The following is a 127452-nucleotide window of genomic DNA, read 5'->3' on the forward strand; positions in this document are numbered from 1 at the left end:
CCTTGTTTGCATAATCACAGTCTTTCACAAGCAGACGCAGCTCTGTCACAAACTGTTCAAAAGACTCGCTAGCTCCCTGTACTTTCTCATGGAATTTGTACCTAGCGAAAATCGTATTGGTCTTCGGCACAACATATGCTTCAAAACGATCGTAGTATGTTTTCAGTACCTTTGATTCAGCKTCGGTAAGTGTCCATGTGTTGTAAATATCTCTCCCTTTTTCACCGATCCAGAGGAGCAAGTAGCTTGTGAGGATCTGTGTTTATTACACTATAACCCAATACTATATCACATGTGATATAATATTAGCAACTGTTAGCCTGGGCGCCTGGGTGTCTGTGTGTSTGTGCTGAAAGTAACATTGTGCCCCAGATAGTGTGCTGAGAAGCTGTGGTTAACCTTGAGCGAGAACAGTATGCTTTCTATGCAGGTGCAAATAGCTCAAACAATGTTACAGAACTGTCTGACCTCAGTCTCCAGGGTGTGTGAGCGTAATCTACACAGCAACAGCGCCGGACACCAAGTAGCGCCAAGAGGCTGGGACCAGCCTGAGCGCCGGCGATAGGCTGATCAAGTTTAAACCACGCTCAGCCTCTACTGTGATAGACYTAGTTCCAACCCGTCTGTTGGCCTATCACAGTATAAGAACAGCTGTTTACTTACATCCTGTCAGTTCCCTGTTCTACCCTGCGAGGTGTTACAGTGAACCCATATATACGAAAATTGCATTTACCATTTATCGCTTGAGTTTAATAAAAATACTTAAAAGTATATTCGGTGACTCAATCACATTTTGTCCTGATACCAGATTTGAATTAACGCAAATCCCTAATAAGCTACACTTTTCCTCTTCTCCTCTTTCCTTCAGAGGACCCGTGAACATTAGCTCCACATGCTGTTTGAACTTACGCCATGCATCTGGTAAATTTGTAGACTCCCAGTCCATTCGAGGTGAAGGAACTCCAGAAAAATCCATATTGTAAGACCTTTTACTCTGACACCATGTCTTGTTTTGCACGCTTTGTACAAAATAATAAAATACACTACTACAGGATATTTCTTAACGTAGCTCTTTATTAGCTAGCTATAACTGGCATGTTCACGTATCGCCAACCAGGATCAAACTGACCATGACCTAACCATTTGGGTGGTCATAACCAATCATAGCACAGTATGATATGGCGGTAAAAGGCATCCAATTATAATTCAGTATGTTTACACATATGAATATTACAAGTAGCTACTCACATTTTATTMTTGATATTAACCTTTATTTAACCAGAGTCACATTGAGATAAAACTCTTCGACAAATCAAATGTTATTAGTCACATGCGCCAAATACAACAGACCTTACAGTGAAAAGCTTACTTACGAGCCCCTAACCAACAATGCGGTTTTAAAAAATACGGATGAGAATAAGAAATAAAAGTAACAAGTAATTAAAAAGCAGCAGTAAAATAACAATAGGCAGACTATATACAGGGGGTACGGGTACAGAGTAAGTGTGCGAGGTCACCGGTTATTTGAGGTGTTATGTACAAGAGAGCCTTGTATAAGTTTACAAATAAAACCCAATACATAAATAAAACACAACAGCCCTACAAAACCCACTATAATTAAATACATAATACACAACATTACATATATTTAAGAAAAGCTATCGAATTCTGTAACATAAAAGTCTCCAATCAATAATTTAAAATGCCTGAAAGGTACCAGAACATCTAATTGCAAAGAATTTTGTGTATTGTTCCACACATAAGGGCAAACAAACTAAAACCATATTTTCCCAACTCTGTGGAGACCAAAGGGATCTCCAGAGTTAACCATCCCTGAGAACGGGTTTGGTAATTTGTAGTCTAAAATGAATCAATGAGGTAATGTAATGTACAGAGAAAGTTTCTGCAAGACTAAATAAATAAAATAGAGTGCAGTTCTCTTCTTACAGACAGAGGTCCATCCCACATGTGTGTACAGAAAATAATAATGAGTCCTAAAACCATCCCCAGTGATAAAAGGTATTGCTGAATGTAATACTGAGTCCAATTGTTTCAAAACAGAGGCTGCCGCTTGCATATAAATAATGTCACCATAGTCTATTACAGGGAGAAGCGTTGTTTGAACATTCTTCCTTCCATTTTCAAAACTGAGGCTGGATTTATTTCTATATAAAAAACTATCGTAGTTCTCAGCTTCTTTGTCAAGTTTTCAATGTGTTTCAAAAGACAACTTGACATCAAGCCAGATACCCAAATACTTATAGTGAGAAACTTTCTCATTTTGGGCTCCATTTGGAGTGCAAATACGCAAGTCCTCAGGGTCAACATTATGGGCTGACTGTGTAATACATGATGTACATGTATGCGCGAATTGATTGTGAGGTTGGGCTGCGCTTAGAGAAGTGCTTCCATAAGCCAATTATTGTATTAGTTCTACCGTCAACTTGAATCACTTTATCCCAGTGTTAACCAGCCCACACACACTAGAGACAACAACCCTGTTGACAATACCCAATCCATCCATTTGCCGGTGTGTATCGGAAGAATAATCATCCTTTATATTTTTATATTGAGATTTATTTTTTAAATATAAAAGGGTAATACCAATTATTTTATGATCGTATATGCCTATTCCAATAGAGAACCTAGGCAGGTTTTTAATTATATAATCCTTTATCCTAGCCCTATAATACATATTCACATTTATTAAATTATATCTTAAAAGCTAATCATTCCGATTCACATCGGCGAACAAGTGCCGCACTATATACCGGCTTTTAATTCATAATATACCCGACCTCTACAAWTAGGACATATCATATTAAACTTTTTTTTAAACTACCTTGGTTTTTCTAATGTACAATCTTCGAATTAAATACATTTAAAAAATCATACCGTAGCCTCTCTGTAGTGTCTTTTAGGGAGTCCACTGTAGTTTTCAATATCTTATTTTCCGCTCGTATTTCTTCCATCCTTTTTACTGTAATCCAGTCCTGTTTTTAAGGCCTCAACCTCCCCCAGTAGCCCAGGCAATATATCCAGTTTTTTTAACTGCTCGTTCATGCTTGTAAGCAATGCTCTATCTTCAGGAGACATAGTTATAAAAACGACCCCCTCCAATGTTACATTTGGAATTTTAGACGGCGGATTTCCTCCCGTTTCTCTCGCAGAACTCGAGGAAAGGTCTTGTCTGGTTCGCTTCGATGTATCCGTTTCTTTCTCGAGCATTTCAAAACGCTGATCAATAAATCGTTCCAGATTCTCTATATTATCCAGAATGTTTGTTTCGTAGTTTTCAGCTAATTCTCAATTTTTGTGATTCATTCATGGGACAAGCCTTGCCATACCACGTCATCACCTCTACTAGTCAATTTTTGGCAAAAGGCTGCGAACGTTTAGGTGCATGAATTTCTAACCTTTGTAGGGGTTTGAAATCACCTGGGGTGTCAATAAAAMCCGGATCATTACCTGCCAACCTATTATTCATAACCAAAGGCTGCATAGCAATGGGAATTACATTGTCAAAATTGACCCCAATCCGCCCTACATATTTTTTTATCTATTACTGTTTGCTGGGGGCGTTGAGACGTAATAGTGATTACCTATGACAGCAGCGACTTCACTTTAGAATACACATTTGTAAAAGTGCTAATGGAATGTACCCTCCTTTCTAGCCATAGCAGAGTCCATTTCTTAGKGCTGCCTTGTAGTGATTAGATAGTGTCCACGCGCCAAGGTGATTTGGGTGAATTCCATCATCCCTGAAAAATATTTTCTGTTGCCAAAAGGTATCAAAATTCTCGATTAAAGAAATGCCTGCGGATCGACGGTAGACTTTCAGACAGTCATGGAGTGCTAGCAGTCTGCTGAATCTGCCACTTCTATGACCCAGTGGAGAAAGGCCAGGATGAACGGACACTTTAAGTCTTTCAGCTTAAAGTGTGGTGTATAAAAGGTGTATAAAATATTTTTTGATGCTGCTCTGATCTGGCCAACTAAATGTAATTTGATCTTAACATACATAAGGTAGGCCGTCATTGTAAATAAAAATGTTTTCTTAACTGACTTGCCTAGTTAAATAAAGGTTAAATTTAAAAAATATACAAAAAATAAGACAATACTTGTGCATAAGTGAGAGTACTTTTAGATGATTTATCCAATCGTTTTACACTACCAAGTTACCAAGAAACATACAATGTTACAAGTCATCCTCAATGTTTTACCAAATAAAATGCATTATTATTCCCATACAATTATTACAGAGAATCAGACAAATTATGCTACCCTCTACCTYTTAGCTACTTAGTTTATTCAATACTTACTTTTCAAAGATATCTGGAAATGTACACATTTTGTGCTGTTGTAGGAAGCAATCACTCCCCTATTGCTGACTACAAATGATCTATAACTGGGCTAATAACTCACTAATTAGCAAAGGATATGAGCAAAATGTGCACACTTGGCTACATGCAGCTCTTGCTTTGATCTCAAAACAAGTGCATCTACTCAAGACCGCTCATGCTGTAAACACAGTCCAGCTCAAAGTAAATGGCACAGATCCATGTATGGCACTGCTCTATTTGCAAAATAGGTCTACTGCAGGTCTGATTGGTTATGCCGCACCGGTCTGTGTAGAGAATGGGTTGAGTCCTGCTTGTCAATGCAATGGAATCCTACTCCGATGCGTTCTGCCTACAACAAAATCTCGTGCATAGTTAGTTTTGCATACTAAGTCTTGCATCGTTAGTTTTGTTTCTGTATGTTGCATTGAAATTGGCTAATATTGTGTTGATTCAATCACATTTGCCACAGAAAAGGGAAACATTGATAGTGTTAACTAACAAGGAAAACTCTAGAAAGTTCAGTGAAGTTCAATCTCGTGCTTCTCTCCATGGGCTGATATTTGTTCTGTGCGGCAGTCCTGGGGGATCTGCGTGGCAGTCTCGGTGCTATTGCGCACTCACYTGCAGCTTAGCGGGAACATTGGTCATCATGATAAAAGATGGGAGGCCTAGAAGGCTCGGTCTTTTCTTCTTTCTTCGTGGAGCAGAGGAAGTTCAGCCTGTCCTCACAGTCCCAGGTTCCCCAGTGCTCTCCCATCTTGGCCAGAGTCCCACAGCGGATGTGTTGGGCGGGGCAGTGGGGCAGCTTCCCCCCGGTACATGCCTGGTACTCCAGGGGGTTTCCGCTCACCCACAGCCACTCGCCAGCCAGGAAGAGCAGACCCATCCACACGTGGTCCGTCTGGGCTTCTGAGATCTGCTGTTGGGTTTGGAGATGCTCTGTCTTAGAGAGCAGGCTGGAGAGGTTACTGTGATGCTGCCTGCAGTACTCAAATCAAAGTTTATTTGTAACGTGCGCCGAATACAACAGGTATTCCTTACAGTGAAATGCTTACTTACAGGCTCTAACCAATAGTGCAAAKAAGGTATTAGGTGAACAATAGGTAGGTAAATAAATAAAACAACAGTAAAAAGACAGGCTATATACAGTAGCGAGGCTATAAAAGTAGCGAGGCTACATACAGACGCAGGTTAGTGAGGCTGATTGAGGTAGTATGTACATGTAGATATGGTTAAAGTGACTATGCATATATGATGAACAGAGAGTAGCAGTAGCGTAAAAGAGGGGTTGGCGGGTGGTGGGTGGGACACAATGCAGATAGCCAGGTTAGCCAATGTGCGGGAGCACTGGTTGGTCGGCCCAATTGAGGTAGTATGTACATGAATGTATAGTTAAAGTGAATATACATWWWTGATAAATAGAGAGTAGCAGCAGTGTAAAKAGAGGGGTTGGGGGGCACATAATGCATATAGTCCGGGTAGCCATTTGATTACCTGTTCAGGAGTCTTATGACTTGGGGGTAAAAACTGTTGAGAAGCCTTTTTGTCCTAGACTTGGCACTCCGGTACCGCTTGCCATGCGGTAATAGAGAGAACAGTCTATGACTGGGGTGGCCTAAAAATTGTCAAAGACAATTTTTAGGGCCTTCCTCTGACACCGCCTGGTGTAGAGGTCCTGGATGGCAGGCAGCTTAGCCCCAGTGATGTACTGGGCCGTACGCACTACCCTCTGTAGTGCCTTGCGGTCAGAGGCCGAGCAATTGCCGTACCAGGCAGTGATGCAACCAGTCAGGATGCTCTCGATGTTGCAGCTGTAGAACCTTTTGAGGATCTCAGGACCCATGCCAAATCTTTTTAGAGCCTTCTTCTCCTTTACCAGGACCAGATCACTGTCACGCTTCTCCTTATATCAGAAGAAAGGGTGTACTTCAGCACAGTTCTCACATAATCGAGCAAATTTTGCATTACAGCACAGTTATTTTTGCCCCCATCTGGTGGCTGAGGAGCCTACAATTCAAAAATTCGTGGTATCCAATTGTTAGTAGTTACTGTCTTGTCTCATCGCTACAACTCCCATACGGGCTCGGGAGAGACGAAGGTCGAGAGCCATGCGTCCTCCGAAACACAACCCAACCAAGCCGCACTGCTTCTTAACACAGCSCGCATCCAACTCGGAAGCCAGCCGCACRAATGTGACCTGGTCAGCGTGCACTGCGCCCAGCCCYCCACAGGAGTCGCTAGTGCGCGATGAGACAAGGATATCCCTACCGGCCAAACCCTCCCTAACCCAGACAACGCTAGGCCAATTGTGCGTCGCCCCATGGACCTCCCGGTCGCGGCAGGCTGCAACAGAGCCTGGGCTCGAACCCAGAGTCTCTGGTGGCGATGCAGTGCCTTAGACCACTGCACCACCCGGGAGGCCACGGAGCCTACATTTTAAAGAGTAAGCTTTCCCCTCCAGACAACTTCCACTCTGTAGTCAAGTCATCTCTGTACATGCCAATCCAGGTATAGGTGCCATATTTGCCCCCTACGGATTCGAGCTCATCATCATACAGCTTTTTGAAGGAGGCCAGGTCAGTATAGTGCTCTTTGCAGTACTTCTAAGCCTGCTGCCTGGTCATTTCTTGTTTCACATAGATGTATTCCTTCTCCAGACTGGAAACCACTGCAAACAGAGCAGTAATGAGGAGCCCAGGGAAGCTGGTCTTCCTCTGTATGATGCCCCAGTGCTCAGTCCCGGTGGATGGAATCTCAGGCCTTTGCTGCTTCTGTCTATCATGTACCTGACATCAAGTACGTGTACACACCCACAAATCAGTTGGCTCAGTGCCTGTGCCCGTACAGCCCACCAATCAGAGAGGTCTCTCAGTACCTGTGCCTGTTCAGTCCACCAATGAGGAAGCTTTCTTTTGTGATCTGTGAAAGATAGCTGAAGCCAAATGAKCTCTTTTCCTGGTAAACAAATGAAGCTCCTGAAAAGGTAAACATCACATAACCTGTCAAGTTCACAAGGAGAAGCTCAGACTGTACCCACGTTGTCTTTGTAGGTCCTATTAGTAAAATTACAGAGCTCAGTACATTTTAATTTAGTCTCTACCAACTTCTTCATGTGGTCCAAGAACATTGTTGACACAATAAAAGGTAATATAATGATTCATAAAATCACCAGGAATTAGTATACAGATGATTTGGAAAATAGAGCTGTTATAACATGGGTCCAGCCTGGTCTCATAGAATAGACYWWACATAGTAAATGTAAATCCAGGACATTCAAATTAGTATGATATGTTAAGTTTGGTATTGTTACATAAGACAGAAGMTTACTTTAGGCAAAAATTAGGGTGGTTGGTTGGGGTGAATCAGTGGGCATATAACCCCAAAGGTTGCGGGCTCAAATCTCATGACGGACAACATAAGCATTTTAGCTAATTAGCAACTTGTCATCTACGTATTACTGTTAAGCTATTTTGCCACTACTTAGCATGTTAGCTAACCCTTCCCCTAATCCTAACCTCAACCCTTTAACCTAACTCCTAACTTTAACCCTAACCCCTAACTCCTAGCTAACGTTTGCCAGCTAGCTAACGTTAGTCACAACAAATTGCAATTCATAACACACAGTATCATACAAAATGGATGATGAACATCCACAAATGAATACATACCATACGAAACATAACATATCATACTAAATGAAGTGTCTTACATTTACATAAAGWATAATATGAAATGCTCTGAGACCAGGTTGCAGCCAGGGATGGTCGGACCAATACCACATTTCTTCAGTCACAGATCTAGGCAAAACACATTTAGGCTGTGTGGTCTCCAATGGTCTTGAGACTGAGACCACAATTGACTCCATCATTGATAACAAGTGTGATTCACAATATTTGCCAGGACCAATGTACCATTTTCATTATCTTGAGTGTACTGTCCCCTAGTGGCGATTTAAATTTCATAGCAGCTCTTTGTTCTCATTTGGAGCACATGGCCTATACCTAAAGAAAAAAAGGGTCAGCCTTACCCATCCTCGCCTTCCCCTAAATCAAAACCTGATATTACGTCCATATAGTCCAAAGTTCCATATTGCCAAAATAGAAAAAGGATAAGTTCATCATACCCATTCTGCATTACCATAAATCCAACCTTGTTTTAAGTCCACGGTTCCATAATGCATGAATAAAAAAAGTTGTTCATGCAAAAAAAATGTTTTTGTAAAAAAATCAATGAATTCATATTTGTAATGCGGTGCAAATATGTATCGGGGACTACTTCAACAGGAGGTAGCTATCACTCACAGCCACGTTGTAATATTCGAGTCCTTGAACATTTTTGATTATTTACATATAATTTATCGACCACTAGACGAACATTCTGCTTCTCTGCTTGGAGCCTTTTGAAAGTGGGGTACAGGGCACGTCGTCTCTCCACTATTTCATGAGGAAATTGTTCTTTAATAGAGAATGGGAGTGTTCTTCAATTCCCTACCCTGTTGTAACAAGGCAATTTTCCTTTTGTAGTGGGTATGTATAGCTACGATCGGACGGGGCCTTCGCTCTACTCTGCCACCAAAACGGTGAGCTCTTTAAATCAATTGTTTCCACCTGTTCGTCCGTCATTTTGTGATTACATTTCATGAACACTTGTTCACTTTGAAAATGCATCCTTAAATCATCCCTACCTTGAAATAATCCATGAATTTCCGGCGCCGACAGAGATGGCCGCCTCGCTTCGGGTTCCTAGGAAACTATGCAGTATTTTGTTTTTTTTATGTGTTATTTCTTACATTGGTACCCCAGGTAATCTTAGGTTTCATTACATACAGTCGGGAGGAACTACTGAATATAAGAGCAACGTCAACTCACCATCATTACAACCAGGAATATGACTCTCCCGAAGCGGATCCTGTGTTTTGCCTTCCACCCAGTACAATGGATCTGATCCCAGCCGGCGACCCTAAACAACGACGCCYTAAAAGGGGCAAACGAAGCGGTCTTCTGGTCAGGCTTCGGAGATGGGCACATCGCGCTCCACTCCCTAGCATACTACTCGCCAATGTCCAGGGTCTCTGGACAAAAGGTTGATGAAATCCGAGCAAGGGTAACATTCCAGAGAGACATCAGAGACTTAACGTTCTTTTGCTTCACGGAAAACATGGCTCACTCGAGAGACGCTAACGGAGTCGGTGCAGCCAGCTGGTTTCTCACGCATCGCGCCGACAGAACAAACATCTTTCTGGTTAAGAAGAGGGGCGGGGGTGTATGCCTTATGATTAACGAGACGTGTTGTGATCATAACAACATACAGGAACTCAAGTCATTCTGTTCACCTGATTTAGAATTTCTCACAATCAAATGTCGACCGCATTATCTACCAAGGGAATTCTCTTCGATTATAATCACAGCCGTATATATTCCCCCCAAGCAGACACATGATGGCCCTGAACGAACTTTACCTGACTGTATGTAAACTGGAAACCACACACCCTGAGGCTGCATTCATCGTAGCTGGGATTTTAACAAGGCTAATCTTGAAAACAAAACTACCTAAATTCTATCAGCATATCGATTGGCTACCAGGGCTGGTAAAACCTTGATCATTGTTATACTAACTTCCGCCGCCATATAAGGCCCTCCCCCGCCCTCCTTTCGGAAAAGCTGACCACGACTCCATTTTGTTGCTTCCAGCCTACAAACAGAAACTAAAAACAGCAAGCTCCCGCACTTAGGTCTGTTCAACGCTGGTCCGACCAATCTGATTCCACGCTTCAAGACTGCTTCGATCACGTGGATTGGATATTGTTCCGCATTGCATCCAACAACAACATTGACGAATACGCTGATTCGGGAGCGAGTTTCATTAGAAAGTGCATTGACGATGTCTGTCTTACCCACAGCAACGATTAAAACATTCCCAAACCAAGAAACCGTGGATTGATGGCAGCATTCACGTGAAACTGAAAGCGCGAACCACTGCTTTTAACAGGGCAAGGTGACCGGAAACATGACCGAATACAAACAGTGTAGCTATTCCCTCCGCAAGGCAATCAAACAAGCTAAGTGCCAGTATAGAGACAAAGTAGAGTCGCAATTCAACAGCTCAGACACAAGAGGTATGTGCAGGGTCTACAGTCAATCACGGATTACAAAAAGTGTGACTGTTTGAGGTTGTGGACAGGTGTCTTTTATACTGATAACAAGTTCAAACAGGTGCCATTAATACAGGTAACGAGTGGAGGACAGAGGAGCCTCTTAAAGAAGAAGTTACAGGTCTTGTAGAGCCAGAAATCTTGCTTGTTTGTAGGTGACCAAATACCTATTTTCCACCATAATTGTGAAATAAATTCATAAAAAATCCTACAATGTGATTTTCTGGATTTTCTTTTCTTATTTTGTCTGTCATAGTTGAAGTGTACCTATGATGAAAATTACAGGCCTCTCTCATCTTTTTAAGTGGGAGAACATGCACAATTGTGGCTGACTAAATACTTTTTTTGCCCCACTGTACTGTACTCTATATCATCTACTGCATCTGCCATCTTTATGTAATACATGTATCACTAGCCACTTTAAACTATGCCACTTTTTGTTTATATACCCTACATTACTCATCTCAATGTATATACTGTACTCTATACCATCTACTGCATCTTGCCTATGCCGTTCTGTACCATCACTCATTCATATATCTTTATGTACATATTCTTTATCCCTTTACACTTGTGTGTATACGGTAGTAGTTGTGGAATTGTTAGGTTAGATTACTTGTTGGTTATTACTGCATTGTCGGAACTAGAAGCACAAGCATTTTACTACACTCGCATTAACATCTGCTAACCATGTGTATGTGACAAATAAAATTTGATTTGATTTGATTTGATCTGACATGACTGGATTGGTGAAATATATTTGGTGGAATCCTTGCCTTCACCCATCCAACCWGTGATTATTTCAAGAGGGGAGGATGGATGGATCATAGAGATAGATAGATACTCTATCTCTATGGGAAGGATGCCCTCTTCAAGTATTCAAACAGGTCTCTTGTCTCTCCAGCACCCTCTGTTTTGAAGGTCTCCCCAGTGTGCTGTGTGTTCGGCAGTTGGAGGCGGCTTATGGTAGAGAAATTAACATTCAATTATCTGGCAACAGCTCTGTTGATATTCCTGCAGTCAGCATGCCAATTGCACACTCCCTCAAAAGAGACATCTGTGGCATTGTGCTGTGTGACAAAACTGCACATTTTATTGTTCCCAGCACAAGGTGCGCCTGTGTAATTAATGATCATGCTGTTTAATAAGCTTCTTGATATGACACATCTGTCCAGGTGGATGGATTATTTTGGCAAAGGAGAAATGCTCACTAACAGGGATATAAAGAAATTTGTTCACAACATTTGAGAGAAATAAGCTTTTTGTGCATATGGAACATTTCTGGGATCTTTTATTTCAGCTCATGAAAAACGGGACCAACACTTAACATGTTGCGTTTATATCTTTGTTCAGTATACATGCTCTTACTTTTACTGTTCTTATAAAACACATACATGTCATACATGTTGATCAAAGTCTCTTGAATTTCATTTCCATTCGTACTAAGGTGATAATATGTCTCAAACAGCTCTTACTCATTAGTCATGAATGATTTAGAGTGAAATACATGACACATGAGAGTGTTTGGACTGACACTGCTTTAAATCATAATGGCCATGTTAGTCATTGAGAGGATTGGTGCTACCCTGCATCCCATGCCATAGCTAATCTCTTTGCCCTCTCATTGATGCCAGTAACACTATCTCCTGGGCATTGTGAGCCCAGCTATGCTGTTACATCAGGCCTGATTGTATGGTGCAAGTCGCTTTTTCCACCATTGATCTACCATAATATTCACTAGCTCTCTTATACTGTATGTGATTTTCCATTAAAGTCCCTTTTATCCATCTTTGCAAAGGTTACCTGAGACAGCTAATCTTATGGTAAGTAATCGAGGAAAAAAACTATGCTTATAATATAAACTACAGTATGGACAAACATATCATACATRATGATGGTTTCATTTGATCATTTTCCCTCACAAAGAATATGAGGTTAATAGAAAATATATGTTGTTTGTTGTACCATAGTTTACCATTCTCTCTCCCTTTGTCTGTGACTTGTAGGGGGATCAGACATAATATCACGTGGAATGCTCAGGCTCTGGGCTTCAACTCYCAGGGCCCTCCCAGCACCCCTCCCTTCCTCTCCTGCCCCTCCATAGAGAGTGAGAGAGGGGACCCCAGACCCCCACCACGCCCCTCTCGCCCTAGACCAGCCCTGTCACCCCGCAGGGTGCCAAAACAGAAACAACCACCCAGCTCAACCCCAGTACCCCGCCGTTCCCGTCTCCTCAAGCCCCAGTCTGAGGCAGTAGAAGTTGGCCACAGCCACCTGAGAGAGATGGGGTACTTTGCCTCGGCAGAGATCCTGGAAGCAGCATGCAACGCCTCTATCCCAGGCCTTACTGGGGTGTCCAACTTCACTGTGTTCCTCTACTGTAACCTGTTTGACATGACGATGGGTCTGTGAACCCGGAGGTTGGTCAGGTGGGATCCGACCTACACGTCACATGTTCTGACGCCGCCTGGTACCTGTATGCAGCCGAGGATGACTTCTTGTGGGTCCACGTCTGCAGCGAGTTCTTCACTCACCAGTTCAACAATACTGTGTGTGCCAACTCCTCCTTTTGGCTGCAGAGAGCACACCAGGTACAGTCCATGATCAAATCCCACTACTGAATGCAAAAGAGTTGGGTTCCCAACTCACTTTTTTAACTTCTCCACAATGTCTAACTACATTCTGCCTGTGATGTTTGCAGGCTGCAGAGATGAAGGACTACCACTACTTCAACCAGTCCAGTATAGGTGACCTGTGTGTGCAGCTGTCAGGGGAGGTGGTGGAGTGCGGGGGCAGCCCAGGGCCTGACGAAGCCTGCCTGGCCCAGCTGGGCACCAGGTCCCTCAGCACCCAGGACATCAGACACTGCTTCCTGCCCAACACTTCTGCTCTGGTCTCAGCCCTGTGTGGCAGCGAGTCCCCTGAGGCCCATCCCTTCCACCCATCCCTTCCGGAGGGCAGCTGGGCTGCAGAGTACTGCTCCAGGCTCCACAACTCCTCCCACCCTGAATCCATAGAAGAAACATGTAACTACAGGAAGTGGAGCCTGCAGCATTTCACCAACGCCACCCTACTGGAGCTCTGTGGCAGTACATCTGTCCTTCTCACTATCACGCATTAGTTTCGCTTCCCCACCCGCCATTTTTAAAAAGACCCGACGGGGCTCATTGCCTGCTTGAATTATGCAGAAACGGGCAGTGTTTAGGTCATGTAATTAATTTTGTTGGAAAGGGGAGAAATTGTGCTTTACAATGGTATTGACATTAGAGTTGATCTGGAAGTATTACGTTTTTGGGGCGCTAAAATAAGGGCAATTGTACGGACCAAGGCGATGTACGAGTTTACGTGAGCTATCTAACAACAACAACCAAATACTTCCTGTTATGTCTTTTTCTGCGATCGCAAAAAGCCAGTGTAGTCTGGCTGTAGTGTTGTGATACTTATTCACTACCAACATCAAGTTGTAAAAGCTCTACCTGATTACTAATGAAAAGCTGTGTAGTAAAGCTGTAGTGTTTTGACTACTTATTTGAATACAACATCAAGTAGTAAAACTCTACATGATTACTACTTGAAACACTGGTTTTCCAACTGAACTCTACTTGTGTATCTTGAGCAGTGCATGAACTACACATTCACTACACAATCCCTACAAGTCCCTACATAGTCACTTCTACAACAAGCATAGGTTTGTATAGTAATTCCATAGTACTTTTTCATGAGGGATTCAACTSTATCAAACACCATAACATATCAGAAAGTCTACAGTAATGTTAGCTAGCTTCCTTTTCACATTATGATGAGTGTTTAGGTCATATATTATGCCTATTGTCCCTCCATCAGTAGATTCATATGGTAGGTAGGCCAACATACCTTAAATTACCTAACTAGCCTCTTGAATGGAGGACTATGGCTATACGTATTAATCCAATAACACAGGCTGGTTTGCTAACCTAGATAGCTAGCAAGACTGGTTCGCACCGGATAGCGAATGTTGGGTTGTTGGATCAAATCAAATGTATTTATATAGCCCTTCTTACATCAGCTGATATATCAAAGTGCTGTACAGAAACCCAGCCTAAAACCCCAAACAGAAAGCATTGCAGGTGTAGAAGCACGGTGGCTAGGAAAAACTCCCTAGAAAGGCCAAAACCTAGGAAGAAACCTAGAGAGGAACCAGGGGTGGCCAGTCCTCTTCTGGCTGTGCCGGGTGGAGATTATAACAGAACATGGCCAAGATGTTCAAATGTTCATAAATGACCAGCATGGTCAAATAATAGTAATCCCAGTGAACGGGTCAGGGTTCCATAGCCGCAGGCAGAACAGTTGAAACTGGAGCAGCAGCACGGCCAGGTGGACTGGGGACAACAAGGAGTCATCATGCCTGGTAGTCCTGAGGCATGGTCCTAGGGCTCAGGTCCTCCGAGAGAGAGAATTAGAGAGAGCATACTTAAATTCACACAGGACAAGACAGGAGAAATACTCCAGATATAACAAACTGACCCTAGCCCCCCGACACAAACTACTGCAGCATAAATACTGGAGGCTGAGACAGGAGGGGTCAGGAGACACTGTGGCCCCATCCGATGATACCCCCGGACAGGGCCAAACAGGCAGGATATAACCCCACCCACTTTGCCAAAGCACAGCCCCCACAACACTAGAGGGATATCTTCAACCACCAACTTACCATCCTGAGACAAGGCCGAGTATAGCCCACAAAGATCTCTGCCACAGCACAACCCAAGGGGGGCGCCAACCCAGACAAGAAGACCACGTCAGTGACTCAACCCACTCAAGTGACGCACCCCTCCTAGGGACGGAATGGAAGAGCACCAGTAAGCCAGTGACTCAGCCCCTGTAATAGGGTTAGAGGCAGAGAATCCCAGTGGAGAGAGGTGAACCGGCCAGGCAGAGACAGCAAGGGCGGTTCGTTGCTCCAGTGCCTTTCCGTTCACCTTCCGTTCAACTCCTGGGCCAGACTACACTCAATCATAGGACCTACTGAAGAGTTGAGTCTTCAATAAAGACTTAAAGGTTGAGACAGAGTCTGCTTCTCTCACATGGGTAGGCAGACCATTCCATAAAAATGGAGCTCTATAGGAGAAAGCCCTGCCTCCAGCTGTTTGCTTAGAAATTCTAGGGACAATTAGGAGGCCTGCGTCTTGTGACCGTAGCGTCCGTGTAGGTATGTACGGCAGGACCAAATCGGAAAGATAGGTAAAAGCAAGCCCATGTAATGCTTTGTAGGTTAGCAGTAAAACCTTGAAATCAGCCCTTGCCTTAACAGGAAGCCAGTGTAGGGAGGCTAGCACTGGAGTAATATGATCAAATTTTTTGGTTCTAGTCAGGATTCTAGCAGCCGTATTTAGCACTAACTGACGTTTATTTAGTGCTTTATCCGGGTAGCCGGAAAGTAGAGCATCGCAGTAGTCTAACCTAAAAGTAACAAAAGCATGGATACATTTTTCTGCATCATTTTTGGACAGAAAATTGATGATTTTTGCAATGTTACGTAAATGGAAAAAAGCTGTCCTTGAAACAGTCTTGATATGTTCATCAAAAGAGAGATCAGGGTCCAGAGTAACGCCGAGGTCCTTCACAGTTTTATTTGAGACGACTGTACAACCATCAAGATTAATTGTCAGATTCAACAGAAGAACTCTTTGTTTCTTGGGACCTAGAACAAGCATCTCTGTTTTGTCCGAGTTTAAAAGTAGAAAGTCTGCAGCCATCCACTTCCTTATGTCTGAAACACAGGCTTCCAGCGAGGGCAATTTTGGGGCTTCACCATGTTTCATTGAAATGTACAGCTGTGTGTCATCCGCATAGCAGTGAAAGTTAACATTATGTTTTCGAATGACATCCCCAAGAGGTAAAATATATAGTGAAAACAATAGTGGTTCTAAAACGGAACCTTGAGGAATACCGAAATTTACAGTTGACTTGTCAGAGGACAAACCATTCACAGAGACAAACTGATATCTTTCCGACAGATAAGATCTGAACCAGGCCAGAACTTGTCCGTGTAGACCAATTTGGGTTTCCAATCTCTCCAAAAGAATGTGGTGATTGATGGTATCAAAAGCAGCACTATGGTCTAGGAGCACGAGGACAGATGCAGAGCCTCGGTCTGACGCCATTAAAAGGTCATTTACCACCTTCACAAGTGCAGTCTCAGTGCTATGATGGGGTCTAAAACCAGACTGAAGCATTTCGTATACATTGTTTGTCTTCAGGAAGGCAGTGAGTTGCTGCGCAATAGCTTTTTCAAAAAGTTTTGAGAGGAATGGGAGATTCGATATAGGCCAATAGTTCTTTATATTTTCTAGGTCAAGGTTTGGCTTTTTCAAGAGAGGCTTTATTACTGCCACTTTTAGTGAGTTTGGTACACATCCGGTGGATAGAGAGCCGTTCATTATGTTCAACATAGAAGGGCCAAGCACAGGAAGCAGCTCTTTCAGTAGTTTAGTTGGAATCGGGTCCAGTATGCAGCTTGAAGGTTTAGAGGCCATGATTATGTTCATCATTGTGCCAAGAGATATAGTACTAAAACACTTAATTGTCTCCCTTGATCATAGGTCCTGGCAGAGTTGTGCAGAGTCAAGGACAACTGAGCTTTGGAGGAATACGCAGATTTAAAGAGGATTCCGTAATTTGCTTTCTAATGATCATGATCTTTTCTTCAAAGAAGTTCATACATTTATCACTGCTGAAGTGAAAGCCATCCTCTCTTGGGGAATGCTGCTTTTTAGTTAGCATTGCGACAGTATCAAAAATAAATCTTGTGTTTGTTCTTATTTTCTTCAATTAAGTTGGAAAAATAGGATGATCGAGCAGCAGTGAGGGCTCTTTGATACTGCACGGTACTGTCTTTCCAAGCTAGTCGGAAGACTTCCAGTTTGGTGTGGCGCCATTTCCGTTCCAATTTTCTGGAAGCTTGCTTCAGAGCTCGGGTTTTTCTGTATACCAGGGAGCTAGTTTCTTATGAGAAWTMTTTTTTGTTTTTAGTTTTTAGGGGTGCAACTGCATCTAGGGTATTGCGCAAGGTTAAATTGAGTTCCTCAGTTAGGTGGTTAACTGATTTTTGTCCTCTGACATCCTTGGGTAGGCAGAGGGAGTTTGGAAGGGCATCAAGGAATCTTTGGGTTGTCTGAGAATTTATAGCACTACCTTTGATGCTCCTTGGTTGGGGTCRGTGGTAGTGGCAGACTCCACTAAGCTGGCAGGCTGGCTAACAGCCTGCTGCCTGGCCTGCATCCTTATTTCATTGTGGAGCTAGGGGAGTTAGAGCCCTGTCTATGTTCTAGATAAGATGAGAGCACCCCTCCAGCTAGGATGGAGTCCGTCACTCCTCAACAGGCCAGGCTTGGTCCTGTTTGTGGGTGAGTCCCAGAAAGAGGGCCAATGTATCTACAAATTCTATCTTTTGGGAGGGYCAGAAAACAGTTTAACCAGCGATTGAGTTGTGAGACTCTGCTGTAGAGTTCATCATTCCCACTAACTGGGAGAGGGCCAGAGACAATTACTCGATGCCGACACATCTTTCTAGCTGATTTACATGCTGAAGCTGTTGCGCTTGGTGACCTCTGACTGTTTCATCCTAACATCGTTGGTGCCGACGTGGATAACAATATCCCTATACTCGCCAGTTTTTGCTTTAGCCAGCACCATCTTCAGATTAGCTTTAATGTCGGTAGCCCTGCCCCCTGGTAAACAGTGTATGGTCGCTACTGATTCGTTTTAAGTCTAATACTGCAAGTAATGGAGTCGCCAATGACTAGGGTTTTCAATTTGTCAGAGCTAATGGTGGGAGGCTTCGGTGTCTCAGACCCCGTAACGGGAGGAGTAGAGACCAGAGAAGGCTCGGCCTCTGACTCGCTGCTTAATGGGGAGAACCGGTTGAAAGTTTGTCGGCTGAATGAGCGACACCGGTTGAGCATTCCTACAGCATTTCCCTCCAGAAGCCATTTCCCTCCAGAAGCGATGGGATTTATACTACTATCTGTACTTACTGGTGACACAGACGCTGTTTCATCCTTTCCTACACTGAAATTACTCTTGCCTAACGATTGCGCCTGAAGCTGGGCTTGCAGCACAGCTATCCTCCCCGTAAGGCGATCGTTCTCCTGTATATTATGAGTACAGCGACTGCAATTATAAGGCATCATGTTAATGTTACWACTTAGCTTCGGCTGTTGGAGGTCCTGGCGAACCATGTCCAGATAAAGCGTCCGGAGTGAAAAAGTTGAATGAAAAAAAGTTGAGTGGGGGGGAAAACTAAAAATATAAACTGTAATTAAAAAGTAAAAACCGTAAAGTTGTCAGGTAGCAAAGTAAGGTTAGCAACAAAACGCACAGCAGCACGTAAACAAGTCTACAAGTTGTGACCGGAAATGACACGTTCACGTTGGTTTGATAGGTTTAACACTAAACAAATGGGATATTTCATTTAACATTCTAGAACACAACTGATCGGGGGGCGCGCTGAACGTAACCACTGCCAGTAGTCCAACCAGTCGCAAGATGGAGGTATTATTCCTAAAGGTTTTAGCTAAACTTTTATTTGAGTCGACCACTGACCAATGTTCGGTGGAAGATTAAAACACTTTTCAAATTTTATTTTCAATCTATCTACTAACAGGGTTGCAATTGTATTTAGCCTTGGATCAGACAAGCCAAGGAAAGTGACCAGATTGAAAAGTATAATAATGTCGTTGATTGGCTGAGTAGGCTGGCGTAAATAAGCTATAGTTTGCACCAATGGTGCGACCTGCATGTCACGCGGTAGGCTATTCAACAGCGTGTGCATGATTACACGCGCCATCCTTTTGCAGCCATTAAATGGCAGTGAGCACCAATATACTTCAACAGAGCCAGGTGGGTTTTCCATCCTCACTTGTCTGGGCAAAGACAATTTAAAAGGCTGGGGTGGAAGGGTTTGCTTCGTTTGAGTTCTTCTTGAAAGGCTCCTCAGCTCAGAGCTTTTGAAAACGAATTTGAAGTGGTGCACATCACTGCTTGTTTTAGGGTTGTGAGTGAGGGCCCTATTATTTTAAACCTAAACCATAATGTTATGCATATAGGCTATATCATGATGCATATCTGATGCTCATCAAAATGAAAACATCTGGTCTTTGCACCCCCCCTAAAAAACAATTATTAACACTGTGCAGACAATATTTGTTATAGATTATTCCAGCAGATGGCGCTATACTACTGTGTATATTACTCTTGAGCAGTAGGTGTGTCCAAATCCTGTGCATTTCTCCTTGTCCTCGTTCGCCATGACGTATTTCCTGAGGGGCTATGTGATGTGGACCCCTCAGCTGTTTTGAGAGGTTTCATACAATCATGTTTTTTTTAAACAATTAACAATGTAGTATGGTAGTTGTAAGACTATATTCGATGAATTAGTATATCGAAGAAGACAGGGGATCATGCGTAATGTAAACGGGAACTGGTAAGCCTACAGAATAAACCCTCCTAAGGCATTGGAAAGTTTCCTGATAATTGAGGCGCTCATGGGGAGTTTTGTACTGGTGTACCTTCGTTCCTGGAAGAGGCCAGACTAGTTGCTTAGTGTGAGGAGTGTGCTTTGCCTGTCATCGGTACTGCCTTGTCCCTATCAACGGAGACACTCGGGCTGTAACTGTCTGTGTCTGCCAAAAGGGCATTACGAGCCTGGCTGTAACGTTAGCTGAAACATGACGCCGTCGACGTAGATCCCGGTTGTTGTTGTTCTGTGGAGTGGATTTGTTTTAAATTATATTCCGATTACCGTCCAAATCGGAAAAACCAGAGAAACAGGCTGGGATTAGACACGGGAAAAATTGTGTGAAAGAGCGCGTGSTCTGAGCGCCGCAGAAACGCAGTAGGCTACATTGTATCAAGTAGTTGTAGCTGAGAACGCGACACAGTGTTACTTTACTGAAATACCAGCGGGAGACGATTCAGGAACGTCTTGTATTCGAAGTTTATCGCCCAGCTGTATGCAGTTGTCAAGGATATTTGTGGTAAGTTGTCGTTTTTTTAAATAGCAATAATACGCCATTTCTGCTATGAACCACAATTGTTGTCATAAAATATAATGAAACTTGAATGGTTTAGTGAAACGTGGGATAACTTTTTGAGACACGAGCAGAAGTTTTATTTTATAGCCTAACTGGGCATGTTGACTCACTGGTATAACTGCCAAAAGAGGAGATATTCACTGTTTTGCGACCAACATTAAGAAAGACGTCTTGAAATACTTTTTGATTTGAATTGTAGCTTGGCTCCTWATGATTTGAAGAAGGATCTATTCGGTGGAGAAAACGCCATTACTGTAGCTTTGCTACTGTATATGAGTAATAATTTTACATGGTAATGTAATACTTATGGCAGGGAATATTCATTATCTGCAAGCAACATACAGTGGAGTGTTAGAGGAGCTCAAGACAAGAAGACAGGATATTGTAGTATGCTGTAAATGTTCAAACCTTAGGACCTGGATATTCTTTGTGGATTGTGATACAAATGTATTGTCTTCATCACGTATTCAAGGGATTATCACCTTTAAGTGCCCCTATCATGTCTCCGTGTTAGAGTGTGTGTCAGAGCACAGCAGTCCTCTCCCGGAGTTCAAATTTGCCTATGGGGAAAATGCAAATTGTGCAAATTACCACTGGGCTCTGTGAAAGTTTGTTCCTGTTTGAGATTTCTTGATTTCTTGACTTTCTAGCCATTGTTCAACTCCTGAACCAGTGGCCATGTTTTGATTGCTAGTAGGGAGACCTGACACCTCTGMCAGGGGAAAATGCTGAAGGATTCTAACCTTGGGCACTGCTCTGTGGTTTGCCAATGTTATCTCCTGTCAAGGGCAATAGCAGCATCACCACCCCCATCTGCAGTTTGACTTACACTTTGTGAAATTATCACCCAAGAATGTAATGTGTTTTCCATTTGGCCTTTGGGTTACCCTTTTAGATAATTTCAAGCAGAGTTATGAAATGTATGACTACTTGGTGATTTTGATTCACATCTATCTGTTAACACTTGTGCAGCTTTATAAGATTTGCTGCCAAACTTTGACGTATGGTATCATTTACTCTGCTAACACTTATGAGCACTGGCAGCAAAATGGCTGGTTTCCCAGTTTCTCCTGCGAGCAGTAAAGTAGTTGAGCTTTTGTTATTCCACGGTGTATGGTTTTTATACTGACATTAAACTCCGGCTGAACGGTTGAGTGCCCAGATGAGGTCACTAGGGGTGTGTGTACTTTGAGCCATGCATGTCTGTGAACGTTAAAGGGAGGCTTGGGGAAGGTGCACACCTCTGTCTGTGTGTGCTGCCTCCGCATCAGATCGGACTGCATCAGAATCACAACAACAACATTAGTCTGAAGCGCAAAGGTGAGCTGCATATCTTACAGCTTTTTCCCCTTGAAAGTGTTATGCTCTAAAGACTGTAGTTTTCTTTGGGGCATTCAGAGAAAACCCAGTGAGTTTAATCAAATTTTCATCCAGATAAGTATTTTGTCTTGTTTGCAGCCTCTTAAATTGGAATGTTTTGGTCTCTGAGCTCGACAAACAAGTTGTTTTGCCAGAAGCTAATTACCACTCTGACCATGTGGTTTAGCAGGTTTTAAACCAATGCTTGATCTGGACCTCTGCATTGTGTCTTTAGCATTGCAAATAATTCTGTAAGTGGATCATAAATCTTTGGTGTGCKCGAATAAATAAATTAACCGTAGAGAATCAGACTGATTCGTGCTCATCTCAGAGGAACGGTCTGACTTTACAGACTGTCTAACTTTGTGTTTGCTGCTCTGATAGCACTGGCTGCAGTTGGCAGAGCAAACTCCTCTCCTCTCATAGTTGTGGCAGCACCGCAGTTCTTCTTCCCTGCAGGGTTCCACATGCACTGAGGTTAAGGGAACAATGGGCCAAATAGTGTATCTGGGRGTGATATAATGGCTTTCGTGTGGCTTAAATGTTTCTCATTTCTGAGCTAAGGCTTTTTCATTTTTTTGCCAGGCATTTTTTTTCTCTCAACCTTTTCTGTGAAACTAGTAATGTCAATCGTCATTGTGGGATAATTGGAATGTCAGTTTCTTGTTTCTTGAGCTGTCAATCCGGGCATATTCCTGCTATTGTAACAGTGAGGTTCTTTCTGCCATTTATAGTTAAAGTTAAGATTGCATTGTATTTGGTGGCTTTGGCCAAGTGTTCTGTCAGAATAATACATCCGTTCTGAAAGCTGAAGTTGTTCCACCTGAGTCTTCATACTGGTACTTTTTGTGGAGTTGTTTTTTAATTGTTTAGTGATGAAAAGATTCATCACCCCCTCTAAAATATAATCATGTTGCCGGCCAGTACGACAGCAGAACAAGGCATTATATAAAGTGGAAATGTTGCTGCTTGTTAGGTGGGTATGTTTTGTCGGGTCTATTGTAACAGCTGTAACAGAACACACTGCCTGGAGCACTGCACAGGGATTTGACGGCCACTCTGCCAATGGATTTCACAATTCCTAGTGACTAGTAGTATTTCAACTAGGTCTTTGAAAAGTTCTCATTGAAGGAAATAACCTGGAATGCATCACATTCCGCCGGATAACATCCGGCGCCGAAACGAGATGGCCGCCTCGCTTCGCGTTCCTTGGAAAATATGCAGTATTTTGTTTTTTTATGTGTTATTTCTTACATCGGTACCCCAGGTAATCTTAGGTTTCATTACATACAGTCGGGAGGAACTACTGAATATACGATTAACGTCAACTCATCATCGTTCCTACCAGGAATATGACTTTCCCGAAACGGATCCAGTGTTTTGCCTTCCACCCAATACAATGGATCTGATCCGCAGCCGGCGACACCTGTGCGACGCCGTAAAAGGGGCAAACGAGGCGGTCTCCTGGCCAGGCTTCGGAGACGGGCACATCGCGCTCCACTCCTAGCATACTACTCGCCAATGTCCAGTCTCTTGACAATAAGGTTGATGAATCCGAGCACGGGTAGCATTCCAGAGAGACATCAGGGATTGCAACGTGCTCTGCTTCACGGAAACATGGCTAATCAAGAGACGCAACGGAGTCGGTGCAGCCAGCTGGTTTCTTCATGCATCGCGCCGACAGAAACAAACATCTTTCTGGTAAGAAGAGGGGCGGGGGGTATGCCTTATGATAACGAGACGTGGTGTGATCATCATAACAACACACAGGAACTCAAGTCATTCTGTTCACCTGATCTAGAACTCCTCACAATCAAATGTCGACCGCATTATCTACCAAGGGAATTCTCTTCGGTCATAATCACAGCCGTATATATTCCCCCCAAGCAGACACATCGATGGCCCTGAACGAACTTTATCTGACTCTTTGTAAACTGGAAACCACACACCCTGAGGCTGCATTCATCGTAGCTGGGGATTTTAACAAGGCTAATCTAAAAACAAAACCCCTAAATTCTATCAGCATATCGATTGTGCTACCAGGGTGGAAAAACCCTAGATCATTGTTATACTAATTTCCGCGACGCATATAAGGCCCTCCCCCGCCCCCTTTCGGAAAAGCTGACCACGACTCCATTTTGTTGATTCCAGCCTACAAACAGAAACTAAAACAACAAGCTCCGCGCTCAGGTCTGTTCAACGCTGGTCCGACCAACTGATTCCACGCTTCAAGACTGCTTCGATCACGCGGATTGGAATATGTTCCGCATTGCGTCCAACAACAATATTGACGAATATGCTGATTCGTGAGCGAGTTCATTAGGAAGTGCATTGACGATTGTCGTACCCACAGCAACGATTAAAACATTCCCAAACCAGAAACCGTGGATTGACGGCAGCATTCGCGTGAAACTGGAAGCGCGAACCACTGCTTTTAACCAGGGCAAGGTGACCGGAAGCATGACCGAATACAAACAGTGTAGCTATTCTCTCCGCAAGGCAATCAAACAGGCTAAGTCCCAGTACAGAGACAAAATCGAGTCGCAATTCAACAGCTCAGACACAAGAGGTATGTGGCAGGGTCTACAGTCAATCACGGATTACAAAAAGAAAACCAGCCCCGTCGCGGACCAGGATGTCTTGCTCCCAGACAGGCTAAACAACTTTTTTGCCCGCTTTGAGGACAATACAGTGCCACTGACACGGCCCCCTACCAAAACCTGCGGGCTCTCCTTCACTGCAGCCGAGGTGAGTAAAACATTTAAACGTGTTAACCCTCGCAAGGCTGCAGGCCCAGACGGCCTTCCCAGCCGCGTCCTCAGAGCATGCGCAGACCAGCTGGCTGGTGTGTTTACGGACATATTCAATCAATCCTTATCCCAGTCTGCTGTTCCCACATGCTTCAAGAGGGCCACCATTGTTCCTGTTCCCAAGAAAGCTAAGGTAACTGAGCTAAACGACTACCGCCCCGTAGCACTCACTTCCGTCATCATGAAGTGCTTTGAGAGACTAGTCAAGGACCATATCACCTCCACCCTACCGACACCCTAGACCCACTCCAATTTGCTTACCGACCCAAGAGTCCACAGACGACGCAATCGCAACCACACTGCACACTGCCCTAAACCATCTGGACAAGAGGAATACCCATGTGAGAATGCTGTTCATCGATTACAGCTCAGCATTTAACACCATAGTACCTCCAAACTCGTCATCAAGCTCGAGACCCTGGGTCTCGACCCCGCCCTGTGCAACTGGGTCCTGGACTTCCTGACGGGCCGCCCCCAGGTGGTGAGGGTAGGTAACAACATCTCCACCCCGCTGATCCTCAAACTGGGGCCCCACAAGGGTGCGTTCGAGCCCTCTCCTGTACTCCCTGTTCACCACGAATGCGTGGCCATGCACGCCTCCAACTCAATCATCAAGTTTGCGGATGACACTACAGTGGTAGGCTTGATTCAACAACGACGAGACGGCCTACAGGGAGGAGAGTGAGGGCCCTCGGAGTGTGGTGTCAGGAAAATAACCTCACAACTCAACGTCAACAAAACAAAGGAGATGATTGTGGACTTCAGGAAACAGCAGAGGAGCACCCCCCTATCCACATCGACGGGTCAGTAGTGGAGAAGGTGGAAAGTTTTAAGTTCCTCGGTGTACACATCACGGACAAACTGAATTGGTCCACCCACACAGACAGCGTTCGTGAAGAAGGCGCAGCAGCGCCTCTTCAACCTCAGGAGGCTGAAGAAATTCGGCTTGTCACCAAAAGCACTCACAAACTTCTACAGATGCACAATCGAGAGCATCCTGTCGGGCTGTATCACCACCTGGTACGGCAACTGCTCCGCCCACAACCGTAAGGCTCTCCAGAGGGTAGTGAGGTCTGCAGAACGCACCACCGGGGGCAAACTACCTGCCCTCCAGGACACCTACACCACCCGATGTCACAGGAAGGCCACAAAATCATCAAGGACAACAACCACCCAAGCCACTGCCTGTTCACCCCGCTATCATCCAGAAGGCGAGTGGTCAGTACAGGTGCACAAAGCAGGGACCGAGAGACTGAAAAACAGCTTCTATCTCAAGGCCATCAGACTGTTAAACAGCCACCACTAACATTTAGCGGCCGCTGCCAACATACTGACTCAACTCCAGCCACTTAAAAATGGGAATTGATGGAAATTATGTAAAAATGTACCACTAGCCACTTAAACAATGCCACTTAATATAATGTTTACATACCCTACATTACCCATCTCATATGTATATACTGTACTCTATATCATCTACTGCATCTTGCCATCTTTAGTAATACATGTACCACTAGCCACTTTAAACTATGCCACTTAATATAATGTTTACATACCCTACAGTACTCATCTCATATGTATATACAACTCTCTATACCATTACTGATCTTGCCTATGCCGTTCTGTACCACCACTCATTCAATATCTTTATGTACATATTCTTTATCCCTTTACACTTGTGTGTGTATAAGGTAGTAGTTGTGGAATTGTTAGGTTAGATTACTTGTTGGTTAATTACTGCATTGTCGGAACTAGAAGCACAAGCATTTCGCTACACTCGCATTAACATCTGCTAACATGTGTATGTGACTAATAAAATTTGATTTGATTTGATGTTTATTCAGAATTTTTTTGTCTTGTTTGTTGCCTCTTAAACTGTAAAGTTTTGGTCGCTGTTGAGCTCAATAACAAGTTGTTTTGCCAGAAGCTAAAATCACTCTGACCATGGGGTTGAGCAGGTTAAGACAATGCTTAATCTGGACCTCCGCATTGGAGGTCGACCGATTTTATGATTTTTCAACGCCGATACCAATTATTGGAGGACCAAAAAAAGCCAATACCGATTAAAAAGTATTTAGTCAGCCACCAATTGTGCATGTTCTCCCACTTAAAGAGATGAGAGGCCTCATTTTCATCGTAGGTACACTTCAACTATGACAGACAAAATGAGAAAAAAAAATGCAGACAATCACATTGGGATTTTAATGAATTTATTTGCAAATTATGGTGGAAATATAGTATTGGTCACCTACAAACAAGCAAAATTTCTGGCTCTCACAGACCTGTAACTTCTCTTTAAGAGGCTCCTCTGTCCTCCACTCGTTACCTGTGTTAATGGCACCTGTTTGAACTTGTTATCAGTATAAAAGACACCCGTCCACAACCTCAAACAGTCACACTCCAAACTCCACTATGGCCCGACCAAAGACCTGTCAAAGGACACCAGAAACAAAATTGTTAGACCTGCACCAGGCTGGGAAGACTGAATCTGCAATAGGTAAGCAGCTTGGTTTGAAGAAATCAACTGTGGGAGCAATTATTAGGAAACGAAGACATACAAGACCACTGATAATCTCCCTCGATCTGGGGCTCCACGCAAGAACTCACCCCGTGGGTCAAAATGATCACAAGAACGTGAGCAAAAATCCCAGAACCACACGGGGGACCTAGTGAATGACCTGCAGAGAAGCTGGACAAAGTAACAAGCCTACACGGTAACACACTACGCCGCCAGGGACTCCAAATCCTGCAGTGCCAGACGTGTCCCCTGCTTAAGCCAGTACATGTCCAGGCCCGTCTGAAGTTTGCTAGAGAGCATTTGGATGATCCAGAAGAAGATTGGGAGAATGTCAGATGAAACCAAAATAGAACTTTTTGGTAAAACGCAACTCGTCGGGTTTGGAGGACAAAGAATGCTGAGTTGCATCCAAAGAACACCATACCTACTGTGAAGCATGGGGTGGAAACATCATGCTTTGGGGCTGTTTTTCTGCAAAGGGACCAGGACGACTGATCCGTGTAAAGGAAAGAATGAATGGGGCCATGTATCGTGAGATTTTGAGTGAAAACTTCCTCCATCAGCAAGGGCATTGAAGATGAAACGTGGCTGGGTCTTTCAGCATGACAATGATCCCAAACAACACCGCCCGGGCAACGAAGTGTGGCTTCGTAAGAAGCATTTCAAGGGCCTGGAGTGGCCTAGCCAGTCTCCAGATCTCAACCCATAGAAAATCTTTGGATGGGAGTTGAAAGTCCGTGTTGCCCAGCAACAGCCCCAAAACATCACTGCTCTAGAGGAGATCTGCATGGAGGAATGGGCCAAAATACCAGCAACAGTGTGTGAACCTTGTGAAGACTTACAGAAAACGTTTGACCTCTGTCATTGCCAACAAAGGGTATATAACAAAGTATTGAGATAAACTTTTGTTATTGACCAAATACTTATTTTCCACCATAATTTGCAAATAAATTCATAAAAAATCCTACACTGTGATTTTCTGGACTTTCTTTTTCTTATTTTGTCTGTCATAGTTGAAGTGTACCTATGATGAAAATTACAGGCCTCATATTTTTACGTGGGAGAACTTGCACAATTGGTGGCTGACTAAATACTTTTTTGCCCCACTGTATATATTATATATTTGTAATAATGACAATTACAACAATACTGAATGAACACTTATTTTAACTTAATATAATACATCAATAAAATCTATTTGGTCTCAAATAAATAATGAAACATGTTCAATTTGGTTTAAATAATGCAAAAAGTGTTGGAGGTGAAAGTGCAATAAGTGCCATGTAAAAAAGCTAACGTTTAAGTTCCTTGCTCAGAACATGAGAACATATGAAAGCTGGTGGTTCCTTTTAACATCAGTCTTCAATATTCCCAGTTAAGAAGTTTTAGGTCGTAGTTATTATAGGAATTATAGGACTATTTCTCTCTATACCGTTTGTATTTCATAAACCTTTGACTATTGGATATTCTTATAGGCACTAAGGTATTGCCAGCCCATTCTCGGGAGTTGATAGGCTTGAAGTTATAAACAGTGCTGTGCTTCATGCATCGGGAAGAGCTGCTGGCAAACGCAGMAAAGTGCTGTTTGAATGAATGCTTACGAGCATGCTGCTGCCTACCACCGCTCAGTCAGACTGCTCTATGGAATATCAAATCATAAACTTAATTATAATAAACACACAGAAATACAAGCCTTAGGTCATTAATATGGTCAAATCCGGAAACTATCATTTCGAAAACAAAACGTTTATTCTGTCAGTGAAATACGGAACCGTTACGTATTTTGTCGAACGGGTGGCATCCATAAGTCTAAATATTGCTGTTACATTGCACAACCTTCAATGGTATGTCATAATTATGTATAATTCTGGCAAATGAATTACGGTCTTTGTTAGGAAGAAATGGTCTTCACACAGTTCGCAACGAGCCAAGCGGCCCAAACTACTGCATACACCCTGACGCGAATGCGCTTTTTTGTTAAATCATCACCCGTTTGGCGAAGTAGGCTGTGATTCGATGATAAATTAACAGGCACCGCATTGATTATATGCAACGCAGGACAAGCATGTGTAGTTAACTAGTGATTATGTTAATATTGATTGTTTTTTTATAAGATAAGTTTAATGCTAGCTAGCAACTTACTTTGGCTCCTTGCTGCACTCGCGTAACAGGCGGRCAGCCTGCCACAGTCTCCTCGTGGATTGCAATGTAATCGGCGTAATACCGATTTGTTATGAAAACTGAAAATCGGCCCTAATTAATCGGCCATGCCGATTAATCGGTCGACCTCTACTCTGCATTGTGTCTTTAGCATTGCATATAATTCTGTAAGTGGATCATAAATCTTTGGACACGAAGAAGTTTTGGTGTGCTTGAGTAAATGTTGATTTTTTTGTTATGTTATTTGTGATGGAATTAGGATGCTATAGTACAAATTTAAACATTTAGTTATGAGTCAGGAGGGATTTTTCCTCATCCCTATACATTTTCTGAAAGGCGCAGTCAGAAGTAGTTTTATAGCTAGATCAGTATTGAAGCGATTTTAACTGTGCCATGCTACTTTGTACCTCTGCCTGCTATTTTTATCTTTAATGGGTTGAATCCTCCAWGGTTTTTCACCCAGCTTCTCATTTAGCATATTCATGCCATGCAACACTATCTCTCTGCTTTGTTTCTGCATTTCAAGACAGTCTTTCTTCCAGCCGATCTGTAATTTGCAATTATTGGGTTTCAATTGCCAAAAGTGCTTCAAAGGGGAGCTGAGCGTTGCATGTTTTTTCATATTTTCTTCTTTCAATTTTCCTGTGTGGAGCTTGAGCCTCCAAGGTTCCTCAGCCAGAGCCTCATCCCAGCTGAGGTCTCATAACTGACTGCCAATGGCTAACACTCATCCTCATAGGGGAGATTTCAGCTGGTCGTCCCATCACTCTCTCTCTCTTGGACCCGCTCTGTGACTCATCATCATCCAATTTCCTTTTGAAAGACCGAGCTGGAAATGAAATGTTTTGTTCGATGAAAAATCTTCTTGGAAAGTTGAGGAACAGGTAGGGCCAGTGTTCTTTGTAGCTTTTTGGGAGGTAATGGAAGAACGGAAGTCTCAAAGCAGCCTCAACCACATTCTCTGAAGTCAGCAGGCTACATTTCTTAATTGGTTTCACTCTGAACACCTCTCATACTAGTGGTTAGGGATCTCTATGGGGTTMGACATTTTTATTATTATTTTWTTTTTTTCATGATTCCAGTTCACAGTGCTCTTTACTTGGAAAAGTTTGTCTGAAATTGGAGTGCCAAGTTTTCTCATGAGTGAAAACCTAGACTAGTCATTGCTGGGTGACTTCTAGTCATTGCTAGGGCGAAAGTCTATCTTGCCTTACAGAAGGAGAGTGAGAGGGGAAGTAGAGTTGTACATGTTTGATCATAAGCTTTGCATTATACATGGTAAGAGACATCCACTTCTCCACCACCTCCAGTGCTGAGAAAAGCCAAGAAGCAAAGTTAGGAGAAAAATAATTCCGTATTTGTTACTAGTTTGTCAGGTGAACAGGCTGTTGAAAAGTCTGCCACACACAAACCGTCTGCATTTGCAATCCACATTTTCATGCTATAGAAATTGGTATGGATTCTGTTTCCTTCAACTAATGATTGTTGTTTTCTTTAAAGTGCCTTTTGTAATTCCAAATACAATACGTGTTTAATTGTCATAGCTTCACTGAAAGGGAGAAGTAAGGACCTTGGACTCCTTTAACTCAAGTCTGTTGTTAATCTTGTATTGTTCCCCTGTAAATGTTGATATCTTCACATCACTCCGTTCTCCTTTTGTAATGCTGTTGTCATGGTTGCAATGTAACAAGTGAGCAAACCTTGGCAGGATTAACTTCCCTCTGACAATACATGCTGCTTCAGCACACTATTACAGCAGTCTGAAAAGAAGTTGTGAGTTGTTGTTCTCATTGTGCTGAGCTCTGCTACATGTTTGTAACTCTCTCTTTCTTCTTAGGTGATCCCGGTGCAGTGACTGTCCTGTGCTGTCTCTCTGCACCCCTGTATGTCCCCCGGCCACCCCCGGCCTATCATAAAGACGCTGAGCTCAGGGACTGCGCTGCTGTAGGACCCCATGGCTCTGGGCCTTCCATCCTCCTCCATGGGCCCCTGGTCCCGGCTTGCTGAGCGGCTGCTTTTGGTGCCCCTGCTTGTCCTGCTGGTGTCTGGGCTGGGCATGGCCCTTGGTCAGAGGGTTTACACCAACACATGGGCCGTCCACATCGCTGGAGGACCAGACGAGGCTGACCGCATTGCTAGTAAACACGGCTTCGTCAACCATGGCAATGTGAGTGTTTGGGGATTCTTCACCCTCTTTTGTTTGTCTCTGTGTGTTTTGTCTAAGTGAATAATTAGGAAACATCTACTGCAGAAAGTGCTGCTCTAGACCGCTTTTCCCACATTGCCTGTTAGTGCCAAAATACCTGACCTTAAATTGGCTTAAATATTTATTAGAGGCTGGCATCTTCCAAGTCTGAGGCACTCGGAACCAATTTAATTATATCACTTTACTATAGCAGAAAAAATACTTATCTTTTAAAAAATATAATATATTGGAGTAATATTGACAGTGTTTGATATTTATGTCCCATATAACTTGTAAAAAGCATTGCTTCTTCTGGAGATTTAGGCTAAATATTAGTTTACCAGAGGCAGTGGTCCTTATAGAAACCCCTTGATGACTGTTTAGTTTCAGTTCATCCATTCCAGAGAAATGACTCACCCAAAAGACTAAACAGAGTTACCTGAACGACTGCAGCATTGCCTTTCTGGGTAAGATTTCTCTTCTGTTACTCTCTTACAGAGAGTGGCTGACCACAACCTCCATACGAATCAAATCACATTTTATTGGTCACATACATGTGTTAAGCAGATGTTATTGCGGGTGTAGTGAAATGCTTGAATCATACACCTGTGTGTGTCTGTGGAGATTTCTGCATTGTCCTGAAAGCATCACTCTGCTTTTCACACAGCTTTTGATCTCATTGCTTAAGGGGAGGAGGCCTTCAAAGTCCCCCATATGCTCAGACTGCTGTTTTGTTTGTGGTAAATGAGTTCATCAGAAAAATGGCCTCCTTCATCTCTCTAACATGTTAGCATTCTCAACACTAACAGTCTTCCATGCTTTTCAGTTTCTGTTCAATGAAACATCCCACAAACTTTTTTCTGTGATGGTCTTCCTTTGTCGCAGATGAGAGGCAAGTCATGGTACATTTCATGTGGCGTTAACAGAACTTCTTCCCGCTCGTCTACTCAATGCGTTGTGTTGTGGCATTTGTTTGCATAGCGGAGCTGTGTGTTTGTCAGGAACAGATGATCCTATAGGAGCTTCCTGACCGGAACGCCCAATCAGAGCGTGGGTGAGATGGGACTTTGAACTATGAATTGCACAGTGCGGCTGAGGGAAGACTGACAGGAATGGGACTCCAATCCTATGAGCAGCACCACCAGGTTTTAGGTTTTCACTTTTCCTCTCCTTCCTTCCGTTTTGAGGACAATCTATGAATAATTAAGCTCTCCTTGGGATAGTTTGTTGTTGGTGCCCCAGTGGGGGGTGTAAGAAATTAAACATTTCCTGTTTGTAAGTGGGCCATTATATTCTCTGGTTGCTCCATCAGAAGACTTCAATGTGGGCATGATGAGTAGAATTACTTAGTTTTTTTGCCTCTGTTTTTTTGCATCCATTTCACATTTAACTTTTATAGCTTCCTTCCTGGTTAGCCTGTATCCTGCTAGGCAACTAGATTTCACGTCTTCCAGGTATAGATCATTCATGATGCATCTGTTCATGGAATAGATCTGAGTGTAAGATAATAATTATTGTGATATTGTTTTAGTTGGTTTTTTTATCATTCTGACATGTCTCTCTGTAATAGTTTCCATACAGATTTTTTGAATGCTGCCTACTTTGGAAATGTAGTGGCTGTCAGTCAATTTCCTTTAAAATGCTCTTTTGCCTAAAGGTCTATTTTATACTAATGCCATGGGCAATAATGTTGATTTATCAAATAATGATCTGAACCACATAGTAAACATCAGCTTAGCCCTTTTTAGAGCTCAGACCGACTCAATAAAGGTTGCAAATGGGGGGGGGGGGGAATCAATGGTTTCTGAAAACTCACTAGAGAGAGATGAAATAAGATTGCTTAATCCCTTTGGGGAAAATATGTTGGGAAAATAACTGGGGAGGATTGCGAAATCACTAGCTAGTGAGCGAACACAAAATGGTTGCAAGAAAATATGATCCTTTTTAGTTGATTTCTTTATAATATGTTTACATTGCATCCATGAACAGATTCTATTCTGGGCTATGGGAAGGTCAGACGATAAACCTTCCCTCCCACTGACTCCTAGGTTGTGTTTAGTGGGTGTATAATGTCAGTAATTGGTAGTGGTGTGGGCTTGTTGGCTGACGTGTGGGTTACTGATTGGTTCTTATGGAAAGGGGGACCCAGTAATTCTTCCTTCTGAGGGAATCGAAGGAGAGTTTAATCAGCCTGCCCTGCCAGTGTGACCGGTGACTGGCCCTAACATGTGGTAGTTTGAGTTGATTTTATTTTTACTGGGACAGTGCACATTAATCAACGTTTCAGTAAAAGTGCCGGTTTTAGCCAGCCGGCTAATTTTCAACCGCAGTCCTGAGCTTAGCTTACCTCTGTAGCAGTCAGCCAACCAGGGACAGTAGTGGATATCTGGAGGGCAAGGTAAGAGATTGTAGCTCCTTCTTCCACACCAACTGACCCTTCTTTCCCCTGTGTGATATGACAGTAATTGAAGAGCTTGGTCGGACATGAAGCCAGGCTTCCTGCCCTGGGGCAGGCTTGGCCTGTGGGTCTCTCTGTTGACAGATGTTAGGCTTCTCCATTTTAAAGACAAGACCCCACCACTCTTCACAGGGCATCCATTTTTGATTAGTGTCCTGTTTTCCGACAGCATTTCTTACTGATCATTAGGAATGTTGCAAACCAATCAGTATTCTCACTGTGAAATGTCCAATGGCTTTTTTTTTTACTGTGATTACTGGTAAGCCATTAACTATGTGTTGGCCATAAGGGAGTAAGGAAACCAGACATGACCATTAGAGAGACTTACTCAGACTGTGTCCAGGAAACTGCGAGCTGTGTGTGGGCGTCTCTTTCTGTATGACTGCTGAGTAGATTTGTCCCATCACCATAAAGGGATCTGAACATGTTGGAGACTTAAAGCTGTTTAGAGTCAAAATGGTGAAACGTTTTGGGCCTCTGTTCGGTTGACCAAAGCCAAGTTTAGCCAAGCCTCATTGGTCAGATCAGTAACTCTACTCAGCTAATGTGCTTTACTCTGACCTTTTGCTCTGGCAAAAAACAACACTATTTTCTCTACATGGTTATACCTGGCCCAGTCCCAGACCTACAGCGGGAAGGGACATGCTGTAATGACAACACTTCAGCTTTTATAAGCTCTTGTCCTCCACTTTAGAGTTGTCTGAAATGTAGTTACATTTTTATCTCTGCAGCAATGTGGTATTGGAGTCTTCTCAGACATTTAGATTGCTCTTCCATTGCCCTCGGGACTCTTCTTGAGGAATAAGGCAGCCAACTTCCTCAATACAAGCGTGTCACTTCTGTGGTGTTTGCACCCCCTCTAATGGTATATATTTGGCCTTCATGTTTACTCAATTGCAGTGTGCTCCAGTTAGAGGACAAAGTTGATCCTGTTATGCTGTTAGCTTTCACACTGCTAGTGAGTACTCAGTCACTGTGTGTGTGATATTAGAACGCTACCACCTCCAATGTGGCTACAGGAAAACCACAGTGTTTTGACATCTGCATAGGCTGTTGTAAACACATTATCTTGACAACCAGATCAACCACCTCACTAGTAGTTTCTACATGCCTCATCCGCTGTCTCTTATCAGCTTGGTGACGCACTGCGTGACCTTAACTCCCTCAGACCCAAATCAAAAACCTGCCGGGAGGAAAAGGCCTTTCACAGGGTGACGTGGCATGAAACCTGCAAACGTAGAAATTCCCAGCCAATGTGTCCCAGGAAGATTGAACATATCACCTAGAGCAGCACTGACTACAGCTGTGTTTGTTTTGTGGACAAGGCAAGGCCACAAACGGCATCAGGCAAGGTTGATCACTTGATGGGCTGTTGATGCAACGTGTGCAGCCCCCCCCACTCATTAAAATAGACCATTAGGCAAAGGAGAGGGGGACAACTGGGCACTAAAAGTGAGAGGGAGTGAGGAGCTTTGTATGGCCTGCTTGGCTGAATGCAGTGTGAGATGATTGGCGTATGGTAATCAGGGTAGCAGCGTTTTAAATTTATGAGGGGGTGCTGGGGTGTAGAGCAGCGAGTCGGACGGCGGTTGTGTGTGGTAAGGTTATGCTGGGGGTGTTCCGTCCATCTGTATTTTGAAGGCCTTCCGTACTCCTCGTCTCATTACCATGTGGATCAGTGTGAGTATGTGTTCATCTGCTTTATCTAGCTGTATAGAAGGCCATGGCTAGAGCCCACAGCTGCATGGACAGAGGCCATATAGAACCATGACTACACCTTACTACATGGAACAGTCACATGTTCAGCCAACAGTACATCATTTGTGTGCGGTATCTGGAAGGAGATAAAACGATCATGCAGAAATGCAATAATACCATCATGCAGAGAGAATCTCTATTGAATAGTTGTACTTAATGATCTTCCTGATGCAGTGAGGCATCCATCACCAGTCATTTGGGAAAAGCAATTGTAGTAGATCTCTAATCAAAGCAGTGATTCTGCCTTCCCTGTACTGCTAGTGAAGGAAATGAGGGTTGCAGGACCTGGTGAGGAATGGCATGCCCCAGCTGTGGTGTGGGGCTGGTGTGTGCAGGTGTTGTATTGAAATGGAGGGAGGGCAGGGGGATCACAGGCTGCAGCTGAGGAGGTTTTATGACCCCCCTGATTGTCCCTGTAGAGTTCCATTCCACCCCTGGGACTCAGCAGCTCTGGCCCCTGGCTGTTTTTTTACAGCAATGAGCCACTGATGTCTCTGTTAAAAACGCAAGCACCTTTTTCTAATTTCACTGTTTAAAGTGGATTTGATAGGTGGCCAAATGGCCCGAGAATATATCATTTTTCTTGTTGCGTGCTAGAGCTCTCCGAGAATGCAGGTGTACTGCAGTAGTTGGCGTTTCTCAACCTTGGGTGTTTTGCCTAAGCTCTGTGTCAGGCCTGCCTGAGACGTCTCTACTCCATCATGCCCGAGACGTCTCTACTCCATCATGGCTGAAGCTCATAAAGCCTGTGATGTTGTTGATGAGGCTTGAGTCCTGGTGTTAAACCTGTCCCTCTGCTGGAATAGTCTGCTATTTCTGGGGCTTACCTTGTCTCGTGTGGTTTACTGCCCCTGCCTGGCTTAATGGTCTCATCTCTCTGGTCCTCTTTCTATCTAATCCTGATTAAAGACATCTATCCACAGTCAATTACTGTCATTATAGAGTGATTTCACCCTGGCTTTTATAACATGGGTGACCTTCTGGCACTGTCATTAGGTTGGGGTAAGTCAACTAGCAGAAGTTACACACACTTGTATATGAAGTTGAGAGGTGTTTGAAAAGCAGTGTTTGCATGATGGATGGATGGATGTCTTTTCTCCACCTACTTTCATAGTTCCCAGGAATTTAGAACAGGTTTGTGCTGTTTCCCTTTTCGAGAAATGATGCAAATGCCTTGCTACTGGTGTACAGATCTTTAACAAAATCTTCATTGTCTGTCCTATTTTCTTTAATGACAACTTTTGATTATAGACATATGTGGGAAGGAAGCTGATGAATAAATAAATGCCTCATCGTTTCCTGCACACGCACATCAAAGTAGAATCCAGCGTTTCTCAGAACCCTGCCGTTTCCTTTTTTCTCAAAGAGTGCTGTGGTTTCTGTCACTAATGGCTGATGTGAATGCTTCCTGTGTTCAGGGTGTAAGCTAGGATGAGGAAGTGCAAGGTGGGGTACTCTTATTAGAGAAGGTCAAATCTCTTCATCTTTATGATAATAAGTACAGGAGCCTCCAGTTCATTCCACTGATTCAACCTCCAACTCTGTGCCTGTATTGTGTTAAGAGTACTCTATCCCTTCTGTACTACGTGGAACCACAACGCACAAGGCCTAGCATTAAACCCATACATGATCTAATGAGGAAGGATGGTCTATCTCTGCCATCATGAGACAGGCTGATTCTAATCAGTGCTGCTACAGACCAGCACCGCACCATGACTGGGTGTGATTAGTGTTACTGGGGGCATTTCCATCTAAAAGGACCCATGAGCATCAACATGTGAAGTTCATAGGCTCATGTCAAATGAAGGCGAAGAGTCTATCCTTTTTGAGAAATTAAGGCATATACATTTTTCAACCATTTTCCATCGTACAAATTAGGAATAAGCAAAGGTTTATCAGTAACGGAATTACTGCAATTGAATTGGCTACAATGGGAGATGATGGTAGTCACAAACCACAGTTGGCTCACCTGCTACTGTCCTCCCTTCCACTGGCATACTGTTTTGGCTCATAACCTTATATTTTCTATTTTTTTTCCCCCTTTTCTCTGGTGGTCAAAGCAAGACTGTGAAAAAACTCTGGACAACCCCTCCCTCTCACTCGTTTTCTCTCTGCTGCTCTCCCTCTTCTCTCTCCAGTTAAAGGGTGCATTCCTCTGCTGATGCCTGCCAGATCTTACAACGCCTAGATAGGTATTTTATCAGCTAGCCACATATGTTATAACAATCTGTCAGTTGGTGACAGTCAATGACGTGCCATGCAATCAGCGTCTGAGCTGCATGCACCTACTACCTACCCTCTTTCCATTTACTGTAACAAGCATCTTCACCGACAGACACTGGATGTCCATGGACGTTGAAAAGTAGTTAGTTGAAATTTGGTCAATCCACCCTGGCCAGACCAAATCTGAACCAATCATAGATGTCTGTTTCACAAGTTTGGACAGCACAGTACAGCAGTGCACACTGGAGTGGAGTACAGTATAATGTACTATACTGAACATATCTACTGTACTCTACTCTGCTCTACTGTGATGTCCAACTTGTGAAAAACAGATGTATATGATTGGTTCAGATTTGGTCTGGTCCAGGTCAACCAAATGTGGTCTTGTTTGGGGGCGGAGCTCATTATAATAATAGCCAGTGTGTAGATTAATACCCAAATAATTGAAATATTTCTACCTTTGTGTACCAATTCAGGCTACATCACCTTGAAGATAATGATATCCATAATTATGAATTTCTGTATAGTACAGCTCAGGGACCAATGATGTAATTCTGTTACCGGATGTAAATCCACTTCACCTACTGTATTTCAGTAACCAAAATACATTTTGGTTACAAGGTGTCATGTCATAGCTGACAACCCATTCTTTCTGCGGACTTAATCTTAATTCGTAGCAGATATATTTTAGTTTTTGGAAAAAGTAATTTCTGTAATTCTGTTACTAAACTTTGCATCTGCACAGCTCTTCCAGTAATTGTGTTTTTGTGAAATTTTCTGTGTAAATTGTTCAAAGTAGTCCTTGTGTTTTAGAGCTATGATTTGTTAAACATTGAAATTTATGGTTTTTCTTTGGCATACATTTTAAAGTGAAAAATCAGAGTCAAAGCGTAATTCTGTTATTGTGTAATTGCCTTGGGAAAGATTGACATCAATTTCCTAAAGGCATGGCTAACTATGGAAAGCTAAGGCCTATACACTACATGTAGCAAGACTGGAGGCCTATCTGTGCACCACAGGCATCCGCAGTGTTTATCTGTTAGATTCCCCATCTGTGTAGTTCTTGTTTTCGCTCTAGACTTCTCTGTTCTGTTGTCAGAAGTCTCTCTGCTCTGTCTCCTTCCCAGTGCTTTTATATTTGTTTTGATCTTGTGATTGTGCGAAACGACAAGGTCATTTTCATTCAAGGTAATGCACAACACATCCAGATGCTCATCTCTTTAGCAGTTGATCTCTGGCATAGAGATGGACAATGAGGACTAGAAGATTGTAAGTGCGCCTTGTAGCGGTGCCAAATTACTGTTGGTTCCAAATGTCCGTGGGCATATTGTAGTGCAGTGCCAGAACTCCCTGCACCTACTGTAAATCACCAGGCCTGGTGCCAGGTGAGGACAGATGAACGCTTGCCGCTGCAGAAAAACACTATGTAAGCAGACACACACACACACACTCTCTTTGCTATGTTGACCGAAGTTGGTTTTGATAAATAGCTTTGCCATGTCTCAAATCGGACAGAGGGCAATCTTGAACGATATAAATATAATCCAGTGTTCATGGGAACTGTGTGTGTTTCCAACTCTTCAAGTCTCTCTACTAGCTGCTGGACCTGGGCCACTCCACCAGCAATAAATCATCTGTGACCCTTTTTGTTTTACTCTTGATGCTTTCTCTAGCCATCTAAAATGTAGCTATGGCTAATGTGGAACAGAACCTCAGGCTCAAATACAAGAGGCTGGACTCACATAGCCCATAATTGGTCCCTGGGGAGTCCAGGCAATTGCCTGGGAGGCAAAAGGGGTTTGAAGTGATTTGCTGGAGAGCGAGGAATGAGGAAGTTATTGGGAGAAGGCGACACGGAGAAAATGGCGTGCTGATGGGCTTTGAGMCACCACTAGGCAGAATTCAGCTCTACTCCACAAAGGTGCTTTCTCCTGTGCCCAGCACCAGTTGAGGTCCTAAACATAACTGAACTCACCCCTATCATGCTCCCTCGCTCCTCTTCATACAACCTCTCTCAAACACAAACTCCACTTCAACCCCTACTCCCCCTTTCCTCTCACAGCCTGAACAAGGACTTTCTCATGATATGGTTTCTTGGAGAAACTGTTAGCGCACATTGTGGTGTGGTGAGGTGACTTTGTTGGCTTACGAGTTACCACTCCCTTGGTTGGAGAGACTGTATTGCAAACACGTTGGCTATAGATCTGCTGTGGTAAGTATTGCATTATGGCTTTGCAGTGTTTTGTAACATGGCAGACTTGTGCAATCACTGTGTCAATCTTTAACAGGCCTGTGACTGTGCTGTGGACTCTACTGTGGCCTAATTTAGCCAATGAGAGCTGACGGGTCTAAGGGAGCGTGCAGCTTCTATACAGCCAGAGCAGAATGCCTCTTAGAGACTGCAGCTTTGAAGTGCTGTAATGATATCACTGCGACCGTGGCTCTTAGACCTAACCATGGGAGTTGGCCCTTTGAGATGGGCGGTCTCATAGTGCAGAGAAATGCGACTTTCTCCTCCCACCTCTTTAGTGGTCAACAGTTTACCTCTGCATTGTCTTTGAACTTTGTTGCTCCCTATAGACGAGTGCCCCCCCCTTCTCCCATCCCCCTCTCTGCTGCGCCCCCTGACATGCATTACGCTGTAAAGGTATTCATCAAAGTGTCTCTGGCATCTTGCGAATGGTGGAATCAACTTTGTTTTGCTCCAGAGTTGGAGTTGAGGCATGAGACATTTTGATGGTTTTGGAACACGTATAACTTTTCGTAATCTTTTTGGTGATGAGCCTGAAGGCAGAGCATTGTTTAAAAGGTAAATGACCTTTCATCATCTGCGAAACCATCCTCAACTTGGCCCGTGAGAACAGTCAATAGTCGAGGGAAACGCATTGCATTGCAAAAGCTGCTCTTGTTTGGTGCTGCTTAAAGAGACACATGACCTGAGTATGACGTAAATCTCTGGACAGAGCCGTGCTGGGATGGCCGCACCCCGACTCCCAAACAAGAAAAGCCAGCTGGTCAGCAGGCGGCCATCTGGAGCCTACATCGGAGGAGTGGACACCTAGATCGCCAGGGACCAGAAACGAGCCAGGGGAACTTCAGTGTCTGTTATTCCCCTGTTCTCCCTCAGGACAGGGATGGGTCAGGGCTGAAGGACTGAGGTGAACCACTCACAGGTCACAAGGGCTGTAACTAGAGCCAGATGTGCTGAGGGGACACAAATGACCGCACACACTCACAAACACACGAAACAGGCTGGGCCACCTCTCCTCACATCTGACAGGGATGTGTGTAGAAGGCTGTGACAGTAATTGAATAACCGTGTAACTGATGGTTATGGATAAAGACCTTCATGACCATAAAATAACCGTCAAAACGGTTTAAATAGGCTTACATCCATTTTGGGATTTTATTTTTATTAACTTTATTTTCATGTAGATAAAGTTGTCCTAATAGCAGGAGTGTGCTAATGATTTAAGCAATTGTTTTGCTAACTTAGTCTGTCTATTCAACTTTCTACATCTCCTCTCCTATGGCACTTTAGTAAAAATGATTTTATACAATGCACGTTTTCATTGCTTGCTAGTAAAGAAATAAATTGGTCAAGTTTTTTACATTTATTCAACAGCAGTCGAGAAGGTTGTTCTGGCTCTGAGGCCTATAATGAACTAATGTTGTGTCGTGGACAATGCGCCAATCCTCTCCAACCTGGCATGGTATAATTTGATACGGAATAGTTTCTTAATTTATAGACTAATCAATGCTGATCAGGCCCAGTTCTGGCTGATATGCCGCCCTAGCCGAGAAAGAAAAATTGCCGCCCTCCTATCCCTTCCAAGTAGAATAGTAGCCTAGGCTATACAGTGTCGGCCTGCAATGCATTTTTACGAATGCCCATGTGGTAGCCTTGTGTTTGAAAAACAGGCAATTTAATGTTAATCCCTGTCATTTGGTTCTATTCATTTCTGTGAATGCATGTATTATTTACCGTTCTCACGCCTGCTGCGTGCAAAATGTAGGAAAGTGCCCATTTGGCAATGTCTGATTTCTTTCATAACTCAACACCTCCACCACTAATAAGCTGAGCTTCCCAGTAATTTTTTCTTCACCTCACACAATGTTAACGAAGTCTGTTCTTCTCACATCTATTGCAAAAGATAGTTCCTTAGTATTTGAAAAATCTTTCCAACACTCCCGGGCCTCTAATCACCAAGCCTCAGTGTGAAAGAGCAAAATATCATGATCTGAAAATTCCAAATATCCAGTGGAAACGTCATTAAACAAAGTAATCTGTCCCGAGCTCACTGGTGCGGAAAACTCTGAAGGCCCAGAATAAGCTAGTTGATACAATGTTTCAAGTCAGCTATCACCAGCTTCTGGCTGGACCCAGTTGATGATTTGATGCAATGTTGCACTTTACTAGCAATAGCTCAAGTCAAAGTGAGGCAGGGAGGTGGAGTAGAGAGATGAATGTGATAACCAGAATTTAACAGAATATTTTCTGTTTTTATTTGTCTGCTTTAGGCCTATGTATTTTACTTAGTTGACAATGGAAGTTATAGGCCTACTGCTGCACTGGCCCAATAGGCCATCTGAGTTCTATGCGTTCATTTCTTTAGCCGCCAACGGACCACAGCGTATCAATGTGTCCACATGGCAGAGGCTGGTGCTCTCGCCTTAGTTGAATTTGAACTTTTAGATTTTTTTGAATTTTACTTCATAATTTTATGATTAAACACGTGACAATGATTTTAGAAATAAAAATGTTATTGAAATGAAACTTTCACAATAATGCACATAATAAATAACTGTCATGCAGATCGGTAGAAATGGTAGGATAAATTGTAAGCTTCTCCAAACTTCCCCTGAAAAGAACCCGCATCAATCAAAGCCACCAGCATATGTCAGACACGAGCAAATATTTATCCTTTCCTTAAAACGTATGAAAAAACCTAGGCCTACCATAGGCTTTCCGGATAGGCTGTAAGAGAATGAATTGACAAGGAAAGTATGAAGGCGACAGCTATGCTGTAGTATGAAGTTGACGACAATTAAAATAGAAACAAATTCACGCAATGTGTCCATAGCCTATTTATCAGTGACGCTGATTATTGAGGGTGAGTGTGTTGGAAAGATTTTGTAAAATACTGTAAGGAAATATAATAATCTGGATGTTGACTTACTGTGTGAGGTGAAGACAAAATGGCTGAGAAGGCCAGTTTATTAGTGGTGGCGAGTTTAGACAATCAGACATCCCCAAATGGGCACTTTCCTACATTTGACATTTGCGAGAAGCATGCCAGGTACTTCTATGCATGCTCAGGCGCGTACGCATCGTCGACATTAACGAGACAGAGAAACCAGACACATGCTCATTGCTCACATGGAGTGCCTAAATAATGGTATGAAATAAACCAAAACGTGCTTCTCACAATTGTAGCAAACAACGTCTCCTTTACGAGAATGATAATGGTAAATAACTGTAATACATGCATTAACAGTAATTAATGTAACCAAATGAAGAGGGATTAATGGTATATTTACTAGGCCTACTGGTGTTATATGGGGAATTGATAAAAAAACAATCAAAGGGCAAACAATTCACACAATGAATGCGGGAGACAGCTGAGCGCATGCATTCTGGAGAGAGACGCCATTCTTTGCCACCCCCCCATTCTTCTTGTTGCAACATCTTAAATTGTACTGAAGACACATTTATCTTCACATTTTAGATGCTTTTTACTGACAGCCGCAACTCAATCAGCTAGACATATTGCAACATGCGCTGCGCAAATTGCAGGCTTGCGAAGTGGGCATAGGCCTACTCATTTGTGACTTCAAACAATCCACAGCTGTTTTTTAAAAAGAAACCAATGATCCTCTGTGGCTAAGTTATGCTCTCTGGTGAAGTTTTTATTTTGACTGGAGTAATTATATAATTTGGGCAAAACATCAATTTCCTTTAGGTGAAGCCAGCACCCTAACAGTGCGCTGCGCACCCGCTAACTTTCATTTCCAATTCGCAAGAGGCTGAAACCAGAGATCTATATATAATGCGCATGAGATGCTCATGTCTCTAACAATGGGAGTCGTTGTCACAAAGGCGGGAAGGCAGCTATGATCCCTTATTAATGTAATTTGTGTGCCGTTCAAAGAGTGAATGGGCAAGATTTGAAGGGGTGCCCGAAAGATGGCACCCTACACAGGACAATGTTTCCATTCACTGCCCTGGGGCGTTGGGATAATTTTTTAGGCCAGAGGAAGAGTGCCCCTTACTGGCCCTCCAACACCACTTTCAGCAGCATCTGCTCCTCTGACCAGGACCTACCCTGCTCAGCGGCAAGCCAGCAGTGGGATGCAGGGTGGTATTCTGCTGAATAGTTTCCTGTATGTATCAAGAATGGGCCACCACCCAAGGACATCCAGTCAACTTTACATAACTGTGGGAAGCKTTGGAGTCAACATGGGCCAGCATCCCTGTGGAACGCTTTTGACACCTTGAAGAGTCCATACCCCAATGAATTGAGGCTGTTACGAGGGTGGGGTGGGGGGGGGGGGGGGGGGGGGTGCGCGTGCGCGCAACTCAATATTAGGAAGGTGATCCTAATGTTTGGTATACTCTGTATGCCCATTCAGAAAGTTTCCTGAAATAACCTGTCTGGACTCCATCTCTTTAAGATCGCGCCTGTCATGATTTCATCTTGTAAAAATCCTATTCAGTAGCTTAGGCTACATTATTTCTGTCATTTCAGCATCCTCTTTTTGAAGAACATATGCCAATTCCACTGCAATCAAATGACCGCAGCAGCAGGGTTTGTGACGCAAATATTTCTGGAAAAGAGGAAGAAAACCCATCGGCCCTCAGCCCTATGGGTGTGTACTACACACACAGGTCTACTACGACCTTCTAAAGATATTAGATGGAGTCAAGGTTACAAAGAAGCTGAAATGAATCACCCAAACCTCTTAGTAGATACTTGTGTATGTGGACACCTGCTCGTCTAACATCTCATAAAAATAAATCATGGGCATTAATATGGAGTTGGTCCCCCCTTTGCTGCTAGAACAGCTTCGGCTCTTCTGAGAAGGATTTCCACTAGATTTTGGAACGTTGTTGCGGGTCTTGCTTCCATTCAGCCACAAGACCATTAGTGAGGTCGGGCACTGATGTTGGGCGTTTAGGCCCAATCAAGTTCTGCCACACCGATCTCAACAAATAATTTCTGTATGGACCTCACTTTGCGCACGGGGACATTGTCATGCGGGAACAGGAAGGGGCTTCCCCAAACTGTAGCCACAAAGTTGGAAGCACATAATCGTCTAGAATGTCATTGTATGATGTAGCGTTAAGATTTCCCTTCACTGGAACGAAGGGGCCTAGTCTGGACCAAGAGAAACAGCCCCAGACCATTATTCCTCCCCCACCAAACTTTACAGTTGGCACTGCATTTGGGCAGGTAGAGTTCTCCTGGCATCCACCAAATCCAGATTTGTCCATTGGACTGCCAGAGAACGCGTTTCCACTGCTCCAGAGCCCAATGGCGGCGAGCTTTACTCCACTCCAGCCGAAGTTTGGCATTGCGCATGGTGATCTGATGCTTGTGTGCGGCTGCTCGGCCATGGAAACTCATTTCATGAAGCTCCCGACGAACAGTTATTGTGCTGACGTTGTTTTAGAGGCAGTTTGGAACTCGGTAGTGAGTGTTGCAACCAAGGACAAATGATTTTTACGCGCTGAGCGCTTCAGCATTCGGCGGTCCCGTTCTGTGAGCTTGTGTGGCCTACCACTTCACGGCTGAGCCATTATTGCTCCTAAACATTTCCCCTCCACAATAACAGCATGGGTAGTTCTAGCAGAGCAGAACTTTGAAAGTCGCTGAGCTATTCAGTACGGCCATTTTACCTCCAATACTTGACTATGGAGATTGCATGGCTGTGTGCTCGATTTTTTTTTTCTACACCTGTCAGCAACGGGTGTGGCTGAAATTGCCGAATCCAATAATTTGAAGGGGTGTCCAGACTTTCAGAAAGTTCCCATGCTTGAGGGCCAAGGAGACTTGAGACTTCTGCTGAAGCTTGTTTTTAATACTCTGAGCTGTTGAAATGAAAAACGATCAATCACGCTGATACACTTTTAAAAGGATATTCCTCAAATATTTGGTTGTAAAGGATACAGCGTGTGGGAAGGGAAAGTTAGTGTCTTTTGTTTCTGGCAGCTGGGAGCTGGGTTCATTGTTCACTATTGTGCAAGCGCTCAGGGAAATGGTGTTGGCTGGCGTTCAGCAGATTGAATAAGTCCTGTAGGTCGCTGGTGCATGTGGCTGGATCTAATATCACGGACCGTCTACCCGGGACAGGAACCACTGCCCTCAACCAGGTCCGCTTGAAACCCTGCCTGCCAGCCATCCCCTGGATGACCTAGTCTCTCACAGCCAAGCACACACACACACACTCTGACTGTTGGAGGTGGAGTGACCGCTTGGTGTGTTTTCAAAAGGTTAACGCTTAGATCAGAAGACTTTTACAATGAAAACAATGAAGTCTGCCTTAAAAGCCTTTTAACCAGTGTAATGGTTGTGGTGGTGTAGGATGAATGCAGGGTTTGGGTGGAGTTTTTATGGTGTTTCCTTGTAATAGGAGTCATGGTGGTGGGTGTCAGATCTTAGTGTAGATTTGAGCTGTCTGCTCAGCACCGCTCTGTAACACTGTAGCAGAGTAGCTGGGCTCACATTTCAGCTCTTCTGTCAGCATTACCACAGAGAAATGTAACCTGGGTATCATTTTCTGCTGGGCTTATTGTGTTATGGACGTGCTGCTGCTTTGTTGTAACATCATGAATGAATCACCAGGTCATACATTGCATTAAATGCTCTTACACCACACATGCACACACAGGCCTGTGTTGTGAGGAGGGCTGCTGCATTAGGCATGACATGCTGTGGGTCTCTGGTCTCATCCTGCCCACTGCCAACACCCCAGAGAAGGCTGCTGTAGCCACACTGATACTAACATCCTCCCTACTTGTTACACTGTCTCCCTATCTCTTTTCACACTCTCCACCTCTCTCCTCTTACCTCTCTCTCCCGCTCTCCACCTCTACTGGCCTTCTGTGTGACACTGTCCTCTATTCCACTCTCCCCTTCTCTTCCCTATCTACAGTATTGTTCTCTCCCCATCTCCCTGACACCTACAAGACTCACCCTCCTCATCTCTATATTCTGAACTTTACTCTTCTCTTTCCTTACTCTTCCCCCTCTTGTCCCCTATCACCTTCCCTCTCTGTTGATCATTTCACCTCCCTCCGACTCCTCCTAGTCACATCACACACATCACGCCATTACCTCCACACGCCACCGTACACTCACTAGACTTTGATTTGTTTTTCTATGGTTCCAGTAATGTCTTGGTATCGTGCCAACTCCACGGAAATCATTATTTTAGAGGACATTCGCTCCTGAGTACACCATCTGTACAGTAGTTTATTTTATTCAGTGTTTCTTTTTAAAGTGTTTGATGTCTTAGTGCCTTGTCGTGCAGTTATCAGACTGCCGTATTAAAGCTGGCAACTTAGTCAGGATGCAACTTGATTCTGTTCCTCTGAATTCTCATTACATTTCACTAGAAAGCTTTGAAATTGTTTTGATCTTGACAGCACAGAAAGACAGGAACACAGTCACTAAACATACCAGTAAAAACAGCTTGTATGATCTAGGAGGCTGTATGTCTGTTGCTGTGGGGTAGCGTACGTGGGAGGGTGGGTGTTTGTGTCTGTCTTGGTCTTTTTACAGTATCTGTTGCAGTGATGCATTTGACTGCATGTGAATATTTTATTATCAGAGATGCAGGTTTTACATGAAGGGACCACAGCCAAGCAACCCCCACCACCCTTTGTTTCATCAGTTGTTAATGAAAGTTGACTCTCCACTCCATATGAGCAAATTGCTTTGACTGTTCTCATATTCCCTGTTTTGATTTTATTTGTGAAATACACTCAACTTAGCTATGACAGCAATATATTTAGATTACTTTGCGATTGTCTGGGCTTGCTAGCAGTAGCCAATAGCTAGCCAGCCAGCAGCCCTGGGTGGAGAATTGCACCCTGGGAGTTAAAATGCACTCTGGGAATCGTAGTATGCTGTGTAAAATCCATTGCATTTCTATGGCGTGTAGACTATTGCAATAAAGAAGCTTCAGAAATGAGCTTCAGAGTTTGTTTCGGAACTAAACTATTCATTTAATACAATAAATGATTTAGCTGTAATGAAAAATGAATCTTAGGTCTAATGAATGTCATTTGACCAAATATTATGGCCATGAGAAAATTAACCCTGATATGTATCAAATTACAAAAATATAATTTAATACGGATGTAATTGTATGAGTCTCAGATATGATTTTTCATAAGGAAAATGTAACATTCTTCTGTTAATATGGTGTTTTATTTTTTAAGAAGTTATAATAGAAGATATATTTTAGTTTTTCTAGCTGTTATCAACATATTGTTAAATGTTTTAAAAATTAAAGCCCTATGGGTATTCTGACTTTAGCTAATGTTTTTTTTGCCGTGGTATGTCTTCGGTATCATTTCCGTATCAAGTATTGGAATACAAACCTGGTATCAGTATTGAAGTCAAAATTCTGGTATTGTGACGTCACAAATATTTTTTTGTGGTTATGACAGTTATATTATTTTCATGACAATCTTCATCCATAACCATTGGTTACACAGTTAGGGCTGGCACAATTACTGTATATCTGGGTCTGAAGCTGGTTTGGCTGAGAGGGCAACACCACAGACTAGGACAGAAAGCTAGCGAGGTTATAATTGGTAGGCCTCTTCTCTTTCTCTCTCTCTCTGCTCTCTCTGAGAGACTCCGACTGCAGCCTTTCTCTGGAAGTCCAGCTCCCTTCCATTCCTCGACTTGCTAGTACACGAAGTAGACCACAAGGCCTGCAACTACGGTGCATGTGAAATAGCTGAGCAATGCGGCCGCCTGCGAGGGAGCTTTCCCAACCGGTGGGGTCAGTCCTCACTCCACACAGCCAAGTCAGTGGGCCTCCCGCTGCTCTGCAGGCCCATAACATTGTCCCCTCGGACGCAAAACCTGCTCTCCACAAACACACTGAGACTGTGAGCTGCTCAGCTGAGGCCAGAGAAACCTCTCATTCTCTGTATCAGTTTGGCTTGTTTGCCTATTTTATAACCACTGCTTCTTTGGAAGTCAAACTTCGACTGTAGGTTGAGCAATAAGTTAGCTTACAGTAAACAGAGGCTGATGAGTCATCAGGGTACAGTAAGTGTAACAGTCCTGCTTCCGTCCCTCTCCTTGCCCCAACCTGGGCCTAACAAGAAACCCTCTGAACACATCGACAACAGTCACCCACCTATCGCTCCACAAATGCCGCTGCCCTTGCAGAGCAAAGGATACAACTTCTTAAAGGTCTGTGACGACACCGATTTGAAACGCTACTAGTGTGCACTGCTAACTAGCTAGCCATCACACATGCATATTAATGCACACTTGTACATGTGTGAAATAGGATAAATATAAGCACCCACCAAATTATGATGATTATTATTTCACACCAGTTACATAAGCAGATTTTTCTGTTTGCATGTTCAAGTTCAGCCCCGGAGGAGGATGGTGAAGTGTGTTTCATGAAGGTTTGATGTTGGAGGATGAGTGTGAATTCCTCTGATGACTGAGAAAATGGTGTAAATGTGCAATCAATGCTGCCTTTTAATGGGGGTGCTGGGCCTGCACATTCCAATGCTCCAACACCATCCCTTAATTGGTTAGTGTTTTGATCCAAATGTGTCAATTACAGTAGGTGTTGGAGCTTTTGAATGTGCAAGCCCTGCTTTATTATATTACTGACTACAATAGTCTCTGAGTGGTGTTAAGGGTTTAAGTTTTGGTTGGCCCTCCTGACATCTCTCACTGCTGAGCAGGAGGGTGGCTGGGGGCCAACAGTGACCTGTGACCCTGAAGCAGTTGTCATGGTGACCGGCTGGCTGGCCGCAGGGCTCAGAGTGGGGGTGAACCCTTGGGGACAGAATGGAATGTTCCCCCCCTGTGGGGTGACTGACCTGATGTGCCTGTACAGCACACTCCAAGTCTGAACACCACAACCTCACAGAACACCACAACCTCTCAAAATACACACTACAATCACTGCCAAGAACTTTGTTCACAATGGTCTAGTACCCTGGACAAGAACATCATGTCACCGTTTTAAATAAGTAAATAAATAAACCTTTATTTAGCCAGGAAATCCACATCGATATTGACATCTCTTTTTTTTAAGTGAGTACTGGAGTTTATTTGTCTATGGACTGCTGCTTTGACTGTGTCTCTTGTTTTCTGTTCTTGGACGTTGTCTGCTGATGAGGGGTGTCAGGTGAGGAGGCTCAGTGTTTGGCTGCTGTCTGGAGGAGAGTCTGCCAGGTGGCTCTGTGTGCTCAAGAGGACATTGAACACATCCTGTCACCGCTAAGGAAGGCTCTGCTCTGCCACCCTGCCCCAGGCTCCATATCCCGCTGCCATGGTGTTTGGCAGAGCGGCAGGCTTTACAGTTAGACTACTGCTGGGAAGACACCTGATTCCAGGACTACTGAGAGACAGTAGAGCGTTTGGCTTGACTGAGTTAACAGTATGCACACACAGTCCTATCCAATCCCCACACCTCTGTGATTTTACAGGGACAAAAGCAACATGAGCGCAACTCCTGTATTGTTTTAGTGATTCAGTGCCTGCTCGCTTTAGCTGGGCTGTGCATCTCATTTATGCGTGCTCATGTCCTGGTTCGCGCCTGTGTCTGCTTTGCATCCTGGAAACAGTGTGTCTGATTGGTTTATTTGACGTTGGGCCCAATTCCGAAGTCGGTGACATCGATCTGAAATACACCCATGTTATTAGTGTTCAGTGGGCTCCTCATAGACACTCAGTGTAGATGATGAGACTGGGGTTGTCCTCTGCTGTGCCGCCGCTCTCTGTATGAATAATTTTGTGTGGGGAGGAGAGGAGAGGTACACATCTCCCGTTGCCTGAATTATTTGGTTGGATGAATTTATTTATTCATTCCGGCTGCTGAGAGAGAAACTCTGTGTGGAAATCAAAACAAAATTGACCCAAATATGCTGGAAATGCAAATGTTTTTTCACCCCGAGATGAGAAATGTTGATTCTCTCGGAAATAGCAATAGCGAGGTCAAGTCCTGTACCATTATCGCCCATCACTCTACCGGTTGGATGAAGCCTCTTTCATTTTAGTTTGATGAACAGTCATTCCACTCCTACCTGGCTTGTGAACCAGCAAGCAACCCATTAGAGGCGCTTCCTAACCATTGCACGGCTCTAAAACATCCCTGATGTTTACCCAGTATGGAACTGTTAGACTAATGATCAACCAATATGGACACTGTGCTATGCATCGTGGTTGCCCAGTGCACAAGAGGAGCAGAGCAGTCTGTCAGTTTGGTCTAGTTTCCCCTGCAGCTCAGTCTATAGGCCTACACTCCCAACCAACACCTCCCCATCACCTGGCCCTCCTTCCCTTCCTGGTCTCTGACAAGGGTTAATAGCCTAATTGTATTAACCAATCAGACCTCTTTGACAGTTGGCCTCAATTGTTTCATGAATGTGAGACAACCGGAGCATATGTTTTACCTGCAGGCCGTGTGTGTGTGGCTTATGCATTTTTTCAGTGTGTGTGAGTCTGCATACATTTTGTCTGTGTGTGTGCGCCCAGCTCTCTAGATCAGTTATCTTACATTGTGGGATTGATTGTGTTAATCCTACTGTGAATGTCAGTCAGTCAGGCAGGTGTTCCACAAAGAGCTTCCCCATGCAGTGTCCTTCAGATCCAGCCCTCATTGTGCCCTGGCTAAGAGCTGGAGTTCCCACCACACCCTCTGGTACCCAGGGAAATGATTCTGTACTTAAAATATGTCCTTTTATTTCCTCCTACAGATAAATCTCCAGAAAGTGCTTCTTGAAAATGACCCTCGCTTATCTATAGAAACACTATTTCCTGGAGCTTTTTTTTGCCAACAATGTGTGATTTAATGCCACCCTATTTGATATCTATTACAGTTTTGACTTTGGGGAGGGACTGGCGAATGCTGGGCCAACAATCCTATCCGGTGTGAGAGAACAGCCTGAACATAATACTAGAGGTCGACCGATTAATCGGAATGGCCGATTTTAATTAGGGCCGATTTCAAGTTTTCATAACAATCGGAAATCGGTATTTTTGGACACCGATTTGGCCTATTTATTTATTATTTTTTTTACACCTTTATTTCATCTTTATTTAACTAGGCAAGTCAGTTAAGAACACATTCTTATTTTCAATGACGGCCTAGGAACGGTGGGTTAACTGCCTTGTTCAGGGGCAGAACGACAGATTTTTACCTTGTCAGCTCGGGGGATTCAATCTTGCAACCTTACAGTTAAATAGTCCAACGCTCTAATCACCTGATTACATTGCACTCCACGAGGAGCCTGCCTGTTACGCGAATGCAGTAGAAGCCAAGGTAAGTTGCTAGCTAGCATTAAACTTCTAAAAAAACAATCAATCAATCATAATCACTAGTTAACTACACATGGTTGATGATATTACTAGTTTATCTAGCGTGTCCTGCGTTGCATATAATCGATGCGGTGCGTATCGTTGCTCCAAAGTGTACCTAAACATCAATGCCTTTCTTAAAATCAATACACAGAAGTATATATTTTTAAACCTGCATATTTAGCTAAAAGAAATCTAGGTTAGCAGGCAATATTAACCAGGTGTAATTGTGTCACTTCTCTTGCGTTCATTGCACGCAGAGTCAGTGTATATGCAACAGTTTGGGCCGCCTAATTTGCCAGAATTTTACGTAATTATGACATACCATTGAAGGTTGTGCAATGTAACAGGAATATTTAGACTTATGGATGCCACCCGTTAGATAAAATACGGAACGGTTCCGTATTTCACTGAAAGAATAAACGTCTTGTTTTCGAGATGATAGTTTCCGGATTCGACCATATTAAAACTTCTTATGGCTGCAATCCCGCTAACGGGATGATATGACAACAGCCAGTGAAAGTGCAGGGCGCCAAATTCAAACAACAGAAATCTCATAATTAAAATTCCTCAAACATACATGTGTCTTATCATTTTAAAGGTAATCTTGTTGTTAATCCCACCACAGTGTCCGATTTTTCAAATATGCTTTTCAGCGAAAGCACTACAAACGATTGTTAGGTCACCACCAAACCACAATAAGCACAGCCATTTTTCCAACGAAAGATAGCTTTCACAAAAAGCAGAAATAGCTAAAATTAATCACTAACCTTTGATGATCTTCATCAGATGACACTCATAGGACTTCATGTTACACAATACATGCATGTTTTGTTTGATAAAGTTCATATTTAAATAAAAAAATCTGAGTTTACATTGGCACGTTACATTCACTAGTTCCAAAAACATCCAGTGATAGTGCATAGCCACATCGTTTCAACAGAAATACTCATCATAAATGTAGATGATAATACAAGTTATACACATGGAATTATAGATATACCTCTCCTTAATGCAACCGCTGTGTCAGATTTCAAAAAAACTTTACGGAAAAAGCAGATCATGCAATAATCTGAGACGGAGCTCAGAACAATAGCCAAATTAGCCGCCATGTTGGAGTSAACAGAAACCAMAAAWTACATGATWAATYTTRCCTTACCTTTGATGAACTTCAACAGAATGCACTCCCAGGAATCCCAGGTCCACAATAAATGCTTGATTTGTTCGATAATGTCCGTTATTTATGTCCAATTAGCTACTTTGGTTAGCCCGTTTGGTAAACAATTCCAAAGTCACAAAGCGCGTCCACTATAACGTGACGAAATGTCCAAAAGTTCCGTAACAGTCAGTAGAAACATGTCAAACGATGTATTGAATCAATCTTTAGAATGTTGTTAACATACATCTTGAATAATGTTCCAACCGGAGAATTACATTGACTTCAGTTGAGCGATGGAACGGGGCTGCCTCTCACGTGAACGCGCGTGTTCAATGCGTGGTCACCTRATGGCAGTGGTGAATCATTCCTGTCTCCTTCGGCCCCCCTTCACATTAGAGTCATCAGACAAAGTTCTATTGACTGTTGACATCTAGTGGAAGCCGTAGGAAGGGAAAACTCATCCATATCTCGCTGTAATTTCAATGGGAGCTTGGTTGAAAATCTACCAGCCTCAGAAAAAATCCAAACAGGAAGTGGAACTTCTCAGGTTTTTGCCTGCCATATGAGTTCTGTTATACTCAGACATATTTCAAACAGTTTTAGAAACTTCAGAGTGTTTTCTATCCAATACTACTAATAATATGCATATATTAGCAACTATGACTGAGGAGCAGGCCGTTTACTTTGGGCACCTTTCATCCAAGCTACTCAATACTGCCCCTGCAGCCATAAGAAGTTAATGACCTAAGGCTCGTATTTCTGTGTGTTATTATGTTATAACTAAGTCTATGATTTGATAGAGCAGTCTGACTGAGCGGTGGTAGGCAGCAGAAGACTCGTAAGCATTCATTCAAACAGCACTTTCCTGCGTTTTGCCAGAAGCTCTTCGCTGTGCTTCAAGCCTATCAACTCCCGAGATTAGGCTGGTGTAACCGATGTGAAATGGCTAGCAAGTTAGCGGGGTGCGCGCTAATAGCGTTTCAAACGTCACTCGCTCTGACACTTGGAGTAGTTTTTCCCTTGCTCTGCATGGGTAACGCTGCTTCGAGTGTGGCTGTTTTTGTTGTGTTCCTGGTTCAAGCCCAGGTAGGAGCGAGGAGAGGGATGGAAGCTATATTGTTACACTGGCAATACTAAAGTGCCTAAAAGAACATCCAATAGTCAAAGGTTAATGAAATACAAATGGTATAGAGAGAGCGAGTCCTATAATAACTACAATCTAAAACGTCTTACCTGTGAATATTGAAGACTCATGTTAAAATGAACCACCAGCTTTCATATATTCTCATGTTCTGAGCAAGGAACTTAAACGTTAGCTTTCTTACATGCCACATATTGCACTTTCACTTTCTTCTCCAACCAAATTGAACATGTTTCATTATTTATTTGAGACTAAATAGATTTTATTGATGTATTATATTAAGTTAAAATAAGTGTTCATTCAGTATTGTTGTAATTGTCATTATTACAAAAAATAATAAAAAATAGTCCGATTCTAATCGGTATCGGCTTTTTTTGGTCCTCCAATAATCGGTATCGGCGTTGAAAAATCATAATCGGTCGACCTCTACATAATACCCTGTCACTTACACCTCCAGTCGATCATCATCTCCTGCTTCTGTCTCCGCTAGGGGGGTCATCAAATTACCCCAAGGCCCATCCGCTCTCACTGTTCTGTCACTGTAATGTTGTCTCTCCCCGTCTCTGTAGATGGAGGGGTAATACACTGAATCATCCAAATAGAGAAATGGGTCTCTGTCAGCGTCTCCGTTTGTTGGAATGTGTTTTGGCTCACTCAGAGATTGCGTACAAGTGGTTTCAATGCTGAGTAGGATTATGAGTTGGATTAGTTTTGACAACTTGTTTTGAAGACCAGACACAAACATGAGATCACATACAGTGTGGCAGATGAATAAGCTACTACATGTTTTGTACATGTAGAGAAGTCTTCTACAATCCATCTGGTGACTGGAACTTGTAGGACCAACAGATCTGATGTGAGTAATCTTAAGCCTTTTCAATTTCCTCACTGTCTGTGGCAGGGAAGTTCAGGTTTCGAAATGTTTTACTTTAGATTTTGACACCCCAAACATCCAATATTGTTGTACATAAACGATCATAATGTTTTAAGTCTAGCAGCTATTCTTCCCCCGCCCCGCTTAACAAAGACCACACCGTTCAAGATTTGATCATAAACTGATTTTATCGTTGCAGCTTTGTCTCCATGGGAACGGGAGTAACTAACAGTCTTGGAAAGCCCGTCTCCCATCTGTTGTGTATTGGGGCAGTGTGGACAACTTTCTTTTGTCCAACTTTTCCTCCCTTCTGCCCATTTTTTACTTACAGTGCAGTCAGAGGGAACACAATGACGTGAGCGGCTCTTGGAGAGGGAGGATCACACATTGTAATGTGGGCGTAGCCGCGTGCCTTGGCAGCAGTGGAGTGGATGGACGGGGGGGGGGTTGGTGGGTGTTACTCCATTTTATGTTGACTCTGTTCACCTGCAGTCAGAGGGCCACCTGGGATTGAGATGGTGGAAAGACTAATGAAGATGGGTCATGTGGAGAAATGGAGAAAAGGAAGGGTGCTGATGAGAGAAACTGAGGAAAGGACAGACTTTTAAGACACTGCATACCTGTATATGCAATTGTTGGATTGGAGGGTGTTGGCTAGGGCCATTCCCCCCAGAAATGTCCGGGAACTTGCAGGTGCCTTGGTGGAAGAGTGGGGTAACATCTCACAGCAAGAACTCATGGACTGCACCAGATTTGCCAGGAGGAGATGCACTGCACTACTTAATGCAGCTGGTGGCCACACCAGATACTGACTGTTGCTTTTGTTTTTGACACCCCCCTTTGTTCAGGGACACATTATTCAATTTCTGTTAGTCACATGTCTGTGGAACTTGTTCAGTTTGTCTCAGTTGTTGAATCTTGTTATGTCCATACAAATATTTACACATGTTAAGTTTGAACTAAACTCAGCAAAAAAAAGAAACGTCCTCTCACTGTCAACTGCGTTTATTTTCAGCAGTCACATTTAGTCTGGGTCTGCATTGGCATCCATTACTTAGTTTGAGCTCCTTAGCGACTCGCTGGAGGAGAGCGGTAGAGAGACCGGGCCTAGTCTCACAGGCTAACTGTTTCTCACTAAGGACAAAGCTGCTTTTAAACTGCTTTTAATTCCCAGGGTGACTGTGACACTTCTGGAGAGCCCTCTGGAAAGTCTATTATAGCTTGTCCAGGAAGGGGGACCAGTTTTAGCTCCCCAGCGTAGGAGCAGTAAGAGAGGTAACCTACCCCTCTGAGGGGATGGGGACAGGACTACTGCTTTAGAGAATTGTTAGAGGCTGTTAAGTCTCTTCCCTCAGAGGGCCCAGTGCTGCTTCCATGTTTCTGTTCTAATCCTGTTCTGTATATCCTCCTGCTCTACTCTTAGAAAGTGGAGAAGGGAGAGCGGAGAGCTATAAATAGATCCAGGAGTTGATCTCATTAGCCTCTGGTCTCCCCGGCCTATCATGACTGAACCCACCTGAGAGTTGTCCCGCTCGGCTCTGTGTCGTGTGATAGGAGGGGAAATTAAGTGCAACCCTGGCGAAGGAATGGGAGCCATGAATAATGAACGAGTTCATCAGGATGGCTTTAATGGCTTCTGGTTTAAGAGGTACGGTACAGTTGCCATGGATATAGTGACCAGAACCATTCTACTCCTTCTATCCACACACACAGTGCAGAACTCACTGTAGTGCCCTTACTTGCTAGTACCTCTGTCAGCATCGTTGCCCTCTTGTGTGCAGTAAAGTTAACCTTTTAAAATGTTTTTGGAATGTTGAACACTCCAGGCCACAATGACAAGTGATCAAACTGTGACACTGTTAGTGTATTTTAAAACACTCTGGTTCCACTGGCATTGCTGTGACTCACTCCTGCATTCATATTATCCCTCATGTTTATTCATCAACACACATTAATTCTGTTGAACCCAGAAGCATGTATAGCATTATGCTGTGTGTGTGCAGTCCCGGGTGGTACTCTCTCCATGCATGTCTACACACACAATGTCATTTGTGCCAGCGCTATAATTTCCTTGTTGCTGTGGGACGTGGCGGGCTGCTCCATGGTAATGCAGAGAAGAGCCTCGGCCTCGTCTCAGATTAGATTTAGCGCTCCCTCACAGAGACCTGAGCAATCATCCAGCCTGCCATGCCACTGATAGGGCCAGCTCCCTGGTGTCAGAGCCTGATGTCCTCTCTCTCTCTGAGCAGGGTAATGTGTTACTGGCTCAGGTTTAATGAAATAGAATTCCAGACCTGCCAAAGTTTGAGCTTGCCCACCAGGCTGCATGAGAACATACACATTTGAATAGATTATTTCTGCTCAGGGCGGATATGATTGCAATGAGGGTGACCTTTCATGTCCACATGCATAAACAAGTGATGCAGAGCAGCTAGACTGACTTCCAAAATAAAGATTTGTAAGGCAGTCTGGGAATTGCCAATATTATCACAATACTTACTGTAGGTGCCGATATGTATTGAGATTTTCACGATTAAAATGTGCAGTGCATTCAGAATGTATTCAGACCCCTTGACCTTTTCCACTTATTCTAAAATTGATTAAATTGTATTTTTTCCTCATCAATCCTAACACAATAACCCATAATGCCAAAGAAAAAACTGGGTTTTAGAAATGTTTGCAAATGTATTAAAAATAAAACACTGAAATGTCACATTTACATAAGTATTCAGACCCTTTACTCAGTACTTTGTTGAAGCACCTTTGGCAGTGATTACACCATCGAGTCTTCTTGGGTATGATGCTACACGCTTGGCACACCTGTATCTCAAGCTTTGTCAGGTAGGATGGGTAGCGTTGCTGCACAGCTACTTTCAGGTCTCTCCAGAGATGTTCTATCGGGTTCAAGTCCAGGCTCTGGCTGGGCCACTCAGGGACATTCAGAGACTTGTCCCGAAGCCACCCCTGCGTTGTCTTGGCTGTGTGCTTAGGGGTGTTGTCCTGTTGGAAGTGGAACCTTTTCCCCAGTCTGAGGTCCTGAGCGCTCTGGGGCAGGTTTTCGTCAAGGATCTCTCTGTACTTTGCTCTGTTCATCTTTGCCTCGATCCTGACTAGTCTCCCAGTCCCTGTAGCTGAAAAACATCCCCCCACAGCATGATGCTGCCACCACCATGCTTCACTGTAGGGATGGTGCCAGGTTTCCTCCAGAAGTGACACTTGGCATTCAGGCCAAAGAGTTCAATCTTGGTTTCATCAGACCAGAGAATCTTGTTTCTCATGGTCTGAGAGTCTTTAGGTGCCACATTTTCATACTTGAGTAAAAGTAAAGATGCCTTTTTAAAAGAAAATGACTCAAGTAAAAGTGAAAGTCACCCAGTAAAATATTACTTGAGTAAAAGTGTTTGGTTTTAAATGTCCTTAAGTATCAAAAGTAAAAGTATAAATCATTTGAAATTCCTTATATTAAGCAAACCAGACGGCKCAATTTTTTTTTTTTTTTTTAATTTACAAATTGCCAGGGGCACACTACAACACTCAGACGTCATTTACAGATGAAGCATTTGTGTTTAGTGAGTGTGCCAGATCAGAGGCAGTAGGGATGACCAGGGATGTTCTGTTAATAAGTGTGTAGACCATTTTCCTGTCCTAAGCATTCAAAATGTAACAAGGGCTTTTGGGTGTCATGGAAATTGTAAAAAGTCATTTTTTTAAAGGAATGTAGTTAAGTTAAAGTTGTCAAAAATATAAATAGTAAAGTACAGATACCCCAAAAAACTTTAGTACTTTCAAGTATTTTTACTTAAGTACTTTCCACCACTGTCTGGAMGTCTGTCAGTGACCATTGGGTCTTTGTCACCTCAGTGACCAAGGCCCTTCTCCCCAGATTGTTCAGTTTGGCCGGGCGGCCAGCTCTAGGAAGAGTCTTGGTGGTTCCAAACTTCTTCCATTTAAGAATGATGGAAGCCACTGTGTTCTTGGGGATATTCAATGCTGCAGAAATGTTTTGGTACCCTTCCCCAGATCTGTGCCTCGACACAATCCTGTCTCGGAGCTCTACGGACAATTCCTTCGACCTCGTGGCTTGGTTTTTGCTCTGACATGTACAGTCAACTGTTGGACCTTTTTTATTTAGACAGGTGTGTGCCTTTCCAAATCATGTCCAATCAATTGAATTTACCACAAGTGGACTCCAATAAAGTTGTAGAAACATTTCAAGGATGATCAATGGAAACAGGATGCACCTGAGCTCAATTTGGAGTCTCATAGCAAAGCATCTGAATAATTATGTAAATATGGTATTTCTGTTTTTAATTTAAGAAAATTGCAAAAATGTCAACCTGTTCACTTTGTCATTATGGGGTATTGTGTGTAGATTGATGAAAAATATTAATTTCATCCATTTTATAATAAAAAAAAATATTTGACCTTTATTTAACTAGGCAAGTCATTGTAAATAAGAATATATTAACTGACAGCCTAGGAAAAGTGGGTTAACTGCCTTGTTCAGGGGCAGAACGACAGATATTTACCTTGTCAGCTCGGGGATTCTAACGCTCTAACCACTAGGCTGCGTGCCGCCCCAGAATAAGGCTGTAATGTAACAAAATGTGGAAAAACTCTAAGGGTCTGAACTTTCCGAATGCACTGTATTGCGGTTCATTTTTGTCGCGATAAAAGTGCTATTAACAGTTGTCTCACTATTTAAAAAGATGGAGAAGAAGCTATAGGATGAAAAATACTGTAGTTCTGACGCAGGTACAGCTGACCAGCGCTAGCTAATGCTACCTACCTACTGAGTTAGAGTATCGATATAATATTGCAATATGTAACTGTATGGATTTTCCCCCCTATTACTATTGGTGGGTGACTTGATATGGTTGCGACTGCGAGGGAGTTTCTTTTTGTGTTAGATGTGTGGCTGTGATTATATAAAGGACTCTTCGGGCCGACTCCTTTAGATTTCATGCACCATGCTTGTTATATCGAAGGTTCTTTGAGTCCCTACTTCAGGCGTTCCTTTCCTCTTTTTTGATTTGAATGAAAAACATGTGCAAATCTCAGACAGAATTGCACAGCAAGAGAAGAAAAAGTCTGTTCCTCTTCAGATACTCTGCTGTTTTGAAGCTCCAGTCTCTCGTGAAGTAGGCCAATGGCGTGGTGGGGAGTGTTTGTGTAGTGGGGGGTGGTAGTCTTTGTAGGGTAAGATTATGGTATATTTGTACTGTAGGCCAGGGGGGATAGCTAGTCTGTAGGATTTTAGATTCTATTTAGATAATTTTGTATACATTTTGTAAACTGTAGTCACTCAGGTTGCGCTGGGCAAAGTAGAGCTGTTTAGCAGACCCATTCTGAGCCTGTGAGGCTACATGAAATTAACGCCCCCGAATCTCAGAAGGGGTTATTAGTGACTAAGTCTAGTCCACATATGAACATTCCAGACAGGCTCTTATTATATTACCTGCCCATTTAATATCAGTCACCACCACTGGGCTGGGTAGAGCTGATCCCCATTGAAGGGGCTGTGTGCTGGGAACTGTCTGCCAGGTGTGCTGGTGTAATCTCTCGTGGACAGATTCTCGTGGACAGAGGGTTTTCATCATTGATTATTTGGATGAATCAGGATTGGGTGAAGGCGGTGCTTAAACTGATGCATTGATTTTCAAGCCTGTGTTCGGATGATAAGCGGTTTCCACTAGATTCCACAGCCACAAAGGCAAAAATTCATCCCCAAAATATTTGCTTTTTGGCCATTTATCAACACATGAAATTAGTGGAAGGGAGGGGTTTGGACGAGAGTTTCCGTTTGCGAGGGAGGAGACTTTGCTGCCTAATCACAATTGTTAATGGCATCCCCCCCAGAAGTAAAACAAGAAATGACAAACTTTCACAGTATAATTTTACTTCTGGGTAACCAAGATTGATTGTGGTGTGCTTGTGGCGAGGTGGTTGTGTGTGTAGTGGTCCGGCACTTCTCAATGGAACTGGTTTAGTTGGTGTCATGTCTCCTTTGGACCTGTGTGCAGGTGTTTGCGTGGGTGGTAATGTTTGTTGGCTGATCAGTTGGGTGGTAGTGTTTTGGATTTTGTGTGTGTGTGTGTGTGTGCGCGCGCGCGCCCCCCCTTTACTGCAGCTTGTTAACTCGCTGATGCACAGGCCCCGTTAATGGGGCGTCTCGGCAGAAGTAGCGCTGCATCTTTTCCTACTGCCTAGAGTAAATATTAGCTTTCCTCTGGCCACATGCTCTATCCTCATGTCTCTTCTCCTGTCTGAAGCACTTCATCCTCACTGGGTTCACAAGCTGAGAGAAAAAAGTATAACATCTGTCCTGTTTGATTGTTAGTATAATGCACCACACACATACACTCCCATATTACGAAACGTATTTATGTCCCCTATTTGGAGAAAGTATTTTTAGTGTGTATTCTTCTTAGAGCTTCTCACTACTGCATGGACATGAAAAAGTTCAGCCTAGATAACAGAACCTCCGATGCAGACTTCAGTTGCAAGAGGAGTATTATTTGTTTTCATGCTTGAAAAGCCAGGGCACTGAATGTTTATTTTTCAGATATTGCTAAGATGGTTCGCCGTCAAGCTGTTACATGAAAGTCATGATTCGATTTTTGGAGCTCTAGAAATAGTGATTCCATTTTATCAACAAGCAGATTAAAAACAAAGGGAAACCAAGCCATGTTTCTTAGTTATTTACTTGGAGGAAACATTGAATTCATAGTAGCAGCATGAAGCCATATGTGTGTCTTTTCTGTCCGCCTGGCTCTTTACGCTGAAAAAGTGTGGTGGAACGGATACCATTTCATTTTTTAAATTGAATTATTTCCATTCTCAACCCCTTCACACATGCTCACACACATGCGTACATTTGCAGTCTATTATTTAAACATTGCACCGTAGGACTCAATGACTGAAATTGCATGTTAATTTTGAACAGCAATAACTTTCCATTCTCATATCTGTGCTGCACGCTGCCTCTGTTCCCAAGGCCAACGACGGTCCAGCGGTTCTATAACGTTTGTCTTGCTTAAATGGGTCCTGGGGAGTGTGACTTAATTAAAAGCTTAAATGATATTCCCTCCTAGTGAACAGTAGGATTAGTTTTTCCTGTGGCTACTGAGCTACACCCCACCAGCTCTCCTCTGTTCATAGAAAGTCTGTTTTCTCTTTGGTGATTTGAATTGTTGAACAGACTTCAACATGTTTTGTGCAAGCTCCATTGAATTGTGACCTCCGTCTAACCATTTCAACTGTCAAAAAGACAAAGGCTTTTTAGATTTAATTACGTTTTTGATTGAGGCCATTGTGTGGCTTTATAAAACTGTCTTACATTTTCTCTGATTCACCTTTAAAATTGAACTTTCACTCCATCTGGATATTTCTCCAGTGAATGTAGCGTGGACCTCTAAGGACAGTTTTTCATTGTGCCAAAACATCTCAATAGACCAGCTATTATTCTCAATATTGTTGAATTTCAGACTTGTACGGAATGTTAACGCTCGATACAGCAGTCAACTGGTCAAATCTGGTCGAGATTATAACTTTTGTGGGAAACACACCTGTGCTCACTATACTGGCACAACATTAAATGGAAATATTTAGTGTTTTTTTTCTACCAATTCTCCATTAGGGTATGCAGGCTGTAAATCAATATATTGATGTACAACATCAACAAATTGAAACAAATCATGTTTTGTTACAGCCCCATTCACCATGAGGCCTGCTGAAAAGTAGTGTTGATAGTTGGAGTACTCAGTGCTTTGAAATAGACTGGACCATCTCTCCTAAAGTACAGATGGTCACATTAATCTGTGAAGCGTTGCTTGGTCATGGAATATTCTAAACATGGTTTTGTATAAACTTTAATTTACAATCCAAAATGGGAAAATAATGTTTGAGTTGTCACAAAGTCAGTATGCTCATTAAAAAGTATTTAACACTCTGGGCCTTTTGTGAATTTCTCTTACATTACAACTGTCACCTCTGTACAATTTAGAGTATTCTCACACCTTTCTTAATGGTCTTGGACTGTTTGTGCGAGGCCAGCTGTTTGAGCCCTCAAAGGACCAGTCAACTTTAACCTTTGACCTTTACTCACCCCCTAACTATAATGCCCTTAAACACTATGCACTTCAACATTGGAGGACGATGTATTGTGTCAGTTATTTAAAACGTGTGTTGAGTCAAGTTGCCTTTATGCATAGTTTCCCCTTATCACTTGACTGGCCACTGTGTTCCAAAGCACAACACTGGTGATGTAGAAGAGTCCCATCTGCTGAGTTGTCAGGTGCTCAGCCGTATTGATCTGGCTGTAATTGATTATGATAGTCTGAAGATAAAGGCTTCTGTTAAACCGTGGCTGTGCTTTTGCAGGGCCCTGTAATTGCATATGCACGCTGTCCCTGTGCTTATCTCCCTGCTTTCTCCCAGCACCATACAGCTCGGTCAGCTTAAAGACCTCAGCAGCACGGCGAGTTATGCCTCCAAGGACACTCCTCATCAACACCAGAGACTGACAGCCTCTGCAGCAGTTGTGCTACAACACTGTACACTTTTACACACCGATCCACTCCATAAACTACACTGGTACTCCTGCTGCTGGGGGTAAATGGATGTCCTGTCCTCTGCTTAAACTTAAATAAACCCAGTGGGTTTGGTTACACGACATGCTAACAGATTGGGTGCGTGTGTGTGTGGCTGCCAGTGGGCTCCCACCCTCACCCCCAAACCATTGACCACCACGAATCGGAACACTTATGTTTTACCCGCAACTATACACACAACAGTTTCTAAATACTTTGGCCAGAGTTGAGTTATTATTTGGTTGCTGCAGTTATTGTCATTAAAATGCCAACATTTTGTCACCCAAGTCTTATCTAAGTCAGTTGTTCTTGTCAGCGCTATTAAATCCATTACTGTAAACTGTTTTCAGAACAACACAAGCAGGCAGTTTACTGTTCTGAGAGTGATACGCCCTGTCAGACTGTGCAGAGAGAGGAATTTGGTATCTTGTCCGGAATGGGCTGGTATGTGGATAAATGAGTGTGCTGTAGAGGGCCATATAAGGTTTCATAAACACACCGTTTATCTGGCAGGCGGACGGATGCAGTAGTATGGTGCTGCCGGAGTGAAGGAGAAGTTCTGTCAAAGTTGTAAGAAAATCAAATAACGTTTTATTTGTCACATGCGCCGAATACAACAGGTGTAGACCTTACAGTGAAACGCTTACTTACAAGCCCTTAACCAACAATAAGTGTTAAGTAAAAAATAAAAGTAACAAATAAATAAACAGCACCAGCGGCTATATACAGGGGGTACTGGTACAGAGTCAATGTGCGGGAGCACCGGTTAGTCGAGGTAATACGTACATGTAGGTAGAGTTAAAGTGACTATGCATAGATTATAAACAGAGAGCAGCAGCAGCGTAAAAGATGGGTCTGGGTAGCCCTTTGATTAGCTGTAAGAAGAACAGAATGCATGTCTGCTCACTGTGTATGGCTCCCAAACCATTTATCTCAGGTAATACATTCATGTTTTGACTGGCATGCTCATCTAATTAAAGTTTGCCTGTCTGGGCCATGGTGAATGGAGGGAGGTAGGTATTTATTTGTATAATCTGGTTAGATTTGGTTGTTTTTGCTAATCTGAGAGGCGTATAATCTGGAGTTTGGGGTGCTCTAATCTGGAACCAAAGACAGACCCACATTAACAACCCACTTGAGCAGACTGGAAGGAGAGTGTAAGAAGGAAAGATGAGAGGATGGTGGATGAGAGAGAAAAATGACTCCTGAAAGAGATAATGGAAAAGAGGTACCAACAAGGATGAGGAGAAGGCGTATTATTCTGGCAGACTGAATGGCAGAACAGACCCATCTGCAGTGTGGGCATATAGGCCCGGCTTGGCCCAGCCCGCCTGACCATTATTAAGGGAAACTGCCTGTTAGCGCCAACTGCAGCCCAGTGCAGCGTGGCCTGGCTCTCTCTCTCTGCCACCTCCCTTAGSCCCTGCCCTCAGAGCAGCAGCTGAGACGAGGTGTGGCTCCCAAGACATTCTCTGAACCTGGAGGAGGCATTTATGTTCCAGCGCAGAATGTAAATAAGGTGGGAAATCATTTCTGGGAGATGTTATGTTTTTAACTTGTTCGTCTAATGGCAAGTATGTATTTCAAAGTTTGTTGATTTTATAATAAACTTAACCTTAAGAGGTTAAATCTTGGTTGTTTCTAGAAATATTGGCCATTGGCAGACCTCTGTACTAATCAAGTGACTCTATTGTGCTTCACTTGGGAAATGAATGTAAAAAATGGAGGCTGTGAATCATTTTAGATGTGTTGAGTCAAACACATTGTTCCAGATCCATACCGGTCTTTACTCTTTCCACACGCGCTGCTCTATAGCCATTGGAGCTGCTCTAATCACCAGAGGTATTCCCTTCCTGAGCTCATAACTCCTTCTGGAATAGAGAAACTTTTACTTCACTTTGTTCCCATTAGGCCTGCCCCTCCAATTTGTCTCCAGACATTGCGCTTTTTGTAATACCTAATTGTGTCTACAGTCTGAAGACGCCACACCTTGTGATAAGTGCATTCCCACAAGGTAAAGTTGGCAGGGCTCGAGTAGAACGAACAAACAACCCAACAAACATGCAGTTATTTCGGAGCCTGTTGCTCTGCATCCCAATGAGGCTGATGGATTAGCGCTCCGCTCCAGTAATGGGGCTGAGAGGAGTGCCAGAAGTCCCATTCTGCTTTCATCAGTGGCTCGCTGCTTCTCACATTTGTAATGGTGTCTGAGCCGGCTGTTTTCCACATTTTCCTTATCTAAACTTCTTTGGTGTGTAATTGCAGTAAATGGCCTGTTTCCCCCACAACCGACTAGTTAAAGTTTACTGCCCGAACGTGGATGCCAGATTAGATGGATGACAACAAGGCTCTTATGTTTGGTTCACAAATGCAGACACGGGGCTAAAATAACCCAGGGGGCTTTTAGTCGTGGTGGAATGGGTTTTTGTTTGTGAGTGTTTGAGTCCATCCGTTCGTAAGTTTACGCGTCTTTCCAAGAGTGTGGTGTATTCTTGATGTATGTGTGTGTGCTCTGCTTGGTCCCTCCGAGAGCGGAGTACTCTCTGACTTCTACTGAAGGGGCAGGGGTCATCTTTGAACTAATTGGGTTCACCTCGCTCTGGTCATGACATTCTGGGGTCACACTGCTTTCAAATGTCAGCCTCCAGCCGTGTTCCATGCCAGCCAGTCCTGAGAGCAGCAGAGTATCAATGCCACAGCCTCTCTACTCATTCAACCATCTCTGCCGTAAACCTTGCCAAGGACCGTCCACCCACACATCTTTTGAGAACCATTCGTGAATTCACCTTTTGTATACAATGACACTACATTTCTCACAGCCTGACTAAAGTCAGCGGTGAGTGTTATAGAGTTAGGACATTGTTATTGCAGTTTTTAAGCTCTGCAGTTAAGAAGTTGTATTGTAAAGGCCCTTCAGTGAACTCACTTCTGATGGAGGAGAGGGCTGGGGTCTTTCTGAATGGTTGATGATCTGGAAAGGACAGTAACATTCTGTGATGTAGTACTCAAGGACAGTGTGGCGTGATAAAGAGTGTTTGAAGGTAATCACAGACCGGCCATAGCGTATGGCAGCAGTCAGTCAGAGACTACGCATGGCAGAAGCCTAAAACCCCTAATTGATTCCATGGTCATGTTTTGAGTTAACGTTTACTTTATGGCGTGCTGCTGTGCGCTTTTCTTCCAAAACATTCCACACTCTTTCAACTGTCGCCTAGCAGCATTGAGGTTTGGCACGAACCGTCAAGACTTCAACCACAACCCATTATCTGATTTTTATCAGTGTCAAACTCTCAGGCTTAAACCATTTCTCAGACCTCTATTGAATTCTAAGGCCGCAGCGTTGGAGAATTCTTAACCGTAATTTCCAGGCTAATGAAGCACTGTAAAGCGGATGGGCGATCTTAAGCAGCGATCACTTTGGCTGAATCAATCCTGGCTGCTTTGTTTCACGCGTCCCTTTTACTTGGTGTTGATGTGATTTAAGAGCTGCCTTAATGGACCCTGCGGCTCTCTGTTGAAGCCATATCTACATATCTCCCCCCTCCACCTCCCTCAAGTCTTTGATCGAAGCCCACCCTCCAGGCTGTTATCTAGGCTCACACACAATGGGGCCCTCAGCGCTCCAGGTTTTCTTCCCTTCTTTATTTGGCTTCCTCTCTCCCTATCTCTTCCCTCTCCAGCTCTGTGGAGCCGCTCATGCTTTTATGATGTCAGCATTTTATTCCATTTTCATCTCCCTCTCTCATGGGTTTACATTCTGTTCTTATTCACACACACACACACACACACACACACACACACACACACACACACACACACACACACATTTCCCCTCTCCCCATCTCTTTTGTGGTGGTGGGTCGGGCTCTGGGAGGCATCTCATTGTGAATCATGTCATATGCTCTTTCTGGGTTATTGCCTCTCTATTTTCCGCTGGCTGTGTTCTGAGAGGGGGGATATTTGTGTTGACCTGCTTTGAGCCGGCCTGTTTTCTGGGATTTAAATGGGAGCAAGAGAGGCTGAACCCCCCCCCCAGAGTGGAGGACGGGTGTTCTATTTCCCCTCCACTGCAGCGTCTAAACGGTACTGTACCGACGCTGCCAGCCAAGACAAAACGGCACAGTCACTATGTGGCCTGAAATACCCTAGCCTAAATGGTCAACTTGGTTATATAAGGGCCATACTGTAGCTGGGTCATGCTAGGCCTATTCATTCAGAATAGTCCTTCCTAGCCATGTCCCAGCCCTAGGCTTTGTCACAGCCAGGATAAACATATTGTACTATTTATTATTACATAGTCTGCCAAGATTCAGTCTGAAGTCATTCTCTGGTTTTCTAAAGCAGTGCCCTCATTTGGTGTAGACATGTTATGATCCACCTACAGTACTGTTAATGCTGTAGACCTGTTATGATCCACCTACAGTAGTGTGTTAATGCTGTAGACATGTTATGATCCACCTACAGTAGTGTGTTAATGCTGTANTAATGCTGTAGACCTGTTATGATCCACCTACAGTAGTGTGTTAATGCTGTAGACATGTTATGATCCACCTACAGTAGTGTGTTAATGCTGTAGACATGTTATGATCCACATACAGTAGTGTGTTAATGCTGTAGACATGACACATCTAACTGGCAGGCTTTAGTTAGCTACAGTGATTTATACACTTCCATTCTTTCTAATGAAATCATTAATTGGCCATTCAGAACCCATCAGGCTGCCATTAGGTTGAGCTCTGCTCATTCACAAGTTCTGGGTGGGCGGTTCAGCACTCTCTCTCTCTGAACATTTAGCCTTTTTCATTTTTGATTGCTGAGGGCCTCATTTGGTCTTTCTGGTCTGACAGTGCTCCAACTTCACACTTCCTGTCTCTGGCTCTGTCATTCTTAGCGGGGGAGGGATTGATGCCCAGCCCAGCCACACCACCAGACTACCGTCTACCATCACATGCTGCTCTGTCATTAGGAAAGGTGCAGAGGGCATATGGAAGGTTGACTCATCAACACTGTGTGTGTGTGTTTTCACATATTTAGCCCAGGACTAGAGGTGTTATTGTGTGGTTATAATCATCTCTGCACCCGCAATGACTGGACTGAGGGCAGAGGATTATGGGACAGACATGGCCTGTGCCCTGTTTAACCAGGTCTCTGTGTGTCAGACAGTTTCTCTTAAACATACGTGCACTGTACACACACTGTGTCCCAAACCATCTTACTCAGTGAGGTCACGGCCAGGGCAGCAGCTGTGATCCTGCCGTTGACCTTGTTTTAACCAGGGCCCGTAGCGCTCCGCTACCCTCCGTCAGGTCGTTAGTGCAGCTCGTTCTCAATTAGTGTCGCTGTAATGCTGAGCTGTAATGCTGCGTTGTTAGGCCCTGCTGGAGTACACCAGGTTAGAGACTGTTCCACATCTGCCTCCCTTCCTCACTTGGTAGAGTACTGTACAGGATCAGCCTGATATCATTTCTCTATGCTATTTTCCAACTGTGTGCTTTCTCCTTGACTTCTGTTCTGAGCTAGTCCATGACCTTGTGGCAAGAAACTTCTCTACATTGCGGCACTTCCTTTTTTAAACTTTGTCTGAGCTTTCTAGAGAAGGTGTCAAAGCAGGGCAGGTAGTTTCCTCCTGAGCTCTGAGAGCAGCTGAAGTGTGCGTGTGGGTGTTTTGTGGTACAGTAACTCAGACGGTATGTTTACTGCAGCGCTGTCACCCCCTCAGTCTCTCCAGGAACTCAGCTGTAACTCATGAAAAATAGCTGTATAAACAATGCTAGAGGGATTACATGTACTGTTTGATGATGAATACTGGTGATCAAATTCCTTGACTTAATGGAATCATAATGAGATGAATGGATTCCTATGTATATTTTCATGAATCCATAAGTCAGAATGAATTGGCTGTTTCATCCTCAACTTTAACACACGTGTCAAACTCATTCCACGGAGGGCCGAGTGTCTGTGGGTTTTCGCTCCTCCCTTGTACTTGATTGATGAATTAAGGTCACTAATTAGTAAAGAACTCACCTGGTTCTCTAGGTCTTAATTGAAAGGAAAAACCTGAAGACACTAGGACCTCCTATGGATTGAATTCACTTTAACAGGACATATTGTCTGGCTTCTGTCTTCACACCCCCTCATGTATAATACGGGTGGATTTACATTTGTAAAGTATCTAGTGATCTATCTTCAACATCAGATTTGCAACTTTTATGTTTACACTAGCCTGGGATGTGGTGTGGCCAAAAACCACATTCCTGTGTCTTGTGAGTGCAGCTATTAGCATACCGTAAATATCATAGTATATAAACAAACAAAACAAAAATTGCTATTCAAACTATACAGGAGCTTCTCAACTAAATCTTGTTGCACACTTGATTTAATGCAATGATTCACAAATGTGTGGATACTTTTAAAAGCAAAAATGCTGTCTGCTGGTATAAAGGTAATTCTTGCAGGTTCATGTGGTGTGGGAGAGCCATTGTCTTTGCACTGTACCACTTAGAGGGGGCTATGTCTCCAACACTACCGTCGGAGCAGGATTCCCCTCAGGGTTCCCCTTTAGGAAAATGTGGTGCCGGACATTTGACCGGCAACATTTAAATATACCGGACATTTGAGAAATTCTCCGGACCCATATGCATTGAGTGCGTAACCTGATTAAGGCGTCCACCCACGGTGCACAGAATGACAGAAATCACATTTAGAATATGGTAATTTATATTAACGGAACATGTAAGTTGAGGATTCAACGATGTGCTGTCCTTACCGATTCTGATGTTCACTTTGAACATGTAACTGTCCATATTTACTCTTCCTCAGCCAACAAGACGAGTAACGAACAGCAAAATCACTGGCATATGTCAATCTACTATAGTAAAGAAGTTTAGGCTGCCTATTCTATTGGTCAGCTTGTTGAGAATAAATAGACTATTCCAAACAGACTCTGGGACAGTTGTGGGACGATAGATCCCAAATTCATACAACCAGTATGCCTAGGCTCAGTGGCGATTTTAGAATGTAGATCTTGGTGGGGCGAGAAAATAAAAAAAAGTGGGATGCATGCCAGCAAAGCCACTACACAATACATTCATTCCACTATACCGGTGACAAGTGGTGCCCACAAACTGTTAGGGCCTACATAAAACTGTACCAACAGCAGATGCACGTAGTCAATATAACTATTTGTTCAGCACTTTTGAAATGTACAGCGACAGTATTCATGTACACCGAGGAACTTAACTTTCCACCTTCTCCACTGCTGTCCCGTCGATGTGTATCGGGGGTGCTCCCTTTGCTGTTTCCTGAAGTCCACGATCATCTCTTTTGTTTTGTTGACATTGAGTGAGGTTATTTTCCGGACATCACATTCCGAGGGCCCTCACCACCTCTCCGTAGGCTGTCTCGTCGTTGTTGGTAATCAAGCCTACCACTGTGGTGTTGTCTGCAAACTTGGAGGCGTGCATGGCCACACAGTTGTGGGTGAACAGGGAGTGCAGGAGAGGGTTGAGAACGCACCCTTGTAGGGCCCCAGTGTTGAGGATCAGCGGAGTGGAGATGTTGTTTCCTACTGTCGTGTCTTTGGCTATGCCGGATTAAGTGATATGACATGCTATTCTATAAAATAATTTCTCTGTAATTAATATTACCTGATTAAACTAATCATGTAGATGTAATTAACTAGAAGGTTGGGGCACCACGAAATAATGTTTATAGAGCTGTTATCTTCCGAATAAACTCTTAAAGACCTGGTCATCTTTTACCTCAATAGCAGTCAATATTTAATCGCCGCCTTATTCAGTCTCATCTGAAAGTTGTAAATTCTTGGTTATCTTCACGAACCCTGGCTAACAAGTTGAATCAGCAATACAAAATTGTTTTATTTATTTACTAAATACCTAAATAATCACACAGAATTACATCTACACAGAATGGATCATACATTGATTACAAATTATGTCAGAGCCAACATGTCAATTCAAATAGGCTTTTCGGCGAAAGCAAACACTGCTATTATCTGAGGATAGCAACAGAGTAAACAAAGAGAGAGAAGCATATTTCAACCCTGCAGGCGCGACACAAAACGCAGAAATAAAAATATAATTCATGCCTTACCTTTGACGAGCTTCTGTTGTTGGCACTCCAATATGTCCCATAAACATCACAAATGGTCCTTTTGTTCGATTAATTCCGTCTATATATATCCAAAATGTGCATTTATTTGGCGCGTTTGATCCAGAAAAACACCGGTTCCAACTTGTGCAACGTGACTACAAAATATCTCAAAAGTTACCGGTAAACTTTGCCAAAACATTTCAAACTACTTTTGTAATACAACTTTCGGTATTTTTTTACGTAAATAATCGATCAAATTGAAGACGGGATGATCTGTGTTCAATACAGGATTAAAACAACCTGTAGCTAGCTTTCTGGTCACGCGCCTCTAACAAACAGTACACTTCAAGTGACCCTCGTTCAAGATGGCCGTTCTTCTTCATTACACAAAGGGAAAAAACTCAACCAATTTCTAAAGACTGTTGACATCCAGTGGAAGCGATAGGAACTGCAAGAAGGTCAATTACAAATCTGGATTCCCAATGAAAACCATAGCTACCTGGCCGCTTATAACGTTAGCTTTGGGCAACAGGGTTAAGTAGCTGGCTAGCTATTTATTTTCATGAACTGTAGTTCAATTTCAATAGGCGAACAACAATTCCCTACCTAGCTAATACTTACTCACACGGATTCCTAAATCATTGCTAAGAATAATGAAAATGACTGCAGTTTCTACTGATCATTGTTTTCAGGCAGGTTGTATTGGTGCTAGCTAGGTACCAAGCAAGCTAGCTAGCTACCCCAGAAGTTGTGGTCGAACAAATAATGCTTTATTACCAACCCACTATTGTAAACACATTGTTTGTGGCCGTTGTTTGCTTGGTTGCAGACTTTTTTTTTGTACAGCTTTGCCAGTGCTACTGATAGCGTTCTTTAATAGAACTGTGTTATTTGACGTGTCAAATGAAAAGTTTATTTAATGCGTCATAGTGTTATTTGAAATGTATCCTTTTTGACACGCAAAGACCCAAACGGCATTCCATAGTATGTCGTGAAGCTAATAGCAATGACGCTATTATTGTGTAACCGGTAGGGCAATATCTGAAAAATATCGCACTTGGTAGTGTGTACCGGTGCTCGACCAGTCGCGAAAGCCAACCAGTCATGAAAGCCAACATCACCCACGACAGAGAACGGTTGATTGTCAAGGGCAATAAATTCCATTATCTTGGCGTTTCTGGATTTTGCCTTTTGAGTTGTCTCGCTGAATTTTTAAAAACTCTTTCAAATGACTGTTCAACTTGTTGACCGCTCGATCCACACAGCAGACATTGTGGGCTTGGTTAGGAATGCTGTGTTGCACGTGTAGCGCAAAATTACATTATATAGATATGCACGTCAGCTTTGACATCAGTTTTGCACACTGGCGTTAAACTAGACAGGGCCTATACCAATGTAGGCATTTTTAGCTAATATCGTCCAATTCCGATATGTTCACCGATATATCGTGCATCCCTAATTAAAAATGATTTCCCAGTAGCTTGTCGGTTTGATTCATGATGATTGCTAGCTAAGACTTTGAAAGTAAGATGTTGACATGATCAGTCCAATCAAAGCTACTGTACATATAATGTGATTTGATGTAATTTTTTCTCTGGCCAATGAACTTGAGCCTTCTTGGAAGTGCACTTGTAATATAACTCAACGGTCATCCATCTCGGAATTCGAAGATCCCTGAAATCCTGATTTGACCTCCTTCCCAGTTGTCTTGAAAGCACAAGACTTCAGCAGCAGTGCTTGCGCTGTATGACAGATTATTCACTCAAAGGCTCTGTATCTGTATGCTATACGGGTGTGATAAATAAGATACATAACGGATAAAATGTACACGCACTTATTTCATTCCACTCAATTATGCAAAGTAACCTATAGACCAATTTAAGCATGACCAGTCTAATGTATTTACATGGACTGGTATTTCCGTCAATGAATAGGCTGAAAAGCATTATTTTACATGGATTTTTTCTTCTACCTGCGCCAATTTTATTTATTGGCTTTTCTATTTTTTGATAGGACGAAAGCCAGCTATTACCGGGTAATGGATAACTTGTCCCGGAAGTAGTGTGAGAGACATCTCTTAAAGAGATTACATTTTTAACTACACAAGTATCTCTCCTGGACCTAGTTTGTGTCGTAGAAGTAGTGTAAAGAGGACCCTTGCAAATTGAATACCTTATCTCCCTAACATGTAGTGATGCTGATACACTGATGCTGCATCAGTGACGCTGGGATTAATGACTGTTTGTGTCTGTCTGCAGGTATTTGGTGACATCTATCACTTCCGGCACCGTTCTGTGGAGAAGAGGTCTCTGTCGGATCACCGAGGGACGCACGTCCGTCTACAAAAAGAGCCTCAGGTAAGACGCCTTGGGAGGAGGTGTGAGTGTGTGTAGATGTTGGGTGGGTGAGTGTATCAAAGCGGATGAGGAGGTTGAGAGTGAGTGTGCAGCAAGAGCGGGTGGAGGGATGTGAGTGTAGGGGAGGATGGGTTATATCAATAACATGACTTCACCAGCCGCAACAGAGGGTGGGGGTTGGATTGGGCTTGTTGAAAGATGATTCATTAATCTAGAGTCATACTGTAATGCACCTCCCATTAACAACACAGCCAGTGTGAGAGAGGTGAGAGGTGATGGAGGGCAGTATGTGAAAGAGGTTGAGAGTCACTGTACTGTAGCTAGGTTGGATTTGTTAACTTATATTCCATAACATGACTGGCGGAGCCGTTGGTACTACATCACCACCTGTGGAGCGGCCATTAGGCAGGCAGTGGGGGTCAGGGTCGATGCAGAGGGGACCACGGTGAGCTAACAACCACAGGGCAGAGTGCCAGAGACCTGAGCTCTCATTTATCACCTGCTTTTAATGGATGTCTCGGACACCCTACAGCATCTGCCTGGTCTGTTTCCTTTCCCTGCTTTATGTTAGGGCTGGGAGGCGAGAGCATGCTAAACATGCTACTCACATACACACACGTATACAGTGCTTGGCTATACTGTGGTGTCTAATGATCTCATTCTCAAACCACCTCTGAATAGATTAGGTTTCCAGTTTGATTTCTAATGCCTGTCATGTCTGATTTCTCTTCCACTCCTATTGTGTGTATGTAGTGTGTACTGTGGATGTTTGAGTGATGGGGCCCTGTTTAAAAGGTCTGTGATTAAGTGTCGCTGGGGCTGTGTGTAGTTCTCTCCTGGTCTCGTGTTTCCCTCTGTAGCTCTTTGGGCTCTGGCTGTGTTTCCATGGCTGTGAAAGTCGAGCGTTAGTACTGCGGCACAATGAATGTCCTGCCATCTGCAACAGCCGTTCAGAACCGCTCCGCTGTTTGTCACTCAACTTAGCTCAGGTCCAGATGGGAAGATCAGAGAGAGAGAGAGGGCTTGTAACGCAAACTCAGACTCATGTCCAGGAAAAGCTAACATGCACGTGCAGATATGCATACACAGTCACACTCACCACTAGTTCCTCCCCTGACTAACTAATGTTGGTGCTGTTGTGGGCTGGTTCTGCTAATGGGGGCGGCTGGCAGTTCACATGCTGTACAAAACACAGCTTTAAAGGTATGCAGGACCTGCTGATTCAGAGGTACTCTTCCCCTCCCATGTCCAAGAACAGACGTGTGTGATTGAGTATGCTTTCTTATGGGGGTGACTAGGTGTGAATGAGGAAGACCTGTGGTACTAACTGACATCCCCTGGGAACCCACAATTGAAAATCCCCTGTAACTATGGAGTGTCATGGGAAGTCCATTGTGTGTTAAGGGAAGGACTAAGTGCTACTGCAGTCTGCCAGTGGACATCTCCCCTACCCAGCCCTGTTCCTGTAGAGAACCCATGTTTTGGTTTCCCAGCGTTATGGGAGGTCATTCAGCCAGCGAACTGTGTGGCCAAGTCTCGCTGCTGTTTTGTCTTGAGCAGGCGCACGGTGGGAAAGGCGTTGTGTGGCCTATCTCCTCTTACCCTTAGCAGCACAGCACCAAAACAACACTGCTCCCGCCCCAACCCCACTCCTCCCCTCACCACTCAACTGATGGGATTTCCTCTTTCGCCGCCGCTCCATTTCCTGTTGTTGAATTCTATTTCTCCCTGAGCACCTCAAAGAAAGGGGAACCTCCTTGCACCTCCCTCCCTCCTCTGCTCAGGTCAGCCCTGTGGCCCACAGCAGTCACACTGGGGGAGATGGATCTCAAACAAAAGCAGCAATAAACCCTGCTCAAAGACCCACATTACTGTGGACTAAACGGCCAGGGACTCTGCCAAAACGTAGTCTGGCTGACAGACCCCGCTGATCGGGGAGCTAATGCCTGGGCTTGGCCCGGCTGCTCATTCACATCTAATGGTGATGTATTGCTCTAATATTGTGTTGCTGTTGTAAGACCATTGCTGTAGTGAAATTGTGTTAGGCCTAAACGATATACCCATAGAAATGCCATCAATCCAGCCATCAGTATTACCTCAAGTTATTCCTGGTCAGGCCATGTGGTCAGGGAAAACCCCTGGACCTAATCATTTTACAATCCATACAGCTACCTTTACTACAGCAATGTAACACTACAGCCATGCTCTGCCATGGTAATAGTACTCTAGCTGTGGTCGTTGCTTTGGTGTGAGCCTAAGGTTGTGTTTTGTTTGGTTGTGTTCATGTTTGTATATGGAGGAGAAGAGAGCAGGAAGGAAGGCACAGAGACCTGTCTGCTCAGTATCTGCTGGACAGCAGCGTTTAACCAAGCAGCCGGGGTCCTGTATGTGAATGGTCTGGAGCGAGGAGAAAAGCTGTCTCAGATAGCTGGTATCCGGACCCAGTTATAATGCAGATCTTATCTGTTAACTGCTAGCTGTTCCCTCTGTTCTGTTCCACCTCACTCGGTCTGTTTAAGAATTCCCGGAGACTCCCTCTCTGGCTCGCTCCGATTTTCCCCTTTTCAAACATTTGCTTAATTATCTCTGTTTGCGATAGTGAAACTTTGGCAAAGGCCTTTAAGTGTAATTAACATTGGAAACGTCTGTCTTTCTTGACTGAGGATCGGATGGTAATCTGTGGTAAACTTAAACGCAGAGACAAAGTTAACTTCTCTTATTGTGTTGATTTTAAATCATCCATTCAAAATGTTTATTCACTCCCTGTCTCATATGAAAAACACAAGCCTCATTAATGCTGTTTCTGGGGGTGATCCGTTAGGCTAATTTGAAAAGAGCAGTCCTATGGAAAGGATTGGTTGGGCCGTGTGAGTTTTAGCCTTCCCATCCTCAAATCAAATGTTAATGGTCACATACACATGGTTAGCAGATGTTAATGCGAGTGTAGTGAAATGCTTGGGCATCCTCTATGCAGTCAGGCGCTACTTGATAACCCTGTGCATCTTAAGAGAGGGGATTTAGCTACTCTGGGATGCTATCTTTCATGATTGACCTGTTTTAATCAATAACCTCAGAGATACTGACCCCCTCCCCCAGGCTGACGCTGTCTGAGCTTAGCAGACTGTTCATTAACAGTCCAGAACCTCCATTTCTAATCTCATCTCCCCTGGTTGAACTGGATGGAGGTTTTCCATCTGGAACATCAAGGTAACAAACTATCAACAGTGTTCTTTCTGGTTGTATTGTGGTTGGCAGAGTTCATGAAAGCAATGACAGGCTCCATTGGCCAAATGTAGACTGTAAACAGTGTTGCCCTGAGTTACCATAGACTGTTGTTTTCATGGAAAGTGAGTTTCTCCCTAATGTGCTATGTGTGTTCTCAGTACACACACCACATAGTGAGCCCAGTACCGGCAGCTAATCTGCATGCTTGACTGAGTGTGCTTGAGCTGTGATTAAGGGGTCTTGTAGCAGGCCTTGTTAATGCCTTGTTTGCAGGAGAATGAGCCCAGACTGTGGCATGGCACAATTACAGGGGTCCTCTCCCTCCCTCTTTTGGCCCTCTCACACTCCGCATGGCTGACCTAGCCTCATTCTGTGGCCGCCAGTAAATCGCAGAGTAAGAGACTTAACAGTCAGGGGGAAACCATGTTGCTTCTGGCCATGCAATATCACCGTTTCCTTTTTGAACTTTATTTTTGATGTCCCTGGTCGCCTCAGTCGTCATTATTCTGTGGGGAGCTGGTGAGTGTAAAGCTGATGACTGGTCTGTGGGGAGCTGGTGAGTGTAAAGCTGATGACTGGTCTGTGGGGAGCTGGTGAGTGTAAAGCTGATGACTGGTCTGTGGGGAGCTGGTGAGTGTAAAGCTGATGACTGGTCTGTGGGGAGCTGGTGAGTGTAAAGCTGATGACTGGGTGAAGACTGCAGCCTGGATTAGAGATCAATGGAAACTGTTGCTTCCTGACAGGAAGCCACGTGGACTCATGGGTAATGGAGTGAAGTCGGATGGTACATCTCAATAGTCTAACGTAGCTTCCTCATCTCCTTTCCATTGCCTGCACTGACATTAAACTGGGACAGCAAATTCCTGGTAGGCATCCTGTCGTTTGGCTTTCACCTACCTTAGTGTCAGTGCAGAGACGAGGAGACATGGAGGAGAAGCCTCTTGTATTGTGATGCCCCCATAGACTGAACTGGGAGAGTGGTTCAGCCTCCCTAAACCTCTTCTCCTATCCATGTCCCACTATTTAATCTGATATCCCCTGCTGTAGGACACAGACCATCACCCATGTTATCTCTGTTTTCATATTGCTGCTGTCAGTACAGTAGCGCCCCACCCCCAGTCCCCCATTCTTCGTAATGTGTTGACCTTGTGAAGGGGCCACCCACTGTTGAAGCATCTGCTCCAGTGTGATTCTGTACAACTGCCAACCAGCAAGGGCCTTTCAACACTGATTCATGTAAACACGTCCGATTTCTCCCCCCCCCATTTAAAAAAAACAAAAAACAAAAAACTTCTGTACACCAATTATTGGTTGGATGGCAGCGCATAAAGGTGCGTGTTGTGTCGGTAGTAACTTTGGTGTTATTGACGCTCTTGTGGTTTGAGCTGTTGGCAGAGAGGGGGCTTCTGTGGTTCCTGGTTGACCTTCATGCCTGCCTCTCTGTTCTTGCAGCGGTCTCTTGTCTCCCTGCTGCAGCTTCTCGTCCACTTCCCCCTCTGCCTGTGTCCCTTTCAGCCACTCCACTGTACGGGGAGACAGCAGCCCGTAGAGGGGGTGTGACGCAGGGTTGTCGTTGTGTGCAATCTGCCTCTGTCCACACTTTCTGCCGCACGCCGGCTGGAACTCCCAGAGAAGAATTGCTCAAATCACATTTTATTGGTCGCTTACACAGTTTCTATCTCCAACAGCGCAGTAATACCTGGCAAAAATAATAAATAAAACACAACGCACACATAATCCAGAAAAATCCGTCCCTGCTTACTGTTATTACCAGGGCTTTGTGTGGGGAGGCAGAGCACAGCGAGGAGGGAGACTGAGGATAAAGACTGGGTGTCGTAGTGTGTGTGTGTATCCTCCTTTCTATGTTGATGTGTTTTTTGTTTGTTTGTGTGTCTGCGTTTAATGTGATTTTGTGTGTCTGTGTGGCCCCCTATCTGACCTCATCTAGCAGTTGTAATTAGTCTCAGCGCAGGCCGTCGTTAGGCTCGGTCTCTAATGAGGAGCTCCTGAAACGTATGTTAGAACTGCTGTTCCCTTTATCTCTCTCTGCTGTCATCCCGCTCTGCTTGCCGAAACTAGATTTCTCTTTCATTCAGGGGAAACGGTGACCCTCATGTTCCCTCCTGCTCATCGTTATTTCTTATACCCTGTACTAATGGTCTTCCTCTGGTATATTGAGTGCTGTTTTAGCACGGCTACTTCAGTAATGGCCCTCCTCTGGTTGAAATCCCTGTTACTAGTGTAGTAGTGGCGTTCCCATCCGCATATTAGCATGGTGAGCGAGTCTACTTAAAGATGGAATCCGCAGTAGAGGAAACGGTGCCACTGTCTGCCCCACGGCTTTTGTTATTGTTTTTGTTTTGTTGACGAAGTTGATGTGAGGAGTGTCGCCCAATGTGGTCAAAAAATTGCAGTACACATTGCTGCTTCTCACTAGTACACTGTCTAATGAAGGAAAAAAATAACAGTTTGCAATAACTTTTTTGTTGTAGTTTCGCGAAAGAATGTGGTAGTTTCACAATTAAAGATTCCAGCTTTAATGGAGTGCCCAAGCTGAATGTAATCACGTCTCTCTGTTTAATGCCATGACTGATGCCTCTCTGTATCTGTCTGTGTGTGTGTTCCTCAGGTGACGTGGGCAGAACAGCAGGTGGTGAAGAGTAGGAAGAAGAGGGACATCTACACGGAGCCCTCAGACCCCAAGTTTACCCAGCAGTGGTACCTGGTGAGTAGACCTAGTCTGGCTGACGTTTAACAATCTGTATCACTTTATTATCTCTCAATAGGAAGAATGTGTCTCAAATGCGTAGGGAGAGAAATCAATACCCACTCTGTGCTTCATTGCTGTCATAAATAAGCCACAAATGCTTCCTCAGTGTATGGACTGAAATTTCAGAAACATCCTCTTCAGACTACTGCCCATCACTGAAGCCACGGTGTTGTCAGGAGACAGACAGTTCAAACCTCTTCTCAGTTGATCAGTAATTCCTCCCTGTGCTCGGCTGTGTGCAATGTTATGTCTGGATGCACAGGGCTCTATAGAGCCTGTATCTTTATTAAAAGGGAAATGACATAAGAGCCCATTCAGTGGCACAGCAGTGCTCTGTTTGATCGGTCTGCCCATTCTCCAATAACTCAGTGGATAGTTCCCTGTTGGCTGAGTAAAAAAATAAAGTTTACTCTATTCAATAGACTGTATTAATACATGGCGGCCCTTTGTTTGAAGGAGTGGATGCGATTAAGCGTCTTGGTTGATGCAGAATGGACTGCTTAATGACCATGGTCTTTTAGGAGTCCATTATCAGAACGGCATACACATTTGGGTTTCCAGTCTTAAATTGAATTCATCTATTTATTGTATTCCCCAGACAATGGCACAGTCCCCGAACGAGGCAGTGAATACAAATAATGGACTGAAATTAAACCAGTCTCAGTTATTGACTGTATGTATCATCTTAAATGCAAAGTGACGCACTTTGACTTTGAGAAGGTTACACAGTCTGATCCAGTGGTCCATGAAAGAAACGGTGAGATAAACAAGTTGTGATTTCTCTTCACTTTGCTCCACCTTTAATTAGTCTCAAAGAAGGTTCAAGGCAATATAATAGAGTTGATTGTAATTCTCAACAAACAATCATTCCTCGCTTATTCTCCAACACGCTCACGCTGGAGCTGAAGCAAATCCAATTTCGCCCCATGTCCCCGAGCTGTTGTTGGGGGGGCTGACTTCACCAGTGTGACTAGCTACATTTAATTCCCCTCCGGAGTTCACAGCTCTGTCGCACACAGCTCGCTTGCTAACTCTCCAGGCACACTGATTTGACTAAAGCAGTTTACTATCACGCTACAAAGGGAGGCAGGGAACCCAGGGCCCTGCGATGGAGAGGTACAGCTGGTGCTACTTGCGGTTAGTGGGTTTAGTAAGGCTACTGTGGAGTGAGGTACGAGGAGTAGAGAGTATGCAATGAGATGGTTGTGAGGGTGTAAGGAGTGTAGAAAGGGTATTTAGTTTTAGTGGGAGCATGTAGCTGTAGCAAAGGTATAATGTGCATATAACAAGGGTGCAGTCAGGCAAAGCAGTTTTCTAAATGGGGTGCTGCTGTATGAGCGTCTGAGAGCCTAGTCTGAGAGCCTAGTCTGAGAGCCTAGTCTGAGAGCCTAGTCTGAGAGCCTAGTCTGAGAGCCTAGTCTGAGAGTCTAAGAGCCTAGTCTGAGAGTTGAGAGCCTAGTCTGAACCTAGTCTGAGAGTCGTGCAGTAGCCTAGTCTGAGAGCTAGTCTGAGATCTGAGAGCCTAGTCTGGAGAGCCAGTCTGAGAGCCTAGTCTGAGACGTAGTCTGAGGCCTAGTCTGAGACCCTAGTCTGAGAGTCTGAAAGCCTAGTCCGAGAGTCTAGTCAGAGTCTGAGAGCCTAGTCTGAAGTCTATCATAGTCTAGAGTCCATAGTCTGAGAGGCCTAGTCTGAGAGCCTAGTCTGAGAGCAGCCAGTAGTCTGAGAGCTCGGTAGTCTGAGAGCCTAGTCTGAGACAGAGCCTAGTCTGAGAGCCTAGTCTGAGGCCTAGAGCTCGAGTCTGATAGCCTGAGTTGAGAGCCAGTCTGAACCTAGTTTCAGAGTCTGAGCTCTGTCAGAACCTTCTGAGACCTATCGAGAGTATCTGAGAGCCTAGCGAGCCGTCTGAGAGCCGTCAGCAGTCTGAGCCTAGTCAGAGAATCCTAGTCAGAGAGCCTAGTCAGAGACCTAGTCAGAGAGCCTAGTCAGAGAGCCTATGCAGCAGAGCCTAGTCAGAGAGCTAGTCAGAGAGCCTAGTCAGAGAGCCTAGTCAGAGAGCCTAGTCAGAGAGCCTATGTCGAGAGCTAGTCTGAGAGCCTAGTCTGAAGAAGCCTAGTCAGAGAGCCTAGTCAGAGAGCCTATCAGAGAGCCTAGTCAGAAGCCTAGTCAGAGAAGCCTAGTCAGAGAGCCTAGTCAGAGAGCTGTCAGAGAGTCAGAGAGCCTAGTCAGAGAGCCTAGTCAGAGAGCTAGTCGAAGCCTAGTCTGAGAGCCTAGTCTGAGAGCCTAGTCTGAGAGCCTAGTCTGAGAGTCTGAGAGCCTAGTCTGAGAGCCTAGTCTGAGAGCCTAGTCTGCGCCCAGGTGATTCTTGGTTGCAGATAGTATCTGTGTAGTCAGTTTACACTGTGTCTCTATGATAAGGACATGGATAGACTCTGCTGCTACTTCCTCTGCTTATTCTTATGTATGAGCGCAGCTCATATCACTGGTCTGTCCCTCATGGATAAAAAAAATTATAATCTCAAGGCACAGTGTGAGATTTCGAAGGCAGGAAAGTTTGTTCATGTGCCAATATTTAATGCAGTAAGAATGGTCAATTTAGGCATAGGAAAAATACAGAAATACCAATGTCCAAGACCATTACAAGAACCTGGAGAATTTTCAGGGTAATTTCCAGATTTGAGCAGGATTTTCTGAGTGAGATGAATCCACACAGACCAAAGCTTTGGCCATGGATATCTGACACTGAAGGCCTTGGATGAGAGGAAAATAGTAGGACGCTTTTCAGACAGATTACATTAAATTGCGGCAGCATTCTAGAGAAATGGCTTTGAACTGCAAGGCATTAAACATGGTATTTGACCAAAGGTCAAGTATGATGTGGAGAGAATACCAAAAGGCCTGTGTAGAAGTCTCTATACCATTACCCTGCTAGATGGTTGTCCACTAACAGAGACTCTCGGGGTGGCTCTGAGAGATGTATGCTGGGTCTGGTGTGGGACTGATGCTACATGCTGAGTGATGAGTCTGCCTGTCTGCCTGTCTTTGTCTGCCTAGCACCACAGGATGTTGTAAGCCTGTCTGGTGCCACAGGATGCCGTCTGCCTCCCGTGGGGATTTAGTCATTTTCTGTTATGATTGATGTCTAATGCAGTCTGACACATTTCTCACGTAACACACCACCCAAATACTCATCTATATATTTCTGTTTGGAGACGATCGCGGTATATTTTTTCATTTCATTAAAAAAATTATAAACTGGGTGGTTTGAGCCCTGAATGCTGATTGGCTAACAGCCGTGGTATATCAGACCGTCTATCAAAACATGTATTTTTACTGCTCTAATTACGTTGGTAACAAGTTTATAATAGCAATAAGGTACCTCAGGGGTTTGTGGTATATTGCTTAATTTGATGATGCAGAGATATGTTTGATCATTTTCGTCATCTAACATATGTGTCTTGTAATGGCTCTTTAGACTCCATTGACTGTTCTTGGTGTTTTCTACTCCACAGTACAATGCTAATCATCGTGACCTGAATGCTAAAGGTGCATGGGAGCTGGGCTACACTGGGAAGGGAGTGGTGGTGTCCATCCTGGACGATGGTATAGAGAAGAACCACCCAGACCTTATATCAAACTATGTGAGTATCACCATCATATTACTCCTAGCTTCAAGGCTGGGGCTGCTGCATCTCAATAGTTTAAGGTGGCTTCCTTTCCATGATCCATGTTGATGAGGAGAGGAGGCCATTTTGGACTATTGGTATTCACCCCTAGACTTTTACTCTTACCCCTCTTATCATAGATGAGTGATTCTGATTGTCTCTGTCTGTCTATAGGACCCAGACGCCAGCTATGATGTGAACGACGGAGATCCAGACCCTCAGCCACGATACACACAACTCAACGACAACCGGTAAGACCCTGATTTTAAAAAGACACTGTTTCAGTGGCAGCAGAATTTGATCTCACCGTGCCTAACTTGATTCTTTATACAAATCTACCATTGACGTCAATGCATGATTAACATGGAAATACGCGTCACGTCGTGTGCCCATGCCACATTATGATTCAGTTCTGAGAGAAGAGACGTGTAGGATGGTTCTTATATTAGGCAATACTTAACGCATCACACGGGAAACGTCACGCCTCTACATGAATAGGCTGATTCATTGTGGTGTCCTCATAAAAATACTGTCATTTCTCATGCAATCAGATGGGTGTGTGGTTCTATTGGAGAGAGACAGAGGAAGGGATCTGGAATAGCTGGTGGGGTAATGGAGTGAGTTATGGGGACCGTCACTCTGGCTTGGGTCCAGGTCTGTCAGCTGTTAGAGCAGAGTTTCTCTGAGTGAAAAGAGAGAGACATGCACTCAATGAATGTGTTGAATGTGACAGTTGAGTTATTTTAATAAGCCGGGAGACAGATTGAAGTAGTAGACTCTTAGAGGGTCGGAGAACATCTCAATGGGTTTTGGGTCTCCCCCCAATCGAGAGCAAACGCATGTGCTTTAGCGTCTTAAATCACCCAGCTGCTACCAGGGCATTTCTGTGGCCTAGTTAAGTGGAGTAAATCTCCTGGGATTAAGTGAATTTGTGAAGAAAGCAGCTTTACTGCAGTGGCCTGAGCAGATAGCATTAAGACTTGTTTACTACCACCCCTGATGTCTTCCCTGCTGCCCTGAATTGATCGAATTAATTTCATCAGCGTTAACGAATACAACAAATCTCCGGGCTCTGGAAAGGCCTGCTCCTCTCGTTCTGCTCCCCTACATGCTTCCCCTTTCTGACTTAAATTTGTGATTTTCTGTAATCTGCTGTTTTCGGGCTGCTAGCCAAATACCCTTTTTTTTAATCTTGAGGCTAACCATGCTTGGTGATGACAGGCAAAGAGGGTTATAGTTAGACGCTAGTGGAAATCAAAGGTCTCCAGCTGAGACTGCATGGGTCTGGAGCAGGCACTGTCCACATGGAGGCCAGACTGGTGTAAGGAGAGATGGAGATGGCCTCAAGTAAAACGACAGTGCATACATTACTTCCTACACTAGTGTGTATAGCCATAGGTCTTGAGCCTCCTGCTGTCAAGGCGAGAAAGTGAAACGGCGGAGTAAGAGCTAACGCCAATGGAGCTCTGCCACTTACCACACACATGCGTACACACACACACAGAGCCATCCATTATGATTCCTCCAGCATACACACAGAGCCATACATTATGATTCCTCCAGCATACACACAGAGCCATACATTATTATTCCCCCAGCATACACACAGCCAACAGACAGTTGATTCCCCTATCCCCCACACACAGTGCAGTAAATGCCTTTGGACTGAGAATCCTCCTGGCTTGTACTCTCCCCCCTGCCTAGCTCACCCCAGCCCTTATCTCCGGCCGCCCAGCTTTGCCTCGCTTCCCCGTGGCAGGACTGAGGTGTGTGTAACTGCGTGGGGTTGGTGTAGGCGTGTGTGTAAACACCCTGTGGGCAGGCTGGAGCTCTGTAAGGCTGTGTAAGGGTCTGTTCCCTGCAGAAAGCCCAGCTCTGTTCACCTCCATAAAGCTCCCTTTCTTCCCCTGCGTGAGGAACGCTCCTCTGCAGCAATGTGGCCATTCAGCCCTGTATTTGTCCAAGTCAACATGTGATCTGGCCCTGTGGCTCTGCAGCCATACTGTCTTAGACCAGGATGCTCAGTCTCTCTAGGGGGCTCTGCTGCGAGCTAAAATTGGAATTGAGGGGGTTTTCTTTTTATGTATTGAATGTTTCCCAAAATGCCCATCCTCCGCTGGGAGTGGCAGGCTTTAAAGCTAGGTCTAGCGCAGGATAATCTCCATAAGATTTGAACTGAGGTTCTCTTGTAATTGATTTTGCCCACGGAGGCTTTTCTGTTATTTGAGGTATTTTGGTAAAGCAGTGGGAAGTAGACTTGAGATTTTTTTTTTTAAATGTCCTGGAGGAAGTTGATTTTATCACGCGGTGCTGTAACTGCTGTACTATGGCTGATATCATGTTATTCATATTTTAATTAAAAAGAGCCAGGGAGTTTGAATCGTGCATTACATTAAGTTGGCTTGCTGCAAGATACCATCAAGGACAAGAAACTTTGATTAACTGTACTGTAGTTGTACCCACACACACAGTAATGTAGCTGTATATTGGGTGAACATTGGGGATATTGCTGGTAGCAGTAAGTGTTGGTGATCATCATCTGACCACCTTTTCTCCAGGGTGCCAGCACTCTGTCTGTTAGTGCAAGACAGAAAGACCTCTTGCTTTGAAACAGCAGGCATGTGTGTTTGTGTGTAGTCTTTGCTTTCAGTTTCCGCTGTATCACTGTCACATGTCAGGTTGTGTGCACACAGCTTGAAATGTTTAGTACATACACATGTTTGTGTCTGTGCCAAGGCTGCAGGGGCCAAGGAAAATAGTTCAATTGATGTTATAAGTTTGCGTTCTGACTTATCAAATGCTGCTATCAGTTAGAGGAGGAGAACGCTTGTTCTTCATTACAGCCCTTCATTTCTTTGGAACATTAAATCCCTCTTCCTAATGTGACCGGTCGTCAGTGTTGGGAGGAAGGCTCTATTTATCAGGAGCACTCCACAGAACAACCCAGGTTGATTCATTTGACATTGTCTCAGATTAGTTACACAAGATGTTTGCTTTGTATTCCCCCTCTGCCTCTGTTCCATAAACACTGAGAGACCTTTTGTCCTGTAGGTCAACTCATTAGTCAGCTGATTAAGTAGGAGCGGGGCCAGAGCAGTTGTTCAGATTTACCGCAGGCTAATGATCAGCTGGGGCCACTGGCCCAGTCTCAGAGAGCACAAATGACTTTCTTCTCAGTAATTAATTTAGGTTAGGAAAAACAGTGAGTGGAAGGAGCGCCTTGTCAAGCTATCAATAGCCCAATATGGCATCTGAGAGTGAAGAGCTCTCACACAAAGACAGGCTACTCAAATGGAACCCTATTCCCTATGTAGTGCACTGCTTTTGGCATCATTAAAAAGTAGTGCACTATGGGTAATAGGGTGTCATTTTGGATTTTGAACCAGGACTTCCGTGGACTGGACGGTATTTTACAGCTTCCAATTGTACCTGCCTTAGGAAGTTTCATCATGTTACGCAACGATAATAGGTCTAACGTTATGTATGACCTGAAAGGACATAATGGCTGTTAGCACTGTGTTTCTGCTCTGTAGGAAACCTCTAAAGTTCCACCTGTAGTTTTTCCAACATAAAAATATTTGTCTCGTTAATCTCTTTTCTTATAACAGTTGGCTTCGTTTGAAATATTGTCTTTATGGAAGTTCCACCTGTGGTTTCCCCATCGTATAAACATTTATTATGCTAATGTTAAGACCTTTCAGGAGGCAGCTGGTTGCCATGGGGATGTGAGCACCAAATTGGCTGAGTCATCCCAAAAGTTCATCAAACTGTAGCCGTATGGTTTCAGCACTCCAGTTCCACACCAGTATGGGAGCGATGTTCTATCGAAACTGATAACTATGCAATATGAGTTCCAGCTAAGGAGAAAGCCAAGTCAGCATTCTCACAGCACAATGATAATGTTGTTTTAGCTTACCATGGAAATCAGCTTTCCTGTTTTATTTTAATATGCCCTTTGATTAAGTTAGTCCAAACTTCTGGGAGGTTTGTCTCGTTCCTCTCCTACTTTATCATTCCAACACCGTCTACAGTATCCTATCCTCAGTTTACCTTTATGTATTACTTTCTGGCCAGCTCAGTTAAATTGGCTTTGTCAGTGGTGTTAAGACTGGCGATGGAGATGGCCGTATCTCTGCTCCAGTAGTTCTGGTCAGGCTGACTTGCCAGCTCCTCAGGGACCAGCCTCATTTCCTGCTCAACTGCATCCCATATGAAGGAAGGAAGGAAGGATGTAGTTGCCCCTTCACACTGAGCGTAAGTTCTTTTTTTCGTTTTCCCCCTGCGGGTGAGGTTTTGGGCATGGTAAGCTCATCCTAGATCCATACCTAATGGTAAATTCTGCCAGGAGGAACGGCCAGCTAGCGGTCTGACGGAGATAGATTATTTGACCTACTGCAGTTGTCAATTGAAGCAAGGACAAAGACAATTGACCCAACGTCATTACATAAAAGTAAAATTAGCACTTGGTCTAATTCAATGTCAGTTTTGAATTCTAGCCTAGGATTAGGGGAGCTGATCCAAGATTTGTGCCCATCTTCCAGACTACAGTAGAGCAATTACTCAGAGTTAGTCTAATGTTTCAACGTGACTTTGGTGAGGTATTACCCTATGGGTGTATCGGAGTGCCTGGACACTGCCTGCCTGCTTTTAGTTGAGTCAGTGTTTAAGAATCTTCGAGTAGAAGGTGTTTCCTCCACACAGTGATGTGATGCAAGTAGGGCTGTCTGTTCTTTGAATGAATGCTAATCTAATGGTTGGCTTTGGGCTGGCAGCCAGCTGTAGCTGTGTGTAAGTCTGAGTCTTCTCTCCAGACGTGTGTCTGTGATCAGATAATGCCTGTTGTGTTCAACTCATTGACATGGCTTTTTGTTGCTCTTATCCCTCTAGATAAATATCACTTTTGTGTAGAGGCTACAGAGCATTGTTACACAATTAGTCAAAGATTCAGAGGATATTATAAAGGCTGTGAATAGAGTTTTGGCTCCCGCAACTCTTGAAAACCTAAGGATCCGGATCCCGTTCTGCGCATGTGTTATTTTACGCGCACAGTTTTCTATGTTGCTGCTGCCGCCATTCACATTTCTCTCTTTTACTCATCCTCTTCTGAACCATGGTGATAGCCTCTGCCTCATAGTTTTGAACAGCTGAAATAAAAACCCTGCAGCGATTTGAATGAACATTCAAGGCCATTAGGAAGGCTACAACCTTCTGTCTGTTGTAACGGATATTACAGTTCCACAAGCAGGACGCAGTCCCTACACATTGCATTGGAGCAAAAACAAGTAGCATTTTGTGTGATGATGTAGGCTAATCTTTGTAGTTGCTGCCATATTGTAGCCACAAGCCAGAGTTGCTGAAAAAGAACACTACTACTTTGACTGCCTGTCTGCCTCCTGCTTAGCCGATGTTGGCAATGATGACGAAACGGGAACATTAAAATCGCTAATTCGACTGCGTGTCTGTGTCTTGCTTGTGTTTGATATGCTGCCTAAATGGCTGCATGTAACTCCCCACTTGAGTTTTGCAATCGGCCAAAAAGCAATCTACAAGTTTGTACGAACATGTTGATCATTTATTTTGTGTACAAAGCATATAGCTGCATGTAGCCTAACTCCCCTACTGAAAACAGAGTATGAAATCACTCTTATGCTTAATAACCTACTGAGGCATGGAATGCAGTAGTTGGAACATGTCCTTTGTGTACCACATGAAGTTTGTAGGATAACGCCAGACAAAGGCGTTCATCGCTGATCAAGGAGATGGAAGCGGCATTAGAGCACTGAGCAGCAGCGACCTTATAAAGAAATCCAGCACATAAGCAGAGATCTCTAGCCACAGAAAATCCGGAACCGTAGCCACTATTTTTAACCTCAAATATGAGACCGTGTGTGTGTGTGACAGACAGACAGACAGAGATTATAAAAATTGTTATTCAACATGCCTGTAACAGATGGTCCAGGGATTGGATCAGAGCTGATCTCATTACGAACAGTAACCGTTGAATAAAACTGAAGGGATAACTATAATCTGTTACTGATGATGCACCTCCTCTCTACATACTGTAGTTTATCATACCAGCACGGTGCGAGTCTTTATGTTGAACGTGAGTGTCAGTGTATTCTTTCATGAAATATAAGATGGAGGCCGACCCACTCACATGAATCAGTGTCTGATCCCAGGCAAGTACATTTAGTTCATCTATATTATATATCATTGATGGTTGTTTTATGGAAGGCGTTTTAACTGCACACTTTACAGCAGTAATATAAAGTAGAGTTAAACTTTCTGTCCTCTGGACTGTGACTGATGGTAAGTGAGTCTGCCAGTGTGTCAGGGGGATATTAAGGCTCTGTGATGTTAATTTATCTCACTGTGACTTGATGAAAGATGCCCTCCTCCCCTGTGTGAGTGAGAGACGTCACTTTGTTCTGCCAGAGTGGAGCGCAGTGTGTTTTGATAGGCCAATTCATCTGAGYCCCCTCGTATAGCCTACACCAGAGCTCTGCTCAGTRACAACCTCTGTAACCACACCACAAGGTTGGGTTCAATCCCATGTCAATGCCAGGCTGAGGCAATGCAGGAAATCGAATCAATTGAAATTCAATTTGGCGGCAGGTAGGCTAGTGGTTATGAGCATTGGGCTAGTAACCGAAAGGTCACTGGTTTGAATCCCGAGCTGGCTAGGTGAAACATCTGTCAGCGTCTGCTAAATGACTAAAATGTCAAATTTAAACCGATCATTGTCATAGAAAATCTTGGGAATGTGCTGTTTGTTTGTGTGCTTCCATTGCATCAGGAAATTAGTTGGAAGTGACCTTGACTCTGGCCAGCTGGTTGAACCCCCAGTGGTTATTTGGCTGGAAGCCTGGAACATAATATTAAGTCAAAACAATCATCCAAAACACATAATCAAATTTGAAGTTTTGTATTGGCCTAGTCAAAGTGCAGACCTAATCCCAATATGACAGGACTTGAAACAAGCAGATCATGCTTGAAAACCCATAGATGTCGCTGAGTTAAAGTAGTTCTGCATGCAAGAGTGTGCCTAAATTCCTCTACATCGATGTGAGAGACTGATCAACAACTACAGGAAGCATTTGGTTGCAGCGGTGGCACAACCAGTTAGAGTGTAAGGGGGCAATTACATCGGAGCATGGACTCTACAAGGTATCGAAAGCTTTCCACAGCAATGCTGGCCCATGTTGACACTGCTTCCCACAATTGTGTCAAGTTGGCTGGATGTCCTTTGGGTGGTGGACCATTCTTGATATTCACAGGAAACTGTTGTGTGAAACCCAGCAGTTTTGCAGTTCTTGACACAAACCGGTATGCCTGGCACCTACTGCCATAACCCATTCCAAGGCACTTAAATCTTTTGTCTTGCCCATTCACCCTCTGAATGGCACACATACACAATCCATGTCTCAATTGTCTCATGGCTTAAACATCTTTCTTTAACTCTCAGGGATAGGCGTCACGCTAGCGGAACAACTTTCGGTGAAACAGGAGGGCGCGCAATTCTAATACATTTTAAACATTTAGGAACATAAGTGTCTTTATATCGGTTAAAAGCTTAAATTCTTGTTAATCTAACTGCACTGTCCGATTTACAATAGGCTTTACAGCGAAAGCATGCCATGCGATTGTTTGAGGACGGCGCCCCACATCAAAATATTTTTCCACCAGCACAGGTTTCATAAATTCACAAAATTAAATATTCACCTACTTAAAAAAAAATCTTCCTCTGATTTGTCATCCAACGGGTCCCAGCTACAACATGTAGTTTAGTTTTGTTAGATCGAATCCTTCTTTATATCCCAAAAAGTCTGTTTAGTTGGCGCCATCGATTTGAGTAATCCACTCGTTCAACATGCAGAGAAAGGAATCCAAAAAGCTACTGCTAAACTTTGTTAAAACGAGTCAAAATACGTTTCTCATATTTCATAAGGAAAGAAGTATGTTCAATAGGAAAAAGATATTAGCAGGTGCTCGTCCTCGCGCACATAGACTGATTTCCAAGTCTGTATCCCAGTACTAAAACTCATAATTCTTCCCCGTTTGGGAAGAAACAAGCCTGAAACCTTGAACAAAGACTACTGACATCCAGTGGAAACCATAGGAATTGCGTACTGGGAGCTAGATTACTTTTATCCCTATACGTTCGATTGGAAGAGCATGCGTTCTCAAAAAGTTTATTCTGGTTGGTTTTTCTTTGTATTCTCTCCTACCATATCTATTGTGTTACAGTCTTCCTACATTATTTTAACATTTCTACAAACTTCAGAGTTTTCTTTCCAATGGTACCAATTATATGCATATCCTGGCTTCAGGGCCTGAGCAACAGGCAGTTTACTTTAGGCACGTCAGTCAGGCGGAAATTGAGAATAATAGACCTTAGCCTGAATTAACCTGTCTCCACTTCATCTACACTGGTTGAAGTGGATTTAACACAATTCATTAATAAGGCATCATAGCTTTCAGCTGAATTCACCTGGTCAGTCTGTCAGTGTACATTCCTCATTAAAGAAGACTTCACAAACCATTTCTTCAGCAGTTCCAGCACCTCCAAAAGCCCACTTTCACCCTAGACCAGACTGGATGACCGTGGCATGTTTGCTTTGTTCCCTCTCCATTGGAGCAGCAACCCACAGTCTGTAAAGGCCCACTCACTCGCAGGATGTGATTGACTGGGCTGCTGACCCAACCAGTTATGTCCTCCACATTCTCTGAATGAGGAGGCCAGATAAGCACATTGTGTGGCTCTGAGATGGACTGCTGCTCTGCTGCGTTGCTGGCCAGTCGACTTGCCACCATTGTGTGATTCCTGACCCTGAGATGTCTTGCAACATGAGAGACACCAAATGGTCTCTCCTGAATCATTTTCAACCTTTTTAGATATGTTCATACGCCTTTAGTTGTGCAAATGGATCAAAATGCCCTTGTCCTGAAAGAACATTTTGCATCAAAAGGATCGCACGTCTTGGTTTCTGGAAGATGTTCAGATTGGGATATTTTCAGCGTCCTTTAATTTTACCCTAGCAACATCACATGCCAGAAGAACGTGTCAGATCGATCTAGGTGGATATGTATTTGTCAGAGGCAGATGTGACTGGGCTCAAGACGGACTGGTGTTATAAGCTTGGGCTTGCCCTACATCCTTTCAGACATCTGAGCTGTGCCTTATCTGCTGCATCGCTGGCCTGCTTTCCTACCGCTACAAAGGGATGGATCACTTACAAACACTGCCTGGACAGATTAACATACCTGCCCTGGTATGAAAGTGGAGATTAAGTTCATTGCCAATCTTCCATTGTCAGTTCACACTGATAGCGGTGTACTAGCTGCCAGACTACATGTGTGTGTGTGTGTGTTTTCACTTACCTTTGTCGTGTGTGTGAGAGAGAGTCGTTCTTTAGATGTGTTCTTTGAATTTTCTTTGAATTACTTCTACACCTTCTACCCTTCACCATTCAAGCATGTTGTTAAAAGGGCCTCTGGTCCTGCAGTTAAGCCAGGTTCCATGACACTTGTTAGTGGGACATTGAGCACTCGGGTAACTCTGACATTAATCTTTGACTCGCAGCTCATAGCCGCGTCTAAAGAGATCTCCGATGGATTGGTTGATCCACTGCCACAGTGCAGCGCTCTCTGATCCTCTTGTTTAACAGGGCCTGGTCTTCGCCCTGTGGGTTTAATGAAGGGAATACATTAGCCTAGCCTAACGCCCATCAGTCAGGCCTGGATAAATGAGGTTAAAGTGTTGCGGAGGTTGTTTGAGTACAGCTGACCCCCCAGAATTAAATGGCAGTTACAAGACGTCCCACTATAAGACAGGTACTGGAGGCATTTAAGTCCCTTTCATATTCTTTAATTGCTCATCGAGGGCCATGGCTAACAGCTTTCATATGCTGCTGCTTTCATAGAGCTCTGGTGGCTCAGTCTGTGTTCCATAGAGCCACATGCTGAGACCACATGCAAGTTATCAATGGAGGGTGTCAGTCTCTCTCAGCCCACTGGGGTATTTCCCGTGGGCTATGATAGAACACCATAGTACTGGTTTATTTACTCACCCTGAATGAGAGCCTGCTGGCTGGGCTGCTTTCCTTGGCAGTGGAGCTGCTCTCTGCTGATCTGGTGTATCCTACTCCTGGCATTATCCGCTCCCACTGATTGTCCTGGGGAGCTGATGATTTGGAGGACGTTTAGTATCCGTGTCCATCCGGTGGAGCAGAGTGAGCGGAGGAATGAACCTGACTGGAATGTGGTGGTCCACATTCTCCACCGATCCCCTACAGTGCTGAGAGATCAAACCGGAGAGGCACAGACCCAATGAAAAGTCCTTTTGTGGAAATGGCAAATCTAATTTGTTTCCCCCACCGTAAGATGGTAGCATGTCAGTTCATTTTGCCTTTCCTTGCTGCCGGCAGGCCCTGCGGCCCCAGACTCAAGGTCAGGCCTGCTGGAAGGGAACAGTCTAGTGTTTCATGACCCTCGCTCACTGACTGACTGTTTTTCTCTGGGCTACAGCTGAGTCGGAACAGCTGAGAGGCAGCCAGAGCCAAGGACTTGTCTACATGAGTTTGTTTTTTGTCGATGGCCATCTTAGACCACAGTATCACAGGGAGTGCATTCCTACACAACCTCCTGAATCTGTTAATTTACTCTCTCCAGGAGCTCCATTCATAGATAATGCACACTGCCTGGAGACAATTATGTAGTTTGTAGCTAATGTACACTGTGTTTATATGGGTAAATCACATCAAGATGAGGACTTATATTCTCTCCTTCCCCCCCTGTTCTCTCTCTCGTTCATTCGCTCTCTCTCATTCATTCGCTCTCTCTCTCACTCTTGCTCGTTTTCTCTCTCTCTGTCGTTCTTTGTCTTTCTCTCTCTCTTTCCCTCCCTCCCTCTCTCCGCCTCTTTCTCCCTCCAGGCATGGGACTCGTTGTGCAGGTGAGGTGGCAGCGATGGCCAACAATGGGATCTGTGGAGTCGGGGTGGCTTACAACGCCAAGATTGGAGGTACAGTACCATAGAACAGAGGGCGATTGATGTCATCTCTCTGTTTCTCCTCCATTTTATCTTTCAATTCTTCACGTTTTCTGACTGCTAAGACAGCTGAAATACGCATGTGTGCTGCCTCCGTACTATCCTGAGCTCAGTTTGAGCAGGAGTTGCTCAAGGATAACTCTTCCTCCTCCACTTCTCGCCCGAGATGACAGTGAGGCTCTATGAACATTAGGTGTGTGTGATAATCTGTGTGCAGCGTGGCTCCTCTGAGCCCATGCCTCAGTGTAAGCGTGTGTAATCCCTTTAATTAGAGCCATCTCTTTTATCCAGTCAGTTCATGCTCTCATCTCATTACCCCTCTGCATGTTTTATCTCTCCATGCCGCTGCATGTTTCCAGCTGTCACAGCCTGGCTAAATCCAACTCATAGTTTTAGTCCTTATTGGTCACATCCAATAGCTGCCTGCCGCCACTTCTCTACTGTCTCATTTAAACCATGAACACACATACAAGTCTTATTCGGTTAGTTGAAAAATGAAGTCTGCAGAAGTTTTAACAGTGTGTGCCTCCTGCATTCAGCCTCTTCAGCACGACTACTTCCTTTATTAAGGTAGACTCCACACTGGGCAGTGATTAAACAGTCTGCCTTGGAACCTGAGTGTTAATGAGATGGTTAATGAGCAGCAGCTTCTGCTCACCTTCCCCACTCAGAGGACAGAAACTTTCTGACCAACCACAGTCCTTCCAAGACTGCAGCAAGGGTGCCCTGTCAGGCGTAAAGGAGAGTGAAGCAGAGGAACAGCAGGCTGTGTGTGTGTGTGTGTGTGTGTGTGTGTGTGTGTGTGTGACCTACCCGCAGGCTTGGCCCAGTCCGGCAGCTGCCTGTTAATAAGTGAGTAGAAATACCCACTTCTAGAAATAAATATTTGTTTATTTTTTATTTAACCAGGTAGGCTAGTTGAGAACAAGTTCTCATTTACAACTGCGACCTGGTCAGGATAAATCAAAGCAGTGCAACAAAAACAACAACATAGAGTTACACATGGAATAAACAAACAGAGTCAATAATACAGTAGAAAAAGTCTATATACAAATGAGGTAGGATAACGGCGGTAAGGCAATAAATAGGCCATAGTGGCGAAATAATTACAATATAGCAATTAAACACTGGAGTGATAGATGTGCAGAAGATGAGTGTACAAGTAGAGATACTGGGGTGCAAAGGAGCAAAAATAATAATAATATGGGGATGAGGTAGTTGGATGGGCTATTTACTAAGCTGGTGCTTAACCTGTCTAGCCCCCGGGTTCCGCCACATTCCACTGAAAAGGCAGCGGGCGAAATTCAAAAAATATTTTTTTGAAATATTTAACTTTCACACATTAACAAGTCCAATACAGCAAATGAAAGATAAACATCTTGTGAATCCAGCCAACATGTCCGATTTAAAAAAAAAATATATATATGTTTTACAGCGAAAACACCACGTATATTTATGTTAGCTCACCACCAAATACAAAAAAGCACAGACATTTCTTTCACAGCACAGGTAGCTTGCACAAAACCCCCAAATAGAGATAGAATTAGTCACTAACCAAGAAACAACTTCATCAGATGACAGTCTTATAACATGTTATACAATAAATCTATGTTTTGTTCGAAAAATGTGCATATTTCAGGTATAAATCATAGTTTTACATTGCAGCTACAATCACAAATATCACCAAAGCAGCTAGAATAACTACAGAGAGCAATGTGAAATACCTAAATACTCATCATAAAACATTTATGAAAAATACATGGTGTTCAGCAAATGAAAGACAAACATCTTGTGAATCCAGCCAATATTTCAGATTTTTTAAGTGTTTTACAGCGAAAACACAATATAGCATTATATTAGCTTACTACAATAGCCAACCACACAACCRCRTTCATTCACCGCAAAGGTAGCGATCGCAAAAAAACAGCAAAAGATATAMAWTTATTCACTAACCTTGACAAACKTCATCAGATGACAGTCCTATAACATCATRTTACACAATACATATATGTTTTGTTCGAAMATGTGCATATTTAGCGGTACAAATCGTGGTTTTACAATGTGAATACGTAGTCAAAATGCACAAAATTGTCCGGAGAAATCTTGGACAGTCACCTAATCTAATAACTCATCATAAACTTTACTAAAAAATACATGTTGTACAGCAAATGAAAGATACACTAGTTCTTAATGCAACCGCTGTGTTAGATTTTTTTWAAATAACTTTAGTACGACATACAGCTTACGTTATAGCGAGACAAATATGACTAAACATTTTCAACAGAAATACGAAATAACATCATAAATGGTTCTTACTTTTGATGAGCTTCCATCAGAATGTTGTACAAGGGGTCCTTTGTCCAGAATAATCGTTGTTTGGTTGTAGAATGTCCTCTTCTCCTGTCGAATTAGCAACCAAAGCTAGCCATGTGGCGCAAACGTGCCCAACTTCACATGACGCAAAGAAAAGAAAATTCCGAAAATCGCAATTAAACGTTCAATAAACTGATATAACTCGGTTTAAAATAACTACTTTATGTTTTTATCACATATCAAATAAAATCAAAGCCGGAGATATCTAACGTCTATACCGAAAGCTTTTCAGAACGCAATCTGGGGTTCCTTCTCGCGCCTTCCAAGACAATGAAAATTCCAGACACGTCATTCCAAAAGCTCTTGTTCGGCCTCAGATCAAGCTAGACACCCCATTCCACCTCTCACTGCCTGTTGACATCTAGTGGAAGGCGTATGCAGTGCATGTAGATCCATAGATTTCAGGCAAATTAATAGGAAGGCCCTGGAACAGAGCCTCGATTTCAGATTTTTCACTTCCTAAAAGGAAGTTTGCTGCAAAATGAGTTCTGTTTTACTCACAGATATAATTCAAACGGTTTTAGAAACTAGAGTGTTTTCTATCTAATAGTAATAATAATATGCATATTGTACGAGCAAGAATTGAGTACGAGGCTGTTTAAATTGGGCACGATTTTTTCYCAAAGTGAAAATAGCGCCCCCTATCCCAAAGAAGTTAAAGCTAGTGAGGGAGATATGAGTCTCCAGCTTCAGTGATTTTTGCAGTTCGTTCCAGTCATTGGCAACAGAGAACTGGAAGGAAAGAAGGAGGAATTGGCTTTGGGGGTGACCAATGAAATATACTTGCTGGAGCGCGTGCTACGGGTGGGTGCTGCTATGGTGACCAGTGAGCTGAGATAAGGGGGAACTTTACCTAGCAGGGTCTTGTAGATGACCTGGAGCCAGTGGGTTTGGCGACGAGTATGAAGCGAGGGCCAGCCAACGAGAGCGTCCAGGTCGCAGTGGTGGGTAGTATATGGGGCTTTGGTGACAAAAAGGATGGTACTGTGATAGACTGCATCTAATTTGCTGAGTAGAGTATTGGAGGCTATTTTGTAAATGACATCGCCGAAGTCAAGGATCAGTAGGATGGTCAGTTTTACTAGGGTATGTTTGGCAGCATGAGTGAAGGATGCTTTGTTGCGAAATAGGAAGCTGATTCTAGATTTCATTTTGGATTGGAGATGCTTGATATGAGTCTGGAAGGAGAGTTTACAGTCTAGCCAGACACCTAGATATTTGTAGTTGTCCACATATTCTAAGTCAGAACTGTCCAGAGTAGTGATGCTGAGCGGGCGGGCAGATGTGGGCAGCGATCTGTTGAAGAGCATGCATTTAGTTTTACTTGCATTTAAGAGCAGTTGGATGCCATGGAAGGAGTGTTGTATGGCATTGAAGCTCGTCTGGAGATGAGTTAATACAGTGTCCAAAGAAGGGCCAGAAGTATACAGAATGGTGTCGTCTGCGTAGAGGTGGATCAGAGAATCACCAGCAGCAAGAGCGACATCATTGATGTATAACGAGAAAAGAGTCGGCCCGAGGATTGAACCCTGTGGCACCCCCATAGACTGCCAGAGATCCGGACAACAGGCCCTTCGATTTGACACACTGAACTCTGTCCGAGAAGTAGTTGGTGAACCAGGCGAGGCAGTCATTTGAGAAACCAAGGCTGTTGAGTCTGCCGATAAGAATGTGGTGATTGACAGTCGAAAGCCTTGGCCAGGTCGATGAATAAGGCTGCACAGTATTGTCTCTTATCGACGGTGGTTATGATATCGTTTAGGACCTTGAGCGTGGCTAAGGTGCACCCATGACCAGCCCGGTAACCAGATTGCATAGCGGAGAAGGTACGGTGGGATTCGAAATGGTCGGTGATCTGTTTGTTAACTTGGCTTTCGAAGACTTTAGAAAGGCAGGGTAGGATAGATATAGGTCTGTAGCAGTTTGGGTCTAGAGTGTCTCCCCCTTTGAAGAGGGGGATGACCGCGGCAGCTTTCCAATCTTTGGGGATCTCAGACGATACGAAAGAGGTTGAACAGGCTAGTAATAGGGGTTGCAACAGTTTCGGCTGATAATTTTAGAGAGGGTCCAGATTGTCTAGCCCGGCTGATTTCTAGGGGTCCAGATTTTGCAGCTCTTTCAGAACATCGGCTATCTGGATTTGGGTGAAGGAGATTTGCACTGCCCCTTCACCAGCTCTCATACCATACACACCTACACAAACACAACTATGTCTTACTATACACGTGAGGACTTTTTGCCGACCAACAATTGATTCCCATTCAAAATCCTATTTTACACCTTACCCTAAACCTAACCCTAATTCTAAACCTAACCCCTAAGTTAACTTTTTTACAAGTGAGGACCAGAGAAATGTCCTCACTTCTCTGAATTGTATTGGTTTATTATTCTTGTGTGGCATTCTGGTACTCACAAGTATAGTAAAACGTGTGTACACACACACACACACACACACACAGGGAGAGATTCATCTAATATCCTATCACTCTATGGCAGTGACTACCAATGAAAGGCAGGTCTTTGTCATCCCACCAGAAATCCTACCACTATTCCAGAGCACAAACTGTAAGCTCAAGCTTTGACCTTAAGATTTAGAAAGCTGTATTGGCTTCATCCCACCTATAGAAGAATCCCTGTGTGTTGGTGGAGGTAAGGGGTAGCAGAGATGGGCGCAGCGCTCCCCAGATAATGGGCTATCTCCTCCTATAAAACTATTTGCTCGTTTCGTTCTGAGCTCTACGGGGACCCTGAGTCAGTGCCCTCGCCGCTGGATGCCTTTGGAGAACTTCAAAGGGCTGAACTTTGTTTGTTTACTTTAACCGGTATAAAGGCAGTATGGATAGCTTGACCCTCCATGCATCAAAGCAGCCGACGCGTTTGTTTTGAAGATGTCTGCCTTCGATTTCTCAGCTTTCTGTCTGCTGGGCTGGGATGAGGGTGCGGAGAGAAAGAGGATGAGGAGGCTCTGAAAACTGCCCTAGAGGCTGGCGCTAGAAAACGTTCCAAATTAAATTCAGAATCGATGGCTTTAATATACAAAAAGCGCTGGCATATCCCAATTCAAGTGTCCCTCTTCTGCAGAGGGGATTTGTGCAAAGCAAAGTCCACCCGGATTCAAACTTCATCTGTTTTCTTGGGAGGGAAACAGAATGTTCTCATTTATCACCTGTAAACGAACCTTCAGTATCAGAGCTTCTTCAGATCTAAGGCTTATTTATCACCAACTCTGCTGCTGACTGTTTGTTTTTCTGTGGAACACTTCCTACCACAGGTTTTGGTATTTGAGTTTAACCTCACCTGCATTTCTCTTCAAAGAAAAGGAGTAGATGGTTACTAGATTGTGTGTGTGTGTAGGAGTGCGTATGCTGGACGGCGAGGTGACCGACGTGGTGGAGGCCCAGTCTCTCAGTCTGAACCCACAGCACATCCACATCTACAGTGCCAGCTGGGGCCCAGAGGATGATGGGAAGACGGTGGATGGGCCCGCCAAGCTCGCCAAGGAGGCCTTCCTGCGCGGAGTGACCGAGGTGTGTGTAAATATCTGTGTGTTCTGGGCCTCAGTTGTGTGCCGCGTTCCCAATGCCTGCCTCACCATCAATAGTTTGTGTGTGACTTCCTCTACACACAGCCAGTAATTAGGTAGTAAACTATTCAGCCATTTTGAAGGACAAAGGCGGCTTGAACAACGCAAGCGCACTTCATGACCCAGACGATTATGAATGGGGAAATTTTATTTGGTCACAGTGGAAGTATCAGGCTTTCTAAACTCCACTAAGGATAAAATAATAAATGGCCTGAACAAATACTGTAGGAAAAAGAATCCTCAATACAAAGTACTGAAAATATTGTACATTCATAACCACCTAAAGTGCACTTTACACAATCATTTCTCTTCACATCACTACCGTACCACAATTGTAGAAGTGATTTCAGAATCTGAGTGGGAGGATATTTGTGTTATGAGAATATCTCAATAAAACGCCATTGAGCTCACGTCACGTGCACATTTTCTTTTGCATGTGAAAGGCTAACAGATGTAAATAGTTCATGGGGCTTTAACGTTACTGTGGCAAGATTCAGAGAGACTGAAGTCTTAGCTCCAGCTCCTCCGTCTCACATGGGCATCCGGGCAGAGCATTGGCATACTGCCAACCCTGAGACAATGACATACTGCCAACCCTGAGACGTTACCTGTGTGTGTGTGAGAGAGACTATTGCTTTTAGGCATTTTGATCACTACTTAAAGAGCAGGATGGTTACTGGTCTTGGTCTTTCGTGTCAATAGGAAACAGTAGCTGGTTTGCTGAAGGCTCAGTCCTTTTAATGGGCGTCTTACTGTATACAGCCTCCAAAAAATGTGATTACAAATGCTTATACTATAGTTAACTTCTTTTGGCTCAAATCCCGTTAACGGGATCGATTTGACAACAGCCAGTGAAACTGCAGGGTGCCAAATTCAAACAACAGAAATCTCATAATTAAAATTCCTCAAACATACAAGTATTATACACCATTTTAAAGATAAACTTCTTGTTAATCCAACCACAGTGTCCGATTTCAAAAAGGCTTTACAGCGAAAGCATACCTTGCGATTATGTAAGGTTAGCCTAGTCACAGAAAACACAGCCATTTTCCAGCCAAAGAGAGGAGTCACAAAAAGCAGAAATAGAGATTAAATTAATCACTAACCTTTGATCTTCATCAGATGGCACTCATAGGACTTCATGTTACACAATACATCACATATGTCAGAGTCAAGGCCCGCGGGCCACATCCGGCCCGCGAGAAGGTTTTTTACGGCCCCTGGGATGATCTTGATTTATTATTAGAACCGGCCCGCAGACCGCAGCAAGCCGGCAGCCCGCAGATCTTTTACACGCACCAATACTACATTTCCCACAATGCAACGGTGACGCACCGAGCAGTAGGCTGCTTCATTTCAATATTTATTGGCACAGCAGTCGTCAGCATCACAGTAAAATTAACTTTCAGATACCCATCAAAAATGGCAAAACGGAAGGGTGACACTGAAGAACCGGAGGGTTTCAGAACAATGGAGTCGGAGTATATGTTCACGAGGTAGCTGAAAAACTGCTGTGTGTCTTCTGTGTGGATAAGTTGGCGGTACTGAAAGAGGTTAAGCGTAGGACGACATTATGAAACGAAACACGCCTGACGAAAAAACAAGCAATGACATGAAGGCAACAAGGCTACAAAGAGGCAGAGGAATTTAGAAACGACGGCCTCAATCTCAACGAGGCTCTGTTCAAAAAAGCCAAATCAACGAAGTCCAGGCTGCTGTCAAGGCCCAGTTTTATGTTGTGCAGAAGAGATCGCTAAATCAGCCCGGCCCATTTACGGGAAGGGGATTTCATCAAAAACTGCGGATGATTAATTATGTGACGAGTTTGCCCAGAAAAAAAGGCAACTCTTTTTAAATGTGAGTCTGAGCAGAAAAACACCATTGCGCGAGAGAGTAGACCAGTTGTCCATCAATCTAAAGAAGCAGGCTTGTGAAAAAAGGGAAAAAGACCTTTTCTTGCATATTTCCTTGGGCTGTGGATGAGACACCGAACATTTCTGACATTGCCCAGTTGTCAAATTTCATCCGCGGAGTGGACTCCAGGCCTAAGCGTGACAGAGGAGTTGTTTGGGCTTGACGTCCTATGCATGGCACAACTCGGGGCAGATTTGTATGAAGAGTGTCAAGATGTGTAATGAGATGGAGCTGCCTTGGGAAAACTCGTTGGGTTTGACAACCGCGGAGCACCTTGCGCATGTGTTACCACAGGAGCGGAACTGGTGCGAAGATACGGGAAAAGATGCAAGAGGAAAAACGGCGACAGGTGAGCTGACAGCTTATCATGGTATCATACACCAGGAAGCGTTGTGCGGGTAGAAAGCCTTGAAAATGGAGCAGTAATGAGCAATCATGCAACGACGCACAAGTAACTTTATCAGAGGCCAAAGTTTGAATCACCGCCAGTTCAAGGACATTTCTGACGGAGTTAGAAACGACATTGGTGATGCCTTATCACCAGAGTGCGATGCTAAGCCAGGGAAAGTGCTGCAAAGATGTTCGAGCGTCGTGAGGAGAGGTTGTCTGTTCTTGGACAGCAAAGGAAAACACAACACAACTCCGAGACGAAATTTCTGTGCTGAAAGGCTTTTCTGGTGTGACATTACGAGTCATCTGAATGCAAATGTGAAAACTTTGCAGACTCAGGTCGGATCATTCGATCTCTGATATTACATACAGTGAAGGCGATTTAAAAACCAAACTGACTCTGTGGGAGACGCAGATCGAGAAAAAAGTTTGACCACTTTCCCAGCTGCCAGACCAGGAAGAGAAAACTCTCTAACCAGTGCGTTCGCCGAGCGCCACAGTTGGCTGATAAAATAGGTATGCTTGCCGCTGACTTTCGACGCCGATTGCTGGACTTGAAGCACAAAAAAGCAGGTTGGAATGCTCGGGGCAACCCATTTGCGTTGACGTGGAAAAGCTCACCACCAAACCTCCAAATGAGTTTATTACTCCAATCAATGAGTGCGGACTGAGGGCAAAATATGCGGCAGTGGGTGCTGCCGGAGTCGCCCCGTTTCCTCCCCGACACAATGCCCCAGACCGCGCATTCCAGGTGCCTCAAAACGTGGTCTATGTTGGCAGCACCATTACCCTGTGTGAACAACACGTTTTCTTGGGATAACCTGAACAAAAGGGCATCCAACAGAAGTCGACTTACTTGCTGAAACACCTCCACTCAATTCTGAGATTTACCTCAGCTCAGAGCCTACCCCGAAACCTCATTTTGGATGGAAAAAACCGTTTTGTGGCAAAAGAGTGGCCACACCACCAATATCTACCCTCAACCTCAAACAATGTGAACATTACTGTGCAATCACATATTTAGAGTTTTACTCAGTTTCAAGTTTAAAAAAGTTCAAGTTTAATTATTTGTTTTTCACTGCATGTTACTTCTCCTTAAACCAAAGTGTTGTTTTTGATTAATTAGATTTTTGCAGCTTTGTATTTTATGTATTTCAATCCAATTATATTCTAAAATATTTCAGTTGAGGGATGATAGAAAATTGCTATATTTGTTTTTTTCTTGAAGTAAATTTAGCCCACTTTTGCTAAAATAGAAAAATATAGGCTACTGATGGTGCTTGAATACCGGTTCTTCTCATTTAATGTTCATGTTATGGGAGTTTTATATAAAGGAAATTTGTCTTTTGTGTCTGTTGAAAATTAAAGATTACTGACAGCAGCCAAAAAAATATTGCTTTATTTATCTGATCATATTGGAATATATATTGTTAGGTTTTCCAGTAGGTTCAATTAGTTCACTAGACTATATGCCTCATTTAAAAAATTTTCAATGAACATTCGAACAGTCCGGCCCTCGGCTTGTAGCTAAATTTTTTATTTGGCCCTCCGTCCCATTTGACTTTGACACCCCTGCAATACATGTATGTTTTGTTCGATAAAGAGTTCTATTTTATATCCAAAAAATCTGTTTACATTGGCGCGTTATGTTCAGTAATGTTTTGCTTTCAAGACATCCAGTGATTTTGCAGAGAGCCACATCAATTTACAGGAATACTCATCATAAACGTTGATGAAAGATACAAGTGTTATGCATAGAATTAAAGATATACTTCTCCTTATGCAACCGCTGTGGTCCGATCAAAAAAGCTTTTTGGCAAAAGCACACCATGCGATAATTTGAGGTACAGCGCTCAGCCACCATACAGATACCCCCATGTTGTGGAGTCAACAAAGTCAGAAATAGCATGTAAATATTCACTTACCTTTGATCTTCATCAGAATGCACTCCCAGGAATCCCAGTTCCACAATACATGTAGTTTTGTTCGATAAAGTCCATAATTTAGTCCAAAATGCCTCCTTTTGTTCGCGCGGTAGTCCAGTAATCAAATGCACAAGGCTCTAAGTTCTATTACAGTTCGTAGAACATGTCAAACGATGTATAGAATCAATCTTTAGGATGTTTTTATCATACATCTTCAATAATGTTTCAACCGGACAATTCCTTTGTCTTTAGAAATGAAAGGGAACCTAGCTCGCTCTCACGGCTGCGCGCGTGACTTAGATGCCAGACCCCTTAGTCAAACAGCTCTTATTCACTCCCCCTTCACAGTAGAAGCCTGAAACAACGTTCTAAAGACTGTAGACATCTAGTGGAAGCCTTAGGAAGTGCAATATGACCCCATTTACACTATATTGGATAGGCAATCACTTGAAAAACTACAAACCTCAGATTTCCCACTTCCTGGTTGGATTTGTCTCAGGCTTTTGCCTGCCATATGAGTTCTGTTATACTCACAGACATAATTCAAACAGTTTTAGAAACTTCAGAGTTATCTATCCAAATGTACTAATTATATGCATATTCTAGCTTCTGGGCCTGAGTAACAGGCAGTTTACTCTGGGCACCTTATTCATCCAAGCTACTCAATACTGCCCCCCATTCCCAAAGAAGTTAAGCAATAAGGCACGAGGGGGTGTGTTTAGTCTTTGTATGTGTGAGTGGAGGGAACAGTAAGCATCCAGACTGCAGACGTATAGGGGCCATATGCCAGGCTCTCTGTAGTGTACACATGGGAGCCTGCATCCATCTGATCCCAGCTCTAAGGGTAAGAGGGTGTGAGAGAGCCAGTCATAAAGCATTGAGCCAAGCCACAGAGAGCCAGGGCCAACGGGCCATTCAGACGAAGAACCATCAGACCTTATGGGGCAAACCCCATCTGAGGGCCGTTACTGGTGCTCTGTCTGCCTCCCTTTTATTACAGGCCTGTCAAATAAAAAGCATATGGCATGTAAACACATACTATTCTATAGGGAGCCATGGCGTCATCAGTAGCTCCAGTCTGTTGTTTACACTGTTCATGATGGTTGCGTGTGATGGTCAATGTGTAGAGGCTGCACCACCCAGCACAATGGAGCATTCTGTTGGACTTTGATATTTATTCACTGTGAATGCTGAATAGCACAGATTTATTGCTCCGGGTTTGTTGACATACGGTCCCTGTTGTCTTGTATTGCGGCCGTGGTACATTAAAGCTCTTTGGATTCAAAGCGTCTGAGTGATCACACGGTCCTGTGATGTATGGATGAGCTGTGGCAGGCCTTTCAGAGATGGACCCTGGAAATAGTTGTGCTGTAGTATCAATGGGAATCTAATTTAGATTGAATGACACCTGTGTTCCCCTCTTTCATTAGCTGCACCACACCAAGATACACATGCATGTGGTCATGTACGTCAGAAAGGCCTGTCTAGAAGTGGTTGTCTAGGTTTGTTATTGACTCTGTTCTGTCTGTCCGTCTCCCTCTCCCTCTAGGGTCGTGGGGGCCTGGGCTCCATCTTTGTGTGGGCGTCAGGGAACGGCGGGCGTGAGAAGGACAGCTGTAACTGTGACGGCTACACCAACAGCATCTACACCCTGTCCATCAGCAGCTCCACCCAGAACGGCAACGTGCCCTGGTACAGCGAGGCCTGTTCCTCCACCCTCGCCACAACCTACAGCTCTGGCAACCTCAACGAGAAACAGATAGTGAGTTCAGTAGACACGTGGTCGCGCACACACATACATACACACACACACACATATACACTTAGTGGCAAACGGAGCGGGGAACACGGATTTTGATTAATAAACATACTGAACACACACTCATTCACTCCCAGTGTGAGCGTCATGAGGAGAGCGGGAAACGTTTGTCTGTACAGTCTGAAAATGGGCATGTCAGAAAGCAGAACATTAAACTGAGTGGTGGTGTGCATTTAGGGTGGAGGAGTGTGTGAGTCGGGGCTCCTGTCCTGTGAGAGTCTTGTGCTCTGTGGTTCCAGGGCCTCTGGTATTATGTTGCTAACTGCAATGGGAGATCACACAGCTTCCACTGAGCTTTGAAGAGGAGGAAGTCTATTTTACAGCATATTAGTCAGGGGAATGATGTGTGCTTCAGGGAGAAGTAAGAATGGATGGATGGAAACTTTTGATGTATAGCCAGGGTGATTTATAGAACCAGGTTGACTTGGCTCCTGGGATCCGTAGAGTATCTCAGATGGTTGAACCCGGAGCCAAAGCACTAGTCCAGACTCTCTAGCTGTACTCTAGAGGTTTGAGCATTTCTGGATGTCCTAGTTAGCCTGTATCCTGTTGCACTTCTTTCTTATTTTTGTTGCACTTTGTCGGTGTTCCTATTGGTTTTAGTGCTCCTCCTTCCAGTCAGATAGACTTTAAGTCAAATGCTTACTGGACTGTTTGGTGATTCAAGGCAGGTTTTGTGTGTGTGTTCAGTCTGGAGGAATGACCGAGTCAGTTCTCACTGGCCTGCCTCAGACAGCCATGGCCTGCAGTGACACTATCTCTTTCCCACTTTCGTTCTTTTCTCTCTCTTCATAAACTCACACTCTTTCCCACCCGCCCTCTGAGGCCCATTTGAATGAAGAACTGTAAAACGTTAAAATCCAATCTCCATGTCTCGCCCTGGCACACACGCACACACGCACACACGCACACACGCACACACGCACACACACACACACAGGAGGGATGTGGAGGAAGGAGAGCCTCTCACTAGGAGAGATTACAGTACAATACTGTATAATGGATGTTCATCCCAACCTCTTGCCATGAGGTATGCTGTGCACACATGATTAATGAATTGGTGTGTTTCCACATTCATGATTAATCATGTTCACCATGTGTTGATACATAAACATCTATCAAAGTAGATGGGGCTGAGTAGAATATATGACTTTTATAGTGTATAACTTGCTTCAATAAAAAGTTATTTATTTGCCCATATATTAGGTGTAAACATTTCGGCCCGGTATGGGCATTCATCTGAGCACCATATCTGACTATGAAACTCTCTTCCTGTCAGGTGACAACGGACCTCAGACAGAAGTGTACTGACACCCACACAGGCACCTCCGCCTCGGCTCCACTGGCTGCTGGGATCATCGCCCTCGCACTGGAAGCCAAGTGAGTGACTCTTACCACCTGTCTCTTTCTGTGTCTCTGTCTCYTCTTTTGGTTGTCTCTGTTTGTCCCCTTTCTTGTTCCCATTTTTCTCTCCCTGATCTTTCTCTCTCTGTTTCTCTCCCTCCTTTGTGCATTTTGTCTGTTCACAAATATTTGCCGTCTGAGCGCACACACACACACACACAGATGTCTCAGAAGTACGACTAACTCTTGGGGGAAGGAAACTGTCTTGTAATAATGCATTGTGGATCAGAATAGATTAGTCAGTTATCTCCTATCATTCTGCTATGTACGTGTCATCAGCTCAGTACTGTAGTCTGGTTGGGGAACGGGGCACGTGTGACCCGTTAAAAACCTCTGTAGTTCCCTGTCCATTAAAAGTGTCTGACTGTACTGCAGGGCTTTGACTTTCCCTTCAGTCAAAGCTGACCTTTAAATAAAAGAGAGCTGATGAGGTTTTAAACTCTGTGTCGCTGGGGTACTGTACACTATTTGACTCTGTTTTACTGTAGGATTTTACTGTTGCTCTGCTGGGTGGAACTGCAGTAACACAGGGTTTTATACGGAGAACAGAGGAGAGTGTGGGAGAGCAGAGATGAGACTGACAGGGATCTCTGGTCTCTTTATCTTTTCAATGCAGTAACATTAAGCCTGATGTTCAACTCTTCTAGCACACTTGGGCACCTAATGCCATTTCCTTTGCAATCAGTCGCTATGCATTGTGGTACAGTAGGATATGTTGTTGCTTGTTGTACTGTCTTCATAATCATGTTAAGGATATTTCAGATCTGGTATCTTCTATATTGATGAAAGGTATGGTTGGTGTTTGTTTGTGTGTGTGTGTGTGTGTGTGTGTGCGTGTGCAGTAAAAACCTGACATGGAGGGACATGCAGCACTTGGTCGTGAGGACCTCTCATCCCGCCCACCTCCTCACCAACGACTGGAATACCAATGGGGTCGGCCGAAAAGGTACAGCGAGGCGTTCCATTAGCTGAGCTCGGTTGACCATCACTCCCGTGCCCTGTCAGTTGCACAATGGAGACTGATCTATATTGTATTTACATCAATTGATTTAAAGTTGCCTACATTAAGCAATTACAGAAAGCAATGGCTCAAAAGTTCAGGGAGAGGTTTTACTGGGCACACAGCAGGGTACATGCAATAATCTAATAGTGAAGAGGCACTTATTGAGTTGGAACTGGAATCGTGATGAAGTAGCCTTTCAGCAGTCTGATATCGATCTTTCTTTTCTCTCTCTCTCTCTCTCTATCTCTCTCTCTCTCTCGATCTCTCGATCTCTCTCTCTCTCTCTCTCAGTGAGCCACTCATATGGGTATGGTCTGCTTGATGCCAGTGCGATCGTGGCCCTGGCTGAGAACTGGACCAACGTTGGGCCCCAGAAAGAATGTGTGCTGTCCATGGTGGCAGAGCCCAGGTGAGCTGCACGCACACACACTCTCTCTCTCACACTCACACTCACACTCTCTCTCTCTCTCTCTCACTCTCTCTCTCTCTCACACTCACACTCACACTCACACAACAGCTCTACCAACTCGACCTGTAATACCACCCACTGTTTGGCTGGCAGGAGTATCAGTACTAGCTTCATAGGGATTACATTGGTTTTGGGTATAGTACAGTTAACCTACCAGGTGATTAACGTATAATAAACCTATGTGATCCTTATTAGAATAGGATGCTTCAGATTGTGTGTGTGTGAGTGTTTCACATCTGGGGGGGGTCGGCTGTGGAGGTGATGTGGGCTGGTTTGTGATGGGCCGTAGGTGTGAGAGGTGCTCATGTGGGACCAAGCTGTCAAACCTCAGTGTGACTGCACGTCATGTTTCTATTCTGATCATGGCACCGGAGGCCCATTGATATGCTCTGCTGGGTTCTTGTGTGTGTGGTAGGGTGATGATCTTCTGAGCCTGGGGGAGCATGTTTAAGGGAAATAATCACTTACAGATTAGTCTCTCTGCTTCCATGTTCTCCACACTTCCCTGGCTGTCTCTAAACTTCTGTCGATATTTTACTCTTTCACTCTCTCACTCCTTTGCTCTTGCTGTCTTTCTGCTCCTTTGCTCTTGCTCTCTGTACCTCTCTCATTCTCTTTCCCTCTGTCTTGTGCTCCTATCTCTTCCTCTGTCTCTATGTATTCCTCTCACACTTTCTCTATCTCTCCTGTCTTTAACCCTGCCTCTGCTACATACAGTAGCTGACAGGATCCCAGCCCTGTTGTATTCTTTCTGTACTGGTCCCCAGATCACAGCCTACCACTGGAGCCTGTGTTAAAGGTGTTAGTGGCATGGTGTTTGTGCAGTGTGCATTGTACAGTGCAAGAGGTGTTGCTTCTCCTTCACTCTCTCTGACTGCTGCGGATTGGATCCTAACATTTTAAGGGATTTAATTAGGAGGAAGCGGTGTGTTTTTTCACACCCAGTTCACCGATTACGGCCCGTATTTTCTATTAGCTGGGCGCCACGGCTTTTGTAAAGCCTCATGCCCTCCTCTCTCTCCCCAGCCCTCCTCTTCTCCTCCTCTGGGTTCAGTGGATGTGGGTAAGCTGCTAAGCGGATTGAGGGGAGTCTAGGGAGCCTGGTACTTTTCTCCTGTGGAGGACAGGGCTGCTGCAGGACCTGAGCTGCTAATCCTCTTTCAAGGCCGCAAACCCTGTGCCCTCAGCAGGCTCTCTCTCTCACACACTAGTCTCTCTCTCTCACACACTAGTCTCTCTCTCTCTCTCACACACTAGTCTCTCTCTCTCACACACTAGTCTCTCTCTCTCACACACTAGTCTCTCTCTCTCACACACTAGTCCAGAGCGACAGTCACACACTCATGCAGCATCACTCACACACTCAGAGAACCATTATAGTCACGCACACAGATGCTGTGCTCACTCCCAGCTGTGACATCTTTCTCATAGACACCAGAAGCCAGCAACATGAAAACACAAGCCACTCCAAGCCAATTGTCATCTTCAATCACTATGCTGTCTTTGTGTAAATGTATGTATTTGGTCATATATGCTGATGTGCTGTTTATCTGTGTCAGGAACATTGGTAGTCACCTGCTGATCACCAAGACAGTGGATGGCTGTGTTGGGACAGCCAACCATGTGAGCTCCCTAGAACATGCCCAGGCCCAGCTCACCCTCTCCTACAACCGCAGGGGCAACCTGGGCATCTACCTGACCAGCCCACAGGGTACCCGCTCCACACTGCTCGCTCCCAGGTACACACACACACACACACACACACACACACACACACACACACACACACACAGTGTATTACATACTTCCTGTCTCTCTCCTCTGCAGGCCTCATGACTACTCATCAGAGGGCTTTAATGACTGGGCTTTCATGACCACACACTCCTGGGATGAGGACCCCCTGGGGGAGTGGACCCTGGAGATGGTAAACGTGGCAGGGGCCAGTGACTATGGTAAGACACCTCTCGTTTAATACCTTAACATATGCTATTGTTATGTCTGGAACATTGTCTGGGAGCTAAGAGAGAGAAAGAGAGAGTGACAGGGTTTCGTTAGTCAGCCGTGTCTGACTAGCAGTGTCCACTGAAAGAATGTGTGTGTGACGGGAATGTGTGCTTGTGTTTTGCATTTATCTGTGCATCATATGTGTTTGATTCATTGATGTACTGCGTGTTGAGAGAGAGTGCGTGCATGTGCAGTAAGTGCTTGATTTATGTGTTAATGGATTTGTGTATTTCATAGTGTGGTATGTACGGCATTCATGTGTTGATGATTTGTGTGTGTGAGATGCTTCCAGATTGCTAACAGGGAGTGTTTTATGCGAGGGGCAGCAGTGTCTGTGCCTTGAGAGCTTCATTTTGATCCCTTTTATACAAGCTGTCAGGCAGTCTCTCTCTAGCTCCACAACACCCACCTCTAAATCAGCTTCATTAAACCAGGGAGAGTAAATCAAGCAGGGGAGTGGAGGGCCCTGCTGTCTGACCCATGCTGACCCAGGCTAACCCAGGCTGATCCAAGAATAACTATGACTAAGGCCATCCAGGCCCTCTCAGACATCTTTTTGGGGTTTATTTGTAGTTTTCTCTCTGTTCTTTTCATTTTGTTTTCTTCTTCTCACTCTTCTCTCTCTTTCTCGCTTTCCCTCCCTCCCCCTCCCTCTGGCTGTAGATCTCTCAAGCCCCCCCCCCCCCTTCTGGATTTAGGAAGTTGGACCCTCAAAGGGCTCCGTCATATAAATGGCTCTCCCGGGAAGTGTTGTTCTGAACTAACGGGTCTGTAGAGAAACACCAGAATGTATGCTTATACATTTAATGCTTTACTTCTAGGAATCTTTTCCTGTCATTCCATCCAGGAAATCCAAGAATATAAAAGGAGCAGGTTAGAAGCTGCAATTACAGAACCCACCCTGAAGAGTGCCAAAGCCTTGTTGGCGTATACGGTGGCTTGGAGATCTGTGCTGTTGTTGCTTATGTGTAAAGTTCGCTCTCTCCCTCCCTCTGTCTAGGCACTCTGACTGAGTTCACCCTGGTGCTGTATGGTACAGGCTCAGACTCTCCCAGCTCCACAGCCAAGGACCTCTCTCAGTCCAGTAACGGCAGYTGTAAGACTTTTGACCTACAGCAGATCTGCATTGGTAAGAATATTACTGTTGGTTACTGTAAGAGAATGTAGATTCTGTACCTAGGGTTAGGCCACTAGGGTCTCGTAGAGCTGTGGTGTGCCCAGGCTTTTGTTCCTGCACAGCACAAATGCACCTAAGTTAATCCATCATGGTCTAATGGTTTAAAAGTCTGCCCCACTGTGGCTCTGCCGGCTTCAGTTGCCTACCCCTACCCTAAACCTAACCATTTAATGAACAGGTACATTTACACTGTACAGGTAAGACCGGAGAGATGAAACACTGGCTCTCCTATCAAAAGTGTATGGCTTGTATAGGTTAAACCCTAGAGCAGGAGTCTCCAACAGGTAGATCGTTAGCTACCAGCAGCTCGCAGCCCACCTATGATAAGCTTGCCAATGAATTCTTAAAGTACATGCATTTTTTCATGTGTTCCATCGCAAACTGTCGTAAACATAAGGCTCCTGGCTACTATCCAATCAAAGGCACATTGACATTATCCCATCCCTGGTTAGCCACTGTTGACTTAAATATCCAAACGTAACACAATATCTGGCAATTAAAATCCGGCAATATTGTTTGGTGAGCGCGTTTGTCTAATGATAGCCGGCGTCTTGTGGGTAGACAGGACTTTCCCCATAAACCTTCTCAATTAAATGTGAACAAACATTTAACCTCACAGAACTAGGCTATATCATAATTATTTGTATCAATTGGGTGGCGATTGCTTTGCAAACTGCCATGTTCTATAGACATCAAAACTTGTCTTCTGATGTGGTTTAAGCATTGACATGGACACCATTTTTGTTTCTTTATGAATAATTGTTATATTTAGAGTAAAAGATCAAATTAAACTGCGAGAAATGATTTCAGAAAATACAAAACATAATTTTATGGGGCCTGTCATGACAAATACTGTTTATTAACCATTATATTACCCGGGTATATTGACAGAAAGCACAAATCTTGTTCACTAAGGATCCGGGGAAGAGTTGCATGGTAGAGGAGAATAAAAGAATGTGCCTATTTGAAAGCTATAAAAAAAGAGTAGCTTGTGACATGTTTACATTTTTAAAAGTAGCATTCATGCTAGAGGTTGGAGACCACTGCCCTAGAATAAGACTGGGAGAGATAGGAACAGTCTGACCCCTGCAGGATCCCCTGGGTATCACAATTTAACACTTGTTTGCATACTGTATCAGATAGTGAGTGGCGTAATGGCATAGATGTAGGTTGTGAAGCTAGAACTCTGGATGGTTGAGTTTGTTGATCAGCTCGTCCTCAGAGACATCTGCTGCGATAAAGTAAACATGGGGGCAGATTAGCGAGGACTGCATTTTCCGAGCTAAACTGACTAAGATGCACCTCCAACACACAACACACAATTCTGCCCCAAAACAATCCTAAAAACAGGACAGGTAAAACAAAATAAATGACATTATGAATGAACTACCAGTGGGTTACATTGGTTTCAAGTTTGTATCCGTACATATTTGACGAGCTGATCATAGTGAAAAAGAAAATAATTCTGCATTTGCCGTTGTGTAAACACATTGATTCTCATTGCAAATAGGCCCAGGATAACTCCTGATAAAGTTGGGTAGCTTAGTCATGGGAATCAGGACTAATAAAGCAAATGCAACTGCCTGTTTTAGGAACAGTAGGCCTACCAAATGGATGGGCATTCATAAAATTCCATTGCAGGCCGACACTGTAGGCTACACCCCACCGACTGACGCCAACATCAATTGGGTGTCTTTTTTTGGTCCTGTCCGGACCAGTCTCTTTTTTGTTGTTGATTTCAACGCCCACGGATGTAGATTTTTGGTCCGGACCAAATCTGAACCAATTATAGACGCCTATATTTGGTTTGGTCTGGGCCTCCCGAGTGGTGCAGTGGTCTATGGCACGGCATCGCAGTGCTAGCTGTGCCACTAGAGATTCTGGGTTTGAATCCAGGCTCTGTCGCAGCCAGCTGTGACCGGGAGACCCATAATTGCCCCAGCATCGTTAGGGAGGGTTTGGCCGGCATGGATGTCCTTGTCCCAACGCGCACTAGCGACTCCTGTGGCGGGCCGGGCGCAGTGCACATTGACATGGTCGCCAGGTGCACGGTGTTTCCTCTGACACGTTGGTGTGGCTGGCTTCCGGGTTAAGTGGGCATTGTGTCAAGAAGCAGTGCGGCTTGGTTGGGTTGTGTTTCGCAGGACTCACGGCTCTCGAAATTCGCCTCTCCCGAGTCAGTACGGGAGTTGCAGTGATGAGACAAGATTAACTACCAATTGGATACCACGAAATTGGGGAGAAAAACAGGGGGGGGGAGTAATACATTTTAAAGTTTGGTCTGGACCGACCTTCATTTGGTCCAAACATAGACGGCTGGCTATAAATTACGTATTTTCAACTTTCATTAAGAACTTAAATTTGACCCAATTTGAACATCTGGAAAATATGTATTTTAACCTTTCATTCAGAACCTAAAATGAACCTCACTTCAACGTCTGGAAAATAATTAATTAATGGGACTATTCTAGTTTTGTGGGGGTATAGGAGGAGGGTGGGAATTTTTGTTGGTCTCATCTAGAGCAGCAGAACGGCCAGGACCGGGCCTGGCTGTGATCAACACATTCAGCCAGTTAGCAGATGACAACTCTTATTAGTGCAGCCAGACCAGCCCTGTAGACATACTGTATCATTTGTTGGAATTTAGTCCCTACTCCTCCCTCTTGCCTCTGTCATCAACCCCTTCTCCCTCAACACTGTCACTACTCCCACCCTCTTCCTCTCTCTTCCTTCCTCTGTCCTCCTCTTTTCCTGCTGTCCCCTTTCATTTGATCCTTCCTCTCTCTCCCACCCACTTCAACTCTTTCAACAGGGAGAGAATGACAACTGATTATGAACCAAGTAATTAGATTGGGGTAATAGTCTGTCTGACCGTGTAGGCTGGGGGGAATGCGCCTTGGGTGGATGCGGAGGGGGGGTGTGGAGCCTCAGTAGCTGTCTGTGTGAGATTAGCTTTCCAAATCATTGGGGGAGATAAGGAGTTACAGGGTGCTGCTACAGAAACTACTGTGGTGATAACACACTAATGCCACTGCCAAACTGTTCACATGGATGTGCAGTCTTAGTACAGATAAATGCTTCAGAGCTTATTAGAAGGTCCATATATCTGCGATATTATTATTTCCAACTGGGTTGGCAAAGCACGGCTCAGGGCATAGATATGCTACAGTGCATTTCTCCTCAGATAGATGAGGGATTTACACATGCTGCATTTGTCTCAGCACACAATCTGTACATTCTCACACTCCAAACAGTTTGCGGCAGGAAACTGTTCATTCTAGCAGAGGCTACATGAACATTATGCAGCTTAAGTTGAGGGAACTTTCACAGGCTCATGATTTTAATGCCCCAGAATGAGGCGATGCGTAATGTGCTGCATGATTGTCGTGGCAGACTATTCAAATACAGTTCACATATTTGAAGSTTTGTGTGAAYTAWATCMATTYATTASCGGTGRTTGTGCACTAAYSKTRWWWRAWGAATWWKKWSAMCASMRSWRYWMWAAMRTRTSTCTGTTTCTCCTCTTGTCTCCCTGTATGCAGAGTGCAATGGTGGCTACTACCTCTTCCAGCAGGGCTGTGTGAGGGRCTGTCCAGCCGGCTACACCGCAGGCTCCCAGCTCCTCARTTACACCATGGGGAACTCTGTGGATCCRGCCTCSGTCCCCTCCTGCCTGCCCTGCCAASCCYCCTGCCTGACCTGCAGCGGCCTCAGCCCCAGYGCCTGCCTCTCCTGCCCCCCTCACAGCCACCTGGACCSTGTGTCCAGCACCTGCCTGCACCTCAACCAGATCCAGAGGGAGTCCCCYGGCAACTTCATGGTGGGCCAGGGCAAYACCGGTCCSCGCCCAGAGCTCAGCTCSCGCCTGCCCGTCACCATYGCCGTGCTCAGCTGCATGATCATCATGGCCACCTTCGCTGGGGTGTTCGTTCTGCTGCAGCTGAGATCTGGAGTCYTGGCCAAACTGCCCTCACTGGAGGAGGCYGGCTCAGGCCTGAGGGGGGGCTTCGGCCTGGGGRGSAGCAGYAGAATGGTGTCGTACCGCGGTATCCCTACAGTGTGGGGCGACGAGGGGGTGAACACTGACTCCGACAATGATGAGTTTGACGTCCACAATGAGAAGACTGCCTTTATCAAAACACAAAGTGCTCTTTAACCCCCTCCTGTCTTCATATTCCTGCTTTCTACAGCCTCTCCCCCAATCACTCTGAGTCGTCTAATTCCGGGCTCCCTGTCCTCATGGTCCCCTCTGGTTTCTCTTTCCCTGTTTCGCTCCCTCGTTCTTCCCTTCATCGGGTTTCATCCCCCAGGTTTAGTGTTCCACTCTGTAGTGGGTGACCTGATGGGAGACTGGAGTCACGTGGAACAGGGATGGCCTGGGCGCGCTCGGCGCTCGCTTCACACTCGGGTGCTTTTCTATTAAACTGTCTCTCTGTGCCCTTTCGCCCTCAATCACCATCAGACAGAGTGTTTTCTGAACACAGCCCATTTCACGGACGGCTCCAGGGTTTCCCTGTCACAATAAACAAACCATTATTGTTTGCTCTCTCTCTCCTTTTTTTTCTTCTTCATCTCCAATTCCAGTGCAGTAGCCAGATGAGATTGTAAATTGGGGTACACTGTGTGTTCAGTGGACAGCGAGATCGGGGTAGGGTCAGGTTCTGAGAAGCCACAGCGGAGTCCTCAAAGTCCCTCCGTTTTGGTGAATCAGCCCCAGGCCCTCCCAGAGCTGCTGAGTGTGTCCATGCTGCAGTATGACTATCTCTCTCTCAGCTCTGGCTGGATACAAGGCTATGAGTCCATGAGACTAGCAACGCTCACTCTACCCCCAGCATGGGGGGGATGGGGTTCGGGCTGAGTGCTCGCTCGCTGCCAGATCTCCAAAGATAGGTCAGCAGTTCACCCAGCTACGCCGCCACACTTTACTGGGCCTCAGAATTTTGACCAAAATAATATTGCCTCTATGATTTAAAACCCCATTCCCAAGGAAATTGGCTTTCAACTGAAGTATTTTAATTGCTCAGCTTCTGAGGGTGAGAGTGTTAGTGAGATGTATTGTGGATGGGGCTCAGTACAGTAGAAGTGACTTTTAGCTTCTCTGAGCAGCAGGTAGTGAGGAGTGTGTGATAGAGAGAAGGGTTTTACGCACTGCAGAGGAGAGAGAGAGAATAACAAAGTCTGGCCATGATTACCAGACGGGGCACTACACTCTCTCTACTCTGTTGCTCTTTTAATGCTGTTCATCACACACACTTTGCACTATGTTGGTCTTATGTGTGTATGTGTTTTTGTGTGTCTGAGTGTGTGCCGGCCAAGTGTGTGAGCAGGTGTCCAGTTGAGCAAAAGGAAGGAATGACCACATTAGGAATACTAAGGATGTGGTTGTGTTTGTAGGCTCAGTTATGATACTGGTTGGCCTATGTAGTTTCCCTGTCTGCTGTTCTTTAAAGAACTGCCTATGTTAAAGAACTGAGGTTGGCTATAATAAGCAAACTTMTTTTAACATYTTTTATCTGTCAWTGAGACTTATCACAGCTTCTCTCCACTCGCCCTCCAGTCGTCATCAGGGATGTCGATGCAAACTAGAGATAATCTGTTTCATATACTTGCCAATGAATTATATCCTGAACGACACTACAGCTCAGATGTGTTCCAAAGGAGTTTTTTTCTACTCATACTGTATCTTTATTGAAAAACTTTTAAGTGAATTTTTGGCTGCATATCTTCCTTCTACAATCTGTACCTCATTAATTCATCCATTGGACAAATATTGGATCCATCCATCTTTTTTTTCTATTTTTACGTTGAAGTTATTTTTCATTTTCGAGCAGATAATAGGGGGCTTCACTGAGAGGGGTTGTCATAGTGACAACGTGCATAAAAGATTGATGCAGCTGCTCATCCCGTCCTCACTCATATCACACAGCAACGGCAGCAGAGTATATGTGTTCCATAGCAATGATGAAGGATTATATAGGTCAAAGGTGAAAGCTTTTCAGAGAAGGATATTTCTTTTGAACCTTAGGAGTTTTCCTTTCACTGATTTACACTTCTACAGTAATAATAAGACGGAAATGTCTATCTACAGTGGTAGGGCTGCGGTCTCGCTCATTTTTGTCTCTCTCCTCCCCTACTCTGTCTTGGCACAACTTAAATGTAATTTAATATATCCTGATTTATGCCCTCGGAATATATTGTTTTCATGATTGTTTTTTAAGGTGTGTGGGGGGATCCCTGTGCTTTAATTCTTATGTAATTATAAACATTGCTGAGGAAGACTTAATCTTCAATACACAGATTGGGGAGTTGCTATCCTCTGAGTGCAAAGTATTGACGGCCAACTTTGAGCAAAATATGTAATTATTACACAGATGAAATAGTGTGCCATTTAGCCTTGGCTGATGTAAGGTGCAGTAATGCTGTCATTGATGATAATTTGTTCCCTTAAATTTAAGAAATAAAAGATAGATCCTAAGAGATTTATCTTCCTACCAGAATTATAGTTGAGCCGTGGCTGAGGCAATCATTTGAATGTCCCAACGTACTTCCCCCACTTACATTGTTTCCTCTAAGTTGGTCACTCCTGAATGTAAAAATCTCTATTGCATTATAACAGTATGTCTAAGGAAACGGACAGCTGCTGGGAAAGAGGTTGCGCCCCTTGCAGTGCAGCCTCAATACTACATCTGACTGCAGMAGAGTTTCTGGCATTACCAAAGACAGGGCAATTTAGAGTTGTGTTCAGTACAGTTCTGCTCCAGATTGCTGAGCCTGAGTTAGGGAGATGACGCAATCTGAGGTTTTCTATATGCATTGATTCATAAATCAGATGAATATGTCCTCTTCTTTTTTTGAGCTCTTTCTGTTATTCCTCTTTTTTAATGCAGAGACCTTTCCCTCTCCACCCCCTGCTTGGTGACGGTGGTGGAGCAGACATTCTGTATGCTGAGATACAGCGTTGGATGTGGAGGGAGCAGATTGAGAATGTATCCCATCCCCATACACTAAAGGGCTGAATGAGGCTGTGTGTTTATAACTACAGAAGAAACACACTCATGGGGGTTAAACAGAGCTCTGGACATACGGCCCATCCAGCTCTGTCCACCTCTCCACACCTCTCCTTATGAAGTCTTTGGCCTGGGGCTACATATTATACCTTACAGAAACAGTGACCTATGAATAATGTAGAAGAATGACTACCTTAGATGGGACATAACTCTAAAATAAGGCCTATTTTTGTACTATATATATATGGTGCAGTGTAATTTTCTTGTAATTTAAAGATTTTTCTTGCTCTTGTTAAATTTGTCCTTTTTATTTAATTGATAGATTCTATGAAAAATAAAGATCTATGCAAACTTCAGGATTTGTCATGTGCTTTTCTATGTGATTTAATGGTTGGCTGTATTTCAATCAATATCTTCTGTCCAGCTAGATTGAGTAGAGTACTTTATTTCAACTGAGTGCTGTGCTCTAAGAGAGTACAATGGCAGTTCATATATAGAGTCAAAGGATAGCTCTACAGGAGTTGGACAATTGTGGTAAATGAAAGTAAAAGTATAACTGTTTCTTACATCCGCAGTACTGTGGCCTCCACCCAGGGTTGGGTAGGTTACTTTCTTAACATAATCCGTTAGTTACTAAACTCAGCAAAAATAGAAACGTCCATTTTTCAGGACTGTCTTTAAAAGATCATTTGTAAAAATCCAAATAACTTCACAGATCGTCATTGTAAAGGGTTTAAACATGGTTTCCCATGCTTGTTCAATGAACCATAAACAATTAATGAACATGCACCTGTGGAACGGTCGTTAAGACACTAACAGCTTACAGACGGTAGGCAATTAAGGTCACAGTTATGAAAACTTAGGACACTAAAGAGGCCTTTCTACTGACTCTGGAAAAACACCAAAAGAAAGATGCCCAGGTTCGCTACTCATCTGCGTGAACGTGCCTTAGGCATGCTGCAAGGAGGCATAAGGACTGCAGATGTGGCCAGGGCAATAAATTGCAATGTCCGTACTGTGAGACGCCTACGACAGCGCTACAGGGAGACAAAACAGACAGCTGATTGTCCTCGCAATGGCAGACCACGTGCAACAACACCTGCACAAGTTTCGATACATCTGAACATCACACCTGCGGGACAGGTACAGGATGGCAACAACTGCCCGAGTTACACCAGGAACGCACAATCCCTCCATCAGTGCTAAGACTGTCCGCAATAGGCTGAGAGAGGCTGGACTGAGGGCGTGTAGGCCTGTTGTAAGGCAGGTCCTCACCAGACATCACCGGCAACAATGTCGCCTATGGGCACAACCCACACTGTCGCTGGACCAGACAGGACTGGCAAAAAATTGCTCTTCACTGACGAGTTGCGGTTTGGTCGGATTCGAGTTTATCGTCGAAAGGATGAGCGTTACACCGAGGCCTGTACTCTGGAGCGGGATCGATTTGGAGGTGGAGGGTCCGTCATGGTCTGGGGCGGTGTGTCACAGCATCATCGGACTGAGCTTGTTGTCAATCTCAAAGTTGTGCGTTATGTGTACCTTCCTGCAGGCTCATTCTGACATTACCTCCAGCATGACAATACCAGATACTGTTACTTTTGATTTTGACCCACCTTTGTTCAGGGATACATAATTCCATTTCTGTTAGTCACATGTCTGTGGACGTTGTTCAGTTTGTCTCAGTTGTTGAATCGTATGTTCATACAAATATTTACACATGTAAGGTAAGGACCTTTTAATGGCGTCAGACGGAGGCTCTGCATCTGTCCTCGTGCTCCGCATCTGTCCTCGTGCTCCTAGACCTTAGTACTGCCTTTGATACCATCGATCACCACATTCTTTTGGAGAGATTGGAACCCAAATTGGTCTACACGGACAAGTTCTGGCCTGGTTCAGATCTTATCTGTCGGAAAGATATCAGTTTGTCTCTGTGAATGGTTTGTCCTCTGACAAATCAACTGTACATTTGGTGTTCCTCAAGGTTCCGTTTTAGGACCACTACTGTTTTCACTATATATTTTACCTCTTGGGGATGTCATTCGAAAACATAATGTTAACTTTCACTGCTATGCGGATGAGGTTACACAGCTGTACATTTCAATGAAACATGGTGAAGCCCCAAATTGCCCTCGCTAGAAGCCTGTGTTTCAGACATAAGGAAGTGGATGGCTGCAAACTTTCTACTTTTAAACTCGGACAAAACAGAGATGCTTGTTCTAGGTCCCAAAAACAAAGATCTTCTGTTGAATCTGACAATTATCTTGATGGTTGTAAAGTCGTCTCAAATAAAACTGTGAAGGACCTGGGCGTTACTCTGGCCCCTGATCTCTCTTTTGACGAACATATCAAGACTGTTTCAAGACAGCTTTTTTCCATCTACGTAACATTGCAAAAATCTGAAACTTTCTGTCCAAAAATTATGCAGAAAAATGTATCCATGCTTTTGTTACTTCTAGGTTAGACTACTGCAATGCCCTACTATCCGGCTACCCGATAAAGCACTAAATAAACTTCAGTTAGTGCTAAATACGGCTGCTAGAATCCTGACTAGAACCAAAATTTTTGATCATATTACTCCAGTGCTAGCCTCCCTACACTGGCTTCCTGTTAAGGCAAGGGCTGATTTCAAGGTTTTACTGCTAACCTACAAAGCATTACATGGGCTTTTTTACCTATCTTTCCGATTTGGTCTGCCGTACATACCTAACACGTACGCTACGGTCACAAGACGCAGGCCTCCTAATTGTCCTAGAATTTCTAAGAAACAGCTGGAGGCAGGGCTTCTCCTATAGAGCTCCATTTTTATGGAATGGTCTGCCTACCCATGTGAGAGATGCAGATCGGTCTCAACTTTTAAGTCTTTACTGAAGACTCATCTCTTTAGTGGGTCATATGATTGAGTGTAGTCTGGCCCAGGAGTGTGAAGGTGAACGGAAAGGCTCTGGAGCAACGAACCGCCCTTGCTGTCTCTGCCTGGCTGGTTCCCCTCTCCGCTGGGATTCTCTGCCTCTAACCCTATTACAGGGCTGAGTCACTGGCTTACTGGTCTCTTTCATGCCGTCCCTAGGAGGGGTGCGTAACTTGAGTGGGTTGAGTCACTGACGTGATCTTCCTGTCTGGGTTGGCGCCCCCCTTGGGTTGTGCCGTGGCGGAGATCGTTGTGGGCTATACTCAGCCTTGTCTCAGGATGGTAAGTTGGTGGTTGAAGATATACCTCTAGTGGTGTGGGGGCTGTGCTTTGGCAAAGTGGGTGGGGTTATATCCTTCCTGTTTGGCCCTGTCTGGGGTATCATCGGATGGGGCCACAATGTCTCCTGACCCCTCCTGTCTCAGCCTCCAGTATTTATGCTGCAGTAGTTTGTGTCGGGGGGCTAGGGTCAGTTTGTTATATCTGGAGTACTTCTCCTGTCTTATCCGGTGTCCTGTGTGAATTTAAGTATGCTCTCTCTAATTCTCTCTTTCTCTCTTCTGTGATTATTTATTAATTGTCCATGCTGGTCATTTATGAACATTTGAACATCTTGGCCATGTTCTGTTATAATCTCCACCCGGCACAGCCAGAAGAGGACTGGCCACCCCTCATAGCCTGGTTCCTCTCTAGGTTTCTTCCTAGGTTTTGGCCTTTCTAGGGAGTTTTTTCCTAGCCACCGTGCTTTCTACACCTGCATTGCTTGCTGTTTGGGGTTTTAGGCTGGGTTTCTGTACAGCACTTTGAGATATCAGCTGATGTAAGAAGGGCTATATAAATACATTTGATTTGTGTTTGCTGAAAATAAACGCAGTTGACAGTGAGAGGACGTTTTTTTGTTGTTGCTGAGTTTAGTTGTCCAAAATTGTAATCAGTAACGTAACTTTTGGCTAACGTTACCCAAATGTAACGTACATTAAGTTACATCTGGAATACTTTCCCCTTAAGAGGCACAGGTTGACGTTTTTCGTCATGAATCTTGTTCTGGAGGCAGCTATGCAGAGTGGTCACTAATTGCCACAGTCATAAAATATGATTTTAAAACAAACATTAACCACTGTTAATGCCGAAAGTTAAATTAAGAACAAAATTTTTGGTTTCATTAATTTGTACAATATTGACTGCAGCTGGGTCATTTAGCGGAAATCGCTCAGCTCTGCGTCGAGGACAATACTCATCTCAATAAACGTCAACCTGTTAAGATGCATTAGAAAAAAACAAAAATGAATATTACCAAATGAACAACATCCATTGCAGGATAAATTACAGAGTTGGCCATAAATGGATGTTGCATTTAACTTGATGGGTTGGTTACGTAGGCTTCTTCTAACCCATTGCTTTCTACTACAGATAATACGATTACGCTATATCTTTACATAAAAAACACCAGTCTGTCGGATTTCCGGTCATTCCAATTAATGTAGTACCCCTTGATCTTCAAGAATAGGATTTGGAAATATAGATTAGCCAAATTGTTTTACCTCAGCATAACCCCAAAACTAAGGACTAATTAGCCTACTCTGTTGTTTATGATTTATTTTGATGTCATGGAGGATTGATTAGGCTCTTTGCTTTGAGTTGAAAAATAAATGCTGCTCTCGGAATGGCATGCTTTGAACACTCCCGAAAAGCGCTTTTTTGCATGTGAAAAATGTAACCGAGGTAAAGACAGTTTCAAGTTGGATATTCACGCTTTCAAACCTCAATAGCTTTCAAACCACTTAAGCCACAGACTCCAAATGTCATGATGTTGGAAAAATTGCGCACAACTTTGCACAGGTCTTATTTTCACGATATGGACATTAATTCGCATTCCAAAGCTAATAAACATATGGAAATGTGAGCAGCATTTTGTATTCCTAGTTGAATTAGTTAGGGAACGTAAACAAAGTACAAACGTTTTATACATTCGAAATTCAATAGCTCCTTGGTCATGTGGCCTACTTGACTCAAACTCAAGGTTCAGTCAAGTAGGTTCAGACTCAAGGTTCAGACTCAAGGTTCAGAATGTACACTGACTATCCTTCTATATTGCACACCCTTTGGTTTGTTCATTTTCATCCCACATGTTTTTACATGAATTTTTCAAACTTTAAAATATCAATAGCTCCTTGGTCATGTGACCTACTGACTTCAAACAAGGTTCAGAATGTCCACTCAGTGGGCCTACACATTGCACACGCTTTAGTTTGTCAATTTTCATCTCACTCGATTTTACATGAATTTTTCAAACTTTAAAATTTCAATAGCTCCTTGGTCATGTGACCTGACTTTAAACAAGGTTCAGAATGTATGCTGACTACCCTTATATATTGCACACCCTTGAGTTTGTCCATTTATCTCACTCGATTTTACCTGAATTTTTCAAACTTTAAAATTTCAATAGCTCCTTGGTCATGTGACCTGACTTTAAACAAGGTTCAGAATGTATGCTGACTACCCTTATATATTGCACACCCTTGAGTTTGTCCATTTTCATCTCACTCGATTTTACATGAATCTTTCAAACTTTAAAATGTCAATAGCTCCTTGGTCATGTGACCTACTGACCTCAAACAAGGTTCAGAATGTCCACTGACTATGCCTTCATATCGTACACTCTATTGTTTGTCTACTTTCATCTCATGCTATTTGACTTAAATCTGTAAGCCTGAGACCCAGTGGGTGTGGACATTGCTGTACAGTGGACACCCACACTCAGAAGTCATTTGGTGAAAAAGAGAGTATCTGACTGATAGAGCCGTTAACAGTGATTACTATTATCTGTCTGACCCCCTTGTACCCTCAAACCCTTCCAGGATATTACAATCTCACAACGCAGGATATTCGATGGTCCCTACATTCCTTTCTAACAGTCCTCAAGCTTCAATAGGATAGTCAATGACTGTGTAACTGTTGAAATTCAGAGTCAATGTTATCATTTTAGTAAGTCTTCTGGTCGGGCATAAAATGTTGTCTCCAGTTTTTTGCTTTCTCAGGTCCTGCTGAGTGGAAGGTATTGATGCCTTTTCAGTCTAGCTTCAGTTAGGTGTCATTATATTATAAGCACCACGCCACACCACTCCCGTTTCATAACACCCTCAAACCTTCTACCATTTGTCTTCACTCCAAGAACCATGAGGGCCCTCTAGCTGTAGACGCCCCAAGAACCATGACAACTGAGATTCCCATATCCATAGCCTTCTTAGCTTGTAGGTCTAAAAGCGTTTTTGTCCATACTATGTTGAAATATCAAAGACTAAGCTTTTTGTGTAACTCTGGAAAGTCAAAGCCTTGTTTTCCCTGGTACATAAACGTATACTACTAACTAGTTCTGTTTATTTTGACTTTGCAACATAAAAATCTTGTTGGGAGCTGTAAAAACACTTTCACAGATGTATGTTGATAAAGAAATACTACAGCTCAGTGCAATGGTAAATGTTAAGTCAGCTGTGGGATATGGACAGTAGAGGAGGATGCTGTTGTAGTGACAGAGTCATCACTATTTTCAGGACTTTTTTTATCAGGGTCACAGCACTGGAGAATAACCTGGTTCTGATCCAGATGTACCGGACTCATTTGCCTGAGGGTGGCCTCTAAAATAGTAAATACCGTTATGTATGCTTGTACACTGGTCAACCTTAGGCACTGCATGCAATACTTGCTGTTGTTTGTAATAGTTATTGTTATGTTTTTGTCCACATTTGTTTGGAAATACGGGTAACTGTCCTTTGTAGTTGGCATACAGCTGCATGGTACTGTGACATTAGTTGTCATGTTGTCACTAAGCTGGTTGTTGTTAGTCTAAAGCATACTTTACAAAGTTTGTTTAATATTTGCATTTGTCACCCAGCTCTTTGACTGAAGAGTCCAGTCTGCCTTTCA

General features: G+C 43.9%; 1 protein-coding gene across 2 annotated transcripts; it reads left to right on the plus strand.

Annotated features, from left to right (window-relative positions):
- Window positions 1-20058: 20058 nt before the first annotated feature.
- Window positions 20059-118151, plus strand: LOC111969435 (furin-1). 2 transcript variants are annotated; one of them, XM_023995587.2, is made up of 16 exons: window positions 20059-20510; window positions 31252-31581; window positions 74744-74842; window positions 80697-80792; window positions 84347-84475; window positions 84674-84750; window positions 95434-95522; window positions 101277-101449; window positions 107284-107496; window positions 108833-108933; window positions 109800-109903; window positions 110252-110369; window positions 111989-112168; window positions 112257-112381; window positions 113434-113562; window positions 117153-118151. In XM_023995587.2, the coding sequence occupies exons 2-16, from the start codon at window positions 31369-31371 to the stop codon at window positions 117764-117766; spliced, it is 2460 nt and encodes an 819-aa protein (XP_023851355.1). In that variant the 5' UTR covers window positions 20059-20510; window positions 31252-31368; the 3' UTR covers window positions 117767-118151. The 2 variants fall into 2 exon arrangements, with proteins under 2 accessions (XP_023851355.1, XP_023851354.1); XM_023995586.2 differs by lacking the exon at window positions 20059-20510 and adding an exon at window positions 21801-21887.
- Window positions 118152-127452: the final 9301 nt, after the last annotated feature.

The sequence above is a fragment of the Salvelinus sp. IW2-2015 genome, linkage group LG10 (assembly GCF_002910315.2).
Source record: "Salvelinus sp. IW2-2015 linkage group LG10, ASM291031v2, whole genome shotgun sequence".
NCBI classification, from domain to species: domain Eukaryota; kingdom Metazoa; phylum Chordata; class Actinopteri; order Salmoniformes; family Salmonidae; genus Salvelinus; species Salvelinus sp. IW2-2015.